Source organism: Juglans microcarpa x Juglans regia, chromosome 6D (assembly GCF_004785595.1).
Source record: "Juglans microcarpa x Juglans regia isolate MS1-56 chromosome 6D, Jm3101_v1.0, whole genome shotgun sequence".
Taxonomy (NCBI): domain Eukaryota; kingdom Viridiplantae; phylum Streptophyta; class Magnoliopsida; order Fagales; family Juglandaceae; genus Juglans; species Juglans microcarpa x Juglans regia.
Window position 1 is genome coordinate 32,371,151 of NC_054604.1, and position 111,886 is coordinate 32,483,036.

General features: G+C 35.6%; 14 protein-coding genes across 23 annotated transcripts in view; 9 read left to right on the top strand and 5 right to left on the bottom strand.

Annotated features, from left to right (window-relative positions):
* The window catches only part of LOC121234024 (geraniol 8-hydroxylase-like), a 2,379-nt gene extending 1,116 nt beyond the window's left edge, over positions 1–1,263 (top strand). Inside the window, exon 2 of the mRNA XM_041129822.1 lies at positions 507–1,263. Within this exon, the coding sequence (XP_040985756.1) occupies positions 507–1,112 (606 nt within the window). The 3' untranslated portion in view covers positions 1,113–1,263. The remainder of the gene's footprint in view (positions 1–506) is intronic.
* A 16,624-nt stretch (positions 1,264–17,887) lies between these two features.
* Positions 17,888–19,341, top strand: LOC121268901. The gene is made up of 3 exons (XM_041173170.1): positions 17,888–18,202; positions 18,303–18,599; positions 18,762–19,341. Exons 1-3 carry the CDS (start codon positions 18,151–18,153, stop codon positions 19,016–19,018), a joined length of 606 nt encoding a protein of 201 aa, XP_041029104.1. The 5' UTR covers positions 17,888–18,150; the 3' UTR covers positions 19,019–19,341.
* Positions 19,342–34,702: 15,361 nt separating this feature from the next.
* LOC121235239 (probable sugar phosphate/phosphate translocator At1g12500) lies at positions 34,703–36,459 on the top strand. Its single transcript, XM_041131563.1, is given in 2 exon segments — positions 34,703–35,163; positions 35,166–36,459. Coding segments are annotated over 2 exon segments (1,065 nt in total). The 5' UTR covers positions 34,703–34,964; the 3' UTR covers positions 36,032–36,459.
* A 2,167-nt stretch (positions 36,460–38,626) lies between these two features.
* LOC121234114 (mavicyanin-like) lies at positions 38,627–39,645 on the top strand. The gene is made up of 2 exons (XM_041129930.1): positions 38,627–38,990; positions 39,188–39,645. The coding sequence occupies exons 1-2, from the start codon at positions 38,828–38,830 to the stop codon at positions 39,526–39,528; spliced, it is 504 nt and encodes a 167-aa protein (XP_040985864.1). The 5' UTR covers positions 38,627–38,827; the 3' UTR covers positions 39,529–39,645.
* A 654-nt stretch (positions 39,646–40,299) lies between these two features.
* On the bottom strand, positions 40,300–41,600 carry LOC121235654 (blue copper protein 1a-like). The gene is made up of 2 exons (XM_041132008.1): positions 41,049–41,600; positions 40,300–40,895 (listed from the first exon to the last, which is right to left on the bottom strand). Exons 1-2 carry the CDS (start codon positions 41,209–41,211, stop codon positions 40,567–40,569), a joined length of 492 nt encoding a protein of 163 aa, XP_040987942.1. The 5' UTR covers positions 41,212–41,600; the 3' UTR covers positions 40,300–40,566.
* A 657-nt stretch (positions 41,601–42,257) lies between these two features.
* Positions 42,258–49,825, bottom strand: LOC121236151 (protein TPX2-like). 2 transcript variants are annotated; one of them, XM_041132669.1, is made up of 18 exons: positions 49,270–49,823; positions 48,722–48,865; positions 47,162–47,251; positions 46,688–46,838; positions 46,279–46,387; positions 45,786–45,836; positions 44,985–45,082; positions 44,817–44,892; positions 44,676–44,738; positions 44,430–44,516; positions 44,175–44,230; positions 43,989–44,067; positions 43,845–43,910; positions 43,681–43,743; positions 43,445–43,522; positions 43,286–43,330; positions 42,938–43,038; positions 42,258–42,830 (listed from the first exon to the last, which is right to left on the bottom strand). In XM_041132669.1, the coding sequence occupies exons 1-18, from the start codon at positions 49,469–49,471 to the stop codon at positions 42,812–42,814; spliced, it is 1,578 nt and encodes a 525-aa protein (XP_040988603.1). In that variant the 5' UTR covers positions 49,472–49,823; the 3' UTR covers positions 42,258–42,811. The 2 variants fall into 2 exon arrangements, with proteins under 2 accessions (XP_040988603.1, XP_040988604.1); XM_041132670.1 differs by lacking the exon at positions 43,445–43,522 and having other exon boundaries at positions 49,270–49,825.
* A 12,420-nt stretch (positions 49,826–62,245) lies between these two features.
* On the top strand, positions 62,246–65,842 carry LOC121234778 (probable aminotransferase ACS10). 3 transcript variants are annotated; one of them, XM_041130871.1, is made up of 4 exons: positions 62,246–62,970; positions 63,088–63,228; positions 64,628–64,788; positions 64,873–65,842. In XM_041130871.1, the coding sequence occupies exons 1-4, from the start codon at positions 62,470–62,472 to the stop codon at positions 65,726–65,728; spliced, it is 1,659 nt and encodes a 552-aa protein (XP_040986805.1). In that variant the 5' UTR covers positions 62,246–62,469; the 3' UTR covers positions 65,729–65,842. The 3 variants fall into 3 exon arrangements, with proteins under 3 accessions (XP_040986805.1, XP_040986807.1, XP_040986806.1); XM_041130873.1 differs by having other exon boundaries at positions 62,833–62,970; positions 63,065–63,228; XM_041130872.1 differs by having other exon boundaries at positions 62,839–62,980.
* A 250-nt stretch (positions 65,843–66,092) lies between these two features.
* LOC121234777 (probable LRR receptor-like serine/threonine-protein kinase At1g12460) lies at positions 66,093–69,991 on the bottom strand. 2 transcript variants are annotated; one of them, XM_041130870.1, is made up of 2 exons: positions 67,889–69,991; positions 66,093–67,782 (listed from the first exon to the last, which is right to left on the bottom strand). In XM_041130870.1, exons 1-2 carry the CDS (start codon positions 69,043–69,045, stop codon positions 66,294–66,296), a joined length of 2,646 nt encoding a protein of 881 aa, XP_040986804.1. In that variant the 5' UTR covers positions 69,046–69,991; the 3' UTR covers positions 66,093–66,293. The 2 variants fall into 2 exon arrangements, with proteins under 2 accessions (XP_040986804.1, XP_040986803.1); XM_041130869.1 differs by having other exon boundaries at positions 67,874–69,987.
* A 4,335-nt stretch (positions 69,992–74,326) lies between these two features.
* Positions 74,327–77,951, bottom strand: LOC121234780. The gene is made up of 4 exons (XM_041130876.1): positions 77,424–77,951; positions 76,216–76,452; positions 75,833–76,050; positions 74,327–74,857 (listed from the first exon to the last, which is right to left on the bottom strand). Exons 1-4 carry the CDS (start codon positions 77,700–77,702, stop codon positions 74,686–74,688), a joined length of 906 nt encoding a protein of 301 aa, XP_040986810.1. The 5' UTR covers positions 77,703–77,951; the 3' UTR covers positions 74,327–74,685.
* A 3,001-nt stretch (positions 77,952–80,952) lies between these two features.
* On the top strand, positions 80,953–86,114 carry LOC121234779 (probable sodium/metabolite cotransporter BASS5, chloroplastic). Its single transcript, XM_041130874.1, has 9 exons — positions 80,953–81,110; positions 81,237–81,444; positions 81,547–81,653; positions 82,929–83,059; positions 83,490–83,683; positions 83,822–84,074; positions 84,159–84,412; positions 84,493–84,575; positions 85,688–86,114. The coding sequence occupies exons 2-9, from the start codon at positions 81,252–81,254 to the stop codon at positions 85,748–85,750; spliced, it is 1,278 nt and encodes a 425-aa protein (XP_040986808.1). The 5' UTR covers positions 80,953–81,110; positions 81,237–81,251; the 3' UTR covers positions 85,751–86,114.
* An 805-nt stretch (positions 86,115–86,919) lies between these two features.
* LOC121235067 (ycf49-like protein) lies at positions 86,920–90,514 on the top strand. Of its 5 annotated transcripts, none has more exons than XR_005934501.1 (5): positions 86,920–87,328; positions 88,902–88,980; positions 89,252–89,320; positions 89,959–90,137; positions 90,257–90,514. XR_005934501.1 is itself a non-coding variant. In XM_041131289.1 (5 exons), exons 1-4 carry the CDS (start codon positions 87,000–87,002, stop codon positions 90,064–90,066), a joined length of 585 nt encoding a protein of 194 aa, XP_040987223.1. In that variant the 5' UTR covers positions 86,920–86,999; the 3' UTR covers positions 90,067–90,089; positions 90,165–90,514. The 5 variants fall into 5 exon arrangements, 4 of the variants coding, with proteins under 4 accessions (XP_040987223.1, XP_040987224.1, XP_040987222.1 ...); XM_041131289.1 differs by having other exon boundaries at positions 89,959–90,089; positions 90,165–90,514; XM_041131290.1 differs by having other exon boundaries at positions 89,959–90,089.
* An 877-nt stretch (positions 90,515–91,391) lies between these two features.
* On the bottom strand, positions 91,392–92,275 carry LOC121235069 (protein LITTLE ZIPPER 2-like). The gene is made up of 2 exons (XM_041131292.1): positions 92,040–92,275; positions 91,392–91,886 (listed from the first exon to the last, which is right to left on the bottom strand). The coding sequence occupies exons 1-2, from the start codon at positions 92,144–92,146 to the stop codon at positions 91,673–91,675; spliced, it is 321 nt and encodes a 106-aa protein (XP_040987226.1). The 5' UTR covers positions 92,147–92,275; the 3' UTR covers positions 91,392–91,672.
* Positions 92,276–99,382: 7,107 nt separating this feature from the next.
* Positions 99,383–99,796, top strand: LOC121235548 (probable F-box protein At2g36090). The gene has a single exon (XM_041131893.1). It carries the CDS (start codon positions 99,383–99,385, stop codon positions 99,794–99,796), a length of 414 nt encoding a protein of 137 aa, XP_040987827.1.
* A 3,201-nt stretch (positions 99,797–102,997) lies between these two features.
* LOC121234979 (zinc finger A20 and AN1 domain-containing stress-associated protein 1-like) lies at positions 102,998–105,053 on the top strand. 2 transcript variants are annotated; one of them, XM_041131151.1, is made up of 2 exons: positions 102,998–103,300; positions 104,224–105,053. In XM_041131151.1, the coding sequence occupies exon 2, from the start codon at positions 104,252–104,254 to the stop codon at positions 104,777–104,779; it is 528 nt and encodes a 175-aa protein (XP_040987085.1). In that variant the 5' UTR covers positions 102,998–103,300; positions 104,224–104,251; the 3' UTR covers positions 104,780–105,053. The 2 variants fall into 2 exon arrangements, with proteins under 2 accessions (XP_040987085.1, XP_040987086.1); XM_041131152.1 differs by having other exon boundaries at positions 103,020–103,300; positions 104,228–105,053.
* The last annotated feature ends 6,833 nt before the right edge of the window (positions 105,054–111,886 follow it).

Here is a 111,886-nt window from a genome sequence, read left to right on the forward strand (position 1 = left end):
CTTGAGTTATAACTTTTTTGACATAAATCATACTATACAAAAAGAAATAATATTTGTAGTGTTCTAATGTGTGTAAGTTTGTGCAGTTCTTTTGAAAAAATGTGAGAATTATTTTTTAAAAACAACTATACAGAACTTGTATAACTTAAAACTGTATATTATATTATTCTTGTATTGATAGGTATTCAATCATTAAAAATCTTATCATTTTAAATTTTATTTAAATGTGTATCCAGCTGATTTGGTCTCTATTAGTTACTCAAATGAGATGAAAGTTAAATAAAATATTGTTAGAATAAAATCTTTTAATATTCTTTTTATTTTGAGATTTGAAAAAATTAAATTTTTTATGATATTTTATGTAAAAATTTAAAAAAATTATAATTATTAAATAAAATAAAATGAGATAGATTAAGATGATTTGTGTAGAAGCTCTAAAACTAGCATCTTCATCCATCGTAATATGGAAAGAAGATTTTTTAACTTTTTTTGGAGTTTTCGATTAGGACCTATTTGTTGCGGGCACTGAGACAACTGCAACCACATTAGAATGGGCAATGGCAGAACTATTCCAAAACCTAGAGGCGCTGTCGAAAGCCAAAGAAGAGCTGAAGCAGGTAATTGAGAAAGGCAACCCAATAGAGGAATCGGATATTGCACGGTTACCTTACTTACAAGCCATAGTCAAAGAAACGTTCAGATTGCACCCAGCAATTCCATTTTTACTACCCAGAAAAGCCGATGCAGACGTAGAAATCAACGGCTATGTTATCCCAGAGGGTGCACAATTGCTAGTGAATGCATGGGCCATAGGTCGAGACCCGAGCTTATGGGAAAACGCGAGTTCATTTATGCCAGAGAGGTTCTTGGGATCTGATATTGATGTTAAAGGTCGGAACTTTGAGCTTATACCATTTGGTGGTGGAAGAAGAATATGTCCTGGTTATCCTTTGGCGACGAGAATGCTACACTTGATGTTAGGTTCTCTTATTCACAACTTCGATTGGAAGCTTGAAGATGGAGTGAAAATCGAGGATATGAGCATGGAAAATAAGATTTCCTTAACATCACATATTGCTCACCCACTTAGAGCTATCCCTATTCCAGTCTAAGGTTTGTAGCAATGAATATATGTATGTGGTGAGTTGCGTTTTTATTTCGTTTGCTTTATTTGTATTTGAGGTATTCTTATCATTATTATAATTATAATACTGTTATTATTATTATTATTACTACAGAATAAAAGCTGAGCTTTGGCTTTAATTAGAAGAGAGAATTAAATGGGTCGTTTCTTCTTTGGAAGAAGAAATAAATGGCTTACAAAATTGAAGAGATAAATTCAATTCATAAGTCTCATATAATATAAATTATTTTTTTTTTATTTTTTTTTCTTACTAAATATGTAATATATAAATAATGAGTAGAAGAATTCAATTATTTTAAGAAGAATAAAATTAAAAAAATATTAAAAATAATAAAAAATATGATACGTAACGTATGAGATTTATGAATAAAAAAGCTGTAATTTTATACACCGACCCTATATACTTTCCGGACATCTCCGGTACGGTGTTGTCCTGTTGCGTATGCAAGAGGCAATACATTACTTCGGCCCTACAAAATCTGAAAAAATTAAAAGATAGTGCATGATAACCTAACTAGGCTTCAAACCTCAATGAGCTGGGCGCTTTAATTTCGCACGAGTAGTTGGTCAGAACAAATTAATTCAGATTAACTATATTGCATCCTAAATTAAATAATTTGGTGTTGAATTTAGTGAGAGTTTTGATGTGTTTGTTTTCAAGTTTTTAAGAAAAATTGATATGATTTTTTTTAAATATTATTATTACAAAAGCAGTGATTTTAAAAACATTATTGAGATAAGTAGTTTAAAAATTTCATTACAGATAAACAATCAAAATGGAAAATTATAAACAATCAAAATGGAAAATGATAGTATATGACTCGTTCCTCAAATAGAAAATTTGTATTCGAAACCTTCTATAAATGACATATTTCACACCACTAACCGTACGGATAACTTGCAGTAATGAAGAGACGGCTCTAGTCGTCTTGGGAAGACTCCGATACTTAAATCACTAACCGTATAAGGAAAAGTGTATATGAAAATGAAGATAAAAATGTTCATTATCTCAATCAAATTATTTATAGAAGGATGTGGCGTGATGGTGACTAACTCTGATCACCAGTCCCGTGTGCTTATCCTTCATGATCCCTTATTAACTAGAGAAGATACTTCTTATTTTGTAGGAATTATCTTGTTCAAGATAATTATAATTGTATCCAACTGTGGGCCTTATTTCTAGCTAGCTCTTTAGAGTTATCTTGTCTCATGGTTGTGGTTACGAGCCCCCATCCGTGGGGCTCCTAACCATAAGTATCGGGCTAGTCTTCGTGGCCTTTGTACTGAGTTTAGTCTTAAAGATTGGCCCGAAGCCCAAAGGTTTAAGGCTGCATTTAGATATTGAATTGAATTGAGTTGAGTTGAGATGGTAAAATATTGTTAGAATATTATTTTTTAATATTATTATTATTTTGAAATTTAAAAAAATTAAATTATTTATTATATTTTGTATTAAAATTTGAAAAAATTATAATAATAAATTAAAATAAATTGAGATAATTTTAAGTTTCAAACATACCCTAAATGTTCTCTCCAAAACCTTTCCAAAACAAAAAAAAAAACCATGAGCACAACAAATACTGGCGTAGAGTGGTAATAGAAGATCCGTGCGCTGACTTCGAATAGTATGATTCGAAGTGGTGATAGGCTTATAACTCAATCACATTTTATTTACCATTCTTAATAAAATAGTATTTTTTAAATATTTAAAACATCAAATCAAAATAAAAGGTAAACTAAAATTTTGAAAAATATATTATTTTAATCTATAGCAGTAAATAAATTGCTGTTAGTCTATCATTTTTGTTTATTATGTCATCGTAAAAAAAATAGGAGGAAGAGGAGGAGGAGGAAATTCTCTAATCTAGCTAGGAAAAATCTGCATGTGATTGGAAAGTTCCAGTCTGCAAGTGATTTCTTTCTCAATGCCTTATCCGAATATCTTTAATCCGTTGGATATAAAAATACTTTTAATTCATTTTATCTAATTCATTTCATTTTATTATTATAATTTTTTTAAACTTTCATGTAAAATATAATAAATAACTCAACTTTTTCAAATTTTAAAATAATAATATTATTAAAAAATAATCTCTAATAATATTTTATTCACCTCGTTTAAAACTATCTCATCTCATCTCATCTCACTATCTAAACGAACCCTTTAATGAAAAATACAACTTTGCCTCATTAATATTACTGCTAAAGGTTACCATTTGAACATTTTTATTTTTTTTTATTTTTTTATGTAGTGATTAAGAAATAGACTATTAATAAAATTGTATATTTTTTTAAATTTTTACTTAATAACTAAAAATATTAAAAAAATATATTGAAAAGAAAATGAATAAAAAAAAGTACCAACGGTATGCCCAGCTAGCACCTTTCACTAGTGGTGCTGCCCGCACCATACCATGTGGGAGGGTTTCCAACTCCGGCCCCGTTCAACTCAGTGATTTATTGGGTTTATAATTTTTTTTTTGGTCCAAGATTTTTTTTAGACCCAAGTTATAATATAATAGAATTTAAAAAGAATATGAACTCATTAGAGTTGTATTTTGGATTGCTTTGGCCTCCTAGGCCAACCTTTATATAGGAGGCCAAGATAATACAATATAATAGTCATACTTAAGCAATATGAGACATACTGTTAAGTCCCACATTGTAAGTCTCATATACTGTTAAGTCCCACATTGTAAGTCCTACTTTGCTTAAGTATGAATATTGTATTGCCTTGATCTCTTATATAAATGTTGGCCTATGAGGTCAAGGCAATCCATTAACTTGAATTTAATTTTAAATTTTTAATAAATTGTATATATCTATATACAATATATCTACATAAATTATTTATATAAATATAAAAAATAATATTTTTTATTATAAATATGAGAGGGTGCGGGGCAGGGCCCCACTAGGGGTCTGCCCATCCCCACTAGGGGTCCTCCATGTTGAGCAAGGGCACCTGCCCTCGCATGGGCAGTGCGGGATTGCCTGCCCACCCCTACCCTCCATCTTCAATAACCTTCCGAAGTACTTTACTCTGTTGCCACGTTAGTCAGCTCGTGTCTTGCATCAAATACTTAAATAATTACGAAAATGTGAAAAAATGAATAAATAAATAATTTGCTTCCACTGTTTTTTTAGAAGAAAAAAATCGAGTAACTAAAAATATACAAAGAAATGAGTAAAACAATAATAAAGAATTATTACTTTAATAGAATAGAGAAATGATAATGAGTGTATTGTAGGAGATTTTGAAAAGTTGAGTACTAAGAATAGCGAAAGATGATTTTGGAGTAAAAGTTAGGAAAACATTTGGTCATCCCCATGTGTATGTGTAACACCCCACTTCTCACGGTTACTAATAAAGGCACTTTTAAAATTTTTCGGGAGCTGGAGTGCTGCTACTAACCGTGACTTAAAAATATTTTCTTCTATTCTGAAAGAAGCGTCAAGTACAAAAATTCTATAAATAAAATCATTCCTATTAAAATATTGAGATCATAAGAGAGTACGCGGAATCATTTATTACAATTTTCAAAGTCCGTGCTATAAAAATCATAACTAAAATTTTGTACATGATCTAGGTCACTGTCACACCTCCGTAGACTAAGTCACGTCCTGCAGCTTTATCTTCATAATTATTCTGACCTGAGATGGTTTAAAATAGGGCTAGGCTCCGACTCCGACGGAGTCAGAGTGCTCGTTTTCGACCTCCGACTCCGACAAGAGTCGGAGCCAAATTGGAGCTCCGACTCAGACTCCGATCGGAGGTCAGAGCTTCGACCTCCTATCGGAGCTCCGACATAAGATCGAAGCTCGACGTGCGCTCGACGTGGCGCTCAAGCGGAACTCTTTCAGAGAGGTTCGCTCGACTTCCGCTCGACATGTCGCTCGAGCGAACCTCTCTGGAAGAGGTTTGCTCGACTTCCGCTCGACATGTCGCTCGAGCAGAACTCTGAAAGAGGTTCGCTCGACTTCCGCTCGACATGTCGCTCGAGTCAATGTTCAATACAACGTGTGCACGACTTGCGCTCGACACCTCGCTCGAGCGCAAGTGTACAGTAAAAAAAATTTCGGAGTTGGAATCGAAGCTTCTTGGAGCTCCGACTCCGACTCCGACTCCAAATAGATATTCGGAGCGACTCCGAATTTTGATGACTCCGACGAAGTCGGAGTCGGAATCGGAGCGGAAGTCGGACGATGTCGAAATTTTCAGAATTTTGCAAACCCCTAGTTTAAAAGCATAAAAACAAACTAAAACGAGTAGATGACTCAGTAAGAAACTAATTATAATGTAAACATACTTAACATAAGGTTTTTCATAAAATATTTCATACTGAGAACTTAAAATCATGACTCTTCTTATGTATGCTATGACATGCATGACTTATCTGAATTAACTGATTTGTCTTGCTGATCTGAATTATCTGACTGTTTTGACTAGTCAACACACTTAATCTTGTGTGCAAGGTTGTGCATCGGTCCCACGTCCTATAGTCACTAGGGAAACCGCTAATCTACTCAGATAAAATACTATGGCGGACCATGCTTGAGTCTGTGGCTTGCACATCCATCCTGAGTGCATTGGCACCATGCATCTAAATGACCATCTGATTAACTATTCTAGGCTTGTCGTACACTTGATTTTATGAAAGCTTGCGTGTTTTATGCAACGTAAGATGCATGAGATGCATAATACATATATAACTATAATAGGCAGAATAAAACATGATGAATTACGTGCTTGCAAATATTATGACATGCATGATACATAAACACTGGCTTCCAAAGAACTGGCTTTAATAATAATATATATAACTAGCTAACGTATGTTAATCCTGATTTATGACCTAATTACCTTTTAGTCTTGCTTCCTAAATCTTTTTTCACGGTTCTTTACCGTAAAAGTAAGCCCAAACCACGTCCACAATATATATTCAGCCATGAATTGAAATCAAGGGCAGAAGTGTAAAAATATCCTTAAAAGTCTTCAAGATGCTGAACAAGATCAAAGGCTACAACCAATGGTTTAGATGGAATTTTGTAATACTTATGCTGTGAAAGGTAGGAATTATTTTCAATCAGAAAGAAGATGTGACAGAGCAATAATGATTGATTTAATACATAAGTGTAATGTGACTCGTGTCTGGGCTTTTTGATAAAATAAAGTAGACTTGCAGCAGCCCTAGTGGAATTATATTGGATGGTAACAGGTTTGAAAGACACATATACATAGATATGTATAGAGGGTAGTCGGGTTTAGAAATTTTGGGTGACAAGGATTGTAGAATTGTAACCTCTTTAGGAAAGGGTCCGAAGAGTTTGAGTTAGACTCAATTAATGCATGTAGTGGCAATAATCTGTGGAACACTTGGTCGTGATCATCTAAGAAGAGAGTTTGAATTTAGAAACACGATCTAGCAGTTCATTCAATTTAGGATCGACAGTGACTGAGACTACATGAGAACTTTAATTAGTGGTAATTTTAAATTGAAATAAGTTCTAGTGATCAATCTTTAAATTTTAAAATGAGTCTACCTCGTTCAATACTAAATAAGATTTAACCTAGTTATTGAAACTAATTAAAACTTCTAATCAACTTCAATAATTTATCACTTGAGGGCTTATCCAATATGACTTATTAAATATAATTTTGACCCAATAAAAATTATCTATATTCTGACCTTAAAGTTATTAGGTTGGGTCATTACAGTATGTTATAAGAGCATGTTTGGATACAATAAAAAATTTGGTCATCCCAAATGCATTCTAAAAATATTTACTAGAACTCATGCATGACATTTCCCAGATCTGACCGGTCCCAATTCAACTAAGGGAGCATAAGGGGATTCCTTCCTCGTCGGCCTTTCCAAAGGAGATGACTGGGGTCTCACCATTCTCCCTCCTGGGTCGATGCTCTGCTACGTATATATCCTAAAAGCGCTCTTTTCTCTCATTCGTCTTTCTTTCGGAAGATGTCGGCCCTCCTCCAGCAAACTCTCATGAAATGGTTCGAATTTCTCCTAATGGAAAGCCCTGACGTGGGGGCGTTCGAGATTGGTCTTGCCGAACTCCACGCCTCTCCTGCCTTCTTGGGCACTCTCTGTTCCTTATTCTCTGGTCATCTCAGCTTCAACCACACTCTTGATTGCCCCATTGGTCCTGCCCGTTTGCCCAAGGGGGTTCATCCCTCCTTCCTCCTAAGATTTTACTTCCTTCAGTGCTATGGCTAGTATTCCTATAAAAATGGCAGTAGCGATTTTCTCCTTCTCGCACTCTTACCTCCCGGGTTGGGAGGTCCTTGGCATCCTCTATTGTCAGCACCGAGCGACCATGGCGAGGGCAAGCACCTTTTGTTGGTAAGGGCCTATCATGCCCACACTCTTGCTTACTCTGTCTATCTTTCTCTGCTGTCTTGGCTTGTGCCGAAGCCTTGGCCTTCTTTTAGGCATGTTCCAGCTCTATACTTCTTAGGGCATTTAAGGCTCGAAGAGTATCTTCCGCATTAATGAACTCGTCGGTATGATCCATGAACTATCTCAACGTACCGGGTGTTCTACGTGCCAATTCTGCCATGAATGGACTTCGAGGCCAAGTGTCCCCCAAAAGGGTCGCAAGCGTGATCTTCTCATCCGGGTCGTTTGTTGTCATATGCTCCTTGTTGAGTCCGTACAGATAAGACTCCAGGATCTCATCCTCTCGCTCCTTGACCGTCAGGAGATAAGCCGTCGGTCATCTCCTTTTATGACTGGCCAGAAATTGTGTGAGGAAAACCGCAATGAATCCTCAAAATGGCGAACCGAGTTTGGTACCAAAGATGTGAACCAAACTCATGTTGCCTCTTTCAAGGTCAAAAGGAAGGCTCGACATGCGACCTTTCTTGAAAACCCGTGCAAGGTCATGTGTGCCTTAAAGGTATCCAAGTGCTCCCATAGATCTTTAGTTCCGTCATACAGGTCAATAAGGGGGACCCTGGACTTTGGCTTTTGCGGCACCGCCATCACGCTTACATTGTAAGGCAGGCCAGTGCTAGCGAGAATTTGGTCCACCGAGGATGATGTCCATACACTTCTCACCATTTCTTGGTACTTATCTTGGAGCTCTTCAACTCTTGCTACATTCATTTCTTATCTCCCTCGTCATCCTCCATTATAACTCTATGTGACTATTCTTCCTAGTTGCGACTTGGCTCTAGTTCTTCCATTTGTTTATAAAGGCCTTCTCGCAAAGCCTCTTTTTCTTTCTAGAGTGCTTCTACCTGCGCCATCAACCTTTTCACCAACTCATCTTTCTCCATCTGTGGTGTGTCCATGGTAACTGATGCAATAATTCTAAGTGCAGTCGTTATTCAAGAATCCCCACGCATGACTTAATGAAAAGAGTCATTTCACTTAATAAAACGATCACGTTTCATCATACAGGACTCCCTCCCTCCCCTAAATTCCCCTTGCCCAGGCACGAAGTTGGTCTCTCTCTCTCTCTCTCTCTCTCTCTCTCTCTCTCTTAAATCTAATGTCCTCTATCTGGTATTTCTCTTCGAGATCACTCCAGACCTCTCCGAGATCACCCAGGCACGAAAGCCATTTACTTCGAACCTCTCCGAGATCACTCTTGGTTTTTATTTTTTTTCTTCGTTAGGAACCTCCCATCTGGTAATTTTTTTTTTTTTTTTTTTTTGCTTTCAAAGGGTAACAAGAACTGAACAAAATTCCAGGTGTATGCGTTTTAGCTTGCTTGTGCTTGAAGGAGTATTCTAAATTTATTCTGCATTTTAGTTCAATATCACATCTCCAAGTGTATGCGTTGAAGGAGTTGAGGGTGCTGAACTTGGAGAGGGCCCTGCTGTGTTATCTTTTTCCCACTCTAGTTTTTAGAAGCCTTAAAACAAATTCAGAAAAAATGTTAGGAACCTCCCAAACTTTACAGAGCATATTTATATTAAAATTATACAAATGAACTAACCGTGGAGGCACTGCAACATTTATCGTTCACAACCAACTGTTCTTACTATGGCATTCAATGATTTTGGAGATTGTAGAGTGAGAACAATGGACTATTACCGCCATAGAAAGCACAGCATAAGCCTCTCCATTGCAAACAGAAGAGTCTCCAAATGGACTATTTTCCTCCTGATAGACTGCTAGGATAATAATTAGAAGCAAGTTTCCTAAATTTCCTACACAAAACAATCTCCCCTAAATATAATGATGGATAAGCACCTCTTATACATATAAATTGGGCATAGAACAGGGAAAAGATGCAAATGTAAAACCTATGGCTCAACTAATTCTAAGAGTCATATACTTCCAACAGTGCTAGATATTGTCAAAGTTGAACGCTCAATATAGAGCAGTTATAATTATGAATGCCTTTATTAGATGGTTTGAACTCCTCTTCTAGCCTTAGATATATACTTAGGCCTCTTTGTTGTTGTTTTTGTTATTGCCCTCTGAAGTAGTCATGTTTTTGTTTTCTAATTTTCCTTACCTATCTAGAGGGAACTGCATCTTCACTCACTTGGTTTTATTTTTGCAAGAAAAATTAGTTTGAAATAGGAATATTCTGCCACAATCAATAATGACAAGTGATTGAGGGTTTCACAAGGGTTTACCTGTTATTTGGATCACAAGTCTTAGGGGTTAGAATATTTTTTAAAATAGGGTACAATTACTTGACATTTAGTTGTTACTCCTGTGCTATCTTCTGTCCAGCTTAGCCATCTAATTCTTATTGCATGTAAAGCATCAAGAGTTTTATATATACTCTGGGTGTCTATTGGGGGGGGGGGGGGGGGGGGGGGGGGGGGGGGGGGGGGGGGGGGGGGGACAATAGAAATTTTGGCACACACAGTTACTCACGATATTTGGACAAATAAGTGATGTTTAATTTCTTGATTGGGTTATACTTCTCAGTTTTCAATGTGTTTGGACAATATTTGGACAATGTTTTTGTTATCTATAAATCATTATCACTTGGATAGTTAAGTTGTGACTTCTCTCTTGTTTGGTTGTTATGATACTGCCCATTACAGTATAGAATTGTACATAATTTGAACTCTATCCATTACCTGTGGAGCAGTCCCCGAACACCCTTCCAAAATGTTTATGCGGGTTGATAGCATGTTTGAAAGTTGCAAACACCTCAAGAAATTTAAGACGGCCATTTTTTTCATGTCCAAAGTACAATAAAGAAGGTTATTACTAACGCTTTGTTGGTGTTGCTTTTAATTTCCTATATCCTACAATAATTTCTAAACTTGTTTTTGGTGGAAAGAAAACCACACTGCAACTACTTTTTATGGGTAGATTTTGAAGAATACGATGAAATCCAGTTGCCAAGAAAAGAGATCTTAGATATTCAGCAGAGAGAGTGAGAACTCCAGCAAAGATAGGAAAAACTAGTTAACAATCGGGAAGAGCTTGAAAGTCTAGTTAAAGAAATTAGTTACGCACATATGCTACTTTGCGTGTATTGGGGACTTTCAATTTTAACCTCATTCTGGTTGCTAGGATCAAGATCAAATGAGGATTAATATTGTTAATGTTGTGTTGGGGATGTTTTGTTGGGGACTTAGCCCCTTTGCCAAGTTTGTAACCGTTGTAGTTAGACTGGTCACTTGTAAAGTTGTTGTAAGTGTTGAAAGCATCTAATATCACTTTATGTGCTACACTTTGCCAGACTTGTGATGTTACAATAAATAATTGGAGTTTTCCATAAAGTTTTTTCTTTTGTGGTTTTATTTATATAGCAATGTATTGTCAAGCAGCCATACTTCATAAGCAAATTCTTTGCACGCAGTAAATTCAACAATTGTCAATACTGAAAACTGCAATTCATTCATTAAAAACTCGAAACTAACATAGAGTAGCATCTTTGAGAATATAACATCAAAAACTCGAAACCAACATAGAGTAGCAACTCTCAAAATACATTATCAAAAACTCAAAATCCAAAACATCAATTCGGAATTAATTCATCAACTCAGCAAGTTGGTCATGATGTTGAGGATCCATCTATAACACCTCATCCATATGTAAAAATCACCAAACTCTAAATTAACAACCATAAATATAAACTTGAAATAATTTTAAAAAGCCATGTACTTACTTAAAAACTGCATACATGTGAAATGACACTTTGTTGTGTGCCAGGCACTAACACAGCCTATGTAAAAATTGCAGGGTCACTCGTCATGTTGTCATCTTCCATTTGTTTCTTTGTCTACATTTAAATATATACATTTTCTTAAAAATCAAATTAAAAACTTGACATATTAAATACAAATGAGAAATACCATTGAAATAAAAAAGATATAAGAATGGAATACATTTCTTCTATTTCTATTGTCATCGACATTGGATTGGCTATTTTTAGTACGTCGTTTTTTCATAATCTTCTCAATTGGATCTTCTCTTTTCTTCGTTGGGGGTCTCCTTTTGCCTCTAACAACTCAAGGACTCAAAACATTTTTTAAACTTCCAACCTCAACATCATGTCCCTCAGTACTAGCTTGCCCAAGTGCGGGTTGGGTCTTTGTTTTTGTGTATTGCAAATTCATTGCTCGTAACTTTTGCGCCATATCCAATGCATTATCATCACATTTTGTTGCATTTGTAGCGATTTCATAGCATAGCTTAATCAATATAGAGTACCTGTTAACAGCTGGTTTACCACTTAAAGCATCATAACTGCTCCGAATGAGAGCATACCTAAGTTTAATGTCTTTCCTCCATCTATCCATAATGTATTTTGAAGGTAACACTCGGACACCCCACACGAACAAAATTGCAAGAATGTGCCTACATAAAAAGCCTCACATCTCAAATAGGCCACACATGCACTACGCCTCACATTCATCCTCATTGAAGTATATATGATATGTAACCCATTTAATGCAATCATCGACTTGCAGTTGGTCATTAACTTGATATGTCAAAATTGCCCCTTCTGTCTTGATGAAAATACAATATAAATGGATAATCCCTAGGATTTGGGATTGTACTTCCTTAAACTTAGAGTTAGTATACAATTCTTAAATTTTTTTCTCCATAAGTAAATGGGTTATATACGAGATTGTGTAGTTAAATGAATGAAAGTCTACTTCCATCTCATTCTCTACTTTCTTCCTCAGTGCATTGTCAAACTAATCAATAAACTCTTTCAACATTGTCCTCAAATGCACAAATTCATCAAAAAATACATTCATGCTTTCACTCCTCTAAGTTGTGCTCATCCCAAAATGTATCTTTTAGATATACAGATATCCAATACATTCGCTCAACATATAGATTTTGAAGCTATACATGCTCGTGCAAGTTGTAAGTATCAAGAAACACCTCCCAAGAAGTCTCAAACTTGTTGAGAGTCTGACAATCACAAACACATTTGTGTAGGGCAGTCTTCAAACCACAGTTGTATTAGGAATGTGAACCCATCTTCTCGGATAGTTTTCGCATAATATGCCACAAAAAATATCTATTCCGGGTGTTTGGAAAAACTATTTCAATAGCATTTTTCATTGCCTGTCTTGATCAGTTATGATAGCTTCTGGCGCACTAACATCCATACATTTCAACTAGTTTCAAATAATCAAACAAACGTTTCAGTATTTTCACTTGATATCAAACATCTACCCAATAATATGGATTGTCCATGATGATTAACACTGACAAAAAGGGCAAAAGACATACCATATCGATTTCTTAGATACGTTGAATCAAATGTCACAACGTCCTCAAAATGCCCATATGCTGCTCTGCTCCATGCATCAGCCCAAAAAATATTTTTTAATCTTCCGTCGTCATCTAAATCCATCAATGAGTAAAAGCCCTCATTCTTATACTGCATTCTCGCGAAATAATCCATCAATGCTGCAGCACCTCCTTTGCCAAGTCTAAGGTGACGGGCTTTGTTAATATAATTTCGTTTATCTTTCTCAATACTTTATCGAATCCACTAGCCTTGAAAACCAATGTGCCGAGACTTTTAGCCTTACCTTTGTCTATCTTATCATCAATGTCCAACTGCCTCGTGACAAAATATCAATAGCTCGATTAGATCTAAAGAATCTTGCATTTCTTGGACTTAAGCCATGGTTGTGTGCATTTTATACAGTATTTATTTGCAACAACCCACCAACCAAGATTGCATTAATTCTCGCCTTACAATCAGTCTTGATTGTCCGACGTGGTTTAGCGAAATTAATACTACGATTCCTTGTCTTCCCACCATGTGCAGAACCAAGTATATATCTAACACTCCTATCTTGACCCCTTTTACTTCGTTAGGTCATTATTCCAAACTCAGTCTGTTTCTCATATTTCTTATAGTACTCAATGAGTTCCACCTCAGTTTTAAAAACCATCTCAGTCGTTGGCTCTTAAACCTCCTCATCATCATTAGAGCCCAACGTTGCTCAAACACTCCCTCATCAACATTAGAGCCCGACGTTGGCTCTAAAACATTCTCATCAGCATTACATCCCGGCGTTGGCTCTAACACCTTATCTTTAGCATTAGAGCCCGTCGTCCTTTCTAAAAGCTCATCTTCAGAAGGAAATTAAAAAAAAAAAAAAAAGATCACCGAGTATATGAGGTGGGTTCAACCTGATTAGTTTTCTTACTTTCTTCCATCCTACTCATGACTACTAGATTTGATTGAAACATTTAGAAATGAATTAAAATAATAAAAACATGAGGATCAGGAAGAGCATGATTGCAAGAACAACAAATTAAAGCAACAACGTTAATCATGAATATTTAAGCATACAAAATAGTCATATATATGAAGCTAGCTTGATATATATTGAATTTATTTCTCATTTTCAAAGTTTCTTTTCATCAAATCCCTCATATACTAACTGGAATTAGAAATCAAAATGTAATCAGAACGAATTAAAAGAAACAACTTTTTTCAAGAATCTGGTTTCTCTCCCAAATCATTCAAAGCTCTAGAATTTGGGTGCGAAAGACTGGGTGTGGATTGGCTATTACACTCTTTTTTCAAAGTTGAAGACTACTTCATAGAGAACAAATAGCATAGTTTCATCACAATGCCTATAAGTCTACCAAATAAAATAAATATAAAAAAGAAGTTGATTAAAAAAACTTGGTTTGTTCAAAGGGTTTACGTTGTGGCAGCCGAAGATGGTGGAGGAGAAGCTGACGTCGACTGTGGCGGATGGAGCTCGAAGGTGGCCGACGGCATTGGAGTTGGCTCTGTGAATGGAGGGATTTGACAATTCTATCGGGAGGGATAATTGCTGGAGGGAAAATATGATAGGGGCAGTTTTGATATTTCACCACAATTTGAGAGGTAAATGACTGAAAACCCAATTCATCCTCACGCAATCCCCCCAATGGGGATTGTACGTAGGAGTGCTCTAACTAATGAGCCCACTAGACCCAAGCTGCCCTGAAGCGCTTCCGATGTACAAAGCACAAGTTAATTTGTTAAGAAAATCCCACAGACGGCGTCACTGTTTTGAACGTGTTTCATATGTACCGGGAGGACTCCTCGGACAGCTGGAAGGTGAACCAAACGACATGCAAACATACAAGTAAAAAAGGGAGCTCGAGGGTGGTCAGGGGACCCTCCAATGCTTAAGTCAGTTTTCCTTTTTAGGAAGTGTTTATTTTGCCTTAAACTTTTGTGAGTTTGATCATACATTGATTAGGCTTTTATACTAGGTAGTTTGGAGTTTTGTTCCTTTCATCCTAAGAAGTTGTCTCATCGTGCCTCATGTTTCATGCACGTGAATCAGCCAGGGGGCGTGATACCCTATGGAAAATAATTAATGCGACGTTGCGCTTTGTCTCACATCTCGACGCCCCCTCAGTTAGGTCCGACGAGTCCCTCTCTCTCTTTGTAGAGAGAGCCATGATTGTTCTTTCGGCACGCATTCCCACGAATACTACTTCACAATCATCATTTCGGTTGCCTCTCAGCCTGCTATGGCGGCGCCACCTTTCCTTCCTCAATGTAGGAGTCATGGTTACCTCTCCCGCACGCTTCCTTACAACTGTTACATAGGGACTTGAGGAGTTTGCACCTCCTCGGCCTATCTTGACAACTCCCACCTTCCTTTGGCCCAGGTGAATAGTGGTTATAACTTCTACCGCATACTTCCTGATAGTTAGGTGCTGGTAATGATTCAAAGCGGCTGACAGGTCAACATATGCCACCCCTAGTAACCTCTGTCGACGTCTCATTAGTCTTGAGCCGGGCCAAGCAAGTCTCTCACTTTGTAGGACAAGCCCACCAAAGGTTGCCAGACCGATGAGCCTCCCTTTAGATCATCGGATCTCGGACTCTTGAACTGGACCTTTTTACCCTCCCCACAAACTTTTCACAGTAAACTGAAATGGCAGAGAGAATTAACGCTAGGATTTCTTTTCTTTTCTTTTTTTGACCGGTAGAATCAACACTAGATTTTTACGAGGGAGGGACATGGAAAAAAGAAAACTAACCTGTATATCGACGGGAAATAAGCAGTAGAAGTAAGTCTAGGATTTTCTTGCAAGGATCAGGGTCATGCCAGTTCTTCAACATATCAGCCTCTCAAGAAGATGTCGCTTCAAATTGTGTTGGCTTTTTTGACAAGGCTATGGATACAGTAAAATATGGCTGGACTTCCAACAGGAAGATTTTAAACCAAAGCTGCAACTCCTGAAATATTTGCTTAAACGAGAAAAGAAAAATACTTTCAAATTATTATACCGGCGAAATTCTGGTTCTGCAGTCTCGTACGTGGGTCCGTCTGAATATCTTCAACTAGGAGGGAATTTATCTGAAACCAGAAACACAAAAAAATGTCTGCTTAAGTATTATACCAGAGTTTTCGTTTGTACAATGAGGGCCGGAGCTTTTCATTTTTGCTTTCAAGTATAATTTATCAGAGGCCACTGTCGTGGTGAAGTTGGCTATCACATCAGTCTAACACAGGTCTCCGGTTCGAGTCTGGGCTACGCCATTTCACTTTGAATTTCTTTGTTTTTTCTTTCTAGTTATATTATTTCACAGTGATCAAATGAATCATACTCGTTAGTCGTTTCTCGATCGTTTCGTTGTTCAATCTAATTACCGATGCATATATAGGCAGATGAAGATAGGCCCAAAGCTTCTGCAGTCGATCTCTTGTTTTCACATAGAGAGTGCTACATCTCCCGAGAGATGTAGCCCGAAAATTCACCGAAAAGGTATAAAGTGTTTTTTTATTTCTTTTATTTTATGTATTTTTTTAATCATCATAAATATTTAAAAAAATAAAAAATTTACAATATTATTAAAAAAATATTTTCTTAATCACTAAGTAAAAAAAAAAAAAAAAACATTCGGGACACAAATTTGGGATCCAACTTTGGATTCCAAAGTATTTCTCTTTCACATAAGGGACATACCCCTTGTCAGGTATAAAAAAATGTTTCAGTATCTCACAAAATAAATTTAAAAATTAACATAGTTTGGTGTATTATATTGAATTATAAAATTATTTTTATTATAAAATAAATCTAACGTATTATATAATATCATATCAATTTATATATTTAATTTTATTAAATCTTTTTATAACTATAATAATTCTATATCGTATCCTTCTCTCAGTTGAGTTTGGTTAATTTGACGTTGGAGTATATGATACATAGACATTGCCACAGGCCCACAAAGTTAGTGCCGCTTCGAAGGGTTCAAATGTTCAGGTTTGTTTCTGGCTCTAGTTACTGACATGGCCTGAAATAATGATCAGGGATATGGTTTTAGTGAAGTTTGCTAAGTTATATAAGCTATAAAATGAATTCCCTCGTTAGTAGAGATTATGGTATGTTTATTTTTTTTGTAGGCACTGTAAAAATTCTATTCTCCCTTACTTCTTTAGCCACATCTATCATATATATATATATATATATATATATATATATATATATATATATTATGGGGTGTGGGGGGTTGGATATGTCTGGCCATTAGATTCTTGACATCATATATTAATAACTTAATAAAATGTGTGGTCTCGTGTTTAATTGAAGATATAAATTAGTTTTTATTAATCTTATTAAATTTTAAAATTAAAGAATACTACATATAATTTTAAAATACATAAGTTTTCTCTCCAATTTTTTAAAAGAGTGGCTCTGCAGAAACGCATGGGCTCTCAACAGTGTGTTTTTTTTAAGTTTTTTTTTTAAAAAAATTAAATATTTAAAAAATATTTATAATATTATTAAAAAATATTTACTTAATTAATAAATTAAAAAGGAAAAACCCAACTGTCAAGAGCTCGGTTTAGCATTTCTAGTATAGATAAGTACATCCTAAATTAGTATAGATCATTAATCATTAAGCAAAATCAGTACATCCTAAACTAGTATAGATAATTTTCCTCCGTAATTTGCTAGAAGCGGCTCATGTTGAACTGCAGAACTACAGGAGAATCAGGCCCCACTTATCATCAGACACGTTAGCTATGTAGTCCGACAAAACTGACGTCATTATCATGATCTGATAACGCGCTTGCTTCTGCTGCATAATTTGACAGTCTCAGAAGACCTGACGTGCAGAGTGCAGACTCAACACTCTCACTTTTGAACAGTGAGAATATTTAAAAAATGGTGAGAATATTTATAAATAATAGTAAAAAAATAATAATAAAATATTAAATAATAATAAATAATAAATAATAATAAAATAAATAAAAAATAATAATACGAAATATACTCACTATCTAAACACACCAGTCGCTCATTCTCCCTCCATCTGTATGCGTGCATGTTGTTGGGTAGGAGAGATCAAGAGCACAGCAGAGCAGATGCTGTGCTACGGCTACCAAGTATCGTCCTTCAAAACTCTTTCTGACCGATACCCGTTAGGTTAGGCCGTTTGCAATCTTCGACTTGGAAAATTGGTATCTATTGCTGCTGCGCTTGCAGAGGGTCTCGTTCTTGCACACTGGTTTAGAGACCGTCCCTTTATTTGTGGCTCTCTTCTTTGACCATCTTTAATATATGGAGTCAGAAGCCCCAGCTAATTTCATGCTTTCCAGTTTTCCAGTTTCTAGTAACCCATTCTCTCCCATTGTTCACTTTTATTCCGTTGCTTTGAATTCAGAAACCGCGATTTCAATCACCATATGTTTTTTCTTTTGTCTTTTCTGTAGGCTTCAGAGCAACGAGTTGGGGTGATTATTGGGACATGAAGACCAATGAATCAACCGCAGAAAATGGGTCAGCTCCAGTTGGGTTAAATCTTGAGCTTGGACATGGGTCTAATCACCGCACAAAATCGTGTGGCTTCACCGTTCTTCAGCTGCAGGAGTTGCAACTTCAAGCACTTATCTACAAGTACATGGAAGCTGCGCTTCCGGTGCCTTATCATCTTCTTCTTCCTTTGTGGAGGAGTGTTGCTAGCTCTCTTGGTGGCCTCAACGATGCGGTCCCTTCAGGTCACACGAGCTGTAAGTATCCCAAGTCGTCTCCTTGAAGTCACAGTGATGACATTCTACATGGGCTACATAGCTTACAAGATTCTGTTCTCAATATCCCTAATCTTCTTCAATTTGCTTACTTGTCCTTGAGATATGATTTGGATTTTTTGCTTCATGATTTCTTGCCTCAAGTGTTGGGCTCTAGCCCATGCCTTGGGACTATAGAAGTAGCATGGATCCCGATCCAGAGCCTGGCAGGTGTAGAAGAACAGATGGGAAGAAGTGGAGGTGTAGCAAGGAAGCTGCTCCACATAAAAAGTACTGCGAGAGGCATATGCAAAGAGGCCGTCAGCGTTCAAGAAAGCTTGTGGCACCTTCTGGACCAACTAATTCTAGTTCGTGTGATGCTCATAGCTCAAGCACCAACCTCTCTATCTCCCTCTCTGTGAATAGCAGCAGCAGCGGCAGCAGTACTCTCTCTCCAATACTGGGTTTCTCCTCCCACGAGAGTTCTTCATGGAGGTAGCTAGGTACTCAGAGAATGGTGCTTTGCAAGTGTAGGGAAGTGCAGCTTTCTGGGTATTACTTGTTACATAAATTAGTTCGGGTATTACGGGCTTTGTCCGTCTTTGAACAAGAGTGGTAGTGGTACCAATTTTGTCTTAGGCGTTGGACTGATCAACTTGAGACAAGTTTGTTTGTTCTTAAATGTTTCGGTTTTGTTTCATATAGTCCGCCCAAATGTTTATCTAGAATAATATTTTGTCAAAAAGGAAAAATCTTATTTCAAGCGATTTGGCGCATCCATGCGCACCGAAGATGACACGGAATGTAAAAATTGATGCGGACCTAAACAGTGCGCATCGCCAGGTTAGGCTCCATTCCCCCGATTCCCCCCGTCCACTCACTCTCCTCCATCTCCTTCCTCCATTTTCAGTTGAAGGATATAATAAAACCTCCACTTTCTTATTCGACTGAAGCTTTCTGAATTCAACTCATGTTTTTTTTCCTTCTGTATAATCTCGTATGGTGGAATTTATTCCTTTCATGTTGGAACTTGTCCAGTAAACATTGAACATCTTTTCACTTTTTTTCCTCTTTTCTCAGAACCACAACGTCCAACTGTGAAGGAAAGAGTCGGCAGGCCCGGTTCAGTTGTCTCAAACCAAACAGCAAGAAATCCTTGTGTGCTAATTTGGAAACTTCAGGTGTTAAAATGGTCCAGTGTTCTGTGATTAGGAATTTAGGATTGCGCCCTGCGCTTTCGATAAGATTGCATCGTTTATCTTATTTGGAAAATTAACAGAGTGGAATGAATAAAAGTACAAATAAAATAGCGCACACATAATGAAATTGAGAATTATAGTCGTTCGGCAACGGTCTATATCTATAAAAAAGAGTTTTACTAATAAATAATAGAATATAATAAAATATTACAGAAGAAGATTACACTTCACTCAACTCAACTCTCATTTTTCTCTCAAAGCTCTCTTGGCTCTCTCTTCTCTTCTTACTTGGTGAATCTGAGGCTCTCGCTGAGAGCCTTAATTTATAGGCGAACGTACTATTTCTTTACCTGTATGAATTCATTTAATTTACATTCAATTTGTAACTGCAAATGCAGTTACCTGTTGAGCAGTCATTGTGGATTGTTTGGCATGGACTTCAAAAATTCTCTCCATCTATACCCATTTACCTAGATGATATCCATTTCAATTATGTCTCTGCAAAGCTCAAACTTCTTACTTGTAACCACCTTCGTTAGCATGTACATTGGATTCTCTTTCGTTTAAATCTTCACAAGCTTCAACAACTGTTGTTCCATCGCTTTGCGTATCTAATGATAGCGGATATCAATATACTTATGTAACATACTAGTCATGGTTTTAGGGCATATAAGTAAATCTTCTAGTTAAATTTTTTTTTCTATTATTATTATTATTATAATCTTCTCAGATTTTATATTTATTTATTTTAATAATTTTTATTATAATTTTTTATTTGAAATTACTAGAGTTTAGTGTTATTAATTCTAATAACTATTACTAAATTTTAACAGATTTTACAAATCTTCGTTTGAATTCAACTCTTAGTTCCTCCTATCTCCACCGAACCTCATCTCTTGATTTTAGCCTCTGGAATAAATACTATAAACCTCCAAACCCGTACATCTCTCAGTATTAGTTGTTAATATTCTAGTAGAAACTGACTCTGTTGATGAGCAATTTCTCCACTCTGCACGTCTCCACTCCCATACTCATGCACGTCTCTACTCCTCTGAGTTTCCTTTTATTTTTTTTCTCAATCATCTACATTTATAAATTACGCTTACCCCTTATACGATAAGAGAAAACTCGAAGCTGTGAGCCACACACTGCTGAACTCCTCCACACCGTGAGCCTTCCCCCACTCTCAATCACAGTGCAAGGCCAAGAGCCCCCAAACACAGTAAGCCTCACCATGCCCCACCCTCTTCACAGAACCATTTTGGTGAACCTCTGCTTTCCACGTCCGAAACAGAGCCGTCGCCTCTCCTCCACAGTAGCCATCTCAAGAGACACCGAACTACCTCACCGACGACACAGAGTTTGCCGGCCATCTTTTTCCATCGCACCCACTCCCTTCCAATAAGCCCACCATCGTCGGTCACCATTTTTCTCTTCCTAAAATCTTCCAGTTTATAGTTCTCTCTCTCTCTCTCTCTCTCTCTCTCTCTCTCTCTCTCTCTCTCTCTCTCGGCGTTGCACCTCTCTGCTCAAGAACCCAGCCGCGTCGCCGTCCACTTCCAGTCACCGCACTAGCCACCGTGCCTTGCAGCCCCTCTCGGTGAGTCCCCTATTATCGCACACCTCTCTTCGTATCCTCTGTTTTTCTTTTTCACAGTATTAGTCAGCTTTAGTTCTTGTTTCTAGTTGCTTCATACACGTGTTGTGAGTTTTTACACAAATACCCTTTAGGCTTTAACACATTGCCTTGTAACTATCCTATATCTCGGTGAAGATTATTTTACGGTTATTACCCTTGGGTTATAAGCCATGGAAGATTACTTGGACTTGATTTTATCATACTTATATTGTGAGTTAAGTTTACTTTGAAAGGATATTGACTTGTAATCTTGGGCTTAATCTTATTTTATTTCAACAACAGTTTTAGTAATTTTATTGGGCTTAATATTTTAAAGGTCATTTTTTAATTAAATAAATATATTAGTCAAATGCTATTTTTATAAGGAAGCGTTTAAAGAATTTAAAATATATTTTAAAGTATATTATCAAGCCTAATATTTTAGTTAGTATTTGCTTTGTCTTTTTAGTCAGATTTTTTAATAAAATTATTATGTTATATTTTAAATAGAGAAATTAAGTAATATGTTATGAGTTTTTATGTTAAGAAATGAAACCTATTTTAAGAACTGAGATTTTTATGACTTATTTTAAAATAACCTTAGTATTTTACTAAATTATAATATGTTATTAGTATTTAAGTAATTTAAATACCTTTATTGATTATGGTGTTAAACAAAATATTTGTTTGACTTTCTTTTAGATTGTGAATTTAATTTAGTAGGATATTAGTACATATTGTTCCCAAACAGATTTAGTGATAGTTATTATTGCATATAGGTGTCGAGTTACGAAGTAATATTCAAGAAGAAGAGCAGCGAGGTAAGTAATTTGATCACAAATTATCACAAATTAGGATTATCACAGTTCAGCTTGTATATAAGTATTATTCAAGCCAGTTCATTTCCAGCCATTATTTATGCACCACTCATGTCATATGCAAACATGTCATCTAGCATAGCACACGATTATGTCATTCTGCATCATGTTTAAATTCAAAAATTATAATTTTGTATGTAATATGTTATGCATCTCATGTGTATAAGACACATAAGCTATCTTAAGTTCAAGTACAATATAAGATCAGTGAATTAAATAGTCATTCAGATGCATGGAACCAATGCAGTTCAATTTCAGGGTGGAAGTGCAAGCCACTGGATCAAGTGTGATCCACCATAGTATGTCAGAATAATATCAGCGGCTAACCTCGCACACAGGGTTAATTGTGTTGGCTAGTCAGATAAATCAATTAAATTAGATAAATCAATCAGATCAGTCAGTTAATTCAGTTAAATCAGTCATGCATAACATAAGCATCAATATGAACAGTCATGAATTTAAACTCTCAGGATGAAAACTTTTATAAAAACCTTATGTTTATTATGTTTACGTTGTGATTGATTTCTTAAAGAGTTTTCGACTAATTTTAGTTTGTTTTCATGTTTTTAACCCCCAGATAAGGATGATGAATACGAGCAGGCAGGCCAGGATTAAAAGGAGCAGTTAATTTTAGTTTGAGACTTTCTAAAATAAAATTTACTTTTATGACATGAATTTATTCAGTTTATTCATTTAATGTTTTGGGAAGACATTTTATTAGACATTTTTCTATAAATAATTTCATTTATGAAATATGAGGTCTCTTGCCGAATTTATTTTTATGAAAAACACGTAACACTCATAGCCTAAGGGAAGGGGGTGTTACAGCTTGGTGCGGGAATAGTACATTGAATTCTTGCTCAAGTCTAGAGCACTTTGACTATTACAATGTACCTTATAGTCTTCTTGACTAATCCCTAGTTCTTGGAGAAGACGTTTCATCCACAACATTATTTTCCCAGCTTCTGCTACGATAATATACTATGTCTCTGTTGTTGATAAAGTAACACACTTCTGCAATTTGGATTGCCAAGATACAGCTCCTCTTGCAAAGGTGAAGAGAAATCCCTAAGTAAATTTCCTGCAATCCAGATCTCCTGTCATATCTGAATCAGTATAGCCTTCCAAAACTAGTTTAGCTCTCCTAAAACAAAAGCATATCTTCGATGTACCTTTCAGGTACCTGAGAATCCACTTGACTGTTTTTCAATAATCATTTCCTAGATTTGAAAGAAATCTACTCACCATGACTACAACATGAGCAATCTCTGGTCTGGTATAGACCATTGCATACAACATGTTTCCTACTGTTGAAGAGAATCGGACTGCTTCCATTTTTTCAATCTCCTTCTTTGAAAAGGGACATGAGCTCTTGCTCAACTTGAAGTGGTTAGTTAGTAGAGTATTAAATGGTTTTGCATCACTCATGTTAAAACGTTTAATTATCCGTTCAACATATTTTTGTTATGATAGCCACAACCTTTTGGCTTTCCTATCACGAACATTCTTCATGCCCAAAATTTGCTATGCTGGGCCTAAGTCCTTCATGTCAAAGGATTTAGATAGTTCCTTTTTTAGTTTGTTAATCATGGACCTATCCTCACCAATAATTTACATATCATCAACGTAAATGAGTATGACAAACTTATCATCCTAGAATCTTCGAATATAGACACACCGATCTGTAATAAGTCTCTTGTAACTAAGACTCATCATGAATGAATCGAGCTTCTTGCACCATTGCCTCGGCGCTTGCTTGAGGCCATAGAGACTCTTTTTTAGCTTGCAAACTAAGTGATCCTTCCTTGGAGCTTCAAACCATTATGTTTGATCCATATAGATTTCCTCCTCCAAATCTGCATGAAGAAAGGTTGTCTTCACATCCATCTGTTCTAATTTCAAATTCAAACTAGCTACCAATGATTGACATCATCTTCACTATCGAAGAAAATATCTCATCAAAATCGATTCCATTCTTCAGTTGGAATCATTCGACAACCAATTTGCGCTTGTGTTTGATCAGTTTTTGTGACGCCCCGACTCCCACGTACAAAAAATAAGGGAATCGTGACGTCAGGATGGTGACAACACGGTCACACATCCCAACGAAGTGCCAGTGTGTGTACATGCAACAGTGTACAAATAAAATAACGCAGCGGATAGTATAAATAAGTCAACTAAGTACCAGAAATTTAAATACAAATATTCAACACAATTTATCTTCAAAAATATACAGTCATCTCAAATATAATACAAAAGGTAAATACATAAATTGATAAAAACATAACTCACTAAACAGGAGCAATCCAGATCACTCCTCCAACGGAGCCAAGCTAAGGCTCGTCATCATCATCTACATCAAAATCTGCGATACCATAAAATGGTACCACAGGTAAGTATAAACCAAACAACTCTCGGGATAAAAATACATTAATGCAACCAACAATATAACAAAATACATTTAGCCATAAAATACCATTTTTTCCCAGAAAAATGATTATTTCCAACACACGCAAAAAATCTCATTTTGGCCCAGAATATCCGTAAAACATTTTTCCATAAAATGATTCACACAAACAACCCATTTATCGGACACTATAGGCGGGAATCACAGGTGGGACTCTACCACCGTCCCTGCTTACCACCATCCCTACCGCGTGCACCGTAGGCGGGAATCACAGGCGGGACACAACCACCATCCCTGCTTACCACCATCCCTATCGCGTGCACCGTAGGCGGGAATCGCAGGCGGGACTCTACCACCATCCCTGCTTACCACCATCCCTACAGTTCCTTTACACACAATGAATACTTAACAGAGCACTGTAGGCGGGAATCACAGGCGGGACACAACCACCATCCCTGCTTACCACCATCCCTACAGTCTCTTTTCCTTTTACTCACATGAGAATCCAATTCCAATAAACACATGAACATGTATGCAATCATGCGAAAACCCAGTTTTCTTTACAAACATGATCATGCATGCAATATACGATGTACATGAACAAGCCAAAACCAACAACCACAATTCACAATGCAAACAAACACACAACTCCGTCCACAATCCATCCGACCCCCGAAACTCCTCGGACTCAGTCCGGTAAAACAAACCAATTCACAGATAATATGTGTTAGTGCAAAAATATATTTAAATCACGAAAGTTCTTTAAGGAAAATACTTACAGTGCAATATAACAATTTCCGAAGGATTACGAAGTTGAAAAATGCGACGTTTGAGCAACACCACAGTGTAAAATACACTGTGGCCATGGGTCACAAATACCAACTTTCAAACGGAGGCAAACAAAGACCCAAAATTGATAGGGTAGGGCCTAGGGAGGTCGGTGAAACCAATGGTGGTGGTGGTTTGCCGTGGGTGGCGGCGAAATGGGAGGTAGAAGACCAAAATGTCCAAATCGAAAATGTAGATGGTGGAGCTTCACCGGTGACGGATCGGAGGTGGGGTTGGGTCCAATGGGTTGCCAAGAGGTCGAGGATTAAGTGGTAGGAAGATGGTGGCTGGAGGTGGCGCGACGGCGGCGATGGAGCGAAAGTGACGCCGCGGCTTGAAGGGCTACTGGTGGTTAACGGCGGCGCGGATGGAGGTGAGGTTGGTGGGGTGAGGTCGCCGGCGGCAGGGGAACACAATGGGGTGGGCGGTGAAGGCCACCGCTGGCTCACGGCGGCGCTGGCGTGAAAGTGGCCCGCGGCTTCGTGGGGGCTACCGGCGATGAGGTAGGGGCTGGGATTTGGGGGGTGAGATCGCCGGAGGGAGGGGGAGCTGGTCGGTTGGGCAGTGTCGACCACTGCCGGCGCACGGCGGCGGGCTGGGGGAGAGGAAGAACGGACGGAGAGAGAGGGAGGGAGAGGGAGTTGCGCGCGGGGAGAGGAAAAATAAAGAAGAAAAAAGAAAAGAAAGAAAAGAAAAGGAAGGAAAGAAAATGGAGGGAAAAGAAATGAGATCCAATCCTCATAACTTGGGTCACAAAAATGATCCAACGGAGATGATTTTAAAACCACAAGTTAAATAAAATAATTTAAACGTAATGGTAAAGTCAAATTGAAATAATTAAATCCCACAGTAATTAATTTAAATATTAAAAGTAATTTAAATGCATAACAATAAATAAATATTTGGAAAGCACATAAAAATAATCTTCACCAAATTAAAATCATAGAAATAAACTTACTAAAAATCCAACCAATTTTAAAATAAGAGGATAAATTTTTGAACAATAAAAAATAATCCTTCAGTAAAAATACACTAAAATACGGGGTGTTACAGTTTTCCTTGGCTATCTTTCATCAGCTTGAATACTCATTTGTTCTTTAAGGCTTTCTTTCTTTCAGGAAGTTTCACCAACTCATAGGTCTGATTTTTCTACAAAGAACTCATCTCTTTTTGCATTGCCTGCACCCATAGGCTTCTATCAATATGAGTTTAAGTTTTCTGGAAACTCTCCGACTCCCTCTCATCAGTAAGCAGAATATAGTCTGATTCTGTATATCTCTTAAACGGAATCAATAGGCAGTCTCTTGCTGATCCTTTTGGTTGAGCTTCATCAAACTAAGAAGATTCATCACCATCTAACCCTTGTGGTGGTACACCAACTTCTAGTAGAGACGATTCTTGTTCTCCCTGCTCGACACCCTGAGCTCATTCTTCTGCTTCTAGATCTCGATCTTGTATATCCTCATTATCTGTGGCGAACTATAATGGTATAGGATCTGGAGTAAAGTAACTAAGCTTGACTGACATTGAGGAAGCTTCAGTTCCTATGTACTGGTTTTCATGTAACACAACATCCCACTTCTGAAAATTCTCTTTGTTACTAGATCTCATAACTTGTATCCAAATTCTTCATCTTCATAACTAACAAAGATACATGGAGTTGACTTAACATCAAGCTTCTGTCTCAGCTCCTTGGATACGTGTGCAAAAGCTTTGCACCAAAACACTCTCAGCTGAGAGTAAGAGACATCTTTTCCAGACCAAACATTCTTAGAAACTTCAAATTCCAATGGTGTAGAAGGTGATCTGTTGATCAGGTAACATGCAGCACGAACAACTTCACCCTTGAATGGTTTTGGTAATTTGGTCATACTGAGCATGCATTTTGTTCTTTCAATGATGGTCCAATTCATTCTTTCAGCTATATCATTGTGCTGAGAGGTATATAAGACCGTCTTCTCATGTCGAATACCGTGATCAGCGCAGTATGCAGCAAACCTTTTGGAAATATATTCTCCTTCATTGTTCATTCTCAGGCACTTTAACTTCTTTCCCATCTCTCTTTTCACTAAAGTGTGGAAACTCTTGAAGTGCTCGAAGACCTGATCCTTTGATTTCAAAACATATACCTAAACATTTCGTGAAGTATCATCAATGAATGTCACAAAATATTTATTACATCCCAATAACTCTTCTTCCATTGGACCACATACATCAGAGTGTACCAGACTCAACAACTCTGATCTTCTCTTCATAGAGGAATTAAACGAGATTCTGCATTATTTGCCAAACAAACAGTACTCACAAGGGTTTAACATTATTCCTTTAGCAACTTTGATGAATGCTTTCTTCACAAGCGTATTCAACCATTTCTCACCCATGTGTCCGAGTCTCTCGTGTTGCAGATTCGATGATGCCTCATCTTCCACTATATTGAGGCTATCAAAACCGATCTTCACATGGGTCTTGTACAACGTACTGCAAATATGTTCTCAGGCGACAACCATGGCACCTTGTGACAGCTTCCAAGTGTCTTTGTTGAAATAACTATCATAGCTCTGTCGATCAAGAGCTATTCTAGAAATTAAGTTGAGCCGAAGGTCAGGAATGTGTCGAACATCCTTCAACACCATGGTGCCACTAATGTTGATTTTTATTTGCACTTCACCAACTCCCAAGATCTTCGAGGAACTGGCATTCCCCATCCTTACCGTACCAAAGTCTCCTACTTTGTACGTAGTGAAAAATTCACTATGGGAAGTAGCGTGATATGATGTTGTTGTGTCTACCACCCACTCAACATTGTGGCTTGCAATATGCAGACATGTCTCGTCACTAGTGGAGAGTATTGCCACATCTCCCGAAAGAGTGACAAGAGTTTCACCATCTTATTTTTTTACCTTACTGCTTTGACTTTACTCCCTTAAAACTTGCGGCAGTTTTTCCTCATGTGGCCTTCTTTACCACAATGGTAACACTTCATGTTACTCATCTACTGGTTCCTGCTACTATTAGACCTTCCACGTGGCTGAGATTTCCCTCTGTTTCTACCTCTACTTCTCCCTCTATCATTACCTTGAGGCCTTTCTCTACTCTCAGTGACTAGGACGTGAGACTGATTCATACCCGTTTACTTTTGTCTAGCCTCCTCATTAAACAGGGCATCTTTAATCATCGTCAAGGTAAGTTTGTTATCTAGAGTAGAGTTACTTAGGAAGACCACCAGCGTCTCTCAACTATTAGGTAACGAGCTGAGAAGTAGCAGAGTTTGTTCTTCTTCACCAAGATTCAACTTGACGGACTCGAGCTGGTTAACTAGGTTTCGAAACTCGCTAGTGTGCTCGGCAACAGAGGTGTCGCCCTTCAATTTCAAGTTAACAAACCGTCTCATCAAGAGGGCCTTGTTTTGAGCAATCTTAGCTTGATACATATCCTCCAGCTTTTTTCAGAGGTTATATGCATCTGTCTCTTGGGCCACGTGGTGAAAGACACTTTGGTAGATCCATTACCTGATCTAACCAATAGTCTTCTTGTGCATCTTTTTCCACACTTAATCTATAAATTCATCTGGCTTCTTTCCTTCATTTTCCAATGGGTCAAACAAATCTTTACAGCTCAAGAGATCCTCCATCTGATATCTCTAAAGACTATAGTTTGAGGTAATCAGCTTTATCATAGCGCTTAATGCTGAATCCTCCATGGATTTAAACTAATTCTAAGTACAAAATGCAAGTATAGGATCTTAGAGGTGAAATATCACAAAATGGACAACATCGTTGTGTCCGAAATGCCTGATTTTGTTGGAAACGAGTCTTGTATAGTCAAAATCGAACATAGATAGAACAAGGATAAGTAAAAAAAATAAAAACAGGAACTCTGTAGCGTGGAACTCGTAAACGCGTGTGTTTCACGTGCCTTCTAGAGTCTAGAAAGCGTGGGTGCGTGGGATTCACGCGCCGAAGCCTCTCTGGAGCGCGTGGGAGCGTGCATCTCACGCGCTTGACCTTTTCCTAGAGCGCATGTGATGCGTGTCGAGAGTGGACTTCACTTTCTGACCTTCAGGCAGTGGGTAGGGGAGCGTGTAGCGTCCATTCGGCATCTGATTTTCACCGCTTTTCTTGTCTCGCTAGGACGAAGACAGTGGTTTGCTTAGAATTGCAAACTAAGCAACACACTAAAAACGAGTTTTCTATAAAAAAGCTCATTCCAACAATCGCTCTAATATCACTTGTTGGAAAAATCAACACAGTAAAATGAATAAAAGCAAAAATAAAATAGCACACCACGCACACAATGACATCAAGAATTTAACGTGATTCGGCAACTGCCTACATCTACAGAAAAGAGCTTCACTAATAAATAGTGGAACACAAAAAAATATTAAAGAATAGGAGAATCACACTACACTCAACTCAACTCAACTCTCATTTTTCTCTCAGAGCTCTCATGTCTCTCTCTCTCTTTTCTCTTCTTACTTGGTGTATCTGAGGCTCTCGCTGGGAGTCTCAATTTATAGGCAAGCATACTATCTCCTCACATGTATGAATGCATTCAATTTGCATTCAATTTGTAATTGCAAATGCAGTTACCTGCTGAGCAGCCATTGTGGATTGTTTGGCATGGACTTCAACATATCCAAAAAACAGTCGTCAAGTGTTCGGCTTATCTCGTATATAATTGCAAACAAATTCTGAATTATGATGCCATAGCTAAGAGCCTGGATTGCTACATTTTAAAAACAGTCCTCAAGGGCAGGATTGAACATGAGTATAAACAATGGCCAACAAAAGGCAAAATCAAAATGGAATTTTCACATGGGAGTTAAATCCACAAATTACAGTTCAACAGAGACCAAAGTATCGCACATATATATCTAACAATTTGAAGTGAATGTTTTTTCTGGCTTTCATGATGCCAGATGACGTTGACTACTAGGGAGGTACTCGTTGAAAAATCTGATGACGGTGGGGTGGGTGATAGAGGAGTGCAGTGCAACTAAGGAACAACGTGGATTGCGGAGGAATGACGAATGTGAAAGTGAGGTGCTAAAATGGCTAATAAGTAAATCAGCTTATGGGAGAGGGAGGCGACTGGAACCTAATCAAATATGGGATGTTTGAGAATGACGAACGGAAGTCTGCTCTTCTCTATCTTCTCCCATTTTACTTTTTTGAGAATTTTTTCATTTTACTTTTTTTTTTTTTTTTTTTGTTTTAAAAAGAATTGACATGGTGGAATCGTGTGCAACTTCGTATATAAACTCGCCTGTACGTAGCGGGACTTAACATAATGTTTTAATTACTCTACCGACTACTAAGTTACCAAATCTTTAATTCAAGAAGTTAGCTGAATTTGAGGAATGTACTTGGAATGAATGATCAAAACAGATGTTGTGATCCAATGCTGGGAGCACCCAAAACAAGGAAAATGGATCAACTCATAGACCTTGATCCAGGTCCAAATTATAGATTTCAAGATTATAGATTTTTTAGGTTCAATAGGCCAAAGTTTGGACACTTATTCAATTGTTTTAGCCTTAATTTTGTCTATGATCATAAACTCTAATACTTTGCCAACAAAAGAGAAGATATGTCCAGGGGTATATTGTTCTCGATCAACAGGTACCCTCGGATCAGATGCGGAGAAAGTATTTCTCATATTTCAAATTCTCGACTAGGGAAAACAATGAATTCTACTAAATATAATTATTTTTGCGTACTTTTTATACACTCCACTGATGTGATTGGTCAAAATAATTTTTTATATTAAAAAAATGGTACAACTAATCATATTAATAGAGTACAGAAAGAATACACAAAAGTGACTGCACATAAAAATTTTTGATAACGTTATTTGACTTTTATCGTGGTGCCCCAGTGTCCATTGTATTAAAAGGGTGGCATGCATTGAATAGATGAGAAAAGATTGGGACCGAATGGGTGTGAAAAACATTTTTCCAGCGGCCAATAACAAACAGACACGTAGGCAATCTATTCATCACTGAAATGCACCCGCATGTATGAGAAAAGATGTCCACTCTCCCTCCCATCTTCACTCTCCCTCTGCCGCCCAACCCTCTCCTTTCTCTCCCTCCCATCAACGATGCTCCATGCCAATGGACCCACGCCGAAGCCCTCTCGAGCCCATCTGCACTCCTTCACGCCGAAGTCCAATAGAAGACCAACACACCAGCTAAGAGGCTAAAAATGAAAAAAGTGGTGGAAATGCTTCACGAAATAAATGGCAACTTCTTGTAATCTGTTTGAGTTGGCTAAACAAATGAAATTAAGTAGTGGGTTAATGTAATCAAGAGAGCCCTCGAAAGAGTGAGGACTACTTGAGTTTTTGTATCACACATTAGGCTAGCATTGAAGTGCTGAAAAGAACAAGCTGGATGCTCTGATTTTTTTGTGCCCAAATGCATGTCCAAATTCAATTATTAGTTTGCTACTGATCAAAGTTCCATGCCAAAGCCCAACAGAAAACCAAATTGAAGACCAATGAAGGAAATCGCACAAAGTATGGACCAAACAAAAATTTTTTTTACCTTTCAAACTTTGAAGACAATGTTTTGGGGCTTCCTTTGGCATCGGCGTCAAGTGTAGGTGGGGGGGGGGGGGGGGGGGGGGGGGGGGAGAGGGGGAGAAAGAAGGAGAGGACTGGGTTTTTTTTTTTTGGGGCTTCTATCAACGGTGGAGGAGTGTAGATGAGAGGGAGAGAAATGAGAGGGCTTCGGCGTGGAGGAGTGCAGATGGGCTCGAGAAGGCTTCGGCGTGGATCCGTCAGCGTGGAGCGTCACAGATGGGAGGGAGAGAAAGGAGAGGGCTGGGCAAGAGAGGGATAGTGATGATAAGAGGGAGAGTGAGAGTCTTTTCTCATACATGTGAGTGTATTTTAGTGATGAATAGATCGCCCACATGTCTATTTGTTATTAGCTGATGGAAAAATGTTTTTCACACCCATCCGGCCCAAGCTTTTCTCTAAATAGATTCCAATAACTCTTTAAAAAGTTCAAAATCACAATGTTATCTTGTATGCCACCAAAAGATTTTCTTTTGCTTTTGCTTTTTTGGCTTTTAGATCAACAGGAATGCTAAGTATAGTCCAAGTCCACGAGTCTTCCGCACTTTTTTTAAAACAAGAAAAAGTGAAGCCCAATATTAAAATGTGAATCACGTCTTAAATTTATCTATTTTAAAAAAAAAAATGCTTAAGATTTGTACATTTTAATACTGTACAAATCAATTCTTTTAAATTATTATTATTATTTAAGAAATAAATATAAAATGGAGCAAATAAAAGCAAGAAGTGAATTCCCCCGAAGAAGTTTGCCCTTCAAGCCTTGAAAATTCCTTTCCTTTGGAAAAAGATTCAAGTAGTCCTAATTCTGGTAAAGGCCGTCGTCTTACCAATTGAATCCTTGAGAGGCTAACATTGTACAATTTTTCCTTACCATTTTATTCGATCCGGAAGATTAAGGGTGTGTGTGGATGTTGAAGTAAATTGAGTTGAGTTGAGTTGTGATGATAAAATATTATTAGAATATTATTTTTTAATATTATTATTATTTTAAAATTTGAAAAAGTTGAATTGTTTATTATATTTTGTATTGGGATTTGAAAAAGTTGTAATGATGAGTTGAGATGAATTAAGGTGAGTTTGGTAACCAAACGAAACCTAAAAAAAGGGGTTCAAAGTTCAAACCGACAATACTTTGCATATATACACGTTACGCCACCACGAAAAATGGGAAGTGTGGGATATCGTACTCAACTAATCAAATCTACCCCTAAAATACGTATTGTTTAGATACAGAAATACTTTCAATTCGTCTCATCATTATAATTTTTTTAAAATTTTCATATAAAATGTAATAAACAATTCAACCTTTTCAAATCTCAAAACAAAAATAATATTAAAAAATAATATTCTAATAATATTTTATTCAATTATTTAAAATCATCTTATCTAACTATATAAACCAATCCCAACGTAAGAACCAAAATGGTCTCAATTTAGCTATTTGTCGTGTTGAAGATAAAAATATGTTGAATTATTAAAGCCCATCAAAATAGGTATGAAGTGATGGCCTGAAAAATACAGAGACTCAAGTGGGGCATCAATTACAAGAAGAAACTTAATATTGAGAGGAAGAGATTTTACCTTCTCCCTCTTCCTTCTTGTTTATATGAATATTGTTACAGAGAATTTCAGAAAACATAAGGGTTTGTACAAATCACCGTATGTAGTGGATTTTACCTCTCAATTCATGAAAGCAAGTTTAATGTCGAATCACATATATTATTATTGTCTCATTTTATTTCTATTTTTCTACTCTTAATCTATGGATGAGCAATCCATGTGATCATCTTGTTCACTTCCGATCACCTGAAAATGCACTATCAAAATAAATGCTTATTTATTTTTAACTAATTACTCGTATTCATCACAAATAACTCAACACATAAATATACTTATTATGTTATCCAATTTTTATTTAATTTTTTACGCATCTTCTTCAATACAATAACTCACCCCTCCCACGGCATATTCTTGAATTTATGAACTTATATCAGATAAAAGAATTATTTATCCAAACAAATAAATTAAGCTTAGATTTTTGTCACAATTTTTTTAATTCATCTTATTTAATCATTACAATTTTTTCAAATTTTAACAAAAAATAAAATAAATAATTTAATTTTTTAAATTATAAAATAAAAAATTATATTCAAAATATATATTTTAATAATATTTTAATTAATTTTTAATTTTAATTTCAACTCGGTTCCAAAAATAAATAAATTAAACCTAACACATAAGACTAAAATTAAGTTTTGTTAACTTTTTCAATTTATTTCAATTTATTATTATAATTTTTTTAAAATTTTAATATAAAATATAATAAATAATTTAATTTTTTTAAAATTTTAAAATAATAATAATATTAAAAATTAATATTTTAATTATCATTTCAATTAAACTCAATTCAACTCAAAATCTGACTTTAGTCTATAATCCTAGTCAGACCACAGTCAGACACGCGCAACGTAAAAGACGTATTTAATACAACACTGGTCCTCTTTACCTTACGTACTTCGCTTCCGCTTCCCTCAGAATCTAATCCATGTTTTTATTCCCTCCATGTCCCCTCAGTCTCAATCCAACGGCTCCCACCACTCCTTTACTTCAAATCTAAATCCCCACCCTCTATGTACCTCCATACTCTAATTCCCTTCCTCTCGTTTTCAATGCCATACCCACTCTCTCCCTCTCACTCGTTCAGATCTGATCTGAGCCTCCATTTTCTATCTTTCTTTCTCTCTGCATCTCAAAACCAGCAAAGAAACTACACATTCAGCAGGAAGCATTGCCTGCTAGCTCGCTCGCTTGCTTCTACAGGCTTGAATTTTGTATTCCCGTCTTTGTGCTTTGGCAATGGTGGAGGCACAGACATGGACGACGCGGCGGATGAGCAACCCGAGGCTGGAGACCGGCGCAAACGACCAAGTGCTGGACATTCCTGTGACCCCACCGGGGGATGTTCGCAACAACAACATGAGCTGGTCCTACTTTTCCTTCTCGCCTAACCTTATGACGGCCATGATCATCGCCTCCTGGTACTTCTCCAACATCGGGTACTTCTTCTTAACAAGTACCTCCTCAGCTTCTACGGCTTTCGCTACCCCATTTTCCTCACCATGCTCCACATGCTCTCCTGCGCCGCCTACAGCTACGCTGCCATCAACTTCGTCGATCTAGTCCCGCTCCAGCACATCCACTCCAAGCGACAGTTCCTCAAGATCCTCGCCCTCAGCGCTATCTTCTGCTTCTCAGTCGTCTGCGGCAACACCTCCCTCCGCTACCTCCCCGTGTCGTTTAACCAGGCAATCGGCGCCACGACGCCTTTCTTCACAGCCATATTCGCCTTTGTCATCACGTGCAAGAAGGAGTCCGCCGAGGTCTACCTCGCCCTCCTTCCCGTCGTCTTCGGGATCGTCGTGGCGAGCAACAGCGAGCCCTTGTTCCACTTGTTCGGATTCCTCGTCTGCTTGGGGTCCACCGCCGGCCGCGCATTGAAGTCCGTTGTACAAGGAATTATCTTAACCTCCGAGGCCGAGAAGCTCCATTCCATGAACCTGCTCTTGTACATGGCTCCCATGGCCGCGATGATTCTATTACCGTTCACGCTTTACATAGAGGGCAATGTGGCCGCGGTCACGGCCGAGAAGGCCAAAGGAGACCCCTTTATAGTCTTCTTGCTGATTGGGAATGCGACCGTGGCGTATTTGGTAAACTTGACGAATTTCTTGGTGACCAAACACACCAGCGCGCTGACTCTCCAAGTGTTAGGAAATGCCAAGGCGGCGGTGGCGGCGGTGGTCTCCGTTCTGATTTTCAGGAACCCCGTTACGGTCATGGGGATTACGGGTTTCGCCGTTACCCTAATGGGCGTGGTGCTCTACAGCGAGGCCAAGAAACGTTCCAAGGTTACCACTCATTAACAGAGAAAAAAAATAATAAAAGAAGAAAAGAACTGAAAATCAAAAAAGATTTTCACTTTTGAAATTGATTTGCCTTATTTTGTTCTTCTTTAAATGATTATCGGATTTTTATGTTTCAATATATATTTTTTATTAATGGAAGGAAAGGGGAATTTGGATCAAAGTGAGATGTGGAATTGGATTGTATAGGAATATGATGGTGGAGAAATGGAAAGGGGGCCCTTTCTTTTCTTTTCTTTTAATTTTTGTCTCAATTTTTGGGCTATAATTGGGGGAATGGTTTAAGAGGAACAGGAAGAAGTTTCTCTTTGTATACCTTTCCCCGTGTGTAACCTTACATAAATGTTTTGATGCATTTTGAACATGTACCATTAAATCTTAGTGCATTTTTGTGGGGAGGAAAAGTCTCCGCCACTTTATTTGGTTAATAGACTTTCTCTGCTGTTATAATTCCGGCTTTTGCTCTGCCCTTACGCTTGCCCATTCTTTTTCAGCATTCAGATATGTTCGTGTTTGTTGGTTTTGGTTTCTTTTCTTTCTTCTTATTCTTCGTTGGGTGAAGTTTTTGCTTGTTTGTCTGTTTTCATCACGGTTCTTTTATTCCTTAATTTCTCAATTTTCATGTCAAAGGAGTCCTTTACTGCTTGATTTCTAGCTCCTGGCAAAAGTTTCAGATTTTTCACTGTCACTTAGGATGGTGCAGTTAATGAATGGTCTCTATTAAAAGCTTCCAAGGAATGGATTCGAGAGACGAATATAAGTTTTAGCAGTCTCAACCAGCAACCTTGGATCCCAATCGATCCATACAGTTAGTTTCATGGTAGTTTGAAGTCATTGCTAAGCTTCTTGCATTTGACAGCAGGAATGAGGGCAAGAAGCCAAACTTGTTGAGAAATAATCTCACATAGTCTGTGGACAAGGTCTTAGGCATATTTATAAAAAATGAACAATCATTTCTTGTAGAATCGGTTTTATGAGATGAGTTAGGTTATGAATTTTTTTATGGTATCAAAGTTTGTCACAGGACGAACGAGAGTCTACACTACTTACCTTATGACAAGGACTAGAAAAAATACTGATATGCACGTTAGGGAGGATACTGAGGAATAATCTTACATGGCCTATGGCTAAGGTATTGGATATGTTTATAAGAAATAAGTAATCTTCTCTTGTAAAATCAATTTTATGAGATGAGTTAGGCCATGAATTTCTTCAAAACTGTTGACTCCAATAATCTCATTTGAATTAGTATTACTTGCTGGAAGTGAACGCCATAAAAGTTCAATTGATTCTTGAGTGCTTGTGAGAAAAAGACACGTTTTATTGGTACTTTTTGATATGAGTGGATAAAACAAAGTCAGATGAGTACTGTAGAGTTACCCTGTTTAGTCTACGAATCTGTAATTATTGGTACCGGTATAACATGCATCGTGTGCATGGCACTGACTGTGGCTGTGATCTTAGGTACTTTTTGGTTATCCTTCATTTTTTCCCCTTCTTCTTAGCTGTCATTTTCTTGGGCTATATCTTCCATTTGTCATGTAAATTGCTGAGAATACTTTGACAGTCATAAATTAGTAATGCTATTTTTCAGTTTAAATTTTATGATCCCCAGTCACATTAGTTGCTGTTATATTACATTTTTAAGTAGTTTCCTAAATTGATTACTTAAATAAAAGATGAAAAACAACATTTTTCACAACCCTCTTTCCGGAACAGAAACTGCATGCCCTGCTTGCTTGAGTACCTGTCTAAATGAATCTGCATCGGGTCCATGTCGGTGGATGTTAACTTTGAAGGTCACATTCAGTTTTAGGGTGTCTCAACTGATTGTCACGTTGTTTGCTACGCTGCAATGCGTGTGTTCTGATGTTTTGGGAGTGGGCAGAGTCATGGTGTCTTGGTGCATTTCCATCTGCATCGTGGAAGAGACATGGACAGGTGCAGAGTACTTGCTTAATTTTTGGTGGTGGTTGAAATTTCTTTCTCATCCTTTTCCTAGTTTAAGTTTCATATATTGCGTTAATTAGAGAGTAAGATGAATTATTTGGTACAACTCTTCTCTCTCTCTCTCTCTCTCTCTCAGGTTGAAACTTCAACAACTAAATTATCCCATACCCAGGGATATTTGTTCTGTTTACTTAATTAGACCAAAAAAAAAAAAAAAAAGGAAAAAGAAGAAAAATCCAGCCCCGGGGATATTTGTTCAAGCTCAATCCGGCAGGGAGAAGCGTGTTCTGTGTCTTGGGTTGGCAGAGGTTGGCTTCTTGGGGATTGGCTCTATTTGATTTGGCTTAAACATAAAACATTAAGTTTGACTGCTACAACAGAGCAGTAGTTGGTCAATTGCCCTGCCAATTGTCTTAATTAGGCACCCCTTCTCAGAAGGAGTCCCATTCCCCGCTCACCTCTCTCTCCCTCTCCCCTAAATAAAACGGACAACTAATTTTGATTGTTGTTCAAAGATTATGATTTTCTATGATTTTTTTTTTTTTTTTTAACACTTGGAAGAGAGGAGTTTCGAACTCTAGAATCCATTTTAGAGGCTGAGGGCTATGCATAGTTATCCCAATATAATGGAATCCGCTTAACTAACTTTCGAAAAACCGATAAAAATAACTGATTTTACTATTCTAAGAAAGTCTAATTATGCATGCATAGTTATCTCCAATGTTTGTTGCAATTCTACCTAGATTTAGCCATCTCGTACATGCCCCCGTCGGATATTACTTCTCAAAAATTTCGACAAGGTGATCAACAAAAGAGAATCAATCTGATAAAAGAGAGCTTCTGGATATGAAGGCCTTTACTCCTTTCTTAGTCCTTGCTATTGCAGCAACTCTTGCCCCATCAATTCTGGCCAAGGAGTTCTTGGTTGGTGACAGCACGGGTTGGACCATCAACTACGATTACGAAAGTTGGGTAAAGGGAAAGGAGTTCCATGTCGGTGACAAACTTGGTAAATTAAACTCTCTTTTTTTATGCAATAATTAACAAGGAATGCTCTACTATTTATCTTGATTCTTATCATCCTCAATTACAGCGGTTGATATGACATGTTTTGGATAGTTGAACAAAGAACAACATTTCAAATGTTTTCAATTTTATTAATCTCACTCATTTGTTGATGGAAAAATGGATGACATCTTGGTGCAGTTTTCAAGTACCCGAAGGGAATCCACAATGTCATCCGAGTTGATAATGCTACTGCTTACGAGAATTGTTTGGCATCCACTGAAACTGAGACCCTGAGCAGTGGAAACGATGTAATAACCCTTACAACCCCAGGAAAAATATGGTACATTTGTGGGGTTTCGAGGCATTGTGAAGAGGGAGAACAGAAGATTGCCATTGAAGTGTTGCCTCAAAAACTATCTTCCGGATCAGAACCTTCTCCCAGTACATCCGCATCCAAGGGATCATCTTTTGCACACACGCATCATCATGGCTGGATGATTGCGAATTTTGGCATCCTTGTGATGACCATCATAGTTTAAATTAATGTTGCAGCATTTCAGTTAAATCCCTTGTGTTTATGAATTGGATTCAAGGGTTGTATTTGTATTGGAGTTGCAGGCAAGATTTATTGATTACTACGTTATGAATATCAAGCCATTTGTGCTGGATGATCTTGTGATATTTTTGGTGTTCAAACTAATTGTTAAGATATAAATTAAATAATAAAATCTATCACCTTCCATCAATTTAAACTTTTAAGACAAATGGTGATTTTACCTAATATCATATAACCATTAAAATGATTCCACACTAACCAACTATCCTTCCAGCAGAGCATGCCAACTAGGCTCAGTAACTAACTTTTGAACCAAAATCTTGGCACTAAAAAATGAGAGATTAGATTGGTTTTTACCACTGTTGACTAGAATTACAGAGCGTCCAAAGAAAAAAATAATAAAAATTAAAAAAAGTGTGGTATGTGGAGGTTGTGTGAATAGTAGAAAGTTAGGTAGCGTAAAAATATTATGTGTAAATTATTTTTCAATTAAAAATACGACACTACTTTCGTTAGACTTTCAAGTTTGTTCCTAATAGAAAAAGGAGGTTCAACGTGGAAATGTAAAAAATGCACGTGGTGAGTTCTATTAAAAATACTTAGATTAAGTAAGGGCCAACCTAAATTAATCTTGGATAAAAATTAACAATTTAATAGATGGATTTTGTTATATATCAGCCACTATCTCCCTTTACACCTAACAGTTTTTTTTTTTTTTTTTTTTCATAAGGTATGGGATAGTGAATAATAACTTATGAGAATAATTATTTTTAATGGATTGATGGTAATCCGGTCCTGATGTCTGTTTCCCCTTCTATTACACCATGGAATAGAGAAGTTTTTCCTAAATTGTAGGCGTTTTAAATCTAACTCAATTCATTGAAAAATTAATGCTCTTTTTTCCATTACAAACTGCTAAATCCAGAACACAATGCAAACTTTGGACTCGACACACACACAAAAACCATTCCCAAAAAAATAAAAGATAAAAGAATTTGACTGCAAAGTATTCCAACAAGATTTAAACCATGGCCATCATAAGGATGCCAGAAACAGCAACCATCCACCAAAACGTGGGTGCAAAACGTCCCCTGGCTGCTGAAGTGGGAGAAGGTGCAGATTCTGGAGACACTGGTGTTTGAGGCAACTCTACTGTTATGGCAAGCTTCTGCTTTCCATCCACGCAATGCCTGGAAACGCCACAAATGTACCACTTTCTTCCTGGTGTTGCTAGGATTATTTCATCGTTTCCACTACTCAGGGCCTCAGTGCCCTCAGGTGCCGCACATTCTTGGAAGCCAGTTCCATTAACTCGAAGCACATTGTGGGCTCCCTCTGAGTACTTAAAAACTACACCAAAGAAGTTCATTTGTTCAGCATATTAGCAATGAGAATCGTTAAAAAGAGCTCTAGAATCTGATATACTACAACAACCACGTTAGTCTAAATAGAAAGAGACCACCATTAAAGACATGAGAAAGAGAGTTTAGAGAGGTAATTTACCAAGTTTGTCACCGACATGGAAGTCTTTTCCTTGAGCCCAAGCTTGGTAATCAAAGTTAATGGTCCAACCCTTATCATCACCAACCACGAAATCCGTGGCCAAACTTGAAGGGACAAGAGTTGCTGCAATGGCAAGGATGAAGATGTATTTGGTGGCTGCCATTAATTGAGATTTGAGAATCAGAAGCTCTCTCTCTCTCTCTCTCTCTATATATATCAGATTGATACTCTTTTGTTGGGTTTGTCAGTGCTTGTAGCATGAAGAAGTGCTTTGCCTCGAAGAGTTTCAATTGCGGCCTATTTATAAGTTAAACGACATCTCTCACATATTGATCGACCGTCTCTGGACGGCAAAATGCCAATGCCGAATGGCAGAATATAAGTTCCGAAGAGATGGGTGAAAGTTTTCAAATTAATTATAAAAAGATTAATAAAAAATTAATAAAAAATTAATTTTGTTAATCTGTTCTGTTCCTTGAATACATATTTTGAGGGCTGGCCTGTTCGGCTCAGCTGCTTTGAGCATTTACAAGAACTGATAGGCCTGCAAGAATACATTGTAAGTAATATTAGATATAATTGTATAGTCTTAGATGTGCAAGTTACGTACGCTCTTTTAAAAATTAGTAATACTAGTTATAAGTCTTAAATAGATAAATTTTATACAAGTCATTTGTAAAAAAGTAGATCCCACTAATAAAGAATAGTTTTTTTTAAACTTTTTTTGAGTAGGATCCACTTTTTTACAAGGATTTGTATGAAAATTGTCTATTCAGAATTTGTACAAATCATTTCTCTTTAAAAATATAGCCTATTATAAAAATAAAAATAAAATAAAAAAAGGGTCCCACCATCTTAAAAATGAAAACATGATTGAAAGGGCCATCAACAATTCCTGTGATGAGGCACACGATGAAAATATAACAACCATCGTGTTTTGTTTTGCTTTGCTTGAATGTAATCATATCTACCATTCACACACCATCCCATATGCCATATAAAAGTTTATATATGAACCCATGACACATTTAATACACCACTAACATGAAAGCAAATCAGGTATTAGTATAGTATTAGGGCTTTCTTATATACATTTTAATTATAATGAATCTCACTGCAAGTATTTACATCGTACACTGGATTGTAAATTACCCCCGGGGGAGCGTAAGAATGACAATTCTAAGGTCTCTCCACCACACACTATTCACATGACATAATTTGATGTAATATATATCCCTTGACATTGATCATTACAAGTGTCAATGCCAAAGGGGGTAGATGCAATTTAATCAGCATAGAAGCATTTTGATGTACATATAAATGTATGAATAGCTCTATTCTAAAGTCTCTACATCATCCACATACATAATTTGATTTGGAAGATAAATGTCCTTGACATTGATCATTACAAGTGTTGATGCCTACATAAACAGGTAGAAGATGCTACGAGGGGTGAGGTGGCTTTGATACCTATACACAACACCAGGGCTTTCAACATTTATTTATTGGATTATGAACTGAAACCTACAAACTATACGAAATGCAAAAGCCTAATTCAACATACTTTTGCGAGAATGTCGGCTTCTTCAAAGGTGAGATAACTATGGACCACTATGGATTCCATATACAAGCAAAGAGCTTGATAATGCTTGAGGTGCAATAAAATTCTATGTACATCAATGTTCCATCGTCCCCGGCAGATACTCAGAACTGTTGTCAATGCCAAAAACCTTTTTGGAAAATTTCCCTCATTTAAATACCTCTCAGCGGATGCCCAAGCTCCTGTGGCAATTTAAAAGCAAGATTATCCAATTCTAAATGCGAAAACCTCAATGAACCAAGAGAGAGAAGCGTTCAAGCATATTTATCCCTTATTCAGCCGGGCATACCTCATACTCTGCACACCAGCTTCAGAGATGCACCCATCACTTCCATATTGAACCTCCTTTCCACCAAAAATAGAAGGTTTTCCTTTCATCCGCTGCAGTATCTACAAGAGGATATGACAATACGTCATCACAACAAAGGCATGACTAAAAGCTTTAATTTTCCAACAAATTTACAAAAAGCCAACACTAAAAGAAAATGCCATTTTGGACCACATGGCATCTCCTCCTGGCTCCTCCACTAGAAAGTGCTTGAGAGTGGGGCAACAGGATTCTGTTTGGGTGCATGAGTGGTGTTTGCCTATAGAGACATTAGATAAACAAAAAATAAAACCATAGGGGCATACTCACCTTATGTTCTAGTTGAAAAGCATCTGATCTGTTTTCTTTTGAGCCCTTACACAAAACAAGTAAAAAAAAAAAACTCAATACAGTGGCATGCAAATGAAAACTAAAATTGATAGTTTGTATATTCATTTAAAAGTAGAAACTTAACATAGCAAGGATAACCTTTAGAGACAAAGGGGTATTCTGAGGCAATTTGGACCAAGATTCATTACTTGGCTGGAGTCCAGATGACAGGGAGAGCTAGCATTCAAAAAGGAGATGAAAAGAGAAAAATAGGAGATAAATCTACGATTATAATTACATTGCACAAATATTATATTGCACAAAGGATATGTACAACAAGCTTCTGACAAAGAAAAGGGGGATACAGCATGCAACTCATTTAATTCAAGGTATACCTTACTGAAAAGCTCTGTCGGTGGATTATGCTGAATTCTCTTCTCTGAATGGAAATTGAATTCCTGTATAGGAAGTAACAAAATCATACCATCTCTGGTAATTCAATCAACAAGGAATCTCATTGTTATTGGGACTAGGGAAAAGATAAACATCTTTAGAATACCATTGGTACAGTTGCATCTCGCTTGCTATTTCGGAAAACACCGATGTCTCCTTTACTTGTAAATATCTGCATTAGGAGAGGGAATTAGTTGACAAAATACTAGCACAAAATTGGACCAAATGATCTATACTAACAAAAGATTACCCTCTTATTAAGAGGACGTGCTTTGAAGGGGAGCATTACATCACATCCATCCTGCTTTGGAGCATCCAAGGTATTTGATCTAAACAAAGCAGAAGTCACTATCAAGCAACACTCCTCTCAGTCTAATATAATGTCAAATGTACTTTGAGTTTTTTTTTTTTCCACCTTAGAATGAAGTTTTATTACCTTTTGTCCTCGTTTCTATTTCCTGCAACACTAGAAGTGCTGCGTTTGTCCAACCCCTGGAAAGGAAGAACTTCAAATATTGAGAGATGAGTTGGCAGGCAATCACCAACAAGAAGCAAGAGAATTCCCACTCTCACTTCTTGGGTACAAGATTGAAACAATGACAACATCTATTTTCTTTCAAGTAATATTCTAAAGAAAATTTGGAATTTCGAAAAAGGTTGTGTCAACTATTCAAGTAAAAGTAATGAAAACCTTGTCGGAATCATTGTAATTAAGTGAGGATGATGAAAGAGCAGATGTGTGTTGCATCGCCCTCTCCAATGTCTTCAGGTGAAATTCCTGAGAAGTAAAAGGACAAACAAAAAACATGCTGCAAATAATCACAAACTTGTTTGTAAAATTGAGTAATGGAAATCTTAGTTTGCAATAACACTCAGTACTTGGAGTGAGTATACTCCAGAAACAAGTAGGAAACAGGATAGGATATAGCGCAATTACTTGAAACTCTGGCAACTTTGGCCTGCTCTTCTTTAGAAGTGGCAATGAAGGGGCCTCGAGAATCTGCACATCACAGACATAAAATTCAGGGGAGAGAGGAAAAACAAAGAGATTCAATCTTTACAGATTTCAAGTACCAACTTTTCTGTTCAATGGGCGTGCTTTGAATATTCTTACAGCTGCTTTTGCATGTTCCAGATTTGTATTATTCTTAGGCCTGAAATATATACAAAGTCATTTGTGCCTGCAGCCCGTAAGACAGCAGATTGAATATGTGAAGATATGATCAAGCAATATTAAGAGAATAACCTTATCCGTTGGGCCCTGTGTGCTGTTTCAAGGTCGGGCTCTCTTGGAATAGTAAGCCTCATTATACCATGCGCAAAGCTCTTATCAACAGTTTCATCCTGCAAGTCCACCCAAACATGTTCAATACGACAAAAATGGCCCACAGATGGCCATTACACTATCCTCCAGTCAATCTTCAGCTTTTTTCTTCTTGTCAAGGGCCACATGTCCAATAGTATCCCCTATCTCAAATTTATTAAAAAGACCCTCACTTATGGCGGAGGAAAACCGTGGAAACATCTTTACACTTGGTGTATACAAGAATAAAAAATAAAATACCCAAACCCAAGTGTCCAAACCGAATTATTTTAACCAAACACGTGAACAAATAAATCACAAAACTAATTACAAGCATAAAAACAAACCCAACCAACCAATGTTCAGCTTCCTTTCAAGTTTAACTTCCAAATACTCAAACCTTTTGTTCGAGTATCAATCCAATCAAAAAGTGATAACATGTTACAAAAAAGATCCAAAAAAAAAACATTTCCACCAAGAGTTTGCAACTTTAAAATGAATTTGTGCTTCAAATATAAAAGCCAATAAACTTTTTCTCCCATTGGTCAAAGTGGTCCATCAAGTAAAGTGAGAGTTTTGAATCCATGGGGACAAGGGTCCTATTTTCCAAATTTTGCAAACTACAAATAGAGATTAATCAAAATGATGCAAATTTGGGATATAATTCCAATGAGTATGTATGTACTAGAAATATCTAAGTTTAACTTGAGTGGCAAATTGAAGGACCAGAAGTGAGTAACATGCCTTCTTCGGCAGCTTGTGAACGAAACTGGTTAGTTGGTCTACACCTGTAACCTGTTATACAGAATGATGGTTAGCTTCAGATATGCCTTTTGATGACAAACTAAACTTAAAGAAAGAAGAATATTTTCATATGCCCTAAATTGGATGCCCAGTCTGTAACAAGAAGCAAGAACTCGCAATCCAGCCTACCAAAAGAGTTGGGTTATGTAGGCAACCTTAAACATAGGCACCATTAAGAACCATTTTAAGTTTTCTGAGATCAGCTCTAATATTTACTAATTTCCAATACCAAAATTATAAGAGCATTTTTAACAACAAGCATTCATGTTGTAGTTGTTTACCATGAGATACAAATTCTTCGAACATCATAGAAAATCGCTTTCTAGGCAATCACATATTGTTCACAAAACAGTATAAATATCTAATATGGCAAGCTCTTTAAAATATAAATAGATCGAAGAGACAAGAAGATAGACTAAAACACGTACTGTACCTTTCGCAAGTGACCTCCCTCCAGCTTCTGCCTCTTGGCAGCTTGACTTTCAACCCCAGAAGAAATATGCAAGCTTCTCTCACTGTGATGAGCCAATTGTGTCTGGAATCTAATAAAAGGATGGTATAATATTAAAAAGATGACAAGAATACAAAAACTACAATGATTGACCTCCCTCATCTTGTCACAAGGCACTGCCATGGAATCAAGGGCATGAAATGCAGATATGTGGCGCATCTAAAGTACAGTGCACACTAAAAGGAACATCTTGTGAGAATGACAGCATTTATGAAAAACTATCGAGAACGTTAAAAGCGGACCAGGTCTATTTTCAGTCTTAAGATTTTTCATGATTATAGAATGACATAATAACTTCATAAATAAAGAACACAGCATTTCTGAAACTCACCTTGAAACAGAAATCAGGGGCCGATTTTGCTTAGCCAGCTGACTTGCCGTAGGTTTCAACAAGGTTGAGCTCCTAGGGAGAGAAGGCTTTACAGTAGGCTTCACTTTAGCTTTTAGGTTGTCGGTGCAGATGTGACTGTAAAATGTCATTTCTGCCAAGAAACAGCATCACAAGCACAAATCAAAATGAGGTAACTTTACCGAGACAAAATCATGAGAAAAATGAAAAAACTATAGCGTTAATATGTCCAAGGTCTTCAATTTTAACTCTATTAATCCACAGATAAAACACTACCCACATTTCAGACCAAAAATTGGCATTCATCAATAGAGCTTCGGTCAAGATGTGATATTAAAAATTAGATGTTTCTAGGGATTGAAGTAATCATTGTCAAGTGCTGTCCTCAAAAGTCTGTAACCCGCAGAAAAATCATTCTTGCACATCCATCATTTATCAAGGTAGAGAAGTGTTCACCTGTATTTAATTCCAAAGGTAGGTTCAAAACTTTTTGCAGATTGCAACTCCGTAATTTGGTGAAGATCCCTCTAAGCATTCCTTCACAATCTGGAGGACCATGTACAACATCACTATTAGAGAAGAGTTAATAAGTGAATCAAAATAAGAGTGTTCCCTTTGGAATCATGCTTCCTTGAACCATCAAAGAACAGCATAACTACAAGTCATATCATTCTACTTAGAAATAGTCCTACTACAGCAGACTCAGCTCAACAATTTTCTTAATGAATATCTGGCGGTTGCAAATGTATGTAGTACAGGCAACCTGAGGAATTCCTAGCCAACATCAAGCTTTGGCTAAAAATTAGATCATTTCGGATTAGAACTCATACCTAAGGTTTAATTTTGAAGGAACATATTCGTGAAAGCCTTAGACCTCAAGACTGGACAGCGTCTATAACATGCAAGTCATATTAAACACAAATATGGGCTATCATCGCAACTTAAATTTGAGAGGGCTTAAAATTTGAGAGGGCTTAAATTTTTATTTTTATTTTTATTTTGAAAAATTCTACTCATCATCCCACATCACACATGATTTTTTAATTTTTTTTTTCCTTACCAAATGTGTGATGATGGATGAAGAGTAGAGAAACTCAAGTAGTTTAGGAGGAATAAAACAAAAAAAAAATTAAAAATAAAAAAATAAAAATGTGTAGTGTGTGGGATGATGAGTAACAAAACTCTTTTAATTTTGACCGGTAAGAGAGGGCTAAAGGCTACGTTTGGGTAATAAGGTGATCTCAAATGATCTGTGAATAGTAGTGAAAAAATGATGAAAAAGTAATGATAAAATATTGAATAATAGTAAAAAATATGTGAAAAGTAATGATAAAATATTGATTAGTAGTAATCTCAGATCATTCCAATACCCAAACACAACCTAAATGTTCATTAATGAGATTCTTCAGCCTTGACAGCCTCATAAATCATGGAATCTTGCATTTCCATCAAGAACAACACGATGAAAGTTTTGATCAATCAACAGTGATGGGCCACTTTTTTTTCCCTATGCAAGCAAATATTTCATTAAGAAACAAAAATCGAGATACATGAGAAAGGTAGGGTTCCCCAACAAACAATCCATTACAACAACCACAGCACTAAGGTGAAAAGAAATCAGATTTAGGGACCAAAAACTTGGTCCTCACTCATACCCTGCAAAAGGGGGTGCCATCTTAAATGTCAGTTTTTTACAGTACATACAACGGTGAAAACTATGATGCCACCACTGGAGGTGGTGGATGCCGAAGGCACACTGCAATTTGTTGCCCTGGGATGTTTCCTGAAGAGACCCGTGTTCCCTTTCTCAAGATCATCAGTTAGGGAAAGCGGAAAAACAGTAATGGGCCACTTATTGAGGGATAGTGGCCCCCACACAAGGAAGATTGCTAAAGATAAAAATATAAATCATTAAACAATCCATTTCCATCAACTTAACTTTTAGGGACAATAGGCGATTTCCCAGTAGTTCATCGCATTAAGAATCGATAATGGACATAAACAAATAAACAATACCTTTACTGTTGGCATCAAATGCACAAACTTCTCTGTTCATGCTTACATCGGCGTCAATAGTAGTCTCCACGTCCTTTGATTTTGGGGAGGTATTAACATTTTCCATCAGTATATCCTCTCTCATTACCAACTTTGTTACAAAAGCTGGACCATGAAAAGAAAAGTATATAAGCATATGATGAGCAGAAATGGAAGAGTTTTTGGTTAGCAAAAAGGGGAAAAACAAGCTGAGAATGGCAAGTGACATCTAATATCGCACTTAACAATGGATTATATACAGCAGATAATTCAAAGGATCAAAGAAAAAAATGTGAAATGGAAAAAAAGAGCAAGACAGAACAATTTTCTGCCGCAAATGTTACCAAATACGCACTCGTATTGCAGAATTTTGAGTTAAAATTTTTTCCAAAAAAAAGCAGTAAGCTAAACAAGAAGCGTGAACTCTGGGGCTAAAAATGCTGGAAAATCAGCTAAGCAAAGTAAAAGTAGAACGGCTATTAATGAAAGGTAGTTCAAAGAATATTAAGGTTTAAGTTGGAAGTACTCACGAGAAGGAGGATATTCTGCGGCGGACACGAACCAGAGCTCGGCCAGAAGAGCCTCTTCTCGAGTCTCCGGTCGAATGAAATCGAAGTACATTGCCGCGTCAAACTCGTAGTCGAGATCGACTTCATGGACCTCAAACACTGGTTCAACCTCCATTTCCTCCTCTCTTTCTTTCTCTCCACAGCCTTCACTTTCTCTCTCCATAATCCCAGCCCTTGAATCCCGCACTGGTTTCACCTGACCAATACCATCGATTCCAACTGTTCTCTTACCACACACACACACACTATCCTTCTTTCTCTCTCTCTCTCTCTCTCTGAAAACTTCCGAAGCTCCGAATCCGGTCGGGAAAATCCCCAACTTTGGAAATCGTCGCTGCGCTTTGTAGCAGAGCGGCGCAGATTTCGCTGCGGCTACTGTAGCATTCGAGACTTTAAGAAACCAGAAGAAACGGCAATTTTGAAGGGCTTTTTAGGCATTCTGCTCTCTGTCCGAGAAGCCGATAAAGAGTACAACTCGTTAGAGCAGCGTACAATCGTTTCGTAGCGGTCCAGAATTTGAATGGATGGCTCCGGAGAAAGAATATAATTTGAACGTCGTGTCGAATATGCCCCTATGATTACGCAGGGACGGTGGGTTTGGGTTTTTTTATCCAAATAGACATAACGTAAGAATCTTGTAAGAATATTAAATAATTCTTGAATAATATAAATATTAAATATTATAAGATCTATAATACCTCATTATCTTTTTAAATTATAAAATATATACTAATAAATTGAATTAATAATATTTATTAAATATTTAATTTTATTTTTAAAAAATTATTAATGATATTTATTGGATACCAGGTGCACTTACTTGGCTAGTCTCAACACTGCTGACCATGGATCTTGATTTCGTGGATACAAACCGGGTTTTGGAATTTTGAGCCAAGTGATGGGTAAAGATGTGATTTCAGTGGTTAGTTTCGAGAATGTGTCTTCGAAGTCGAGTGCAGTGTTATCGGGCTCTGAGCGTTGTTTCGGGAGGCGAGATCCTGTCGAGTCGTCTGAAATTTCGGCGCATCCTGGGTTTGCCCTTGTGTTTCAAACATAACTTCAAGATTGACCCTAACGGTTCTATTCCTTGGCAGGTAGGAAAAGTATGGAGAGCGGAAGGGAAATGGGCCCCATCTCAGCAAATTCAAATGAGACGAGGATAAATGGTAAAACGGGTATTTGGCAGCTTCCTATATAATATTAGATATTTATATTTATTCACATCCCCTAAATTCCTAAGAATGAGCTGTAAACATAAAAAACAGTAATTGTCTCGTTTATTTTTTGAAATAAGAGAAGATAAAAATTAAAAATTAAATAAAATATTTTAAAATATATTTTTTAATATTATTTTTATTTTAAAAATTAAAAAAATTAAATTTTTTATTTTATTCTATATAAAAATTTAAAAAAATTTATAATAATAAGATGAAATAAGTTGAGAATAACTATAAAAACAAATGAGACCTCAGTTTTTGAAAGAGCAAACAATTGAGTTTATCTCATTTCTTTTTTTAATATTAATAATAATTAAAAATAAAATTTACGTTGGTAGAGTTAGGCCTAATTTGAGTTTTTATTTCAATTCATCTAATCTATAAAAAAAAAAAATGAGAGCTTAATAAATTTTGCTCACTCTCTTTATAAGAATTATAAAGTGGATAAGTTTAAAATTTATATAAAAATTTATTTTTTTAATAATAAATTCTAGTTTTTGAAAGAGTATACAAAAATTACATACCTTAAATTATATACAACATTACTCATAATAATTAACTTTATTTTCATAAATATTTAACCAAAACATTACTTAGGAATTTTAAGTATTTTTTTTTAAATAATTTAATTATAAAGAGATTTATTTTATAGAATTAAAATTAAAAAATAACTAGAATTAATATATTAAATTAAAAAATTATTTTTATTATAAAATAAATCATATTAATTTATATATTTATTCAATAAAATCTAATTTTAAATTTTGTTTGGAAGCGGGGGAATCAGTGAAGAAAATAAGTATGTGAATGTTGAAAATTTCAGGTGCAGCAGAATATCATTTATCTGGAAAAAATTTTACACAACTTTTTATTATTCACATAATTTTTTACTATTCACATAATATCAGCAGATCACATTTTTTTAATTTTTTTTTCTTTTATTAAATATTTAATATATAAATAATGAATAAAAGAATTGAATTAATTTAAAAATAATAAATTTAAAAATTTGAAAAAATATAACGTGAAAATTGAGAAATTTGTGTAGCTATTACTTTTTATTTGGAGGTAGGAATCAAATATCATAAATATCTGTGTCAGTGTGTGCGCATTGAAGGTAGTTTTTTAGTGGATACGCATGGGCATGGGGCGTAGCTTCCTCGTAGTCGTAGAATAGGTTTCCTACGGGCCGATTTGTTTTCAAAGATTAAAATTTTGAAAATTTTGAAAATCTTATATCTTATTATTATAATTTTTTTAAATTTTTATATAAAATAAAATAAATAATTTAATTTTTTTAAATTTTAAAATAAAAATAATATTAATAATATATTTTAATAATATTTTATTTAATTTTTTAATTTTAATCTCAATTTTTTTTATCTCATCAAAACAAACTATTAATCTTTTGTTTCTATTGGTTGGATGAGCATAGGATACCCTATCCTTGCTACTCTATTCTGTCTCGCCTGACAAATTATACTGCGCAAGCAATTTCATCATCATTTTTCAGTCTACGTTACAACTGCACTGCACAGTACACACTCGGACATCTCTGAAGTCTGAACACAACCAATACGTCATCATGCATTGTCCGACTAAAACAGGAAGTAATCACGTAACTGAAAAAAAGATGGTCTATATATTTGTCTCTTAAAAATGTTTGGTAGGCACTCGGGATATTTCTATATAAATAAGATTGAATGCAATGGCATGTTTATTCTCAACAGCGATTACATTGTTTTCCACGTTAAGATTGCTCCAGAAGCTCATCAGTTTAGACCAGTTATTAGTTTTATTGTAAAGTAAAATTAATATATCACATAAAATTATATCAATTTACGAATTTTTTTTTTTTTTTTTATAAAATTTTTGTTAGGATTATAACACTTTTTATTTCCATTTAACGAGTTGGTGACATGATTGATTGTTAGTAAAGGGTAGAAGGCACAAGATTCGGTTAATAAACATGAAAGGGAACGCAAATACCAATACCATGCATGGAAATTTAGGTTAATTGGAGTGAGAAGTGGATGTCCATTAATGGGATTAAAGAAAGAATGAGTAAGGAAGAACTGTTTTTGCAAGTGAATACAAATGCCATTGCCTGTGGGGGCGAGAAGTTGATAATTTCTGACGAGCCAGTGGGTTTAGGCCAGTTTTATAATGAATCAATGATTATGGTTTTAACACTCTCAAACATCCTTCTTATATACCACACTACACATTTGTGCAAATAACAATCTCAAAAGTTAAGTCTATAAAATTAAACAGTTTATTAAGTACTCACAAAATATGAATGACATGATATAATCATTATATTACAAGATGTACGCTCCGTTTAGATTTAGAGATTTTGAAATTTTTAAATAATAATAAATAATAATGAGATGAGTTGAGATTAATTATGGCATGACATACTGTCATATGATAATAGATCAAATGTCGTATTTTAAAATTATCTAATAATTATTCAAGATCATTGCCTTTGAAACTTCCATCATTATTGTGATGTACAACAAGTTCCGATCTTTAAAAAGTTGTTAGAGCCACAAGTAAGTTTAGAAAGTGAGATGAGAATTTTTAATTTTATATGAAAGTTTAAAATATTATTTTTAAATATTATTATTATTTTGAGATTTAAAAAAAGTTAGATTAGAATTTGAAAAAATTAAATTATTTATTTTATTTTATGTAGAAGTTTAAAAAAATTATAATGGAGAATTTTGTATCTCATCCCATAATCCTGACATTACTAAGTTTGAATCTCATGAATTAAGGATGTATAATTCAACAACATTAAGATGTCTTCATTGCATATTTTCTATACTTTTTATTTACTTATTTAAACAATTGATACTTATATTTTATTAATCATTCAAGGAATGGTATGGTGCCATCATCAAAGTAAAAACAAAGATTACAAACAGTACCACATAGTAAAATAACATAAACAATCAAATTCTATCAACAGTAGATAAACTTTCTATAATTGTATAAACTAACAAAAATACATGTCCGACGTAAGCCGGAATCCAATGCAATCAACCAGTAGAAAAAGTCCCTCGCCTCTCTTGAAAGCTATCGATAACTCTAAGTTAAGTATTCTACATTTACAACCCTCACTCCATCTTTAACCGATACCATATATGCCAGGGAGAAATGATTGTTATTGTCGTAAATATATAAGCGTTATATAATTATTTTAAAAAAATAATAATAATATAAGATTTACATAAAAATAAATTAATTTTTTAATAATAAATTTTATTCTTTTTTAAAATGACAGTATAATATTTATATATTATATATTATATATAACATTACTCTATACTACGTAGATAGGCTTGATAATCTCTCTAGATGCACGTGAGATAATCCCAATAACCCCTCAAAAACTCACCAACTATGGTGCCCCAAGACCATTTTTAAACCAATTCGATCGCCACCTTGATAAATATGATTCAGCTTTGTTTGGATTAAAAATTTATTTCAATTCATTTTACCTTATAATTATAATTTTTTTAAAATTTTTATATAAAATATAATAAATAATTTAATTTTTAAAATTTAAAAATAATAATAATTTTAAAAAATAATATTTCAATAATATCTTATTTTATTATTTATAAATTATTTCAACTCATCTCAATCTTCGCTCCTCAAAATCAGCTTCACACATGAGAGCAAGCTGCCCTCCAATAGTGCCCCCGCAAATATTGCCAGTCCCACCACCAAAGTATGCCCAAAAAGCTGCCATCAAACGCATATCCACGTCAATGTATCATGAGCCTTTTGAAACCACATCATGATTGGGACCATCCTTTCAAACAAAATTAGCAAAATCTCAATTACAAAGCACATAATCTAGAGATTCAATTAATGGACTGACGCATCAATCGCATTTAGATGCCAAGGAGATTTGACATCTTTGGATGTTATCATCCAAAAGCACTTCCATATTGAAACACTACCATGTGAAAACAATGACTTTAATAGATAGGACAAAATTAGACCATTTCCATGAACTCTAGACAGCCCCAGAACTCGGATCTATTAAGCTTGTTTCAAGCTGATAATTTTCTACCCGTTCATTATGTCTCCTAATTAAATAATTGATATGGTTGTCTATAAAAGAAATAAAATTATGTACCGATATTTCCCAACTATCTTTACTTGTACATCAGCTATGGATGCCAAACAGTGCAGATTAGCCATCGTTCGTAGCCAGCTGTCGATTCCCAGCTGGACTTGGTTTAACACACTGCCAAATCGTGTTGTTGTCGAACATTCATGACCACAAGTTTACAGTTTACACCATTTTGGCACCGAGCCTTCAACATCCGTGTCCGGAATTCTTTCCGATTCCAACTCTCTCTCTCTGTATATTGCTCGTGTTTCCTATTGACAACAAAATTGCAGATATAAGGAGTATATGATCAAACATCAAACGGTGTATTTTTTGAATTTATACACCCTTATGGGGATGTTGATTGAGCAAGTGTTAAGTGATATTATTGATGCAGGAAAAATCGTACAATAAGTCGGAAGAAAAGAGTCATTCCTGATTCGCTGGTCGACTTGGGCCTTGATCAGTGTTATTTAGAGTCCCTGACAGTGTTCCGGTACGGTTGTACGATGTTAATGCGTACATCCATAGCGATAAATGAAAAATAAGTACAGAAAAAATAAGAGAAAGGGACACATATTTACATGGTTCAACATGTTGCCTACGTCTACGGGCGTTTGGGAAGGAAAAATTCACTATAATATACTTGTTTACAGTCTCTCATGGCCTCTCATTTCTTACTGTACAAAGAAAACTGGAGATTTTCTTGTTAGAGAAAATGTCTCCCTCGAGAGGTTGAAGAAGAAGAAGAAGAGATCATCCGTTGCTCATCTTACCCTTTGCTTTTATCTGACCCTCCACTGCGCGTGCCTGCCTGCCAGGAGGTGACTGGTCCCTTTGCATGTCTGAGCATGCCTCCGTTCTCTCTTTTTTTTTTCTAACACCCTTCTATTACACTCCTGACCCATGGTCATCTCTTGTCTCTCACTCCCCTTCTCTCTATTTTGTCCTCTAGTTTGGCCTGTAGGCTGGGTCTAGCCATGGGCTGTATAATTTATCCCCCACAGATACCCACGATTCTTAAGGGCAACTTGTTCCAACAAAAAACCTTGAGAGTTTTTAAGATAAAATATGTAACATAAGTCGTCAATAAGAAAACAAAATTTTAAAAATGGGTTCTCTATTCTCCATTCCGCTTGTGTTAAGCGATAAATGCCTCATAGGGCGAATTTAGGCGCGAGGTGCGTGCAACTGTGTAAGGTGTGAGCAAGGATGTGGCGGGAGGTATACTCAATTGCGTATAATGCGAGCGTAGAGCTCGGATGTGGTGGGGGGTGTACTCGACTGCGGAGTTCGAATGTGGCGGGAGGTGTACTCGATCACGTATGATGCTTAGTTTGGCAGTGCGTCGTTCATGTGTTTATCGTCATTGAAAAGTGTAGGTTCGTTCGTTTGATTTTTTTTTTTTCCAATTTACTATTAGTGTGGAGTTTGTGTGAAGTAATCCACGCAAAGCAGTCAGAGGGCCCATTGACCCTGGATCCACCTTAAGCGGTTGCCGAGCTCGCTGACTGGTTCCCAAAGGTAACCCACACAAGGCGGATGTGGAGCTCGGAGGCCCATTAACTTCAAAGACTCGTTTCTGGAGGTAACTCACTGGCAGCGATTATACATCATGGCGAGTCTAGAGACTTAGCTTGTAGCACGAAGGTTGGCAAGCCAAGGAACTTGTGTCCGACTAGCTGTCGATGGGGCAGAGATCAGAAGGCCTTAACCTTAGCTAAGGCATCATGGCGAATCTCGAAGACTTGGCTTCTAGCACGAAAGTCGGCAAGTCAATGGACTTGTGTTCGATTGGTTGTTGATGGGGCAGAGCTCGGAAGACCCTAGCCCTAGCCAATGCATCATGGTGAATCCAGAGACTCGGCTTGTAGCACAAAGGTCGGCAAGTCAATGGACTTCTGTCCGACTAGCTGTTGATGGGGCAAAGCTCAAAAGGCCCTAGCCCTAGCCAATGCATCGTGGCAAATTTAGAAACTTGGCTTGTAGCACGAAAGCCAGCAAGTCAAGGGACCTACGTTCTGGCTAGGTTGTTGATGGGGCAGAGTTTGATGGCTCTACCCCTAATCTTACTTAGTGGCGAGTTAAGCGACTCAATTTGTAGCACGAAAGCCAGCAAGTCAAGGGACCTGTGTTCTAGCTAGGTTATTAATGGGGGAGAGCTCGGTGACTCTGGCCCTAACCTTACTTCATGGTGAGTCAAGGGATTCGACTTGTAGCATGAGGGTTAAAAAGTCGAGGGACTTGTGTTCGACCGTTGAGTCGCGGTGAATCCGGTGACTCAACTTGTAATGTAAGGGTCGACAAGTCAAGAGACTTGTGTTCGATCATTGGGTCACGACGAGTCCAGCGACTCGGTTTGTTCGACAGAGATGCTTGTTCGTGCTAAGAAGAGATCAACCTGGTTAGCGTAAATAGCCCAAATCACAAAGTGAGGTTTGAACCTGACTTTCCCTACTTGGGCACAGTGAAGGTTGGAGGTGTGCCGATTGAGGCCTGCGGACTGCCATGTTTCGACGGTGATGGAGGCTCGATGTGTTAGTGTTGATGTTAGTGCCAATCAATTTGTTCCGACAGAGCCATATTGGGATGTCTGTGCGGTGCCCAGGTGGGCCATGTTGCCACTTCACTAGAACTGCCGTAACTGCCTGTTGTTTCTCCTTTGCTTGCTCCTCTTCCCTTCTCTCTCTCTCTCTCTCTCTCTCTCTCTCTCAAGAATTTGCGAGCACCTTATGCCTCACTCTGGAGACCAACCTTGACCATTGCATGGGACATGCAAGTCTAACTCAACATATGGCCATTATAGAGCCATTGCATGGGACATGCAAGTCCGACTCAACATGGGGTCTGACAAGTATCGTGCAACCGAGGAACCATGTATGAGCAAGTGAGGAATTGTCCGAGCTGTGCAAGTGAGTCTCGTCTGAGCCCTACATATGAGGCAATGTCCGAGCCCTACAAGCACAGCACTGTCTGAGCCCTGCAAGTGGGGCACTGTCCAAGCCCAACAAGTGGGGCTCATCAAGTTGGTAAACGAGTCTTGTGCAAGTGGGGACTGTGTTCGAGCTCTGTGTAAGTGGTATCCAAGTCCCATGCAAGTGTGGCACTCTTCGAACCCAACAAGGGGGGCACTGTCCAAACTGGTAAATGAGTCTTGTGCAAGTGTGCAAGTGGGGATTGTGTTCAAGTCCCGTGCAAGTGGTGTCTGAGTGCTGTGCATGAGGGGCTTGTCGAGCTGGTGAACCAGGAGGATGCCTAGCTGAGGTGGGCATGCCCGCTACGAGGTGCCGAGCTGAGTGACCGAGGGGGTTGCCTGGCAAAGGGTCTCGTCAAGTTGTAGGGTGACTTGCTAGCTGTCCTGGTGGAGGCTACGTTGCCCGCCAGCCTGCTGTGGCCACCAGAGGGGAAGGGCTCGCCACTGGGCCACCGAGGTGTATTACCTTAGACCAAATGGGAGTTGGCCACTGAGTGGTCAGGACTCCCACCCCATGAAGTTGAGAGTCACTCCACAAGTGACAAGGATTGTCGACGACCTTGTCAAGTGGTGGCCAAGTGGCTGTTAGCTTGCGAGAGCCTCTAGGTGTGGTCTCCATTTGAGGTGCAGTGCGGCGAGGTCTTCGCCATGGCCAACTGGTCGTGGACTGTCTCTGAGGAGACAGACGACGCCGGCGGTTTGCATGGCGACAGTTGACGCAACCCTTTTGCTAGACCACAGTGGGGTCGTGGCTCAACTGGGCGCACACTATCTTGCACCGTAGTGCACGGACCAACCGCTGGGTAGGGGCCACTGCGCGTTGGACAGAATTCATTGGCGGGCCACAATGTGGTCGTCGACAGATCACTGGACCTCGCGGCTCCCAAGGCTCCTGGGTGCACGGCGCCATGCACCCATTATACACTGTGCATGCCATGCATGGTGCTAACGTGCGTGACACTTGAGTGCACAGTATCTGCGCCATGCACCCATTATACACTGTGCATGCCATGCATGGTGCTAACGTGCGTGACACTTGAGTGCACAGTATCCACTTAATATGTTTGTACATGGTATACTGTGCACGTGGGTGCACAATGTCTTATGTGATACTGCGCACTTAAGTGTCCAGTATTTGCTCACTAGTGCATGTATTCTCAGCACAATCTACATTTTTGGGATAAGGAACATGAGTGGCCCAGTCCCTTGAGCTGCAAGTGCATTAGAGTGAACTAAGTACAGTGTTGAAAAGCTCAGTTTCTCGCCTAGGCGAGAAAAGATTTACTTGCCCATTTTCTACAGCAACATTTTTCGTAAATGTAAAAATTAAGAAACTAAAAATACTTATCTGGGAGGATGTTATCTTCTCGTCTAGTAATTATTCAACATGCAGGAAAATTGTCATTCTTCTACCTCCCGCGAAGAAAGGAAATCAGATCCCACAGACGATGCCATTGTTTATGCGAGAAAAATCACACAACAAGTTGGAATGAGAGAAAGAGAAATTATCGGCTCACTGGTCGACTTGGGCCTTGATCAGTGTTGTTTGGAGCTCTCGACCGTGTTCCAATGTGGTTGTACGGTATCGATGCGTATGTTTATGGTGGTGAATGAAAAACAAATGCAGGGAAAATAGGATAAAGTAATACACAGATTTACGTGGTTCGGCATGTTGCCTACATCCATGGGCGTTTAGGGAGAAAAATCCACCATAATATACTTGTTTACAGTCTCTCATGAACTCTCATTTCTTATTGTACAAAAAAAACTAGAAATTTTCTTACTGGAGAAGATGTCTCACTCGAGAGGTTGAAGAAGAAGAAGAAGAGATCGTCCGTTGGTCATTTGGTCCTTAGCTTTGATCTGACCCTCCATTATGCTTGCCTGCCTACCAAGAGGTGATTGGTCCTTTTTCATGTCTGAGCATGCCTCCATTTTCTCACTTTTTTTTGACACAATTCTCTTACACTCCTGACCCATGGTTCTCTCTTGTCTCACACTCTTCTTCTCTCTATTTTGTCCTCTAGTTTGGCCTGGTGGGTTGTGTCTAGCTATGGACTGTATATTTTATCCCCCACAAATACAATCCTTTGAGTCAAACAATTGTATCTCTTGTTAATGATTGTGTCATTTGCCAACAAATACCTTCTTATCTATAAATAAAAACCATTTATGCAAAATAATAACGCTTGCAATTTCTCTACCCATTATCAATCAAGGGACAAACACCCTAACAAGATTGTCACTATTTTACAAAACACCAACATGTATTTTCATTATTCATTTTTAACTAAAATAGCATAATATATATATATATATATATTTGATTTTTAAGTGGTCATTCCCTACAAGTATGCGCAAGGTAAATATTCGTAGCCCCGTTGTACATAATTTATTGTGGTCCAGAGATGGGACCTGAATGATAGGCTAATTATATATAATATCTACTCAAAGCCTAATGTTTACTGGGTGATAAACTCATATCATGAGGCGAAGATTTTTTTTTTAAAAAAAAAAAAGGTTACGGTTGGGTATAGAATTCATTTCAGATTATAGTAAAAAAAGTAATAAAAAGATATAATAAAATAATAAAAAATAATAACAAGATATCGACTTACTATACAGACACAACAAGTCTCGTTTGATTTATAAATCTACTTCAACTTATCATTATAATTTTTTTAAATTTTAATATAAAATATAATAAATAATTTATTTTTTTAAATATTAAAATAATATTAATAATAAAAATTAATATTTTATCACCTTAACTTAACTCAATACAATTTAACGTAAAAACACAAACTTAATATTGTTGGGAGGGTAGGATGGCTTGTCTTTGATGGACTGTCTGGCTTGTGTGGGATCTTCAGTGTTGTGGTGGACATCACAAGGAGACAAAACTGGAATCTTGTCATCATGTGCTTGGGTGCGGACTTTCGTGGATCAATTATGGGTAGATTCTTCACGTGCTAATGGTCCTTCAGAATTGAGATTCCTTGGAATTCCAAGTGCGTGATTGAATCGAATAAAAAAAAATGATATAAAAGAATAATAATATAAAAAGAAGGTTATTTTAGTAAATTAATTTATCAAAATAACATTATTTTATCAAAATATCCATATTTTGCAATGTAAAATATGTTATAAAATATATTATGTAGATATCATTATTCATAAAAAAAAAAAAAAACTAATATAATGTTTACATTTATATAAAAGGGATTAGGTATTTAGATTACTCACCCTAAAAGTACCATAATACCCAAATATCTGTGATTATTAGGAGTGATAAGTTTTAGATGGCGATATAGTATTATTCATTTGGATTAACTTAATAATTGTCTTAAGGATGATAAATTTTTGGTGTATAAAATGTTGCAATCACAAATAGATTGTATTAAAATAATCTCATAAATTGACGTGATTTTATGTTATCTGTTAAATCTATTTTATAATAAAAATAATTTTATAATATGATGAATTACATTAAAACATATAAGCTTGTAAGATTACTTCTGTATAATCTTTCATGACTAGAATATTTTTCTTTTGGTATAGGTCCAAAACATATGGGACTAGCTCAAAAATATTTCTTTTAGGTTACTTACTGCAAATCTCTTACTCGTTGTTTAGGCACTGTTTGGGTAACAAGCTATTCTCAAATATTTCATTTCTCAACATCACTTAAACAAAATATAATTCTCAATTTCAAATTTTTAAATTTTTTATTTAATCATTACCTAATTATTCTCTAAATACAAAACTTAATCTAACTTTTCCAAACTCTCAAACACAATACAAAAAATAAAACAACTTTTTTAAATTTCAAAATAAAAATAATATTCAAATAATTTTTTAACTTTATAATATTTTTATTTAACTTTTTCTCTCACATTTTTCAAAATTCAATAAAAGCATCTTAACTCAAACTATTTCACTATTATTAAAAAATATTCTAAATGTCCTTTTGGATTTATTATCTTGTATTACAACACTAGCAATTGTGCAGGCAAACATCAATGCAAATCAATACTTAGCTAACAACCCCATTAAATATACTGCATTCGAAGAGCCAAATACAACTTTTTTGCTTACAAGCTAGGATGTTTCTACATGTTTGGATAGGTACTGTTGACCCTCTATTGATTATTTTATCACTTATTTCTCTATTCTCCCATTTGCTCACTCTCAACAGAAGTCAAAATAATAATTTAATTGAGAAATAAATTGGTATTAAGGTCATATAATTACAAAATATATATAAAAAAAAAAGAAAAAATTAGTATTATTATTTTAATTAATAGATGAATAATTCAATATAAATTTTTTTTAAATGATAAAAACAAAAAACAAAATATATAATTTTAGCCAAATTATACCCATCCGCTTACAAGATATTACAAGAGGAAAAAGTACAAATCAGTCCATAAATAATATATTTGTATTGGTTGTTAGGACCATTGTACGTCAAGCAAAAACAGTTAACCATTTATTGGGTCCAAACTCCCAAGTTGAAGGGTATAGGAGTAAAAACAAGGCAGTCCCCGAAAAAATCCCAACGAACAAGATCCATTTTCGGCCTCAAACAAGGAAAATATAAATGCCAATCGAAAAAAATTGAAAAATCGTCACTCTCAATCTTTCCCTCTCCCACACACAAGAACAAACACAAACACATACACAACGCACATCCAGTCATCCACTCCCTTTCTTCGTACTCTCCGACGGACCATCCCAATATCTACCACAAGTTTGATGTTTGAGCCCGATTACTAGCTATCCCCCCTATCGGAGTCTCTTGATTCCGATTCCGGCGAATCCTTCATGTCTTCTCCATAATGACCCGGACCCGATTCGCCCTGACTGGGACCTCCGAACAAGACACCAAGCCCACTACCACCTCCAGTCGTGGCGAAGGAGGAGGAACCGTCATGCGAATTATAGTGCCTCTGCAAGGCGTTGTTCAAGGCAGGGGAGGCCTTTTTTTGGGCTCGGTTATACCGTGCGCGCTCTTTTACTTTCTTCAGCTCTATCTGAAACGGCATCGTTCTGCCCCAAGCACACCCCCGCCTCCGCCTAAGGATGCGGCGGCCTCTTATCCGCCGTCAAGCTCGGAGGGGCAGTTGCCGGAGGTTTCTGTGCTCACACGGTCCTTTTCTCGGATCCATCCCTCACCGAAGAGCCCGGGCGGACCTGCTTATGTGTCGTCTCGGGTTAGCTTGGTTTTGAAGGGTGGAGACTCGCCGTACGATATCGGGTTGAGGAAGGTCTCGGAGGATCCATATCATGAGGCGGGTAATCCGGATGGGGTTATTCAGCTTGGCCTGGCAGAAAACAAAGTGGGTTCGGGTTGATTCCTTGTTCCTTTTTCTTATTTTTCTTTGCTTTTCATCGATGGGTTGCTTTGTATAATTTATTTGAGTATTGGATTAGTGGGTTTTCTTTGGTGGTTGTAGTTATCGCTGGACTTGGTTCGAGATTGGCTGGCGGAGAATGCGAGGGAAGCGATGCTAGGTGGAGGGAGAAGTGGAGAGGAGTTGAATATTGATGGGATTGCAAGTTACCAGCCGTTTGACGGTTTGATGGAGCTGAAAGTGGTAATTCATGCAATTCTCTCCAACCTTGTGATTTTTAACGTAGTCCTCACTATTCTGTTGGTTAGGAGGTGTTGGGAGTGCTTAATGAATGTAATCCTGTGATATTTTTGTTTGTCAATAATCGGTACACGTGTTTACAGAAGATCTAGATGAATCACTTATTTCCATTGATTCTATGAATGGAGGCTATCATCACAAGCATCCAAACGTAATAGAATTAGATACATATATTTTAAGCCATAAAGGCAGTGGAGGTTGTCGAGTCCATAACTATTGGACCAACAGAGACAATATACCCAGAGATTTTTTTTTTTTTTTTTTGGGGAGGGGGGCAGCGGGGGGCTACAAATGATTGTTGTAATTCATGATTATAAAACGCATATAAGATGGTAAGCCGATTCCACATGAAAGATTGCCTACTTAGATGCAACAAGATTCTCGAAATATCTCATCTTAAGTAACCTAATACAGATGCCGAGATCCTTTGGATCAATTGGCAACACCTTGGTTTCTCATTAAGAAAACCAAGGATCGAATCCCCCATCCCCCATGTATAAAAAAAAAAGTAATCTAATACAGACTGTTTTATCAAATAATTAGATACCTTAAACTAATAGTAAATATTTGAAATCTTTCCAAAATCCATGAGGATCAACCATTGGTTCCATAAATTAAAGAGATAAGGGAAGGAAAGCTGCCACAAGAAGAGGCAGAAGAGGGACCTGCGTACATTTAGTTTACCGTCATATGCCTACACAGTACATATCAAGTGGAAAAATAGAAATAAAACGGCCAAACCTTCTCTTCCTTCCATTGACTTGTGTTATTTTCCATCTAGTTCTGAAAGGAATCAATTCTTCCTTGGAGCATGTCCTTCCCTTAAGCCAAACTATTGAAAAGACTTAATCTTCTGTTTTCTTATTGTCTTTTTCTTTCTCTCCCTCTTTCTTCTAGCAAACAAACTGTAAGGATGTTTGTTTAATCGATGATGAAAAAGATGATTGTTAGTGAGGACTTTCCACAGAAGTAAAAGAAAATAGATGTTTGTTTAATTGATGATGAAAAGGATGATTATTAGTGAGGACTTTCCACAGAAGTAAAAGAAAATAAAGGGGTCATTATACCAGAAGGAACAAAAACTCATAATCTGATGTGACTATAAACATAACGATAATTGCAAAGGATGAAAGTACATGTAAGTCTATATCAATTGCAGGTTCCCCCTAAGAATGCAGTTCCCTGGACTAGGTTGTCCGGCAGGTTTATTAGTTTTAATAATATGTGATATGCAATTAACACAATGAATGTGAAGTTGCATGCATGTGTGTTTTTCAATCCACCTTTATGTCTTTGTTTGCAATTACCCTCTGTGTCTTCTAAAAACTATCTAGTCCTTTAGGCAGTGGCAGAATTCATGTCTCAAGTCATGGAAAAGGCAGTTTCCTTCAACCCCTCACAAATAGTTCTAACAGCTGGTGCCACCCCTGCGATTGAGATCCTTAGCTTCTGCCTAGCAGACACTGGAAATGCATTTCTTGTTCCCACACCATATTACCCTTGGTAATTATTTATTTGTGTTTAAAATTTCTGTTTAGGTAACAAGTTATCTAGTGAGAATACTGAACATTTGAACACAATATGCAGTTTTGATAGGGATGTAAAATGGCGAGCTGGCGTGGAGATAATACCCGTTCCCTGCCGCAGTGGTGACAACTTCAGCTTAAGTATAACGGCTCTTGACAGAGCATTCAACCAGGCAAAGAAACGTGGTACAAAAGTTCGTGGGATTATCATATCAAACCCCTCAAATCCTGTGGGAAATCTGCTTAATCGGGAGACACTGTATGGCCTTCTGGACTTTGCCAGAGAGAAGAACATACATATTGTCTCAAATGAAATATTTGCTGGATCCACGCATGGAAATAAAGAGTTTGTGAGCATGGCAGAAATAATTGATTTGGAAGATTTTGACCGGAACAGGGTTCATATTGTGTATGGTCTATCAAAAGACCTCTCTCTTCCAGGTTTTAGGGTGGGCGTTATCTACTCCTTCAATGAGAATGTTCTGGCTGCTGCTAAAAAGTTGACTAGGTTCTCTTCCATTTCGGCACCATCCCAGCGCTTACTCATCTCAATGCTTTCAGATGCAAAATTCATTCAACAGTTCATTGATATCAACAGAGGGAGGCTCCGAGGAATGTATGTAAAGTTTGTGGCAGGGTTGAAGCAATTGGGAATAGAGTGCATAGAGAGCAACGGGGGTTTCTACTGTTGGGCTGACATGCGTGGGTTAATCCGCTCCTACAGTGAGAAAGGTGAGCTGGAGCTCTGGGATAAATTATTGAATGTAGCTAAGGTAAATGTAACTCCCGGATCTTGTTGTCACTGTATTGAACCTGGATGGTTTCGGTTCTGTTTCACTACATTGACCGAAAAAGATATTCCTGTTGTTATGGAACGAATTCGGAAAATTTCCGAAACCTGTAAATACCCTAGTTGAAATGCTCTTGTTTCATTCTATACGGTTAGATTTCTTGTTAGGGGCTGAACAAGCCCCAACTCTGGATCCTATGAGGAAGTTCAATGATTATGAGTTTCCTCAGGTTTATAGTGACTTCTGAAATGTTATTGCTGCTTCATGTGCTAGTACTGGTGTTTATAAAGCCACTATTTAATAATTTTCAACGGGAATCCGTTAAAAGTTATGCCTTTTTTTTTTTTAATCGTATCAGATGGATTCCCATATATAGTTTAGAGATACTTCCATGGAGATGCACCCGTGGCAATCTTGCTCTGATATTCCAGAGTGTGCCGGCGCTGAGGAGAAAAATTATGAACTGGAAGAATTTGTTAGTTTATTTAGGTATCGAAACAATAATCGAATGATTTTATTGCAAAAAAATGATAAATGTCATGAACAATTAATGATGATAACTCAGAAACAAATACAAAAGAATGAATTTTCTAGTTCTTAGATTTGTTAAATGGGCAACTCCTTTGTTGGCAGCTAGATTACACTAATCATATTGACCTTGTAGGTTGTCCAATAAACCATTTAATGTACACTAATCATATTGACCCAATCCATTTCTGATAGATTCAAGAACTTGGACAACCTCTGCCATGCTTGGTCTCCTTGAAGGAACCTCAGATGTGCAAATGAGCCCCAACTTCATAACCTGAATAAGCTCATTCTCTGCAAAACCACGCAAACTTCTATCAAAACAATCTGAAGCGGAGCCACTCTCCAACAATGCCCTAACATATTCACACAGAACCACCACCTCATTTGCTCTTGGACTCTCGACTGGTTTCCTGCCTGTAACCAGCTCCAAAAGAATAACTCCAAAGCTATAAACATCACATTTCTCACTCACTCTCAAACTTTGAGCCAACTCTGGCGCAACATATCCAACTGCATTATGGAATTTAGTTAAACCGTAGTTATCCAAAATGGGAAGCAATTTTCCCAACCCATAATCTGACAGCTTAGCCTCATAATTCTCGTCTAAGAGTATGTTAGTCGATTTGATGTTGAGATGAAGAACTTGAGGTCTACAGTCATGGTGAAGGTAAGCTAAGGCTCTTGCTGTTCCAAGAGCAATATGAAACCTCCTAGACCAAAATAATGCAGTATTGCTGCCACCAGTACTGGTGCCCGCATAATTAAGCCCATGAAGATTATCATACAGATTTCCGTTTTGGACAAATTCAGATAGAATCAACTGCATTGTTGAGGACCAGTAGTAACCCTGGAAAGCAACCAGATTTGGGTGTCGAAGGTTTCCTAGCTGCCCAATTTCTTGCTCAAATTCATCTTGGTTTCTGATCCTTCCCAGAGTGTCAAGCTTCTTCACTGCAATTGAGATCCCACCTTCAAAATTGGTCCTGTAGACAGTTCCAATTGACCCACCACCAATCAGACACTCCTTGTCAAGCAAAGCTTTGGTGCCAGCCTCCCAATCTTCATACTTAGAGGGCAAACTCTTGCTGAAGAGAACCAGCTTCCCAATTATTACATTTGATTCTGTTGAACCTAGGGGTGTGCTCTCGACAACCACTGTTTCATCTACTTGTTTCCTTCGGCGAACCTTGATGCTCATGATGGATACCACACAGACCCCAGTAAGGATCAGTGCAGCAGCAACAATTGCGACAATGACAGAATTACTCAGGACCTTTGTTTTCCTCTGTGCAGAAGTTGTGCCATTGCCATTTGCTGAGCAAGATGTATCCAAGGGGGTGCCACAGAGCAGGGGATTGTTAAAAAATGCAGATGGGCCAAAATGCTGGAGAGCTGAAGGAATGGTGCCTGAGAGGCGGTTGTAGGAGACATTAAAATGAGTTAACATTTTCAGATTTCCAAGAGAAGAAGGGATTGAGCCAGAAAGTAAATTTTGTGACAGATCCAGAAATTGGAGGTTTGAAATTCTTCCAATACTCGAAGGGATGTTCCTGTTGAGCCGGTTTCCATGTAGGTCAAGGACTACTAGGTAAGTCATGTTGGAAAGGGTATCAGGAATTTCTCCTTCTAAAGCATTGCCAGAAACATCCCTGCAGAAACATATTAGGATTTTTTTCATCAGTTTGAGTCAAAGCAGTTTAATTACAATGGAGAATAACTTGAGAAGGCAATTGAACTCACAGCTCAAGAAGAAATCTGCAATTGCTAATATCACCAGGAATTTCGCCAACAAGCTTGAGATTGTGCAAATCCAGAACCTGAAGCAGCTCAATGCTTCCCAACTCCTTTGGAACAGTCCCACCTATCGAATTGCTACCCAATCTAATCACCAAAAGCATCTCCATACCTCCAATTTCCGCTGGGATACTGCCATTCAGCCTGTTATATGCCAAATCAAGAACTTTGAGACTTCTACAGTTTGTAATGCTCAATGGAATTTGCCCGTCCAAATTATTTGCTGAAGCATCCAGAAACTCCATTCTCTCACTGCAGGTTGTCAAGTCGGGAATCTCCCCATAAAACTCATTATGAGATATATTAAATAAAGAAATATTTTTTGATCCAAGAATGCCAAATGGTGCCAACCCAGAAAACATATTGCTACCAAGATCCAGTACTTTCAAGTTCTGGCATGCCGAAATCTGGTCTTCAACATTACCCGATAACACATTGCTTCTTAAAATCATGTACTTCAACACTGGAATAGTACGACAGACTTTGGAAGGAACGACACCGCTGAGATTATTGAAAGAGAAATCAAACCCTTCAAGGTTCATGCAGTTCACAATTGAGGCAGGAATGTAACCTGAAAGATTGTTTTGGGACAGAGAAACATACTTTGTTTTATAACAGTACTTGAATAAAGCTGACGGTATCTCCCCAGTAAAATCATTCCTCGACAAATCTAGAAATCGAATACTTGGTAAATCACCAATAAACTCCGGTATTGACCCAGATAACGCATTGGAACTCAAATTGATCTTCCAGAGTGTCTGAATGTCAGCATATTCTTGTGGAATAATGCCCGAAAAGCGATTCCCAAACAATGTCAAAATCCTCAAAGATTTCAAACCCGACAAGGCCGGAGATAATACCCCAGCAAGACTGGTGTTCCACAACAGAATCCTTTCTACGAATCCGGCCGAGTTACAGAACACACCACGGTAATCTTGGCAAGGGTCCCCACTCAAAACCCAGGAACTTAAGCGATTGTACGGATCATTGGTGATATTCCCCTTGAATTCAAGCAAAATCTCTTTCTCGGTTACTGTTGAAACCGTAGCAATTCCGAGAAAGCAAGAGAGAAAGCACAAAAGAGCATGAGAAAGACGGAATTGATAGAGTATTCTCATGCTCGCAAAACTCGGCTGGCAATTAAAAGGGTCTATCCATTTGGCATTATGGTAGTTGGATCCAATTGAGATTAAGATCTGGGTTTTCTAGCTACCGTGCTTGGAATGTAACAATTGCTTGAGTATGAGAAATACAGCATCACGATGACGACAAAATAACATGATGTTTCTGACGGAAGTTTAACCCAAAAAAACACCCAAATATCGAACACGTTAATTGCAGCAAAGATTGAAAAAATGCAAGTACCTAGAGCAATGTGGTCTTTTGCTTCTGGGTCATCTCAGTGAAGCCTGAGTAACAAAGATCTGGGTCTTTCTCCTTTTTTGGGGCTGAATCCAAGTGAGAAAAAAAGAAAAAAAACCGAGCTTGCAAAGTGAGAGAAGAGAAGGAATGGAAGGCGGGCAAGCATGCGACTGAATGCAATGGAAGTGGTGAAATATAGTAACTGCTGTCTTGGCTGGAAAGGAAGCAGATGATCCAATTTAATACTAACAGCATTTAAAAATCCTGTATTTAGCGGTTGCCACCAACAGAAGCTGAACCACGTGCATGTCCATCTCTCTCTCACTCTCTGTTTCCGAAGACTTTCTTTTTTAAACAATGATAAGCATCAAACAATGAAACCCAATCTGTCCTGCTCTCTCTCTGTCTCTCTCTCTCTCTCCCTCCCTCTCTCCCTCATAACTCATAAACACCGTGTAGGGCCTTTGTTCACTGAAACCCAGCATTTATTCTCTCTCACCAACCACGCCAACACTGCCATAATCAACACCACACAGACCACCATCACTATTACTACTACAAGGATAGGATACAAATTACAAAGACACTCGAACAGACAAGTAAAAAAAGAGAGAAGAAGAGGAAGAGAGGGGCTTTTTGCCTGCTTGTCTGTCTCTGTCTGACTGTCTGTACCGTTTGACACTTTGACGAGCAGGGCCTTTGCTTTTTTTTGCATTCAACTTTCTTTCTATCCGTTTCGATTGTGACTTTGGGAAGACATTCGTTGTTTTCTTTATCGTTTTTGTTCATAATTATTTAAATTTTTAGTTGAAGTTAAGCATAAGAAGCTTTTTTATCACGTTTTCTATCATCTTATTATTATAATTTTTAAAAATTTTTTTATATAAAATATAATAAAAAATTCAATTTTATCAAATTTTAAAACAGTAATAATATTAAAAAATAATATTTTAATAATATTTTATTTAATTTTTAACTTTCTTATCAATTCATCTCATCTCATCTTAACTCACAATCACATCTAAGCTTTATGTCTTCGAGAGATTTTTGCAATTTACGTCACATATTACATCTTAAATTGTTAAAAATTACTATTAGCACTTTTATCTAATGCTCATCTATTCAGAGCGAGACTACATGCATTTCTGGGAGGAACAAATAAAAAAAAATTGTAAGGTTTTCTTTTATAAAGAAAGTTCTATAAGAAGGAACAAATAAAAATTGATAGAAAACAAGTAAAGGATTTAAAGTGAGGGAGAGATAGGCACTACAATGAATATTACAATAATTATACTTGAATAATACAAGTAGATGTATTAATACACTACTTATCGTGGGATCTTATTACAATTTGAAAAAAAAAATCAAAATGCTAATTTCTAGCATAATTAATATGGAAGACTTTTATATCAACAGCATATTAAGTGTATTAAAAATTAAACTTGTAAATAGATCTGTTCGATCGTATCGACTTAAAAGTAAAATTTGTATTGCATATAAAAGATAATGATACTTTTTAAGTAGTGTTATTTTATAAATTATTTTATAAAAATATTACTAATTTAAAGTAAAATGTTGTAAAATTTTTGTATATCTGTGTAAATCATTCTCGAGTTAAAACTTAGGCTTTGTTTGGATGCACAGAGCAGCTCAGTTCATTTCACTTTTAGGCTGCTTTTCCAATCTAAACACATGTGGGTCGTTCAGTGAGAGCCGCTCAAGTTTGAATTCATTGGTTGGGCCCCCACAAATGTCAAACCCACTCACCTAAACCCATGAGCCAAATTTTATTCGTAAACTCATTTTTTTAAAAAATAACAACCTCAAAGAGTACGGAATTGTGAATAGTGAATACTATTATGAAAATTAAAAAAAAAAAAAATTGATGGTATCCAAACTTATTTCTATTTTGCATGTTCTCGTTGGGGCGTTAGCTATTGTGTCAAATCTTTTCTGTTTTTTTTTCTTTGCTGCATTTGGCGCCAGATGAAGAAATCATTTCTATTTTTACTGTAAAGTGAACAGTATAAAATAATAGTAAGACTCATTTTTTTATAACTTTTTATAAATATATTTAAATTTATTTTAACATTCAAACATATTTTAAACAATCTTATCAAACTCATTCAATAATCTTAACTCACAATTATTTATAAAAAATTCAATTTATTTTCAACTCATCTCAACGTCTGAATCCAACCTAAAACGTCCAAAAGCGACTGATTGAGCAGGCAAACGTAGCAAGAAAAGAAGAGTCTGAGAGTGAGGGCCAGGGTAGGGTTTGAGATAGGGCTGGCTACTAAAGCCGCAATAAATGACTTATCATAATAAATGTACGTTTAAAAGCTCTCTTGTTTTCGTGTTATATATATATATATGGTAAATGAAAAAATGGTCTCTAAAAAAAAAAAAATGAAAAAATGGTCTCTGGTCCCCGAACAGTGACCACATTACTCTGCTGCTTTAAAGCACTTTAACATGTCTCCGAGGTGGGGCAATGCCAACCAATTCACACGCGCCATTGATTCCCGTGCACGTCACCTCTCTCAGTCGTATGTCCATACTCAAGGGCGCGTGTTAAAAATATAATTTTGCATTACTGTGTGTTAATTATAATCAGGAAGGTTTTCGTGTTCATATTTGAGAGAATGTAATGAATAAAGAAAATCACACGACTTTAGACTGATGAGATTTGAAAAAGAGAATGTTTGGATTGAAAATTTTCTGAGACGTGACAATTGAAATATATTATTTTAGTGAAATATTTTAGTTGCACACATATTTTACAAAATAAAATCAGTAGCAATGACTTGATTTAAGTTAGGTTTGATACTAATGTGTTGAAAATTAAAAATTAAATAAAATATTATTAAAATATTAATTTTTAATATTATTATTATTTTTAGATTTGAAAAAGTTAAATTATTTATTGTATTTTATATAAGAATTTATAAAAATTGTAATGATTAGATTAGATTAGATGAGTTGAGAAACTCTCAATCCAAACCGAGCATATGTCATATTATAAAATTATTATTATTATAAAATAGATCTAACATATATAATGAATCTATCTATTAAAACAGCAGGAGGCGTTGAGTAGCGTCCTGTAATTGGTGAATGTGTATTCAAATGTTCTCCTACTCTTTTTATGTACATTTTATTAATCACCTAACTCTCAGCTTGCCTGTTTTCCCCTTTGCAGAATCTCTGCCCATGAGCATTTTGTAATATAGCATTGAGTTGGAATCTGTTTGTGTGAGTTTCTGACATGGGACAATATTATAGTGCATACGTGCCTTTCATCTTGTTTGGTATACAATGAGACAATATTATTCGAATATCTTTTTTGTGCAATGGGCATGCTTCAACTCAAAGGTATTTGCATTGCATTTTGACCAATTCCATCTGGCGAAAACCTGTCCCAATAGGGATGTTTCAACTGCCAGAAAAAGAAGTTATTAGACAAACAAACCATTCTATTTTATGAATTTATGAATGAATTGGATGGATTTGGATGTTGAGTTGAGCTCAGCTGAACTCAGTTCTTTATGAATAATAGTGAGTTGAGTAGTAGAGACAGTTATATAAAGCCCATCTACACTGAGTTTAAAATGTATTTGGATGTTAAGATAAATTTAATACTTTTTATGATAAGTTGAAATGAGTTTAATAATTTGAGAGTTGGTTGTTTAGATGTTAGACTCAGATTAAAATTAGATTAAACTCAGATGAATCTTACAACCAAACGCAACCTAATGTTTTATTTTTTATAATAAAAGTTATGTCATTCAGACTCGCATATCTTAATACGGTATTGAAGTGATTAATATATGAAACCACTTAAAATATAGAGGGTCGTCGACCGAGAATGAATAATAATCTTTTATTGTAGTGATTTTCCTTAAATTTTGTGTGCTGATAATGTTTATTATCTTGAAGATCCCAGTAATTTATATGTCAAAAAAGTAAAATCGTCACTCACACGAAAACTAGAGTTGGAGAATTGCATGCGAGATATTAATGAATTTGAGAGCACGACAGATATGAAGAGAAGTTAATGCGATTCTGCTGCAATCATAACAATGACCATCCTCGCATGATCATTACTACACACACCTATTTTCATATGTGGATATCTGATAAATAAAGCCTTCTCCAGAACATAATTTTTCTGGCAAAATTATAGGAGACATTCATATAATGGATGATGCACCTGTGACCTTGAACAATGACTGCAATAACCTTTGTAATGATGCACCTAATCTAAAAAACATGCAGTGATCTCAGTCTATAAAAAGGAAGAGCAAAATCAATGCTAGTGATATATGGCAAGTGTTGTCAATAAAACTGGTTCACCCAAATATCATTAACGTTAAAATAAAAAAGAAAAATGCTTTGTATTACACTCTCATCCTATTTTTATCTCAATGTTGACTTGATGTTTCCTATTAATTTTTGAATTTATTATTTTCAACTAAATGCTTTTCATCCTTGTAAAAATACTGGTCAATAATAACAGTTGAGACTTGAGAAAGCACATGATTCCAATGAAATTTTATATAAATCAGAAACTCACCTCCTTGTACAGTAATCATGTGGCGTGGGTAGAGTCCTTGCTGATATTGGAATACTGATGTATAAGAAAGCCTATATGCCTTTGGCCCAGATAGGCGAAGTTAAAGAGGCCACTGAGCCTGATAAAATTCACCTGAATTCTGATTGGGCAATCTACCGTGGTTGTTCTCTAAAGTCCCGTTTAGATAGTAAGAGATATGATAAAGTTTAATAAAATATTATTTTTTAATCTTATTATTATTTTAAAATTTAAAAGAAATTAAATTTTTTTATTATATTTTATGTAAAAATTTGATAAAATTAAAATGATGAAATGAAACCGTTTCTGTATTCAAACGAGACCCAAGTGGCCTAGGCCACATCGTATACTTAGGTATAGCTCTCTCTCTCTCTCTCTCTCTCTCTCTCTCAATAAAAGAATAAAAAAACTAAAAAATCTGTAGAACATTACACAAGGTCTACAAGAAGCCAACATGGAACATTTAATTTCAGTCTGTCCAAGTCAATTTGAGCCCTTTCAAAGCATAACCGTTCAATCATATACAAACGAGGATTGAGGGAGAAGGCAATTTTTGAGAGAATGAATGCTGTGTCAACATATATGTCAATCATGTTAGATGTGTCTGTCTTGGCTTCTACTCCGTTGTTCCCTACCACACTGTTTACATAGCATCAATTAATCATATATACCAACCACTCCCATGGATGAAGTCGTTTTGATAAATAAAGCCTCATCCAGAAATGCACCATGTTTAACATGCAACTCTGAACAAGCCGTGGAAGATGGTTTTCGCCTAACCCAAACTAGGACCAGAAGCTTACTGCAATAATAACTCGTCTTCATTCTGTAGTCCCTTGAGCTGCCTTTTCGCGTACAGTGTGAAGAAAATAGTGGTAGCCACAGTTGCAGCAAAACCAACAACATTAAAGACAATTTGTTGGGCAGAAAGGGAGTGCCGCTCATCTGCCAATGTCCCTATAAGGATTCCACTGCAATGAGACAAGGTGACAATTAGTCAGGAGATTATGAAATGTGCATATCATCTAAATTCCATCTTTGCAACCCGGCAGTGTAAGGTGGTTACACGAGGAAAGAAAAGGAGTGATATTGCAAGTCTGGACTATATATAGGAGGAAAGTATTAACCAGCTGCAAAGTTGTTCAGTTAATAACCAAATGCTAGGAATTTTTCTTTCATTTGGTCGAGCATTGTAATCTTTCCCCTTTTCTTTTTCAATGCTTCCCATAACTAACGGCACCCCACATTTTTCCATTTTCTGTCCAAATTTTGCTCATAACCACCCCACAATTATGAATAAGACTGTGCATGACTTTCAAAATGAAGGTCATCATAACACGGACTGACATAAGTGCTTTTTTATCAGATGAAGAAAGCAGTAGTTCTTCTGCCAAATAAAACTGCACGTGGATGACAATCACCCCAGCTTGAGAAGGAAGCAATAGGAAGAACGAGGGAACACAAGTAACAAGGCCCTCATGGAGATGTATCGAGGCCCAACAGGTCACTAGTTCAAAATCATTTTTATCTGACACGTTGGTTTAAGCCCAAAGCCAGCCACAATACAATTTTTTCAGTTGGCAAAATTCTTGGAAATAGAGAAATCTGTTTTGCTTTGAGACAGTTAGAAAGCAGCCAACAAGTGCAAACTGTACAAACCAAGTAGTATGAAGGAATGAAAACTCCATGCTTATCTATGCAACATATTGACTTCAGCCATATATGGTCCTTCTGAGTTGGCATTCTTTAATTAGAATCACCATCATAAATTTGAAACCACGGCATGGGTCAAACTCAAGCAAAAGCAGGTCAAAGAAACCAGGAAATTTTCTTTTCAAGGAACGATAGACCATATGCAAGTCTACTAGTAAAAAATTCACAAAGGTAGGAATAGTATTAATCAAAATAGTAATAGAAAAAAGCTGAGAGATAGAGAGATTAATTACGTGTAGATTGCAACAAATATTTCCGGTATAATCCCAACCAATGACCCCAAGATGTAAGGACCATACTTAACATTTGTCGCCACAGCACAGTAGTTATATATGATGTAAGGGAAAGGAGAAATCCTGATTAATGCCACAGCTCGGAACTGATGAAACCAATTTCCCTCACCAGCTGCTCTTAGAACGGAAGCCCTCTTTGGATACTTTTCCAGCCACCCCTGTGTAAGAACAATAAATGTTGAGTTACACTAAAATACAGACACTCGGATGCCCAAACATAGGAAAACACTCCCACTTGAAACACACGGGTACACAAAGAGAGGGAGGGGGTGAGGGTAAATCAATAAATAATGTAAAGAGCATCTTTGACACAAAGTACGCACTTGAATTTTATGATAGAAAAGAGAGCCAATGAAAAATGGGAGTGATACACCAACAGCCACCCCTGACATGATTAGTAAAAATCCGTAGCCATAACCAAAAGTCATCCCTGCTACCCACATAGAGGGTGAAGATGGTAAAAGTGCGGCAGGGAATAATGCCAAAGAAGCAAAGACCAGAACAGCCAGAACTGGAGTACTGAATGTTGTTGTCTCCCAATTTATAATTGGGATAATCTCCTGTAAAACATTAGGTTATTAGACAAGGTAGAAAGAGATGCAAACAAATTTATCTCTTGAAGCATTATTCACTATAAATATGAAGACTTCTTTCCCAAATCTGTTGGTATTGGCAACTAGTAGAATGCCCAAATCTATAAGAATTGGTTATAATCAACCCCGCATATCAATCAGCAAAAAAACCAAATACAACATACCCAATGATTTGTATTGCATCATCAAATTTTTAAGGTGAACAAATTATCATATGATGAACAAGCTTCGCTACATCAAATCAAGAATTCATATTGAGATTTTATAACTCGCCAACACCATTATAATGCATAAAAAGTCTAATTTAGCAGACTTTAATGCTTATTGTAACTCATCGTCACCAAGTTATTAATATCAACAACATTGTCACAGTTTCATTATACATAGACCACAAGAAGGAACCCCCTAATTATAATCCACAAATTTACTACATAATTTCTTACTTCATCAAAACTACCCATTTTTACATATTATCTTACAACTCTCCTTCCCTTAACATGCAAGACAAATCTATCTCCATTGAAAATAAGAGCCGTCTGTTTTTCAAAAGCCTCATAGAGCAAAATCACAGACCAGCAACAAAAATCCCAAATATTAGAACTGAAACATAATTACCCAAGGAATTTGATGATGATGCGGTGTGCACATTTAAAAGTGACCCAATCCCAACGGGGAAATAGTTTTAAAAAATCAAATAAAAATCATAATCATCAGCCCTTGGCCCATTCACGGTCACAAAAACGTTCGAGTGCACGAGAAAAATAACTTTTTCCCATGTATTCGATTTAACCCACAACAACCTGCCAAAACGCCAGGAAAAGGGTTGTTCAACAAGGATCCATTGTGCAAAAGCCCCAATTCTACAACTTACGTCTCATCCACGCACGCATGCTTAACTAAAGGCAAAAGGAGCAATCAAATTCACATAGAAAACCGACCTTATCCATGAAAAAGGGTCCGACCCATTTGATACAAACCGCAGCCAACAGGCCGAGGGAGATACAAAGGACCAACAACTTGAACCAGTACCACAAACACCCTCCTCTTCTCGGAGACGAAGGCTCCCCCACCCCACCAAAACCTTCATCGGTTTCCCGATCGTGAGGACCCTGCTTCAATTTCACGTAGTCCCCATTGTTAGCGTCGCCCCCAACTCTCAGGCACAGTTCCGGCACCACCTCATCACCCCCACCTTCTTCCTCCCGATACGTCATCATAAACTCTCGAAATTAGGTGGCACGAAAAGCCCTCTACCTCCTTTTGAAGAATCTGGAACCCTAGCAGAGATGCAATGTAGGAACCGTACGAGGAACAACCGGAGGTAGAGATGCTAAGCGAGGGAGACTGGTGGATGCGAGAGAGCGAGGAGGTTATCGATGAATAAAAAAATCAAAACGTACAAACTTCCACCGGGACATAAACATTGGTTAAAACTTTTAGAAATCCTACTCCTACCGAGAATACCCACACAGAGTGGGTACGATTCTTACCTTTTTATTTATTTATTTTTAATAACTTTATTAATTATTTTATTTTATAAAAAAATGTTTAAGACGTTTAAAAATATATTTTTTTTTTTAAATAATAATAATAAATTTACATTATCGGTGAGATTCTGAGAGGGTGCAGCATCACCCCAAAAAAGTAAAACGAAATCAAAATTACCAGACTGCCATCATTTAAACGACGTAGTTGCAGTAGTTTCGATGGTACGTGGCACACAGACCTAGCGCCTCCGTGGTACAGGTGTGATGACTTTGTGGCTACGGGGTGTAGCGTGATTGGCCTGTCGTGGATTCACCGTCACGGAAGGTGTGGCTGTGGGGCTCACTGCTTTTCCTCTTTTTAATTGATATTTTTTTTTGCCGAGTTAGTGAGTGTGCCGGTGGTGGGTTGACTCGCTCTTTATTGATTTTTGTGAAGCCTGACGCGACATTACTGAGGTTTTTTCTTTCGTGTTTTCTCGAAAGAAAGTCACAGATACAGATACTTTCCTCGACCGTCACCTGGCTGATGCTTTCAGAAAAGCAATAGGATCGTGACGCGTGTACAGAAAGCTGGCCCCAACAAAAGCAATGGTATAGTAATTGCCACAATTTGATTAGTCTTTCAGTTGCTGTCTTCCTTTTGTGTGCGGGAAAAAACAAGTGAAGAGGTGCAAGAAAACTAGAAAGATGGATGCCTTCTAAAGCTTGAAGTTTCTACCAAATATTAAATTCAAGCAACAATTACCTCGTTTTCGTAAAACGGTCCACACCTTTACGAATTTTATTACTATTTAATATTTTTTTATTATTATTTAATATTATATTATTATTTTTATACTACTATTTACAGATTATCTAAAATCACTTCTCTATTTCAAAATAGTCTTAGGCTTCGTTTGAAAACACAATTCATTTCAACTCATCATTACAACTTTTTCAAATTTCAATACAAAATATAATAAATAATTCAACTTTTTCAAATTTCAAAACAATAATAATAATAATAATAAATAATATTCTAATAATATTTTATCAACTCAACTCAACTCACTTCAACATCCAAACGCATTTTTAAACCATTGGTTGAAAGCTTGAGATTTCCACTAAAACCCACAAAAAAAAAAAAAAATGTTTGCAAGGAAGATAATGGATAATGTTTAAGAAATCAACTTTGCATGTCATCGGTGGATGCCAATGAATAGCTTCAAAGATGGGTATGCCTACATGTGGGCTCGCTATAGAGACTTCAAATTGATTGACCAAATCATTACTAAATGATTCAAATATGGACTATGCTAGGGCCAGAAATGTGATCCCCATTTTACGTAAATTGTATTTTTATATATATATATTTTTAAACATTTAAAAGAATTTCACAAACTCATTAAAAAATAATTCTTTAACAATTAAGTAAAAAAAAAAAAAAAAAAAAACAGATGGATCACTTTTGGGGGACATCATTCTCACTAGCCCAAGCATTTTCCTTAAAATATTTGTAGCCTTTTATTTATCGGTGCTGCTCACCCCCATAATTTTGCCCATTTAAAGTTAATATTAGTGTAATTGTACTTTTTTTAAAAATATTTTTTTAAACATCTTTAAATATTTAAAAAATACAAAATATATACAAGCAGTCAAAATGATTGGCAAAATTAAGGGATCATTGTATTTTCCTCTATCTATCTCTCTCTCTTTCCTACTAAAAACTTGAAAATCCTTCTCTCTCTCTCTTTTTTTTTTTTTTTTTTTTTCTATTATTGTCTTTGTATGGGAAAACGTTATGTCGGTGTATTACATAAATTATATTTTTTATACGCATGCCGTAGTAAAGATTCTTACATTGTTAGATACATAAGTTTGATGAAGTTATGCATCTAGATAATGAGAATTTTAAAGTTTGACCAATCATACTCTTCCAATAATGATGCATGAGTCATACATAGCATGTTTAAGAAATCGATGAAAATCTAATTGACCCAATCCACGGAGTATTCCTAATATTGAGTTAAAAGATGCATGTTAGGGATGGTTTGGATAGTGAAGTATTTTCAGAATAGTACACGATATTTATTATTTTATTATAATTATTTATTATTATTTAATATTTTATTTTTTATTTTTACTGTTATTTACTATTTAATCTCTCATTTTGTAATATAGCTGTTGATTTTAAGAGGCTTTGGTTGATGCAAAAACCAAGAGGTCCACATTAACCAACAATTGGAGCCTACTACTAATAATAGCATGTGACGTGTCTCATTTAAATGTCCCGACTCCATGCAACTCCCAAGCTCACTACATAAATATTTGGTACCATCATTCGACTTTCTAAGAAAAATAATTGGATGGATCCTTCCACATAGACTGAATTGTTGCAATAGTATATTTTTGTTATTTTTACTATCCAATGGTCCCTTTAGCATTTTCCTAATTGAATACCTCTTGTTAATAATGAATGATCGAGATTCACTAATTTATTCATCATAACCAATCGTGTCCATACATTCATTTAATATAATATATCTGCTAATATTTTATCACTAAACGTAAGACAAACACAAGGAAATATAACATTAGACGAGATTGCGCCTCTTGTGCTCATTTTCTCAATTTAAGGCTAAGGTCTTGGATACTGAAGGTGTTCTACCTTATTATTATAATTTTTTAAATTTTAATATAAAATATAATAAATAATTTATTTTTTTTTAAATATTAAAATAATAATATTATTAAAAATATATATTTTAACATTATTTTATCTAATTTTTAAATTTTATTTCAACTCATCTCATATCATTTGTGAAAATAAACGAGACCTAAATTTTAAGAAATAAATTTAACTTTTTGACAAAATAATATCATTTAGAGATTTTGTCAAAATGATTAAAAATAATAATAGGACTCCCAAATGTATTCATTCTTGTATTTTTATTTTTTTAATAATTAAAAAAGTTATTATATTTTACATATAAAATTTAGTGTTCACGATGCCATTGACCTCTAGTTTAACTCCACCATCGTACAATTCAATAGCATCTTCAAGACTTCTGCCGTTCTGCGAGTGTCCCGGCCCGACGCTTGGACAATCAACGCATAATTTCTAAAGAAGCGTGGACTTTCCTTCCATCGTTGTCTACTGTAAGCTAAATTCAATATATTTACTTTTTCACAGTTCAGAGTTAGAGACTAATCAAGCAATTTATCTTCTCAAACCCAAAAAGAATTCCCGGAAATAGTCACATTTTAAATTTGTTTTCTTTCAAGTTTTGTTCGTGAAGGATGAATTTGAGTAGCAATAAGCAACTGCAGACCGGCCGTCTACATCTTTCTGAGTTCCACTCGCGAAATCTCTTCGACATACGGAAATTTCGCGTCCCAATTTTGCCGGGAAAGCGCTCGCCACTCTCGTTGCCAACTCTCTCTTTCTCGCGGCCTCTGGGGTTCCCATCTCTCCCTGACCCGAAACTTCCCCGTGTGCATCCAGATTCTTTTGCTTTTTCTTAAAATTTGAATATTGTTTTTTAAAAATTATTTTACGTATTGGTTGTTTTACTGCGCGCTCGTATTGTTTCAGGGACAGATCGGAGCTTAAGGTTTTTGGTCAGCAGGTGTGTATCCGAGAAGTTATCGGATCCTTTTGAGCAGGGTCCGGGTCTAAATGATGCATCCGCACCAGGTCAGGTACGTATCATTTGCACTGCAGGTTCTCTTCTTACTCAGCTCGCTCGTCAAATTTAATATGAATCTGATACTTTTTACTCTCTTATCCCTAAACTTATTATTTTCTCTGGATATTTTTAAAACAGGAAGAAACTAAAGTTTGAATATTTTATGGATGAGATGTCAGAGTAAAATATTTATCATTATATTTTCCACACTTTTATGCTGTACAATGGGTCCTTTATATAGACTACAATAAAGAATATTCTACACCTAGCCAATGGAATTACAGTTTGTTATAAGGGATGGTTGGAGCAGATTCGTTTGGTAGCTTCTAGAGTCTTGTGGTTGTTCGTTTATTTATCTTGCTCACTCTGCTGTGAGGGCTGTGAGCGTTCTCCTGTGGTCCCATTTCTCATGCTAGAAGGAATAGCAGCTGGTGCCTTAACATGAGATAGCCTGTTTTAGATGGAGCCAGGCTTCTAGTTTTCTTCTTTTAGGTCGAGGGAGAAGAGTCATTGTGCTTTTCAACTTCAGCATCCTCTTTTTACCAGCCTTAAGAGCTGGTTTGGATACTTGGAGTATCTCGTAATTCTGTGAATAATAGTGAACTGGTCTGTTAAGATGTTTTATTGGGTTTTGGGAAATGAAAGAGAAAAAACTGAATAAAAATATTATAAAGTCAAAAAATTGTTTGAATATAATTCTTGTTTTGAAGTTTGAAATAGTTTTATTGATTTTTGTGTTTTGTTTTTTAAGTTTGTAAAATTTGTAATGATTAGGTAATTGTTAGATGAAAAAGTTGAATATTTGAAATTAAAAAGAATTTTGTGCTTGAGTAATGTTTGAGAAGGAAATTGTGAGAAGTTTTGAGGATACCAGTTTAGGTATTCAAATAAGGTCTTGCCTTGAGATCAACATAGAATGGGTTTGACTCTATCCTTATACCTTTATCGAGTAGTTGCCTTTTTCCACATGTAGATTTTCAAGAAAAAAAAAACTTTTTCCATGCAGTGGATGGGGGTATGTTACCAGATTATATTGTTGAACATGTGCTATGCTTGATTAAACAGGCGCATACTTATATCAGGACATTCGTACTGTGAAACGAGTGGAATATTACGTATTGCCCTTTAATCTGAGCAGTCTTATGCTCTCAATTCAACTATCAAAGTTAGGGCATAATTGTGTTTTTTGTGTATGGGTTATGGAGTTTCACTAGTTTCCTTGATGTACAAGTTACTTGCACAGTTATCTCAGGCCATATTAACTATAATGCTGTATGTCTTGTTTCAGGTGCCTAAACAAAAGGACACTTCTATTCTGAAAATCTTGAAGGAATCAAATTCCCTTTTGCCTCATGTAGTCCTTGCTAGCACGCTGTTGGCTCTTGTGTATCCACCTTCTTTTACATGGTTTACCACCAGGTTGTAGAACACTCTTCAGATGAATTGCCAATGTATGCCTACTTATGTAGAAGGTTACATTTAAGAGCAAAGTCAAGGAAAAATGAGAAGCCATTGCATGTTGATCTCCTTACCGTCTAAAATGTAGAGAAAGCAGGAGTTGAATTTCATTGGGGTTATGAGTTAATTGACAGATGCAGAAGAAAGAGGAAAAATAACTAGTGGAATGTATCCATACAAGCTACTTGTCTAACTAGGACAAATTCGCGTCTATATTTATGGAACATGAAAATATACATTCTTTTTCTGGCTGTCATATACTTGGTGTAACCATTTAGGGGTAGAATTTAGTTATCTTAGTTCATCTGAGAATATATGTCGATTTCTGAAAAAAAATGGTTTTTCCAATGATATGCTTAGAATTCATATTTCCTATATTGTTTATTCCCAGGTACTATGCACCTGCATTGGGGTTTTTAATGTTTGCAGTTGGGGTTAATTCCAGAGAAAATGATTTCCTTGAAGCATTCAAGAGACCAGCAGCTATTTTTGCTGGTTATGTTGGCCAATTTGTAATGAAACCTCTTCTTGGATATTTTTTTGGGGCAATCTCAGTTACACTCTTGGGTCTACCACCTTCTATAGGAAAGGATCTCTCTCTCTCTCTCTCTCTCTCTCTACAATTTATTTATTTATTTTTTCTTTTTGATAGGTAAGACCAGTAACTCTTACCTTCAAAAAACTGTCGATGCTGGGCTAACATTTGGTTAATCAATTTAACAGGTGCTGGGATTATGTTGGTATCTTGTGTTAGTGGGGCTCAACTCTCAAATTATGCTACTTTCCTCACAGACCCAGTAATGGCCCCTCTTAGCATTATTATGACATCATTATCTACTGCTACTGCAGTATTTATCACACCAATGTTGTCGCTCTTGCTCATTGGAAAGAGACTGCCGGTTGATGTGAAAGGAATGATGTCTAGCATTATGCAGATTGTAGTTGCACCAATTGCTGCTGGCTTGTTATTGAATCGGTTATATACCAACTCAAGACAACCTGATTAACATATTGAACTTCATTACAGGTCCATAACTGTTTCTTATATTTGTGCCTACAGGTTCTTTCCCGTAATCTGTGGTGCAATTCGGCCATTTTTGCCTCCGCTGTCCGTCTTAGTAACAGCTCTCTGTGTTGGAGCACCACTTGCCCTTAACATCGAGTCTGTTTTATCTCCTTTTGGAGTGACCATTTTGTTTGTCGTCATTGCATTTCATTTGTCAGCGTTTATAGCTGGTTATGTCTTTACTGGTCTAGTATTCCATAAAGCTACTGATGTGAAAGCTCTGCAAAGAACACTATCATATGAGACAGGTCCCACCTTTTATCCACTAACAGCAATGTGATTCTCAGCTGCATATTATTCTAGCTAACTGATATTTTTGGATTTGCAGGAATGCAAAGCAGTCTTCTTGCCCTTGCACTTGCCAATAGGTTCTTTCAAGATCCACTCGTGGGTGTGCCTCCAGCAATCTCGGTGAGTCCATACCATCACATTTAAATCAATTGTCTCCTATTTCATCAATTTCAATTCTTCAAATTTTTCATCTAATCATTACAATTTTTCCAAACTTCCAAACAAATCACAAAAAATAATACTTTTTCAAATTTCAAAACAAAAATAATATTAAAAAATAATATTCTAACAATATTTTAACTTTATAATATTTTTATTCAACTTTTTCTCTATTCTTTCCCAAAATCCAATTAAACATCTTATCTCAAACTATTTTACTACTATTCACAAACTATTTCACTGCTATTCACAAAATTCTCATCTCATCTCATTTTCTAAGTATCCCCTAAATCAACTCCCTAAAGGAATTCCATCTTCATATGGTTTGGTCAGGATGAATTCACTGCCAGCCTTTGTTTCTGTTATTAATGTAGGCAATTATTGTGGGACATAAGCAAGTATATTTATTGTGGTCTCAAATAGGTTGGATAACACGAGGATTTCACCATATCTGTCATTGGTGCATTGTAACAAATTTGCCCCACTACTTGCATGCATGCCGTGCTGAGTTCCTTTCTCTATGTAACAAATTTATAAAAGCTATGTGGAAGTAAAAACAGGCACATCCGCATGGATTCCAATACGAGAATGCAGAGCGTAGGTCACACTTGTATTTAATTGTACATAAAAAAGATTTTACTTATAAAAAAAAAAAAATTGTACATAAAAAAGATTGTACAATATTACGATCCTCCACTTCTATTTTGAGTTGTACATCACAGCCTTGCTGCTCGATGGTTTCCGTCCCCTCTGGGATGTTACACTCTTGGCTAATTGTGTTCTCCTCAACAGGGTAGTCTTTGTACTTAATCACAATACGCTTCTGAAGCTTTATTTTGCCTAGTCATTGTTCACTAAGATTGTTGCCCTTGTTTATTCTGCCGGGAACTTTTATAGGCAATATAGAATCATAGGATATATCAAATGATAAGAAAACCTTGCAGCAGATATGCAGGATTCGACCAAAATCATGTATTTGAAGTTCTCTCTCATTTTTATTTAGATATGTTATTTTTATGTTGTTTACCTTGTATAATTTTGAGGAATATTCATATTGTTTCTGTGATTTACAGACGGTAATAATGTCTTTGATGGGCTTCTCTCTAGTGCTGCTTTGGACTAAGAGGAAACAATAACAGTCTGTTGAAACATTACTACAAGCGTTGACATATTGCAACTTTAATATCCATTATTCCAAGGTGAATGGGCAGTGCAGAATCTGTCATGGGGCACATGAAGATGGAGATTAAGGAAGCTGTTTAGGAAGACAATGCGCCGCATCTGTTATATAGAATCAAATTGGCTTCCTTTCATCACAATTCTTACTTCAAACATGGTAGAGAAAAGTTGCGAAACTAACTTATGAGGATCTGGGAAAAATCCGATTGAGGCAAATATGAATTTTAGCCAGTTTTTTCCTTCCCATGTTAGTAGGCTATAGTAATTAAATTGGCTGTGTTAGACACTTGAGAGTTAAATAATGCTTTGTGCTCAGCAAGAGGCAGGGACATGTATGGGGAGCCATAATGCAAGACTAATTGCAGTATGGGCAAAAAAACATTTATCAATAATAATAAAATAAAATACAAAACAAAAACAAAAACTACCATATAACATTGAAAATTTCATGAAGTTTTGGTTTGAGAATTAGTTAAGAATCTGCCTTAAAAGTTGTCTAAATATACTATTTATAGTGAGGTTATAATTACTCAAGAATCCAAGATGAAAATATCAGTACTTCTTTAATGCTAATTGAACTTCATTGGTGTACTGTATCAATAATCAGATTTGCCAATGATTTTTTCATCATTTAAACAAAAGTCGGGTCTAATTGTTTTGGCTTTTGGATAGAAGTGGTGGCTTAATGATTCTTGAGTCATTCTCAAATGGTTTGGCAAATGCTAACTCTTTGGATTTGAATCTGATATCAAATCACCTTAAGCTATTGGTATTAGTCGCATAAACATTTATTAAATCTCTAAATAGTTGCTGATGACAAGAATTTTTTAATTTTTCAATCTCTTATTGGGACTTAAAGTTAAGTTGTTGTTCAAATCTAACTTGAGAAAGCGCTTGTGAGTTTCGGTTGTTTAGGTTATTTTTATTTAATTTTCTACAAATAAAATGTTATTATAGTCACGTCTAACTAAGATAGTTTCTTTGTGATAAAAAGGAAAAAGATAAAAATCTTGAGTGTATCAAAACCTTATCCTATTAATTGTCATTTTGCAACGGCACCTTATCGTTTTACATGCATGGCTGGACTGGATCTAGAAGACCTCCCTTTTACCAATTTACTAATCTACCCTCATACGGTTAATTTTCGAGTCTGCCAATGTATCACGGCCTCGCCCTGAAAAATCTTCAGCGTTCAGAACCACAGCAATGGCCATCGCTACCTTATTCTTCCTTCCAAATTCTCCCTTTAGTCATAAACCCATAAAAGCAATTTCCTTTTCCACTCCAAAGTCCCAAATACACGAACCATTTCAAACGCAAGTCCAGACCCGCACAGAGAATCCCGCCAGTTATGTTACCATCCACAATCCGAAGGCCGTGGTGGCTCTATTCGGAGCGGGTCTGACTCTGAGCTTAATTGGACCCGCCTCAGCGGCGGAGCTACCGTTGCTGGGTTCCACACTGCAATTTGTTGAGCCCGCCAATGCTCTCTCCCTGCCCACCTGGGCCATACACGTGTCCAGTGTGGTCGAATGGTGAGCGTTTTTCCCATATTCTGCGCCATTTTGTTGATGGGTTTTGACAATCTGCTGTCCATTTTAGTAGTTTTTTTTTTTTTTTTTTAATCTAGCTGGGTCTTGCTCTCTATCAATGTGGTTTAAATTGAGATTTATGCTTTCCGAGGTTTTAATCCCAAATATGAAAGAATGAAGGAAGTGGTTTAAATGTGTCAAAATGGTTGTATCACTATCAGGCCCTTCGATGGTTTTTTTTTTTCCTTAGGTCTTTTGTAATTAAAATTTTGACGTTCAAAATATTGAACCTTACTGCCTCGGCAGTCAGATCTTGATGTTTGTATGCGATCTTAATGGCAAGAAAAAAAAAAAAAAAAAAAGATAGAAAAAAACGTTACTTATGTCAGAGTTAGTGGAAATGGAGTCTAGCAGAACTCCTACTTAGCGAGAGGAAGAGGCAGGGTAAGCAGGAAGACACAAGGAGTAAAATATGTTGGTGAATTTCATCAAAAGTATTATCTTTGTATGCTGTACAGTAGGGGTGTCAAATCGTGTTAACGGATCTTGTTCGTGTCGTGCTAAGACATGTATATTATACTATATAGGTCAATCCTAATCCGACCCGTTAAGCTTATCGTGTCAAAATCTCAAACCCTAACACGACCGATTAATATAACGGGTCGTGTCGTGTCAACCCATTTTGACCTGTTTATGTAAATGGATTGAAACAGACCCAAAATTAACCCATTTTATCTAGTTAAGTTTAGCATAATTTTATATAAATATTAAAATCACAATATCTATAAAAAATATAAAACTAACTACAAGTCCAAAATTACAGTCCAAACAATAAAAATATCGAAATTAAAATCCAAACAATTTTATTTTTTAGGTATAAGGGTATAATTGTAACTTTAACTTTCTTAATGGGTCATAACGGGTTGACCCGTTATCAACCCGTTAAGCTATCGTGTCTTAACGGGTCAACCCGTTTTGACCCGAACCCATTAAGGGTAAACCCTAACCCGCTTTTATCGTGTCATGTTCATGTTGGGTTAACGGGTCGTGTCACATATTGCCACCCCTACTGCATAGTGTGCTATTTATACAAAAAAATGGAATATTCTATACAAGAATGGTTGTACTAAATTGCCCCTAAATAACCATATACATAACAGACTGATATTGGAAAGTTTGTTGAGAATTCTGGTGCATGCATTCTTCTTGATTCTTCTATTTAGCTCCTTGTGCATGAGACGTCATGGCAGCTGAGTTATCAATCGGTAAAAATGAGCTTTTACTTATTTTCTGTAAAGTTGCAAAGAAATGTGAGGAAAATAGGATATGTTTTTTTTTTTTCATCGGTAAACAAATTTATATTGATTAAAAGAGTAGGCAAGATCCCAAGTATACCGGACATATACAAGAGCAAACGCCTAAATGTGATAATTTAGTGGAGGAAAATAGGATATGTTGAAACATGGTACTTTGTATATTATGTCTTTTTTCTGAAAATTGTTTTTAGTTTGATCGAGATTTACACTGTCATTTTACACAAGTCGATAGTTATTAATGGGAGATTTTCATTTTTAAGGATTACAGCGATGGCTTTGGTGTGGCAATACGGGGAACAATCAGGGTATGAATCTTGGAAAGGACTCGCCTGGGGGATGGTGAGTTATTGTTCTCAGCCTTGCAAGATTGACCATATAGATGTGTTATCATAAGTGGCAAGCATTTATGGTGGTTGTACTGACAAGTTTATCGATGATGAAGTTGACCATGTGGTAATTATTTCTATCAAGTATTTATTGCAAGCAGTTTATATTTCAACCATATACCGGTTCAGTGGAAATGAATTATTTTTTATAATATAACACTATATCATAAATAAAGTCCTTGAAAAGAATTCATTAGTGATGCAATTGATAATGATCGGTTCAGGTACCGTTGCTTGGTGGAGCATTTTGCGCATGCACATGGCATTTCTTTTATAACTCCGAATCTCTTGAGGTAGGAAGGGTTGCATTACTGGTGTTAAAAAGGGCGTTTATTATTTTATTTATTCTTTATGATGAACATACTGTTAAATTGTTTTTATGCAACATTCAGTTTGTGATGACAAAAAAGTATGTACAAATTAAACTCTTAGTCTATCATACTCGGCAATGATAGACTCTGATTTTTTTTGGAGAAGTAAATCATATGGGAGTAAAGAGTTTTTTTCAACTGTCGCAAACCTTACCTTATAAGTAATTCTGCAATGATCAATCTCACCACCCTTTGGCCACCCCTGTTATTATGTTATGATACGCCCTACCCAAGTAATTTATGGCTTTGAGTTGGTTGTGATCCAAGCTGGCTCAGAATTTGATTCCTGTTTGAGTTAAGTTATGGTGCATGCTTTCCAGAAACGGGAGGAAACAAATTTTTTGTGCTTCTGGGGTGTCTGCTTATGCCTTCTCAAGTAGTTTACTTATATCAGATAGTACGATAAGTTCTGTTAGATTACCATGTATAATTTGATTTTTCTAGATCAGTTTGTACATCACTCCACAAGTTTTACTTTTCTTGTTTTTCCTGATTGTGATGTGAATGAGCTGCGGAAAAAGATCATGTGAAATGGCTCAAATGTTCCACATGAATTGCAGGTATTGGTAGCTCTTCAAGCAGCATTAACAGTTATAGGTAATGCCACAATGTGCATTGCTGCATTCCGTATATACAAAGCATCAGAAGAGAGCTCCAAGAATCTCTGAAGGATCTCTACACGAGTACTTATGTATGTAGCTTACCCTCTTCCTTGTTTTCTTGCCCTCCAGTTGTGTAGGTAATATTACTCTTCTTGGTAGGGCAGCAATCTGGCTAATAATTTTCAAGGAAAACGGAGCAGTGTAGAGAAATAGTGATAGTTGTTTTCTTCGGCATGTGTTTGTGTGGTATGTGCAGGGGAACTGAAAAATTGCTGGAAGTTTCCTTATTCACGATGAAGTTGATTTTCACGAGGTTTATAATTGAATTATGGATTTAAGTCTTTCCCATGGTTGGGAGGAATGTCAATCTGATGCTAGCGTGCTTTCAGCTGGTCTAATTGTTTGGAGCATCTTCATGATCGCAAAATTCCATGTACTTGGATAAATCATGTGTATGTGTAGCTTTTTATTTTTTCAACAGTTCAGATAAAATTATTGTAGAGTTTCCAGTGTATGTCTCCTGTTATTTGGTGCACTTGTGTTGTAGTAATTTTGAATTATAAGAATTGCCATTTTTAAAGCTGCTGTTTTGACTCATGATAAGAGTTGCACCTAATCAATCCAAAGCGGTGAATCTCCTCGAAGCTTAAAGAATGTGAATTCATAAGAAAAATTGCAATCATGGACTGATCTTGACATGGACATTCAAGCAGAATCATAGGAAAAACACTCTGGATCATGACAATACTTTGTCGGTTTAGCATTTTGATGCAATAAAAAAAAAGGAAAGTATTATATATTAGCTCAACCAATTATTAGAAGATCAGTTTGGGACTGGGAACCAAACCTTCACGTTAATGCAGTTCAAAGGAATAAATCTTCCGAATTGCAGTCTTCAAAGTGTAGTTTTCTCTGTGATCTTGAATGCTTTCCTTGTAATTCTACTCTGGTACCGTTCGACGTGTAAATGCAAGGTACCCAAGTTGGTGGGCGGAAAATGCCCCCTTCGTTCAGAGTGGAATAAGGTTGTGTGGATCAAAGCTTCCAGTGACTCCCATTTCTAAACTTCGATGGGGAATGGACTGCGTTAAGTTATCAAATGGTATTCATAATATAAAAGGCATTATATTTTTTCGACCAAATGGTTATAACCACGACAGGATTGAAATAAATGTGGTATTCCATTGATGATCAGTTTTGACCCAGATGGCCGGATGTGGCGTGAGCTTTTTCTGGATGGTTACGGTATCATTTACATTGAGAAATATATGAGAATTTTAATGGATTGGTACTGAAAGTTTTTTACTGTTTCGTAGGTATATAGCTCATATAGTCTTATGCTAGGAGGAATTAAATGCATATACATTTGATTTTCACACAAGTTCATGCGGTTGGGTCTGAAAGGAGGTATTCATCATATAGCGCATCATTTGTGCCCCTACAGCTCTGTTTGGAGAAACTCATTAACATAACCATGGTGTCCAAACTTCCATGATCTCTTACAATATTTTCGGGAAATCATAACAACATATGAGCCCAGGAAATTAGATAGGACTTCTGATTCTCCAAAAACATGTATTCAGAAACGTCAGAGAAGAGGAAAGCTAGAGATTGGAGAGAGGCGCCAGCGGGATAGAGAATATTTATATATATGACTGCTCCTCTTCTGATATCAGTGTTTGTGAAGAAGAACCAGGGTAGAGGAACGATGCAAATCTGGGAATTTCTTCTGAAACTCAGACATTAAGGCTAAATTCTCCTGGTGAAGAAGATTGGCTTTTCTCCTCAGCTTCTCATTCTCTTCAATTATACTTTTGTTCTCCAAATATAACTTCAAGTTCTTTAGTTCAACATCTTTGTCTACTTTTTCTTCACACTTTTTCCTGCTGAAAGCCATGATCCACATTAGCTCCATCTAAAACATGCACCACTGACGATTATATATAATAGAATAGAGACATGATGATCAAAAGGTTCAGAAGATCAGTGAAGGATTTTCTCCCAGAAGATATATGCGTATTATGTGATGAAATATATACCTGCAGGTAAGCCATTGAACTTGGACTTTAGATCGCTTTGATCTTTGCTTTCTTTCAGAAGAACGGACTGTGCCAGGCGGAATCTTCTCAGCGTTGTTGGTACACATTTTTGTTTGGTTTTTATTGGTCTTCCTATAAAAATTAGGAGTAGAAGATAGCGGGTGAAATGAGTGGAAATTGAGAGGAGTGTGTTGCGAGCTCCTATATATAAATATAGATGGGTTGCCTCCTGTGTATGTATCCATGTGATTACCATGTAGGGAGAGGGAGAGAGAGAGAGAGAGATTTCTCTCCTGGTAATGATGGCGGATGGACTCATGATTGTAGAGGGCAGCACACGACATCAAACGATGAGGAGAAAAAGCCCTTGAAGATGGAAAGATGCTCTTGGCTGTGTAAGGCCACGGGGCACTTGTAAACGTCCATTTAACCCGGAGGATTTGAGTATTATATATGTGTGTGTACTGTGTTAAAAACTCGATTATACACTAACCTAATTTCAAAAAGAGTACTCAAAGTCTAATAATTAGTGGTATTATGGTTTAAAGTTTAAACCACACGCTACTTGTGCATGAGACAGTATTCATGTTGTCAGTCTATATATCCCGTAGAAACATATACAAATCAGTACGTACGGATGTACATGACGCTGCTGTATATTTTTTATTTCCAGTTCTCGGTATGGTACAATTACCGGCCACCCTGTCACAACTCTTTCTCTGCTGTACTGATCATCTTGAACTGATCAAACATGTCATGATCGATCGAGTGTTGTCATGGTGCATTTGGAATGGCATAAAATGGATCATGGCCGTAGCCTTTTACTTGTTGCGATCACTGCCCATCACCTTACCTAGCTTAGGGACCCATCCTGAGCATTGCAACGCTGTAGCAGATTGCATGTCCATCCTCTCTCTCTCTCTCTCTCTCTCTCATTTTTTAGCTTTCTGTGGCATGGTGGACCATTAGCAGGGGGGGATTGGCATCTTCAACCCACAGTTTCCTTCCTCCACCTTGTATTTCTCTCATTATACTTAGTTTGAACACAAATATCTAAGAGTCAAATGCTATATTGAGGGCCTGGAAACCCCGTCACCTTTAATCTCCACATTTGATTGCAGAAGATGGTGATGATGACACGATGTGATTGTACTGTCACTCATGAGCTAGCATGCATCCAAGTCTTCATCCATATGATCGTATATATAAGTCTAAGGTAAGGTTTTGATAGGAAGTTGAGGAGATGAAATGAGATGAGATTAGATGAAAATTGAAAGTTAAAAATTGAATAAAATATTGTTAAAATATTATTTTTTAATATTATTTTTGTTTTGTGATTTAAAAAAATTGAATTGTTTATTATATTTTGTGTGAGAGTTTGAAAAAATTATAATGATTAGATGAAATTATGAAATGAGATGAGTTGAGGTGCTATCTTAATCCAAACTAAGAACACAGCTAAGGGGCTTTTCTTATCTTCTTCAAAAGGAAAAAAGGATACCAAAAATTGTCAACTCAAAGCTAATATATAATATGTTACATATATATACACGTACGTACTTAATTAATTCTTTAAGAAATATCATCATTTTTCACAACATATTACATAACGATAATGTTTAAAAATAAAGGATATTTTACAAAAATATCCTATAAAAGTAACATCACTTTACACAAATATCCTCATTTTGAAACATGTATTATAAAATGTGTTATGTGAGTATCATTATTCATATATAATATTAGATCAGCAATATTTACATTGTTTAATTTCTATAGAATTAAACTATATATACATATTAATTAATTATTAATTCATGTTTGTCTTGAAAGCAATTTCTTCCATCATGAAATATATTAGAGTAATTCTACATACAATCGTAAAGTGCGTAAATACCGCGTAATTGTTTTGAAAAGGAGTGGGGTCCATTATTAAAAAATTAATTTTTTTCATGTGAATTTCATGTTTTATTCACTTTTTTCAAAGCAATTATGTGGCGGTTGCACAATTTACAGTTGCAAAGATCTTTTCTCAATATATTAGATGTACTTACTACGCGTGTCCTTAAATCCTTAGGCTTCGTTGTTTAGTTACACAGATAAAATGAAATGAAATTTGAAAATTAAATAAAATATTATTAGAATATAATTTTTAATATAATTTTTATTTTAGAATTTGAAAATGTTGAATTGTTTATTATATTTTATTTAAAAATTTGAGAAAATTATAATGATTAGATGCGATGAAGTAAGATGAGATCTTGTTATACCGCTCACTTATTTATGATTAATTAATGCAGCTTTTAGTAATTTATATGTATAAGATCAGTACTAAGATCCACTTATCCATGATTTTGAGTAGAAAATTAATTATTAGATTATGGGAGATTAATGAACGTGAATAAGTGCAGTACTACTTACAATGAAAGCCACCGCCTAATTTTAAAGTGATTGGAACCCATTCCACTGGTGACTGTTATATGCACAAACTATCTGTCTCTCTCGTATTTGAAGATCAGAAATATTCGGATTTCAAGTTTCAGATTAAATATTCATGTATGGACTTAAACTTTATTGATTCGAGAATTCGAATAACTAATCTTAAATATATAATTACTATTGTAAGATTAAGTCCACAAAGAGATTCTACAAAAGTAAATTCACAAACTGACAATAGTTTCATGATATAATACGTTAGATCTATTTTACAATAAAATTAATTTTACTATTTAACGTACTACATCAATCTACGTCAGTTTTTAAGTTTACAGTTTTTGTGAAATCTTTTTGTGGATAAAATATTTTTTTGTATATAAAAAAATAAATGAAAGTACATGCATGCATGCACTCCAAACCTAATGATTTTATTTTGAATGGTGAAGAATATTGAGGCATTTCAGGAGAACTAGAACCACTAAAAACGTTCACTTAGGTCTTCTTTTACTAGTATATAATAGTAGTACTGCTGCGACTAATAATAAAACATGATATATATTGAGGGTCGACGAGGAGTTCGATCTAGATCAGATCATCGATGCAAATAGTCAACAAAGAAATGAAGATCTTGTATATATTATTCTCCTCCCTCTTCAAGTGTCCCGATATTGTTCATGTGTCCAAGTTTATAGATCATCACCATTTGACATAGCTAACATGCTATATATCAACCAATCATGATGGCTATAAAATCTCTCTTCGATCGGGGTCCAGTAGGCCGTTCGCATGCATGCATCATCCATCACAATATTTACGTATCTCTACTCCACTCCGACCATATATATATACATTTCCATCCAACTAGCTAGCTATACGTATAATGTGCCCTGCAATCAATTAGATTTTCTTATTGGTATATATATATGCACCTTCTTCTTCATGATCATGATCATGATCATGATCATATCATGTATCCAAGTCACAACATCATGGCAATTTTGATTTTGGCAACAAGGGTATTTTTCTAGTTTTCAACTTGTACATGATTATATAAATATATATATTATATATATGTAGTTGTGGAGATCATCGATTAATTACGTTGTGCATACACATTCACAACATCATAAATTAATGGAAGGAAATTAAGTTTGGCAGATTATAAATACTTAAATTAACCACGTACGTACGCTAATTTTGTGAATCTCTGATCATCAGAGTACGTACGTACGAATTATTAAGATCATGAAATTAATCCTTAGGCTTAGTGAATTAGGCTGAAGCCATATATGCATGCATCTACCAGATCATCATCGAGAATATATCCATTCTATGATTAAAAGGGACTATCGATTTGAAGCAGTGATAAACAGTAATTTTTGTTCATCTATTTTCTTTTTTGTCTTACCGGTTTAATTTGTCACAGCCCATGTGCACAACTATGCTTTTGTCCTCATTTGCATAATTACGTTATTGTTCTCTAATTCATGTTTAAAAATACAATTAGAATTTTTGTTCTTCTAATATTAATTAGAATATAATGATAATAATAATAAAATATTAATATCTTACAAATAATCTCAATTGAAGATTTTAATTGTTTATTTGAAAAATTAACAATTATATTGATATTATTTTTTGTAGTAATTCATAAAAATAAATCATAGTCATTAGTCGACTAATAATATTTTCATTTTACAAAATGCAATTTTTATTTTTAGGTTTCAATCTATGCATCTGCTTATAATTGGTCTTTAATTTATCATATTTACTATTTTACTTTTTGTGATAACGCATTCCAAATTAATCTATTTTTTAATGCATTTTTAAAATTATTATTAAAAGAATTAATAACACTTTTTATCCTTTGAGAATTATTTTGGTAAGAACATGCTTTTATTTTCTAAGGTCGATATTACAATTTCAGATTTAAAAAGAATAATAATATTATATTTAAGTTAAAAAATGAAAATACTATCTTTAAATTTAAAGAATAATATTTTATTACTATAGGATATCATTTCAAAAAAATAATAATTGTCTTCATATTATTTTGCATAATAATGAATCATAATAAATCACTTTTTAAATTAATAATATTTTTATTTAAAAAAATCATACTTTTTTAAATGAAAAATGCTGAATGTAACTGGTTGGGAAACCGTTGGGTAATCATGTCCCATGTGGCACTAAATTCCAAAACGGTTAACTTTCCTTCTTCTTCTTCTTAGCATCTTCAGCCTTCTCATTTCTAACTTCCAAACAAAAATGCTCTCAAGCACAGAAGTTCCTTCATCTTCTCCAAACACCGTAAAAAATCTACCTTCCAAAGCTTTTCAAAGAATCAAATTGAGAAATATCTCAGAATCTGCAAAGAAAGCAGTCAAGGTTCTTTTACAAGTTTAATCATTATTTATTTATTTATTTCTTGTTATTAAATTATGTCCAGTGTTCAAAAACTCTAAACGTTGCTTTCAAGTTCTCAACGACTGCAGAAAAGACGCAAATGAATAATGATTTTATAAATAAATAATTAATTTCGTTATATTTAAAAAGTTTTACTCTGGGTTCGTTAATACCTAGTTTTGTTTTCCTCTATTTTGATTTTAACCGAAATTGCTCAAAGGGAACAAAAAAAAAAAAGCTTGTTCTCCCTTAATAAATAGTGCAAAGCAGAGATAGACAATCCTCCATAATCACAATCCTCAACACACGTTTTCTCTAAAGTGGGTTGCGAACCAAACACTTACAAAATTTTTGGATTCCTCCGAAAATTTTTTAGAGAATAAGTAAATAATTTATCCATCATTTTAAATAGAGAAGAGAAAACAAAAACAAAAAAGGAATCTCATTTGGGCTTGAGAGAGATACAAAGAGGGGGAATTACTTTTCGGACGTGGAAGGAGGAAAACAAGCTGTGGGTGAGGCTTTGGCAACTTCAGACGAGATCTACCTTCTTCTCTGTCAAAGTGGTTGAGCAGATACCATGATTCATGAATAAAGAGACCCAAAGATGACGATGACGCAAAGCAGCCTTTTGGTTTTCTATTGCACTATTGAAACCTGAGTTCTTCCCTCCCATTTCGTCTGTTTTTTTTTTTTTAAATATATCAATTGACATGGCAGCCAATTTCTCAACGGTTACACCCGACGATTGCCTGTAGCACTATTGTTTTTGAATTTCAAATTAATACTCTCTTTTTGTATTTTATCATTCTAATAACGCTTACATCTATGTAGTTTTCTGAAAAAATTTATTATTATCTTATTTTATTTTCATTTATTATTATTATTATTATTGTTGTTGTTGTTGTTGTTGTTATTATTATTATTATTATGTACATGCCTAATTGGTCTTATAACGAATGGAGCAATGCATGTCCTATTATGATTTCAATATAATTAGTTAATTTTAAATTTTAGATTTGTTATGTGTTCAATAATTTTACATTTTTGTTTTCTTCATTTTTTTAAATATATTTATAATAATTTGTAAAATTTTTTGCATAGAATATTTATGATTATATTTACATTTATCATACATGTTGTTTTAATTAATATACATCTTAAAATTTATATCTACCATATTAGAAATGCAGTAGCACTTTAAATAGGAAATATGTGCCTTGCACGTAAGCTCTTATTTAGTATGTATGTATGTGTGTGTGTGTGTATATATATATATATATATATATATCAATATATATCATAATGACTAGCTATATATATATATAAATATATATATATATATATTGTGTATTATCATTGTGTATACTAGTGTTTTTTTTGTTTTTGTATTTTATGTCCAACTTGAAATAATTAGGTATTTGTCTCTTAGCTAATAAAGTCTTGGGGCATATAATGTATATGTTGGAACACTAGTTGATCAAAACTTTTGCCGGGTGTGTCAAACTGCATCAGATATATATATATATATATATATATATATATATATATATATATATATATGTTACATGGTCATTGCCACTAAGTTTAATAAGACTTTGTGTGTATATATTTGTATCTTAGAATATATCTAGAATATTAGATCATATCCTTAATTTCTTGTAATTATGCTAGGTTAGAATCTTTCATTTTCTTTGTATTTCCTTATTTGCTTTGGCCATATTCCACTACATATATGCCTCATTTGTATAGTTTGATACATACAGAAATATACACTTCTATGATTCTTTAGAATTTTCTCTGTTTTAACAACTTCATTTAATCTGCCTCTCACTATGTTAGCATCTCTAAATTAACTCCTGAGATCAAGAAAAATGATAGACATGCACCCCTTTTTACAACAAGTTACACAAGTATATTTTAAATATAATTTAAAAAGGTAATATCACTTTATATAATTACAATCATCTTAAAACATAGTTGTATGAAGGGACATTGTAAATTAAGAAGATTGTGTGTATCTCATCAAGGATATATGTGCCTAGTTGCTCTTTTTTTAGTTAAAAAAAGGATTGCATGCAATAAAGGGAATTGAAGTCGATCACCGTAGAAACTTAGAAAAAAGCTTTATTCAACCGGCCCATACAACCGTTTGGTAACACCACATCACTTTACTAAAAAGATGTGTTTTAATTAAAGCTTGCAGGAGGCAATGATATGAACCATGCTACTGACATTTGGTCTGTCATCTTTAATGAAACGATGTGTTTCATTTAAAGTCAAAATACACCGTTTTGACTTTCTTCTCCTTCCAACCGATGGTCTTCTCTTTCTTCCTCTAAGCTTTTTCCTTTCTCTCTTCTCATTTCTTCCTTCTTCTCCGACTCCTTCTCGCTTCTAAGCTTGTTTTTTGCAAGGTCATCGAGATCGAGACTGTGCCCGATTGATTCCAATGCTTGCTGTTTCAGCTAGACCTTCTGGACCCAAAAGACATAGTCTTGATGCCAATACGGTTCCCCGACTGTGAGAACGCCTACTTGGAGTTTGAGAAGGACCTTGCGCTGAGCTGGATTATGATTGAACCGCTGCTTAGACGACAGGCAGTGAACCTCTCGAGCCATAAGGTAATGTCAGTTCAGCGACACTGGCTGAGTGGAGAGATACACGTACGTTTCGCGACGATCCTGATCGATGAAAGAGGATCCTCATTGGAGTTCGTAGAGTGCGGGGTTGTGGTAAGGTGCAGCGGGTCGGAGGGAAAGGACTTGCAGTTGAGGGAGGTAAGCTTGCAGGTGAAAAACATGGATGTGAAGCATTTGAACGGAAGGATAGTTTGGCAATACTTCGGAGAGTGTTGGAGGGCAAAAAGGGAGGGAAGAGGAGGAGGGAAGGAAAATGTATCAAGACTATTTTAAGAGAAAAGAATGAGAGAAAAGAGGGAGAGCTGAGAATGGAAGGGACATTAGACATGTTGTGTATGGCATTTGGGATCTTGGTATTTTCCAGTTTTTTTAATGTTTGTCTTGTTCAGATAAAATCATGTCTTTATTTTTTTTTCTAATTTATTTTACTCTGGTTTCATTTCTTCTATCAAATTACATGAATTATACTCCGATGGTCTTCTCGGTTTCAGTCCGATGAACGAAGTCACGCAATCCTTTTTTCTTCCTTTTGGGTTTCAATCATTCTTCCTTCATTCTGGGTTCCAATCCGATTGTCTTCTCAGTTTCTTAATTTTCATTTTTTTTCTTTTCTTTTTTTACTATTTTTTGTTAGATGCTGATGTGGCAAATTGCTACATCACTTGGTTACACAGCGATTCTGCATGGGCAATTGTACGTAGCACTTATCATAAGATTGAATACAATTTTTTTCATTTTCCCATTATTTCTCAATGAGCTTTGCTACTCATCATTCCCACACACCACACACCACACTTTCTAAACTAATTGAGTTATTTTACTCATCATTCATACACCACATATTTGATAAGAGAAAAAAATAAAAAATAAAAAATTATGTATAGTATGTGGTGTGTGGTATGCACGGATGATGAGTATAATTTTTCTTTCTTAATATATATATATATATATATATATATATATATATATATATATATTTTCTTTTCTACCTTCTTGCCTTTTATAGACGCGTTGTGAGTCTTACTAAATATTTTCCTTGACATGTGTCATTGTATGATTTTGTCTTTTTACCTGATCACATTCTTGAATCTGCTGCTTCCTAAAATGTTGGCTTGGTTGTTATTCTCTATTTTTCATGGAAAAAATCTCTTCAGTACACTCTTTCTCATCATCCCATGATGTGGTATTAGATGATAGGTTCACAAGTGAAATATAATAAATAGTCTCCAATAATTTAATACCACATTATGGAATGATGAAAGGATGATGAGAATTAAGATGATGAGTAAAATTATTTTTTTTCATACTTTCGTGCTCCTATTTCTAAAACCTTCTTCCATTTTTACCCCTAGACCCAATTGGGCCCTATTCTTTTTATTCTATAAGTTGCCTCCTCATTCTCAAGTTCGGCTTTCTTCTTGGTTGGGCCTTGGGAATTCATGTCGGTGCTCTTTGGACCTTCAAGAAATTAAAATTCTCCCAATGACTTTGGATTGTCGGTCTATTAAACCTAAAGGAAGATGAGTATAATGACCTTCAAGCCTAGCCCTAGACTCAAAAGGCCTGGTGACTGCCTCCACGCACTCATTTAGGCCCAACAACAAATCTTAGAAGGCTGTCTTTAAATATGGCAAAAAAGGGTTAGGTAGTAAAAGGCGCATTTTTTATTATCAATTCCTATGTTCTTTAATAATAAGAAGAGATATATCATCTGATTGTTTATTCTAATATTTTTTTAATAAATGAAGTTGAGATATGGAAATTCAAAAAATAGAAAAATTAATTGTACTTAAGAAAAACTTACAAAAAATTTAATTGTCTACATGTCGGTTATTGATATGCTAAACATTATGAAATTCGAAATCTGATAAAATGAATATTGTAGGTAAAATTGTAAATACATATAGCACTACTCTTCAAACAATCTTCTTTCTTAATAACTAAATTAAGCACAATAATCTATTATAAAAGAAGCTTGCACTTGCATTTTTATTGTTGAGTGATAATATTGTGAATGCATTAATATCATACAATCTTATTAGTATTGTTCATCTGGGTTTCAGCCCGGGAAATCAGGTATTCCTGGACCGGATTAGTCCGGGTCAAATCCACAAAACCCGGATTGAAATTGATTTTTAAAATTTGAGCTGTTTTTTACTCTTTTGCTTTCAGATTTCTCAAAAATTATAATGTGTATAGGTAATTTCTTTGTTTATAGTCAAGATAATTACATTATTAATAAAATGAGAAAATTATCAAAAGGGGTAAGGATTGACAAAAAGCAAAAACACTATATAAATAAAAATAAGTCCAATTCTAAAAAATATATCGAATATAATTGATATAGTTGTAAATTTGGCAGTCTTTGGATTGGAATAATAAATTTGTTGGATTGTTTTGAAATATTTATTAGAGTAGATATTATAACAAGAAGATCGACATTGAATAAAATTAAATCTAGAAAATGATTGAAGACCTCTAATCTCGCATGTATTGTAATATTTATAGAGTAGATAAACAAAAATTAATTCCTAATAAAATGAGCATTAAAGCCAAACACCTATAAAAAAACATAATCAAGCTGTAAAATTTAATCAATATAAAAAAACATAATCAAGTTTGCATAATTCTAACATTATTTTTATTAAAAAAAAAAACATAATCAAACTGTAAAATATTTATACAAAATTAATTAAAAAAAAGGGGCATGTGTTGTCTATTTCTCGGACCAAGGGGAGCAACGAATCTCCACCCTTCGCCCTGAAGGGAGTGTGGATGGGAGAGTTTTGCTTGCTTGGTCTACAGGCGTACGTATTCCAATTCCAAAACTTCTACCATGCCATTCCAGATGGGTGAAATATTTTCTTTAAAATTAAATAAAATATTATTATAATATAATTTTTAATATAATTTTTATTTTAAAATTTAAAAAAATTAAATTATTTATGATATTTTATATGTAGATTTTAAAAATTTATAATAATTATATAAGATTATATAATTTAATTTTATATAATTAAATCAATCTTAACGTGATTTAAACAATGATATGAAATGAAATGATTTTAAATAAATTGAATAAAATATTATTTTTTAATATTATTATTATTTTAAAAATTACTTATTATATTTTATACGAAAACAACCTGTATAAGACTAAAAATATATATATTATAAAAATTCAAAAAGTTGGGGGACAAAAAAACTAAAAAGCCGGATTGGTCCCTGGGACCCCACCGGCTTTGTTATTGCTGAACCGGGTTGTCCTTGGAAGTGGCTTGCTCACCAAGCTTTGGGTGAGCGAAAAGACCACAGAAAATAGAAAGAGAAGATAGAAAAAGCAACTTTATAATTATTTGAAATGGACCAATTAGATTTATCCAATTAGTCATTCGGGGCTCTACAACCAAGCCTAATCGTAGATCCTACGTCATGATAACATTGCAACTCCATCTGACAGCTAGCATTCGTTTAGACATAATATATATTTTTTTTCGATTGGTTCCTCTTGTACCTGAGTTAACACCGACATGAAAACAGGGGCGTGCCCTGGAAATATAAAAACAGGGGTTGCCTCTTCCGACAATTTCCTTAATCCTCAGAGCTCATCTTGTTCTATTGCTCAGGATTCCTTTTTTCTTTTTCCTTGATAACCGAGTCACCAATCCTCCATTATTCTATCAATTCTTCTATATACCGTAAAATTTCAAATCCGAAGAGTCGAAGAGAAAGCCAACCAGACAGAACGAGGGTTTGGGAATTTCCGATTGAAATAAGGTACGAGAATTTCTCTTCATCCTTTCCCCGAACTTTTCTGTTTTGAGTTTTGGATTAATCGATTTTCCTTTCGCCTCTCTTTCCGATTTGAGGGCGTAAAGAAACAGATCCGAGTGTTTGTTCACGAAATAAATTAAAAAAAATTGGATTTTTATACGTTTTTGAGTTCCACGTACCTAGGTTTTCATCGATGAGAAAGAAGATTTTTGTTTGGTGTTTTTCTTTTGTTTTATTTTTTATTTTTTGTTCTGGGTTCTGGAATCTGGACCTCTGGTTGTTCATCGATGACGAAAGTTAGTGTGCTGGAGTTCATTGTTGCCGTTCGATCGCCTTAGAACTAATTCTGACGACAAAATTGGATGATTTGAACGGTCCAGATCGAGTTTTGTAAAAAAATATACAACGGATGTGGTCATTCTAGATTCTCCAAGGAGCCTCCGAGATGGTTCTTCCGCTGTGAACACGGACCTTGAGGTTGATCTAAATACCGAAACTACCCTCCTTATAGAACTTGAAAAACAAATTTATCGAGGTCAACTTCGTCTTTTCCGATTTGAAATAGACTCATGCGTGTACAATTTTGTCCTCCACTTTCGTGGACTTTCTGAATTCCCACGAGTTTTATAATTTATTAGGAGGTCACGGTATTTTTAACGCCCAAGTTAAAAGGTTAAACTGTTGGCGATTTAGTAGAGGGTAGATTAGTCAATTCGTATAACGAACTCCGGTAGATCCAGGGAGTCTTGAGTAACGAAAGGGCGAAACCTTATATAATTCCCCGAGAGCCATCGATCTCCACGCACACAACGACGACAACAATAACAACGTCGTTTCTCTTTGACTGCACAAAAAAAAAAATTCCAGTAGAATACACGATTCGTTGGACCTGACCCTTGGTTTGTGTATTTTGTTTTCAATCGAAGGAAGTCGAATTGCGAGGGACGATCAGAGATGGGTTCTGAACAGAACGACGGAACGAGCTACCAGCCATCGGAGCCGAAGTTCTGCGCCAACAACTGCGGCTTCTTCGGCAACGCGGCGACTATGAACCTCTGCTCCAAGTGCTACAGAGACTACCGCATGAAAGAGGAGCAAGCGGCTTCGGCGAAAGTCGCCATGGAGAAATCTTTCAACCCTACGCCGACGCAACCAGACAATCATCAGGCGGCCCCACTGTCCGGTTCTTCCGCGGACAGCCTCGTCTTGGTGACCTCTTCCTCGACGTCTCCGTCAACTTCGTCGGTTTCGGGAGCTGTTGGTGATCGTGAAGCGCAGCCGCCAAAGGTGGCGAGCCGGTGCCTCACCTGTAACAAGAAGGTGGGTCTGACTGGGTTCAGGTGCAAGTGCGAGAGTACCTTCTGTGGGGTCCACCGGTACCCGGAGAAGCACGACTGTACGTTTGACTTCAAAGCCCTGGGTCGTGACGCCATTGCCAAGGCTAATCCTTTGGTCAAGGCCGATAAGGTCGATAGGTTCTGAAATCTGAAATCTGAAATCTGAATCTTTTCTCTACTCTGGTCGTGGGTCGAATTTGGTAAGGGGCGAGTGGGGATGGTGTTTTGCTTGGTGCTGATGAATGAATGGCTCGTGGTTTGGTGGTGGGTTGGTTGGATGATTTCATAATAAAAAGTGGATCACCAAATTGTTAGTTGCACTTTGCTTCTTATTGTTTGGCATTCTTCTTTTGGTACTTGATAAGAATCTTTACCGCATTTCGTGTCTTTATGCTATATAATTATATCTTTCCCATCTATATTGGTGCAACAATTACATTGTATATGCTCTACTTTTTCGAAGTGCTGGGTGTTCCTGGTATTTTTCCATATCAATATGTGGCTTTACAGAACAACTCTTCTTTATAAAGGGAATGGTCTAGCTTCAGGATCAGGCTACCCTATAATTTTCTAGCTCAAAATATAAACACTGCATGTAAATTGCATTGTAATTAATGTTTAGTTTCATACACTGTATCTATCTCTCTGAATCATTGTGAAAGTTCTTTGTCAAGAAATTGTAGAGGATGTTAATCGTGTGTTTAGGGTATAAGATTTCAGGGATCAGGGGTTTAATATGCGTGCCAGAACCCACTTGGTCATTCAGACGTACAATGTGTGTATATCGTTCTTGAATAGCTTTGCTTTACCGTTGTTATCGCTGTCCATACAATTCATAAATGAATGTTTCTAAAAGCCACTGTATATCATGAACTAGTACTATCATCTCATGGCTATCTGGGGCATTATATTTTGGCGCTTAAAAGTGTTTGTACACCACAATGAAGTTTTGTAGAACCCTTTTAGTAAATATCGCCTTGAATGGTTGATAAGGTTTATGAGAATGATGTGAAAAATTTTATTTGCGGTTCCCAAGTGAGAACTGGTTGTGTAGACCCATTAATGTATTTCACTAAATGGAAATTATTGTAATTTGAAAGGGATATTATTGTAATGTTAAAAAGTTTTTAAAGATAAAATTAACCAGATTTGTATTAGTAGTTCCAAATGGAGACTGTAAGTAGTATTATTCATAATATATATTGCAATTATGCAAACTATAAATCGTCAAAATGTGTTCAATACAAGATTAATTTTGGAGGGATGGGAGAATTAAGGGCCTTTTTGGGATTTTAGGAGTCTTGAAAAATGTTTAAATAATCTTGAAAGTTATTTTAATGGAAAAATTAGATTATTTGGGTGTTATATATTAAAGTCTTTTTTAATTTCAAATAAGTTGAAAAGTAAGTTGTGATGCTTTTCCTCGAATGTGTTTTTTTGGATAATGTGCAATGTAGTTTTAATTTTGAAAAGGCTGTCAATAGATAAAAATATCTGTACAACTTTCAGATAATTATAAATTTTAAACTTTGAAAGCTATGGTTATAATCTTTAAAAAGTTAAATGATCTTTTATGCATTCCTATCTCAAAAATTACTTTTTTTTTTAATTTGTTTTTAAACAAATGTAATATGTTTGAAAGTGTTTTAAATATATAGTTACTAAACAGTAAATAAATTTCTAATAGTAGAATTTTTTTTTTTTTTTTTTAAAAAGAGTTAGGGTCACCTGTCCAAGAGTGATCCCTCTCCAATTTTATTAATAATAGTAGAACTTATTACTTAAGTTATAAGTCCTAAAACAATAAGTTATAATTTTCACTGCAATTCCAAATGAAGTTATAAGGTATAAGCTTTGAAGGTATAATCTATATTTCTCACTTAGGACTTGTTTAGGATTGCAGTAGGAGTCTTAAAAATTGCTTAAAATAGCCTTAAAAACTATTTAATAGAACCATTAGGTTGTTTGGGTGTTACATATTAAAACACTTTTAATCTCAAATAAGCTAAAAGAAATGTACTTTTCTGGATTATGTGGAACGTAATTCTAATTTTAAAAGGATCGTTAATAGACAAAAATACCCATACAATTTTTAGATAATTACAATTTTCAAACTTTCAATGATATGGTCATAATTTTTAAAAATTCAAATAATCGTCATTTTTACCATAGAAAATACTTTTTTAATTTGTTTCTAAACAAACGTAATGTATTTGATAATGCTTTAAATATATAGTTACCAAATAATAAATAAATTTTTAATAGAAAAACTTATTATTTAAGTTATAAGCTATAAGTGTATGTTTAGATTGCAATAGAAAATATAGCTTATAACTTTAGGGCTTATAGCTTATAACTTAAGTAATAAGTTCTACTATTAAAAAATTATTTACTATTTGGTAACCTTATGATTAAAGCACTTTCAAACATGTTATATTTGTTTGGAAATAAATTAAAAAGTATTTTTTGAAGTTGAAATGTCTATCATTTTATTTTTTAAAGATTATGATCATATCTTTAAAAATTTGAGATAGTATTTTCGACTATTGACAGTCTTTTTAAAATTTGAATTATATTTCGAATTATTCGGACAAATACGTTTGAGAAAAAACATTAAAATGATATTTGTTCTCAAATGTATTTTTAGCTTATTTGAGATTAAAAAGTACTTTAATAAGTAATACTTAAGGCTTGTTTGGGGTTGTGGTAGAAGTTTTAAAAAGTTCTTAAATAACCTTAAAAGCTCTTTAATATACAAATTAGGTTGTTTGGGTGTTACATATTAAAGCACTTTTCTGGATAATCCGAAACGTAATTTAAATTTTAAAAAGACTGTCAATAGACGAAAATACCCATACAATTTTCAGATAATTACAATTTTCAAACTTTTAAGAATATGATCATAATTTTTAAAAATTCAAATAATCGTCATTTCTATCTCAGAAAACACTTTTTCAATTTTTTTCCAAATAAATGTAACGTGTTTGAAAGTGTTTTAATATATGGTTACCAAATATTAAATAACTTTTTAATAGTTGCATATTTGAAATTGCGGTGAAAAATATAGCTTATAACTTAAGTAATAAGTTTTACTATTAAAAAATTAATTACATTCAGTATTGTCTGGAAAAGCACGTTTGAGGAAAAGCATCAAAATAATATTTTTTCTCAAACCTGCTTTTTGGCTTATTTGATATTAAAAAATATTTTAATATGTAACACTTAAATAATTTATTTTTTCTATTAAAGAGCTTTTAATGTTATTTAAGCACTTTTTAAGATTTTTAAAGAACTCCGTACAAACCCTTAAATAGCCTTTTTTTTCTTTTTATTTTATTATTATTATTATTATTAAAGAGCTTCTAAATACTTTTTAAGAATTCTGACGAAATTTCAAACAGACCTTTATGACTATTCTTATTAGGTATAATAATCAATTTTTCTGCGCATGCCAGGTATCAAATGTAGAGCCTGTTTAGGGTTAAGTTTGAAAGTTTAAAAAGTGTTTTTAACTATTTTAAAGTTATTTTAAAGAAAAAATGACATGTTTGATAAATTTATAAAAAATACTTTAATCATTTAAAAAAATTGAAAATCTACTTTTTTAAAAAACACCAAATTGAAGTTTTTATAGAAAAACTCCAACCGATAACTATATATTTTTAAAAAATGAATGTAACTAATTTAAAAAAATGCTTTAAATACATATTTATTAAATAGTAAATAACTTTTAAATTATAGATTTTATTATTTAAGTTATAAATTATAAATCTAAAAATTATAAGTTACATTTTTCATCAAATCCTAAAGATGCACGTACTCTGATAGGCATCAAACAAGTCCCGAAACACGGCCCCCGCTGCTCTAAGGAGACCCTCTCTAGCAGGCACGCACTACATCTACTTTAGGTGGGCAGTACACAGGAAAGAAAAAAACAAATCTTTCTTGGAGTTTCAATCGGATCAAATCAAATAACTATCCAACTACAGTGACTAAGCACCAACTCAACAACATCTACAGTTAATCTCGTTTGTTTGATGAAATAAAAATGAAATGAATTGAAAGTAGAGTTAAAAGTTAAGTAAAATATTATTAAAATATTTTTTTTAATATATTTTTGTTTTGAGATTTAAAAAAATTGAATTATTTATTTTATTTTGTGTGAAAATTTAAAAAAATTGTAATAATGAGTTGAAAGAAATTGTAAAAACAAACGAGACACATGGTTTGCCGAGTAAGAGCTTGTTTGAGGTTGCGTTAGGAGTAAAAGTATTTGAATAACCTTAAAAGCTCTGTAATGAAGAATTTTTTTGAGTGTTATATATTAAAGCACTTTTAATCTTAAATAAGCTAAAAAGTATATTTGAGGAAAATCATCATTTTGATACTTTTCCTCAAACATGATTTTTCGGATAACGCGAAACATAATTTGAATTTTTTAAAAAATTGTTAATGGATGAAAATACTCATACAATTTTTAAATAGTTACAACTTTTAAAATTTCAAGGATATGGTTATAATTTTTAAAATTCAAATAATCGTAATTTTTACATCATAAAAAACTTTTTAAATTTATTTTCAAACAAATGTTAACATGTTTAAAAGTGTTTTAAATATATAGTTACTAAACAGTAAATAACGTTTTAATAGTAGAACTTATTACTTAAGTTATAAGCTATAAATCTTAAAACTATAAGTTATATTTCTCACTGCAATTCACATTGATTTTCCTTTGCCAAAGTTTGCCAAAGGAATGAGACTCCTTTTAATCCAAGTAGAGAGAGGAGGATCCGCCCTAAGGGTTAAATATCCTTTAATGGGATTGGATTGGCTGCTTAGCTAGAAGCACATTATGCGGGCATCGAAAGTTTATCAAGCACTACACTAAAATTTCCTTAATCCGAGTTGGCTGCACACGAATAGGCTCTTAGATGCAGCATTATCGCAATTGATGGAGAATAAGCGCTCTTGGAGGATATATAAACCATGAAACGAGGGGAATACTACATATTAATCTCCTATGGGGTAAAGTGTTGGTTTTAAAACTTAGAAATGATTAAAATATTTGATATAAAGTAAAAATGATGTAAACTATTACTATTATTCAATGTATCAGTTCGGTTGTCTAGATTTAAATAAAAATGTGTCTTAGTAACTTAAACTAATGTATGCCTCTTGGAGATATGAGCCTTAACCGCTTCCCAACCAAATAAAGGGTTGTGTCATTTGGTGAATTAAAAATATTTTCAATATATTCTCTAATATTTGAGAAGTTGTGACTTCTCAAAAGTATTCATTCATTTTAGTTGTGGCTTTTCATAAATACCTTTTCATTTATATAAGTTGTGACTTTTCACAAGTACCATTTCATTTATGTGATGTGACTTTTCACATATACCATTTCATTTATATGATATGATTTTTCACAAGTACTATTTCATTATAGTTGTGACTTTTCACAAGTGTCATTTCATTCTCTATAAATAGGGAACCCCACTTACAAATTCATTAACTCCAAATTCTCTACAAAAATTAGAGAAACATTTTATCCTTCTTTTTGTCTTTCTTTCTTTTGGCTTTGGTTATTTTATATCGGGTTCGAGAATCTCCTTTTGTGTGCACTGACGAGGAGATTAACGGGAACCGATATTGTATCTTAGGAGTAGACTATCAAGAAGCCTAGTGCATGTTTATAATTAGAGGCGACAAAATCTACTCTAAGGAAAACATCTATCACAACGTGCCTTAACAACAGGTTCTCTCTTTCTAATTTATTCTTGTTATTTTACATATTTTTTAGTTTACAAAGCGTTTCAAAATATTTCCTAACAATCTTAGAGTATAACCTCTTTGTTAAACTAGAGGTGTGTTTTAATTGATTGGTTGTCACCATGACTTTAAACGAACCTATTGCACCCGAGAAATTTGGAGGAGTCAATTTTAAGCGTTGGCAAGAAAAGATGAAAATCTTTCTTACAATGCTTGGATTATATTTTGTTATTGAAAATAATCCTCATTCTGATGATTTAATGAGCCCACACGTACTATTGAATTGCAAACGTATGTAGAAAAAGATAATTTGTGTAGATGTAGGATTTTAAATCATTTAAGTGATACACTTTTTTATGTTTACATACACATTAAATATGCCAAAGATATTTGGAATGCTCTTGATAAGAAATATGGTGTACAAGATGCCAAAATAGATAAGTACACCGCAAGCCAATTTCTTGGTTTCAAGATGGATGATTTCAAATCTGTGGTAGAGCAAGCTCATGAGTTAACTATCATTTACCATGAATTGGGCCAAAGGGGAATGAGTATTACCGAACGTCTCCAAGTTGCTTGTATGATAGACAAGTTGCCTCCTCCATGAAAGAATTTTGACTTATCTCTTAAATATAAAACTGAAGATATGACCATGGAAACCCTGATCTTTGCCATTAGGATTCAAGAACAACACTTCAAAAATGATCCTATCCCACCATTAGTTTCTGATTTTCAGTCTAAAACAAATATTGTAGAAGGCCATAAAACACATAAGAACCTATTACATCAGAAGTCTTAATTCAATAAAGGTAAAATTAATTATGGGAATAATTTGAAACTAAAGTCCTTTATCAACAAAAATGATAAGAGATCCATTTGTTTTAACTGTAACAAACTGGATCACTTGGCAAAAAATTGTTGCTATAAAAAGAGGAAAAATCAATGCAATGAACAACCAAAATCGCCTAACCCACACGCTCATATGGTGCTTTTCGGGACCGACTTCGTTGGAACAGATGAACAGTATGTAACCATAAGTCCCCAAGTTTATTTGGCTTGTGATGCTATTGATTGGATAGTAGACACATGAGCCAATGTACATGTCACTTCTAACCGCAAAATATTTTTTCAACATATTAGGATACAAGCGGCATGAAAGTGATGATGGGTAACTCCACCTCTGCACAAGTATTTGGAGTAGAAAAAATTGTACTCAAATTAATGTATGGAAATACTCTTCCTTTAGAAGAAGTATTTTACATACTAGAGGCGAGGAAAAACCTAATTAGTGGATCTTTACTTAGTGGGGTAGGCTACACATTATTATTTCAATCCAATAAAATTATTGTAACTAAATATGGGTTATTTGTGGAGAAATGTTATGTGAGTGATGGTTTGTTTGAAATAAATATTCAAAATAATGTAGCAGACAAATTTGATTCTAATAATAAATTTGCATTTTCTACATGTTCCTCTTCAATAT

Coding starts and splice junctions, on each gene's coding strand:
- LOC121236151 (XM_041132669.1), bottom strand. CDS start 49,471: ATGGAGAGAGAAAGTGAAGGCTGTGGAGAGAAAGAAAGAGAGGAGGAA. Junction 44,231..44,429: donor ATTACAATGATTCCGACAAG/GTTTTCATTACT, acceptor CTTCCTTTCCAG/GGGTTGGACAAACGCAGCAC. Junction 43,911..43,988: donor CACGTCCTCTTAATAAGAGG/GTAATCTTTTGT, acceptor CTCCTAATGCAG/ATATTTACAAGTAAAGGAGA.
- LOC121235654 (XM_041132008.1), bottom strand. CDS start 41,211: ATGGCAGCCACCAAATACATCTTCATCCTTGCCATTGCAGCAACTCTT. Junction 40,896..41,048: donor CCATGTCGGTGACAAACTTG/GTAAATTACCTC, acceptor TCTTTGGTGTAG/TTTTTAAGTACTCAGAGGGA.
- LOC121234114 (XM_041129930.1), top strand. CDS start 38,828: ATGAAGGCCTTTACTCCTTTCTTAGTCCTTGCTATTGCAGCAACTCTT. Junction 38,991..39,187: donor CCATGTCGGTGACAAACTTG/GTAAATTAAACT, acceptor ATCTTGGTGCAG/TTTTCAAGTACCCGAAGGGA.
- LOC121234778 (XM_041130871.1), top strand. CDS start 62,470: ATGACCCGGACCCGATTCGCCCTGACTGGGACCTCCGAACAAGACACC. Junction 62,971..63,087: donor TTGGCCTGGCAGAAAACAAA/GTGGGTTCGGGT, acceptor TGGTGGTTGTAG/TTATCGCTGGACTTGGTTCG. Junction 63,229..64,627: donor GTTTGATGGAGCTGAAAGTG/GTAATTCATGCA, acceptor CTAGTCCTTTAG/GCAGTGGCAGAATTCATGTC.
- LOC121234979 (XM_041131151.1), top strand. CDS start 104,252: ATGGGTTCTGAACAGAACGACGGAACGAGCTACCAGCCATCGGAGCCG.
- LOC121235548 (XM_041131893.1), top strand. CDS start 99,383: ATGCCAATACGGTTCCCCGACTGTGAGAACGCCTACTTGGAGTTTGAG.
- LOC121234777 (XM_041130869.1), bottom strand. CDS start 69,045: ATGAGAATACTCTATCAATTCCGTCTTTCTCATGCTCTTTTGTGCTTT. Junction 67,783..67,873: donor TGCAGATTTCTTCTTGAGCT/GTGAGTTCAATT, acceptor ATGTTTCTGCAG/GGATGTTTCTGGCAATGCTT.
- LOC121235067 (XM_041131288.1), top strand. CDS start 87,000: ATGGCCATCGCTACCTTATTCTTCCTTCCAAATTCTCCCTTTAGTCAT. Junction 88,981..89,251: donor AAGGACTCGCCTGGGGGATG/GTGAGTTATTGT, acceptor TGATCGGTTCAG/GTACCGTTGCTTGGTGGAGC. Junction 89,321..89,958: donor ATAACTCCGAATCTCTTGAG/GTAGGAAGGGTT, acceptor CATGAATTGCAG/GTATTGGTAGCTCTTCAAGC.
- LOC121268901 (XM_041173170.1), top strand. CDS start 18,151: ATGGAGTCAGAAGCCCCAGCTAATTTCATGCTTTCCAGTTTTCCAGTT. Junction 18,203..18,302: donor TTCCAGTTTTCCAGTTTCTA/GTAACCCATTCT, acceptor TCTTTTCTGTAG/GCTTCAGAGCAACGAGTTGG. Junction 18,600..18,761: donor CCCTTCAGGTCACACGAGCT/GTAAGTATCCCA, acceptor TCTTGCCTCAAG/TGTTGGGCTCTAGCCCATGC.
- LOC121235069 (XM_041131292.1), bottom strand. CDS start 92,146: ATGTGTACCAACAACGCTGAGAAGATTCCGCCTGGCACAGTCCGTTCT. Junction 91,887..92,039: donor GTTCAATGGCTTACCTGCAG/GTATATATTTCA, acceptor CATGGCTTTCAG/CAGGAAAAAGTGTGAAGAAA.
- LOC121234779 (XM_041130874.1), top strand. CDS start 81,252: ATGAATTTGAGTAGCAATAAGCAACTGCAGACCGGCCGTCTACATCTT. Junction 81,445..81,546: donor CCCTGACCCGAAACTTCCCC/GTGTGCATCCAG, acceptor GTATTGTTTCAG/GGACAGATCGGAGCTTAAGG. Junction 84,576..85,687: donor GTGTGCCTCCAGCAATCTCG/GTGAGTCCATAC, acceptor TGTGATTTACAG/ACGGTAATAATGTCTTTGAT.
- LOC121234780 (XM_041130876.1), bottom strand. CDS start 77,702: ATGATGACGTATCGGGAGGAAGAAGGTGGGGGTGATGAGGTGGTGCCG. Junction 76,453..77,423: donor GACCCTTTTTCATGGATAAG/GTCGGTTTTCTA, acceptor AATGTTTTACAG/GAGATTATCCCAATTATAAA. Junction 74,858..75,832: donor ATATTTGTTGCAATCTACAC/GTAATTAATCTC, acceptor GTCTCATTGCAG/TGGAATCCTTATAGGGACAT.